This window comes from Clarias gariepinus, chromosome 1, assembly GCF_024256425.1.
Source record: "Clarias gariepinus isolate MV-2021 ecotype Netherlands chromosome 1, CGAR_prim_01v2, whole genome shotgun sequence".
In the NCBI taxonomy this organism is placed as follows: domain Eukaryota; kingdom Metazoa; phylum Chordata; class Actinopteri; order Siluriformes; family Clariidae; genus Clarias; species Clarias gariepinus.
Genome location: NC_071100.1, coordinates 20421821 through 20565999, shown reverse-complemented (window position 1 = coordinate 20565999; position 144179 = coordinate 20421821). Strand labels below are relative to the sequence as shown.

Below are 144179 nucleotides of genomic sequence, written 5' to 3'. Positions count from 1 at the left end.
CATTTTGTCTCCATCTCTCTTTGTTTTTCAGCCTTTTCAGGTCTGTCCCTTGGTTCTTCAGAAAAAGTAGGAAATTAACACACGCAATGAGTCTAACTGAGCTCGTGCATATTTCTATGGATGTATAATCATATCACTGTTGCTCATTGGTTTTCCTGATGATTGCAGGTGTTAATTTAACACAGAATCTTTGCCAAAGAACCAGGAAGACCAGGCACACGGAGCACTTAGCTATGAGTTTCTACAGCCATTACAGTAATATAACATAATCACTGCTGCAATTTCTGTCTGTAACTACGTATTTCCTTCAGCTCTCTAACCTGGCCTTATACCACTTACTGCGAAATCAGTAATATTTTTCACTCTAGTATCCCTGCATCCTTCACCTTAAAAATCCCAAATTAAGATTCCTTACTCTCATAACTGTGCAATCATTCTGATATAACGTGTCTCAATAAGGATCGGTCAAGCTTATTGGTTTTAAAAGTCGATTTTCTTTTTTTTGTTACTTCACGGGAAATACATTTGAAAACTGATCAAACCAAGACATACAAAAAAAAAAAGACAAGAAGAGTCTAAATAGAAACATAAGCGATAACGATTTCTATAGACATGAGAAAAGCCGGTGCAAGACTGTGAGAGCCCACACTCATTTATGCTGCCTCAATATATCTTAATTAAGGTGAAGCTTCGGGACTAGAACCTTGGCAGGGGTTCGCTCTGGAAATCCGCTGAGTGTGACTTAGAGAAGATTAGAGTATTGATGTGAGAGGCACAGTGAGAGAGCACCGGGGAAGTTTAGATACTCGAGGCACAGGACCAGAATTAAAGATTTGTTGAAGTCACATGACTTTATTGCTTCATTTGGATTGTATTTACGGTGATCAAGAATTTTTCATTCAGAATCTGAAACTGATCAGACATTAAGTGTGCAATTCCAGAAGACCGAAGCGTCCTCCTGCGTTCTTCCGTCAGCTCGGGGCTCTGGGGCTCGGGGGGGGTGGCGTGGGAGGAGGCTCACAGCTCACACACGTAAATGAGTTGAGGAGGAAGACAGAGAGAGAGAGAGAGAGAGACAGAAAAGGAGAGGAGGGTACACATAGTAAAATCTCCAGTCGTGAATGCACACGTACAGTGTATCGTGGAGAAAATATTAAGACTGTAGGCGTTACATTAGAGCTGGTGATTCTGCTCCGCGTGTTCCCCTTATGAGCAAGAGAGACACGGGTGGGGGAAAAGGAGAGAAATAAATCTTTATGCACACAGGGGACATAAAATTGAAAGGGAGGGGGTTAAGGAGGTGAGGGGGTTTGATATCTCTTTCTTAGAACATGAATTTAGGGCGAGAAAGAGTGACAAGAGGGTAAGGACAGAAGTAAAATGAGAGAGAGAGAGAGAGGGAGAGAGAAAGAGAGAGAGAAAATGACATATATGACAGAAGAGAAGAAAAGAGGGACATTTATAAGTCGCTCTCGCCATAGAGGGCACTGGAGAAGGAGATGTAGTCGAGAGCGCCTGTAGGGACGTCTGGCCCGATGTACTTGGTCATGCGGCTGATGCAGTACTCGGCCTGCTCTGGGGGAAGCTCCCTGCGCAACTCATCCACCGTAATGTAGGCCTAAAGAGAAGAGAGAGAGAGAGAGAGGAGGGATGATTTAGAGAGTTGCACTAAAATGAGTGAAATACTCTTTACATGATGTGTTATTGCTCTGATACATGCACTCACAAAACTCACTACCATGTGCTTCCTTATCATATAACAATATTAATGAAGTGCAATCATCTCAGAAATATTTCAATATCAAACTGCATGCCAGCCATCTTGCGTTTTGTTGGACTCGCTCACCTTGTCGGAAGCCAGGATCTTGAAGGAGGCCATCACTTGTTCGGCTGTGTCCGTCTCGGCTGTCTCGCGGGTCATGAAGTCGATGAAAGCCTGGAAGGTGACCACGCCCGTGTTGTTGGGGTCCACCAGAGTCATGATGCGTGCAAACTCCACTTCACCCTGTCCCACGGGAACAGGCGAGGTTAAAAATGTATATGTGCGGATGTGTGTGTGAGTGTAAATCTAACTTTCGACATATGAACTTACCAGATCGTAGCCCATGGAGATCAGACAGGCGCGGAAATCGTCGGGATCCATCATGCCATTTCTCTTCTGATGAAGAACAGAGATGTGATAATTATAGACACTGCATACAACGGACGCATATACACATAGGAGCTGTCAGGGTAAATTTAATCACTTAACTACTAGTCTAATTCTCATTAGAAATCACTTGTTATGAAGGTAATAATCAATTGTAGTCATGTTATTAATAATTGACGTCTGTGGCAGAAGATATTTTATATATATATATATAAACAGTAAAGGAAATATGACTCCATTGCATTTGTTATCTTTTCCAATCACTCTTCTTGTCACCCATATCTCTCTCTCGCTCTCTCGCTCTCACCCTGTCAAAGTGGTTGAAGGAGGCTCTGAACTCATTGAGCTGCTCCTGGCTGATGCCCTTGGCATCACGGGTCAGGATCTGGTTCTCAACCTCGTTAATGGTGCGGGCGATGGTGGTGAGGAGCTGCTCCCAGCCCACACGAATATGCTGCAGACACAGACAGGTAAGGGAGAGAGATAGAAGTACATATATATACGGTATACATCTTTTTGCAAGATTCCCACAAAATAAAATGACATGCACCTCCATGGTGTAGTTGGTGTGCTTGTTATCGAAGATGAGCGCCTCCTGGATAAGCTGGTGATCTCCCTCCAGTTTGTCGATGTTGGATTTGTAATTAATAATATTCTGCTCGTAATTCTTCAGGTTGTTCATCTGTTCCTCCAGAGAGCCGGCAATGTCCACAGACACGTGGCCGATCTCCTAAACACACACGCACATATGCAAAATCAAGTAATTTAATCAGACTAACTTAAGGCCAGTTTTCCTTGCCCAACCGCACCTGGATAAGCAAATGTTTTCCCATGCCACACACTTTGCTTTTAAAAAAGAACAGGTTTTTCCATGAATACGATTGCTATCAACTACTGCACAACACCTCTTTTTTCACTGTCTGGTTTTCAGTAGGTAAAGAAAGTAACTTGCGTTTTCTTAAATAAATGCAATGTTATCCAGAACAAGTGCTTGTTCAATGCTATTTACTACTGTGCATTTATAATTTCAGTAAAAAAAAAAACAGCACATTATTTAAAACCCATGGTTTTATTTTATTAAATTTTAATAATTAATCCTTAATTTTCATATTTATAGTAATTTTACACTTAATAAAAAAATTGAAAATATTTTTTTAAAGAATCTGTACATTTAAATTTTACTATTTATTTTTATTTATTTATTTATTTATTTATTGTAAACCATCTTTTGTAGCCCAGCTGCAGTACCTTCCTGGGCCACCAGAGGGATGCGGTCATCAAGTGGCCAATGTTAGCATCCTTGTTGCATTCTGGTTTGCAATAAATTAGCTAGCTGGAGAGAATTAGCTTACAAAACAAATCTAGACAACCAACTAAACTGTAAACAGGGTTTCCTGACACACTGAGCTGTTTACAACACACTGGCTTATCAGGTCCCGTGTCCATATTTCTTTCAAACACTATGACACAGCTCAAAAACCTCAGCTAACCAAACTAACACACGTCTCTATTTTCTCTCAGTAAAACATAAAAAAAAATATTTTTTTATTGCTCTAAAACCTTGTGCTCATCTTGCTGATGCAGAGGAACAAGTAAATGCCATCTGTAATGTGAACAGCTTATATTATCTTTAATAAAATAGGAATACTGTGAAAATATGAGATAAAGTCTTCAGGAATGTACCTCCATCTTGGTTTGAATCCAGGGTCCGATGATGTTGGCCTGGGCAGCAAACTGCCGCCTCAGCCTCTCATTGGCCTGCTGTCTGGCAACTTCCTCCTGGAGCATCTGGTCTCTGAGCGGCACCAGCTGCTTCACCTACAGGAGCGACACACATACACCATGACCACGAATTAACACAATTCTGTAAAGAAATGTCTTTATCTTATCTAGAGACACGTTACAGTATAAAGACTTAATCTGTAGCATATGCCTGTCCCATACGGTGCTGTCCATTTGGTTGAGGGATCAGGATTCACAACAGATGATCTGCAATGTTTGTTTTTTTTTGCTCGGCTTGTTATACCATCCAGCATGGATGAATGTCTGCATGCCTCAAGCCTTTTTAAAGTCTACTTAAATTTTTTTTTTTTTGCAGATCAGATTAAAAATGTAGGTCATGGCAAATGCTTTAAAAATAAACTTCCTGTTCTTCTATAGAATAATACTTCTCAGAAAATCTGACTCGTTTTATGGATTCCTCTCCTAGCATTTTGAGCAGTAGCCGGCTAGGGTGAACCTGACATGCTTCCTCTCAAGCCAATATCTTTTCAGCCTGCTGCTCATGCCACCTGAACCCACTCTGACTAAACTGCTGGCTGCACTCTTCTGCATACATAAGCTCACAGGTCATGGCTAATATTCTGATGATTGACAGGGAGAGTTGCCACCTGTCCCTGAACAATATAATGCTGCTTTTTATAACCTGTGTCACTAAGAGAAGCAAGTTGTACCATATTTGCTTATATGTATATTATTGCCAGATAGAGAAAATTGACCCATAACCCACCTATGAGAGAGTAGTACTACACAGACAGACAACACCGGCATTTTCATCTTCTAGACTATCCACCATTGGTTGGCTGTATCATAAGAAGTCAAACTCATCTTATATATAAGAGATTCATCATATTATTGCAAAATGTCCACTAAATAGGTTTTATTCCTCAATGCTATGAATATAATAGCAGCTGACTTTGCTATTGTCTCCAGAGAAGGCAAAAGTAACCTACAAATTCTGGAACAAGATGGTACTTTCGGAATGTTCAGTGTTTAACTCACAGTCTCCCACTTGTTGGTGACGTCCTGAGGGCTGAGGTTGGTGTATGGATTGATGCCAGACAGTTTGATACCGTAGGTCTGAGCGATCTTCATGATCTCATTCATGATACCCATGATGGCCACACGCTCCTTGTCTGCCTCTGGGAGAGTGGCCTTAAACTGGTCATGAGCTGTGATCAGACTCTGATGAAGAGCAGAGAAGAAAAAGAACACCCAGTGAGCTTAATATACATGACATAATCGATCTCTTGGTGCATTTGACGGTTAACTGCTCTAGGTTCATCCATGGTTTGCTCTAGATCTCATATTGGCTATGTACATATTGTATAATAGTGAAAAGAAAGCCAAGAAAGCCAGTCACCTCCATTCCCCTCTGGCTTAAAGGTGAACCCTTATGGTTTATGGTTTTTCACTTGAGGCTGATACATACTATGTACCATCATATTTCTCTGGACTAACAGCAAATAATTACACAGAGATGATGTTTGCCAACATTTATTTAGCACCTCAAAAACTATAATAGTATAGTTTTTCTGTAATATTTTATAACTTAATATTTTAATTATTGACAACGCCTACATAAATTCCTTACTTTAAATAAATTATTGTTGTACATTGCAGCCTTTTCCAGTTAAATAATTGCACTGATCCATATTGTAGTGATCAGTGCAATTGAACATGTGCAGTTTTATTAATTTTGCAGCACTAGTTTCATCTAAAGGCATAGAGTTGGAGAGGGAGAAAAATTATTAATCATGACATAATTACAAAGCATGACTACCTGGATCTCCTCGATGCTGTGTACGATGAACATGTCCTGCAGATCCTCCATGGCTCCATCCATCCAGTTGTTAAATGGTGCTGCCCTCTTGGCAAATTCCAAGTACAGCTGGTCAATAGTTTCCCACAATTTCTCCACACGCTGCAGGGGGAGGGAGAAACAGCTCGCTAGGTATTACATTTTCAGGCATTGAGCCCAAAGTTATTATTTATGGTAATGCACTTTGTCATACATACAGTACATTATAGCAGCTATTGTATACAGTACATGTATATATGCACCGTACTTTATACTGTAATAGATGTACTATGTTATAGCAGCTAGTTGGTTTTTACCTCCCAGATCTCTATTTTTTTCTCTCATTTTCTGATTGTTATAAGACTTGTCATATTATAAGAAGCCGGAAAGAACAAACTCCTCAGCTTTGAAACTAGGCAGAAAGTTTCTCATTTACAGAAGACATCTCTGACACTGGAGATTTCTTCTGTAAATGTTAAATAAATGTCTCCATATCAACATTTACGAATCTTTATTTATTAAGTCCCTGTAAATGAGTCGTTAGGATAACATACTGTAATGAATTATAATTAATGCATTAGTAATTTAAAATACTGCAAAAAATCTGCACATTATAAACAATCAGAAACAATGCTGTAAAATTATGTGATTTTATTATTAATCAAAAAGGTATACATGAGAAATGTACTGCTTGTTCAGCATTATTTCATTAGGAGTATTTTCTATAGCTTGACTGCTCTTCTGCTTTGTGTAATTTATACCAGATGTTATACAAATTGTAATTTCTATATAGTATATCATTTCATAGGTTTAAGTTAGACTAATAGGTTTTACTGAATGTGGCAAATAAGTTGCAGGTGACATGGGTACGGCATACCATTTAACAAGCTCGAGTCCAAACCCAGTAAACATTAAAACCGTAAAACAAAAACTGAATTTAGAAAAAATTATCCACGGTGGTAAATAGTAGTTAATAAATAAATGTATTTTCACAACCTTGGTTTTGTGTGCGTTTGTATGTTTATGTACCTCCAGAGCATCTCTCCTCTTCTGGGTCAGAGTGCCCAAGTTGTCCCACTGGTCACAGATGGCCTGGCAGCGAGCGTTCACAGTGGCGGCATCGTGATAATCCAGTTCACTGAACACACCAGCAAAAGACATTCGCGAATGAGCTAAGAATAAAAAAAAACTTTGACCCTCTGATTACGCATGATAAATGTTCATCTGCGACTGACCTGACACAATAATAAGCATTTTAATACACTCTCTTTTTATACTGCATTTACTGTATAATGACATGCGAGTTGATTTCAACTGAATACAAGCATGAAAGCCATGTTCAATATCTACCATCCTTAAATGTCAGCTTGTTAGAACATCTTTTTCATTTCATTTTGAATAAAATATAAAAAGAAAACACTGAGTCATGCTCTTTCACTTCTCCTTGCCTTCCTCCCACCCCCTCAACAATCTTTCCCTCGCTCTCACTTGAGCTCCTGGGCGATAGCGGCGATCTGCTCCACTCTGTCCTGGTGGGCGGCGAGGTCACTCTCGAACGCCTCGTGCTTCCTCATAAGAGCCCTGATCTCCATCAGAGATGCAGATTCGTAGTCCTTCTGAGACAGCAGTTCTTCCTTTCCTATAACGGAGGTCAAATGGAAGGTTGTCGGTTATTTTGTGATGTTTATGAATTTAAACGTAAATATCAAACCCGGCGCGTGTCTACCTGCGGTCCAGGACTCATGCAGATTGCACTTCTGCTTGAACTTCTCAGCCAGGTGGTCCAGTCTCTCCAGACGGCGGATCTCGGTCAGCAGCCATTCCTCGTAGCCCTTCTCAACCTGCTCTAAGCCTTTCCATGCATTCGCAATGTCCTGTAATAAACACATACACGCTCTTAAACACTATACTTAATGCACACTAATGTTTTTAATTAAAATGTATTTTAAAAAATCTGTTCCGTAATCCTAAACATACCGAAACCATCTTTCCTTCAGAGGGCATGAAGGCGGGTCTGTTGCTGAGCCTCAGTTTGGTCTGCAGGGTGTTGAAGTTGATTTCCAGCTGGCATTTTTCCTGCACGCGTGGTGGCTTGTGCACACGGCGGTAATCTCTGAAGTCCTCCAGCTTTTGCTGCATGGCACGCATGGTCTGCTCCGCAACACGGTTTTCCAGCCATGGGATCGTCCTGCGGATCCACTCCAACAACTACAGCACGGAAGGAGAGAAGGAGAAATACTCTTGTACTCAAGGTGGATAAAAAAAAACAAATAAAAGCAACTAATGACATGCAAAAAAAGTGACTAGACAAACTGTAAGCTTTAATGAGCTTTAATTTGAAGTCTTGCATCTTCGATAAACTGTTCCAGTGATGCAGATGAAAGCTGGCATGTCCTCGCCACTGAATATCGTTCGTTAATTGAGATGCTTGTGTAAACTATGATCATTATCTCACCTCACTGGCCAGTTTCTCATACTCCTCCATCAGCCTCTCATTCTCCTGGTTCACTGCCAGAACTTTACAAATCCTGTTAGCGGCAGTTTCAGCCTACAGAGAGAGAAGGAGAGAAGGACAGGAAAAAAGACAGATCTTAGATTAAAAAGAAAGTAATTTAGGAAGGTGTTGAACCGAGTGGCAGGTCTTAGTGTCTTCTCTGTCTCTAGAGTTCAAGCTGTTCATTTCGTACCTGCTCAGCCCCGGCGAAGGCGTGATAGAAGCAGGATACGTAGGTCATGATGGCTTTCTCATCAGGCTTAGGAGTGTTCACAATATCTGATAGAGAAGACAATTACAGCAAACTGTGAAAAGCGGCACCTTGTATGAGGCACAAGGATTTTCGGAAGTAAAACAGCTGAAGTAAAAGGCGTGCAGACAGAAAGCTTTAGTATGCAGAAAAGTTACAAAAGTTACGAAGCTGCATTCTGACCTTAAAAGAGCAATGCAATTAAATCTGAACTTAATTAAATAAATCCCATGGATTTACTGAGTTTGGGACGTTTTGCTTAACCTTAGAAATTCTGTTTGTTTCTTTCTTTCTTTCTTTCTTTTGGGCACACTCTATTCACAGGAAATGGTTGTCAGGATCTGCATGCAAGTTTAAGCCACTAGTACAATGTTAAAAAGACGCTATTTTGCCCCTAGTATCCTGTTAAAGTAACATTATGACATTTGTACAGTACTCAAGCCACGTTATTTTGATGTTAGTACAATGTTAGAACGATGTCATGATATGCAAGTCCCCTTCATACAAACATTCGAGTTACGAACTTTCAAAGATACAAACATGCGTTCACGCATGTTAAATTGCAGAAGTTAGATCACATGACCAGCGTACATGCTGCGTGCATCTTCTGCAAGTGCAGTACAGGCCCAGGATGTCCGGAAGCAAGTACAAGAGCAGCAGCGATTAAGCTCGTACTGCTAAGAAGTGCCAAGAAATAACGATGGAGACGAAAGTAAAAATAATTGAGAGAATGGAGCGAGGTGAAAAAAGGCAGTTATTGCTCATTCTTTAAACATTAATCGTTCAACCATCAGCACAATTCTAAAGAACACTGTACTGTAATAAACTGTGTAGAGCCAATTGTGTTAGTATCCTAGTGCCTGAACAATGTTTAGATTTGCAAACAAATCGGACTTACAAACTGGAACGGGACCCGTTCATATGTAGGGGACTTACTTACTTTTGGTGTTAGTAAAAAGTAAGAATGATGTTATGACATTTGTATCATGTTAGAACATTATTTTGATGTTAGAACTATGTTAGAATGATGTTATGATATTCTTACCAGGTTAGAAAACATTATTTTGATGCTAATATAATGTTAGACATTAGAGTTATGCTTATCAAACCACAGATGTCGTGGCAATGGCTGAAAATTTTTGGAACCTTACTGCTGCAACAAAGCACATTTAAATAATTCTATCATTGCATCTCAGGGCCAACTTAAACAAACTTTTATCACATTGAACATTGATTAAAATGATATTGTATATTCTGCTGGAGTATTTGACCATGACTTTACTGGCATCATCTCACACAGAGCCTTTATTATACTGTAAAGCCAGGCAAAACAATGCGCCGTAACCTTTGAGTCATTTCTTTCAGCACACGGCCATGTCATTTATTTGATTTTTTGTTTGCGATACAATTGATGGAATTATATTGCATAAGTTAATGATACACTTATTATGTTATGAATGTATTATTAACTTGTTTAAATAAGAAAAATAATTATCATCCGTCAGTCTATCATCAGAAACGTATGCCACGTAAGTGTTCCATATAATCAGTCTAATGTTCTCCTGTCATGTTTTAAATGCTGGCTGCGTCTCAATCCTGCATCCTTACCTTCAGCGTCCAACATTTTGGGGATGTCCAAGAATTTCTCAGCCACCTCGAACGCTGTGTTCAAGTTTCCAATGGGGTCGTCCTTTTCAAATAGAACACAAAAAGAAAAGATCGGCTTAAACACTGTACTTACACAAACCCGCAACAAGCAAAGCTGCACAAAAGAAGAAGAAGAAGAAATGGAAAAGAGAGACTTAGAAGGAAGGAAAAGGGAAAACACCTTTCTCAGTTTGGAGTAGTCGATCAGGTCAGGTCTGTGCCTGTGGATGAGGGCGCACAGAGCGAGGCCATCCTTCCAGCTGAACGGCCACCACAGGGAGAGGGAGAGGGATGGAGAGAGAACCAGCAGAGGAAAGAAAAAGAGAAAGATGAGGAAAATAAGTCATACAGTAAGAAAGCTGGCACAGTACATCAGGTAAGCTGCAGCTGGGAAAGGGAAGGAGTATAGGAAATAGAGGCAGATCAAAATTAACCCCGACATGACGTCATTCTGAGGGTCTGAGTCATTATCTGAGACCCACCTGATGTGGAAGTTCTGTACATTAACGTTCCTGTAGGGGGCAGTCTTCCTCTGGCACCACAGCAACAGGCCCTCTTTAGCAGAGGTCTCTACAGGAGTAACACACAAACACACAAGTCACACTTTTTGTCATTTATCTGCGACATAAAGCGATGTGTGTACTGGGAACGGCAGAATGATCCTCAACACTGGAAGTAATTACAAAAAGAAATGTTTATGCCACCTACAAATATGCACACACAATCCTTCAGGCAGAATGATAACATTCACAGTTCCTACACACTTCCTTCAGTATGATGTTCATCATCCACGTGGGCAGAATTACACTTTCCTCTGAAAACTAATTTCTTGCTGGATTCAAGTCCAATATTAAATCTACAGAGCTTTCTGTAACACAACTCCATTATTACCATACAAACGCTTGCTCTGTGGTGAGGAGACAATAGCTGGATAATCGCTGGGTAATTACATGTACTGTACATAGCATGAACTCTGTCTTTCATTCAATTGCTTTTGAACAATAGTGCATATAAAATTATTTGAACAAGGACGGTTTTGCAGATTATGAGTTATAATTGACAGCCTAAACGTGTGTATGTGTGTGTACCTTCCACTGAGATGTCCTGGATAGCAAAACGGAGGATGATGGTCCAGATCATTCCCAAAGTCATTTTCACATTACCATCAACAATCTCTGCACAGAGAGAGAGAGAGAGAAAGAGAGAGAGAAAGAGAGAGACCCGGAGTTAAAACAAAAAACCCACAATAGCAGAAAACAATGCCAATCATCTTGACCCTTTATTCTTCATATTAGATAAGATTACATGATATAGGTTAGATTAAAGGAATTGGAACGAATGTTATACTTTGACAGTCTGCGATTAGAAAGTGCCTAATGAATGTATTAGTGCCTGATACTGGTTGTTTATGTAACAACCTCAGCAGCAACCTCATTTCCCCTCTCGTCTGTTCCAACCACTCAGCGTTCAGAATCACCACTATACTAATCACCAGAGCACAAAATCTTGACAAAAGTCCTTCAGGAAGCCTAGAGAACTAGTCCTCAAACTACGGTATATATTTGAAAAAAATAAGTCTGGATCTTTGGAGGCAACACATGACTTTTGCACAGTACTCTACATTACGAGCTCATTCACACACAGGTCTTTACCTTCAGCTCCAATAGATACCAGTTTGACTCCTTTGCTGCAGATGAAGTCCAGAGCCTTGTTCACGTTGGCGATTTTGTGGAACCGCATCTTGCCCTTGTCGGGTTTGGGCAATCTTTCACCTGGTGATCAGATTAACGCTTATTACCAACCATCAACCAAAACACAAAGACATCATTCATCCACAATACACACAAACAAAAACGATAATAGTATATTGATTTCTGTCCGTAATGCAGCACTGAAAGTTTGATTCAATTACGTGAAATCACTAATTATAGACAGCAAATGCTGATGTAATTAGTGAAGAAAGTAATTGTTACTGTTTTATATATAATCTCTAAAAAAGCCTACTCCTATTAAAAAGTGTTTTAAAAACGTTTAAATTTGAGCAGAGCTGGCCCTGTTTTTCGCTTATATCTGTAGTTCAGAAAGTCGACTTACAGTGTTCATTTTATCAGAAGCATGCGTGGGAATTCTATACATTCTCATGAGAACTTCTACTTAAAAAAAGAAGAATATTTAAGAGGAAAGAATGTTTTAGCATAATTTTATTAAGTATTAAGTTTCTAGAACTCATGATGAATGCAACAGGTTGGTTTTTTTGGACACTTAATTCTATGAACTAAAAAAAATCATTATATAGCAGGGAATTGTAGGTGTTTTGCAGCTTTAACATCATGTAATACATGTAATAATAATTTGTTGTGTTTTGGTGCCACAGACAGGATAAATTCCATCCAAGCTGAAAAGTTATTAAAGTTTGAATGCAGTATATAAATTAAAATGCAGTCGAAAAGGCTAGTTATATCTATGTAACTAATTAAATACCCTTTTGGAGTCTCTGAGAAGCCCTGCTTTAGGAGTTGTGAATAAATCTGTAAAAATCTAGTTCGACTGCTCTTGGCACTGCAGTAATGAATTTTGATCTAAAATGCCTGATTAGCATGAATCTCCTAGCAGGTGAATATTAGTTATAAATAATAGAGTTTGCTTTTAAAACTTGTTCCGTTCGGTTAGTGCGGGTCGACAGTTTTAGTTCGGACATACTGGGTGTGAATAAAAATATCTTCATCAACACTCTGAGACTTGACCTTTTCTGTCTCAGAGTCCTGTTTTCATTATTCACTGCTGCCTATTCAGAGTTTCTACAGTTCATTTCCGAGATTTATTAGCGATTTATTATTAACTGCTGTTTTTTGGAGGATCTGGGTGCTATTTCGGACGTGCAGTCGTGTCAGCACGGATACCTGAGATGACCTCGAGCAGCAGCATGAGCTTGAGGCCATTTCTGAAGTCCTCTTCGATATTCTCGATCTGAGTGCCAGCTTTCCGCAGGTGAGAGTTACACCAGGCTGTGAAGGTCTGACACACACACAGAAAGAAAGAAAGAAAGAAAGAAAGAGAGAGAGAAAATGTAAAAGAGATTTGAGTGACAGGTATAAACTAAAATGAACACCCCTTTCTGAAATTAGTGCTATTTTCAGGATAATGAATCAGAGGTTTAGTTTCATTTAACCAATCCTGACTGAAATTACTTCGGCTCGCGGGGCTGGGAATGCGTCACGCGGGAACGCAGGGTGTTATTACAGAGCCGAGCCCACGTCTGCGACTGCGTGTCTGCTTTCAGCGAGCGAGTTTCCTCTGAACCTCAATCCAACCGTGTGGGTGTTCAGGGCACAGCGGCGGTGCCGCGCTAAAACTGAGTTTGTGTTCGTGTCTGTGCGCTGAGTGATTGTTATGAAAGAGCATTAAAGCAAGTTGGAAAAAGTCAAGTGTAGGAGTAGATGATGTATCAGTGCTCTGTGTGTGCTTTTGTGTGTGTGTGAGAGAGAGAGAGAGAGAGAAAGAGAGAGAGAGAGAGAAAAGCAGTGAATAGACTGTTAAGGTTTGAAAAGAAAAAGAGAGTGAGATGAAAGAGGTAAGAGAGGAGATGCCGGAGCGGTGTGAGGCCACTCTCAGGCTAAATATGGGTTGCAGCGATCATGCTGGCATTTACAAAAGAAAAAGGGAGACATAGGGGAATGAGAGGGAGCTACAAAAAAGGGAAGGATGGATGAAAAAGCAGGTGAAACGATACAGAAGGAGAACAAATCTTCTTCGATAAGGAGATCGTTTAAAAGGAAGGATGAACAGGAGATCTGTGAAGAGATGGAACTGTGAAAAGGGGAAGCAGTAGGAATGGAGGAGGGGTGAAGGAGTCTAAATCGGGGAGATACAGGACACCAGAGAGACAGCTGAGAGGGCAAGATCCCAGAATGGCAGAGAGAGAGAGAGAGAGAGAGAGAGAGAGATTTATATAAACTGAGGCAGCGCGTCTTAAACTCAAAATGAGATAAATGCTTCTAATTAAATCTGATCTTCTCATGTATGATAGCGTGATAGAGAGAGAAAGAGAGAGAGAGAGAGAGAGAGAGAGAGAGAGAGAGAGAGATCTGTGTGTGTGTGTGTGTGTGTGTGTGTGTGTGCAGCTGCTACTTGCAGTCATTCACCCCCACCTGCTGTTTGGCTAGCCTCTCCCACCCGATCTTTAAAAATGAGGTCATCTACAATCAGCCGGGAGAGAATGCCCTGTCCAGATATTTATGCCCCCCACCTCCGATTGCCCACATGCTTGCTTCACCCTCTCTCACCACGTCTTTAATGGTAGTACTGATTGTGACCACTAGGGGCAGCAAGGCTCCACAAAGAGACCTCCATAACCATCAAATTTCTCATTTAACATTGACATAAGTGGCTAACACATATTATAAAAAATATCATTCTTTATATATTTATTTATCATTTGTGTGTAAGATGGATGAGCGTGAGGTTGCAGTACTGACATCACAGCCCTGCTTATTTTTGGACAATATTGTCCTATTTCCTCCTCCTCCTCCTCCTCCCTCCTGATGCTGTCCATCATCTCTCTATTTCTCTCCTACACATAAAGCACAATGTTAAAACTCGCCCCTGTGAGACAACCGCGATCTGTGTTTACTTAGCTATTTACTTAGCTGGAAGCACCATGCTGTGTGAGTGCGCGTGTTTATGAGTGTATGAGCGACAGAGTCTGAGATTAGATCAAATATTTACATTTATTATTTGCCAGAAGTATTAATCCAAAGCAACTTAGAAGATTAGTGTAGGATGAATTAGGGCTCATGCTGAGCGAGCATACAGTGTGAACAACATTTGACCAGCATGGGTTTATTAAACAGCATACTGTACATACTGTATTTATATATGCATACGCTATCTTCATCACTTTATTAGGTACACCTTGCTAGTACTGGATTTTCTTTGAGATGATTTTAGCTTTATAATATGGCGTGTTGTTTTGTGGTCATAAAGGGACGGACACAGTCAGTAACGATTCTCAGGTAGGCTGCGGCATTTAAATGATGCTCAGTTGGTACCAAGTTCCTAAAGTGGGCCAACAAAATATCACCCACACCATTAGACCACCGCCACCAGTCAGACAAGCCAGGATGATTACATGTTTTCATCCATCTCATGTTTTCATCCATTTCATCTGAATGTCACAGCAGAAATCGAGATCAGCCAACATTTTTTTCAAATCTTGTTTTGCCTGATTTTGGTGAGCACATGCAAATTCTAGTTTCAGTTTCCTGTTCTCAGCTGACAGGTGTGGCACCGGGTGTGGTCTTCTGCTGCTGTAGTCCATATGCTTAAAGGTGCAGCATGTTGTGTGGTCAGAGATGTTCTTCAACAGACTTTAGTTGTAACAAAATGTTATTTAAGTTATTTGAGTCTATCAGCTTTCTATTTCTGTTTTCAATTCTATCAGTTGGAATAAGTCTGGCCAATCTTTTCTGACCTCTGGCATTAGCAAGGCATTTTCTCCCGGAGAACTGAAGCTTACTGGATATTTTCTCTATTTAAGATTATTCTTTGTAAACCCTAGACATGGTTGTGCGTCTGGCACCAAGAACCATGCCATGATCACTTCAATCACTTTTCTTCATCTTTCTGACGAACTTCAGCAGATCATCTTGACTGTGTCTACATTATTAAATGCACAGATTTTCTGCCATGTGATTGGCTGAATAAATATTTACAGTTATATATTTACAAGTTATATATTTACAAGTATATACAGTGTATATTTATAATTGCAGATGATCAGATGCATCTAATAAAGTGGCCGGCAATTGTATATTTACTCCTGATCACTTCATATGGCATGCATTTATACTGTATCCTGATGCAATTACAAGATAACCACAAGTTTTTTTTGTAAACAAGACTCGTGGTCTCCTACATCCTGAATGTTTTCTAATTATTGTCTTTCTTGTTTGTACAAGGTTTTCCCAAGTTAAAATTTTTTTTATCCGAATATAATCCTTATACTTAAGATGAAGTCAGCAAGGTGTAGACATGCAGTGGAATGTAATCCCATTATAAACTGAAATCTGACCCATAACATATACTAGTTAGGTAGCGAAGACAGAATTAGCAAATTAGCTATGAGGTCATTGTCATAGGCACACACATTAGTTACTGATGACATCTATCACTTTCTTTCTTTCTGTCTCTCACACACACACACAGTCAGGTATCCCTCAGTGTGTTACACTCCTCTGTGGGGATATTCTTACCTTACTGAACCTCAACGGCTTCTGTGTTTTGCTGACACACACATACACACATTATATTAATAGCTTTCATCAGGTTGGAACGCTGTGAATTGTTTCCCTGTGAGTTCACTCTGTTCTGAGCTCACACCTATTTAATAACAGCTGATGGATTACAAATTGTCATGATGCTAATGTGAAAGTTCCTTCAGTCTCAAAGCTGCCGCTTTCCCCGATTAACATTTAACTGAAATAGTTTGTAACATTTCCTCATTCAATAGAGGAGAGGTACATGTGTAATCTTATATAAATATTTCACTTACAATGTAAAACTCAAGTAAAATCATTTATTTATTTAAACTATAAGTGGTTATAATGACTTTACGCCATCAGTAACTGCTCTAAGGGGTACAGTAGTTACGACATTGCTGAGGACCCCAACCTATGGAAGCCCACACACACACCATTTGAAAATGCTTCTCTGCCTACGCACAAGTCTTTGGACTGCCGAGTACACAGAGTGTACCTGAAGGAAATCCGCCAAGCACACGGAGAACATTAAACTCCACACACACACACACACACACACACACACACACACAAACCCGGAGGCGAGTTTCTAATCCTCAACCCTCAAAGCCAATGTGCTACCCAAATAAGATGGGGTAGAAATAATGCATAAGCTGTACTAGAACAATATTCCATTATAATTATGCCTCATATGGTGAGTATATGTAGCAAAAACAGGCTGGTGGATATTATATGGATCCTTATTTAAATAATAACTACATTAGTGTGGATTAACAACTAAACATAAATAGTACACCTGAGACGTTACATTTTATGAGAATTACCTCTTTGCTATTTGAATTTTACCCGATAGGTACAAATGTTTACCTTTAGTGCTTTATGGGATATTAATGGAGCATACCTACCAGTCTATTAGTGATTAGAGACATTAGTTAGTCACTTTTAAAAAAATCTTTGCATTACGTACTTCCTTTGGTGTTTAGTCTGAAAACAAACAAACTAACTAAAGTGTGTTTTTCTCTTTGGTGCAGGTGAGAATGTAGAAAGCTTACTCAGGAATGATTGCTCCCTCCTCCCCACTCCCCCACTTGTCAGCGTTCAAATTATTATATGCCTCCATTCTCAGGTACACTTGTGCGTTTTTACTCTCCAATACAGCAGGTGGCAGTATGTACCTAGTTGGTTTGTGATATACAATTAAACACAAATTGAAGATGAGAACACGGAAGGCGAGCTTCATGCTATGCCTAATATTATTGATATTCTGGAAAAAATAAATTCAAGAGCAACATTGTCTAGTGTCTTCTGCTACTTTATCAGCTCACAGCTGTGTGCTTGCGCTGGTTCCTGAGCGTTCACACTGATCAAAATGAACCAGATTCTGGGGTCAAGTGTAACCAGGTCATTAATGTAAAAACACCTCTCAGGTGGGAGTAAAAATCTAGTAAGGCTCTATTTTAATTTTTTTCAGTGAGAAAGCGATTCCAACCAGCCAGCACAAAGCAGATGCAATAATTTGATGATGAAGAGAATAAAAACCGAAAAGTTTATCAGCACCCAAGTAAATATGTTACTCTATATGTAAAGGCATATTTAGTTGCGCAATAGGACTGATGTGCTGTATTAACATCCAACAAATGGTCACACTGGAAGCAAGACCAGTGTTTCTGGAATATACAGTAAGTGACAGTACATCCTTTCATTCCTGCTGTAAGGACCTGATGACTCACTGCTTCACATCATATCTAGCACAACACATCTCACCTATTTTTCCACTGTTGTTCGGATTCCTTCAATTCTGAAAGCCTCCTTATTTAGGTGTGAATTTGCACATTTTTAGTTCATACCTAATTTGATCTAGTTCTTATGCAATGTAAATTTAGTGTGTTATCCATCACGTAATAGCTGCCAAATATTCCTGCAGGATTTGATGGCGTTTCACAGCGTGTAGTTTAGTGAGTGTCTCTGAATAAAATCTTTCGAATATCGAGTTAAACGCTTGAGTAAGAGCAGCTTGTGGAACACTGTAGGTTTCTTAAGAACCACTCTATTGCAATACAACACCCTTTTTTACAAAACAGGAAGGAGAAATGTCTTTAGTGTCTCTGTCTTAATCGCAGAGTAAGTTTCAGGCAGTTGTCAAGAATATTCCATCTGCATATTATAACAAGGACATTAAAACAAATTGGCCTATAATTAGTGTATTTCATGTTAGAGGTCATCACTCCTCTAACATGAACAGGCAAACAGGAACTTATTTTCTTTACAACACTAATCATTACACCGCTCCACACTGTAGATGATCAGATAGATTCAGTTTAAACCCTGGCAGGGATTCACTGATGCCTAATGACGTCTCCCACTCCAGTCATGTGACCCCAGACGAGCCAATCCGATGCTCAAGAGAATGAGTGTCCCGGTGAAGAGAAAGGTTACCATGGAAACCTGAAAGGTCTCTCTCTCTCTCTATCAGGGGTAAAACACTCCACACAAAGCACAGCAAAGGACAGTTAAGTGTGATGGAGCCTCCTGTGTATCAAAATTCATCATATCTACATATACAGTCTGTCATATATATTAGATAAGGCTTTTTGAACAGAATATTTTTTTATAATAATAATAATAATAATAATAATAAATCATGGGAACCAAAATCCTAAATGTGTGGGCAATATGAGTAAAATATTATATCACATATCAGGACCTTACCGTGAGTCCTTAAGAACATGTACCTGGTATTTTCTAATCGGTTTGTCTATTAAAGGTCTGGGATTTCAGTATGTCTATATTTTTTGTTAGTTATTTCTAGAATTAGCTCTGAGTTCTAGGATAAGGTTCTAGTTTCCAGTCTCTGTGGTACTTTGGTTGTTGTTGTTGTTTGAGTCACACATAAAGCTAAAATAGACAAGAGTCTAAGAGTTTGCACCTGCATCCTCTGTGTCTTTAATCCACAAGAGAAGTCAAAAAAGATGCAGCAGACCATCTTCTCCTTAACTAAGTCTGGGAGAAGGTGTAGCGGTATCTATTCCTGAGTCAGGAGGACCAGTGGCGGATAAGTCAACTCCGAGCCCACCACAAACAACTTTTGGCAGAGTTCCCCTCCACAGCTTTCTTTTCCCTCTTTTTGTTTTTGGCTGTAGTCAGTGTACTTGTGAGCGTGAGTCAGCCAAGTATAGACACCAGCAAGACAGCTCCTCAGCCAAACTCCTGCCAGTGGCCAACAAGGAAGTCACACAAGTGATCACACATGCCTGTGGTGAGGAGATCTTTTTCCCTACACCCTGCCCTGCTAAAGACACTATTTTATTTGTAATATTGCCTTATGCATCACCCGCCTCCCTGCCCCACCTCTGATGTCACTTTGGCATCTGGCGCCACCAAGGACATCCCTCTATCTCAGGGCTTCACCCCAACAAATATGATGCATGGCTTGGCTTTGATGTCATTGTATCACCCGGTGCTGCAGAGAAAGTCGTGTCCTTCCTATCTGGCTGAAAATGTCGCTTTACTTCACCGCTCCACCAGGGGCATTGATTCCTGCTCATCTTTTGTTTTGTGGTGTAGATTGCTCCCCCTATTGTAGCTCCTCCATCTTCTCTTGCTTTGTGTAGAACATTACAGACCACTACAATCACTGACAGGGTTGATTGGGGCCTTATCAGTGTAGACCAGTTACTGGTCTCCAGCATCCATTATCCTTACTTATTTGGTAGTTTTGAATGTCTTATATCTGTGATATCTCAGCATTGTGGCATAACTTATTATGGGGTCAGAGGTTGCTCAATGGTTAAGGCATAACAGGACTACCGTTTGGAAGGTCCCAGGTTCAAACCCCACAACCACCAATTTGCCACTGTTGGGCACTTGAGCAAGGCCCTTGACCTTCAGATGTACAGTATAGTGAGATAAAAATAAAAGTCACTCTGGATAAGGGCGTTGACCAAAAGTCATAATGTAAATGTATTAGGAAAATTTATATGTGATTTCGCCCTTGTTGCCACAGCTTAGTCAGATGCGAGAGCAAGGTAATGATCACATTCCACAACTTAAAAGTGTGGTGGGATAAGTTGGGAGGGGACTTCACAGTAACCTCCATGAGATTTGGGAGACAATCTCCATCAGCATCTGATAAAGTTTATATGCACACTTCATTATTTATAACTATAATGTAATATTATATACCTTGAATAAAATGTTTGTTTTACATGTTTACTCAATTGAAACCATTAACTTTTATGATAATAAGCAGAAACAATAAAACATCTCAATTCTATAATGCAAAATTATATTCTATAATATAGATTTTATAAATAATCTCAATGAAATCCAATAAAGTGTTAATTTTATGAGTCTGACTTTTTTACACTGAAGTATTGAATTAAGACATTAATGTTTTTCCATGAAGCTGCTTTGACTGTAGATTAAATTTATATCAAATAAAGTCTTATATTTCCAGGATATTAATATACAGTTGCATATTTTCCCAGGAATAGAAGACCTTAAGCTGGCCAATGTCTGAGATGACCATTGATGACTACAATGCAAAAATCATATTATCACATGTCCTCAAAGTTATGTTAAAACTTAAAGCCCACCTTAAGCCAAACTGCAAAAACACAAAATGTGGGTGGAAATTCATGACCACACTCGCTTACAACATAAAAAAGTGACACACACCTAAGCCTTCCAGAGGCCTCAGTGCACTCCGCTGTAGTTTATAGCAGCTGCCCTACAAGGCCACGACTTCTGGAATAGTAACTGATATTTGAGCTGACGTCTCTCTTTCTGTCTCAGTTTTTTCCAATGTCTCTCTCTCTCTCTCTCTCACTTTCTTTCGCTCTCTTAATCCACTTCAGAGTATCAAAGTATCAGAGATGCATGATGATGATGTCAGGACCACATTGGTAACATGTCAATACTGCTTTAAACAAATTAGCGTCAGCAGACATGGACATAAGAGATAAACAGACACATTGAGAACTAGGCTGGGTTTCACACATCAAGCATGATGATCCTCACATCCTCTGTGATGTTGGTATTGACTGAGGGAACTTTTTAATCTTCTCAACCTGCAGTGTGCAAGACCTTGACAAAAACCTAAAAACAAGCTTTATTCTAAACAAAAACCACCAAACTATCCAAAGACATAAGAATAAATCACATGGACATGGTTATCATCATGTGCAATGATCATAAATATAGTCGATATACTGTAAATATAAATACAGTATACAGAGATACAGACTGCTTGACCTTGCATGAAAATCCACTTAAGTATAAAAAAAAGGTGCAGAAATGATCTTGGCATTAGGTAAAGGCTCCAGAGATGAACCCCCCCACCCCCCCCCCCCCCCAAATCCCACCCCCAAAGGTATCAAGCCCACTTGATGAGAGAGGGGAACAGAGCAGAGGCACAATATCGTATAACGCTGTGAGAGAGGTGGAAAATAGCAGCAGTGATATGCTGTATACTGCTATGACAGAAGTGAAACTGATATGCAGCGTGGATTCTGTATGAGTGTGCTCCTGTGTGACATTACAGCTCACTGATCAAACATACGGACGTGGACGTGTCACAAGGTCATCCCTTTCATAAACTAAAATATGAAGAAGAATTGAACACTCCAACAATGGTAGTTACAAGATATCGAGCAAATCAATCAATAAAAGAAAAAAAGTGATCGATAAATAATCTTTTAAAATAATATTGAATGTTTTGTGTAGAATATTATTAATGTAATTGTTAAGTTAATATAATTGATAAAATATAAGAACTGGGTTTTTTATGATTTTTTATTTAAAAGTCTTTAAAAGTGTATTAAAAGGAAATTATTACAGAAATTAAATCAGTTTTAATAAATATATGCAGGTTGGGTGTTTTAAATATAAATATTATATATATATATATATATATATATATATATATATAAACAATAAAATATTTATATTCGAAACATATAATATATATATATATATATATATATATATATATATATATATATGTTTCGAATATAAATATTTTCTTGTAAAATATTTATATTCGAAACATATAATATATATATATATATATATATATATATATATATATGTTTCGAATATAAATATTTTCCTTTATAAACATAAAGGAATGTTTTATATATTTGCTCTGTTCCTACATGTACAGTATATATGGCAACAACCTGATCTAGTGAATGACATGTCATGATTATCTGATTTCATGCATGCAAACACACACACACACTTCTTAAACCAATATTTATGCCTGTTAAGTCCTTATGTGAAATCACAGCCCTTTAACTGCACGCTGTACACATAGCAAAAATCTGTGTAAATACTCCAACTCTTACTCAGGCAGGAACCTGCATGTTAACGTTCCTGCGGCACAGACTGGCACTGATCTCCGCTCCGACTAAATGAATCCATTCCCTTGTGAATACACGTCTATACAGGCTAATAAGGAGCTCAGTCTGGGCTATTCTGGATATTTATAGCGTAAAACAAGGGACTTCCAGTTCATGTTTATAATTAGGGCCTTAAATTAGATTATAAAGGAATGAAAACGTTTCATGTATGACTGTGTATTGTATATTTCTGTAATGCAGAAACCTCTAACCTTTGGCACATCAGCTCCTCATTAATGCTTCAGATCAGTCAGGCAATCAAACACATTGATTCAAACACACTTTTCAGAAAGTCACTGACTTATCATCTTTCCGAATGCTATTGTTTGACATGGCAGCACTCCAATACATTAACAGACATTACAGATCCAGAACAAGGATCTTTACTTAATCCTTCACAGTCCCATTCACAGTGCACGTCTGTGCTGTTAGAGATACTGACAATCTGCGGCTATTTAAAGGCCTGGACTGGAGAACCGGAGCCCAAAATTTACAAGTGAACAGCAGGCCTGTGCTGGGAAAAGGCACGGCTATTTTCTACAGCTTGTGGAGTCTTCGCAGATGAAGAAGAAAATAATCAGGGATAAAATCATCGTCTTGGATTATACAACTGTTTGAGCAAATTGGGGATTTTTTTTCCCTTTCACGCAGCGCTGTAATGTAAACCTGTATTTATGTGTGAATCAGAATTAGTCACAAATGCATGTGCAAATCATGTGCAATCATGGCTATTATAAGTCCAGCCTTCCCTATCTAGTGAGCTTTAATCCTAAATTAATCGGGAAGCAAAGCAAAAAAGATTGGTCTGAGAGCACTGTGACTGGTCAGATGATCACAGCATACAGATGAGGAATCGAATACAAGGATACCGGAGTTCACAGGAAACCCTAACAAATCTCATCAAAATGTTTCATCATGACCAAAATCAAATTAGTTACATAGCTCTTTGGACGAAAATCTTGTCTTAGGAACCTCCCTTACACTGTGTGTGTGTGGTTGTGTGTGTGGTTGTGTGTGTTGTGCTGAAATGTGTTGGTAAGGAGCAAGAACAGGTGCAAAAGCCCCCCTTTCATATTCATTTCACCACAAAATGATGCCCTTTCTATATTCATATCATGATATCAGCTCCTGAAGCCGCTCTCCACATAGCTAAGAGCGTGCTGGGAATCTCTGCTCCGAGACGAAGGCGGCGAGAGGCTGAGAGGGAGGGAGGGAGGGGGAGACTTTACAGGCCATCAGGACACGCTAATGTAGCTAATTTCTTACCAGAGAACCGTAACCAGCTGTTACACGTTATGTTTAAATCCCTCTGTATGTCATCGTTCATATAACAGAATTAATAGTGACACCCGTCAGGTCATTCTGGCCTGCTGAGAAAGATCCGACAGAGAGTGAACGACAAGCTTGAGGATGGAGAGGACGAAGGAGGAACAGGCGTAAGGTTTGAGATTATTTTTAGGACGTGTTTATTCGTAGAGTGTAATGAAGCCTTGGACTTCTCCAAGCCTCCCACTCTCTCTCTCTCTCTCTCTCTCTCTCTTTCTGAGAACGGCCAGCTGTCGAGATCTTTCACCTCTGTTACCCTATTTAGAGTTAGGTGTGTGTGAGCGTGTGTTTGTGTGTGTGTGTGTTTGACAGATGGTTTATCAGAAACCATTCAGAAACATTATTATTGTTGTCTTTGAGTCATCGATCAATTTGATGATGTCACTTAACTGTAAGAAATGAATGCAAAGTTTTATTCGGACTATTTGGATTTGCTGTTATGTGACAATAAATCATTAAATCTATGAATGGGATTGCTAAAGAAGCAAATGGAGGATGGATAAGCTGAGAACAAATGGTTTGGTAAGGTCTTACCCCCTGACCTTTTGATAAATTGCAGCAAATTCCAAACTTTTGATCCATTGAAGCAAAAAGTAGAGGCTCATCCATTCCAGTTTTCACTTTTGCGTTTCTAGATGTTATGGACAAAAATACATCAATTGTGTGAAAGGTGTCTTTCAATTGGATACATTAGAAATAATTGCCAATACAGGTTGACAATAATACACTTCATTGTTTTTGCCTCTTGTCTGAACACACACAGTGAAAAGTTTTAGAAGGTTTCCTTGGCTAAAAGTTGTCTATATAAACATATACGCATGCATATATACAGTGTATATATGCAACATATATAAACATATAAACATATAAATGTGCATGCATTTTGACCAGGTAATAAATTCCACCCATTTCTATTTCTGGAAGAAACAAACTTGTGCACCACCTGATGCCATAAACCTGCGGTCTGTGCAGTTCACATCATGCTGATGTCACTCAGCGGCATCTGTGACACTCAGTTAAACGGCTCCTGTCAAACTCGACAGTGCGTCCCACAAAGACCACCTAGCCAGATCACAACAGCTTCGGCTCTACATTCAGTTCAGTTAAATGAACTATAGCTTCATTTCTCATTAGCTGATTATTATAAATAAATAATAACCACATCACTCATTATTTGTCAACATCAATATTATCCTTGGGGTTCAGATGACGTTTTCAGTTTTGTTTCATTTTTAAGGGGTTTCAACACGTTTCATTACATCACCTTGTGTAGAAAAATATAAACATACATCTGTGCGCAGTATTGACCTGGGAAAGGCTTTTAATGGGTGTGTATTAATATATGTTCTGGAGGGTCGGATATATTTAGTCACGCAGTTCATGAGGTGTAGGGTGAGGGTGGAGGCCACATGCCAAGACAACTCTAAGAAAGAATCGATGCAGTGAGAATCGATTCCTATGAAATAAATTGTGATGCAAAAAAAAAAAAAAAAAATGGATTTTAATTTGCTCTATTTTGACTCAGCTTGTGCGTTGGGATTTGTAGCCTCTAAAGTAAAAATACGTTTTTTGAACTGGAAACTTTAGGGTATTTTTAAGCAAACAAGTGAACTTTTTTATTATTATTATTATTTCTAAGCACAAAACGTGTAATTTATAAAAATCAACATAATGGACTTAAAGTGGGAAATGTTTAACATGTACATTTATGGCATTTTCCAAACAAGATTACAAGATTTCACTGCTGTTTTGTTTCAGCCTTTGGATAATAATGCATATAATCTATATTTGAATGTTAATCCATAAGAGTGAGGGTTAAGAGGACACAAGCTGTAAGCAATACAAGGAAAAGGAGTCAGGGCAGATGGATGACTAAATACTTAATGAATCTATTTGTACAGTAATTGGTGAATCAAAAGAATCGAATCAGCTGGTGAGTCATTTATAGTCTGGGGACTGAAGTGAACAGCTGTGTGCCAAACATACCTCCCTGAGCTGATTTACACTCCTGTACGTGTAGAATCCCTGCTTTATTACTTATATGCATGTGCATTCTGACTGACTCTTTCTTGCTGTTTGTTTATTAAGTTGTTGTTGTTGTTGTTTGGAGACCTACCTTCCTCTGCTGTTTCTCCCAGGCAGGGTCGAGCAGCAGGTCCCTGTCCCAGTCCTCCTCCTGAATCATGTAATCTTCCGTGGTCACCGTGTACGTGGTGTTGTACTGCACTTGCGTCTCGACAGCCGTCATCTTCAAAGGGATTCCCTCTAGATCCTTCTATTAACCACTTTTTAATTTTTAAAACAAAGAAAAAACACACTTTCTTAACTTTCCGTCAGATCACAGTGTGTGTGTGTGTGTGTCAGGACTGAGACCGAGGAGGCGAGGGCCAGACTCCACTTTTGTCCGTTGCTGTGTGAGTGGAGATGCGGGACACCGTCTGTCCAGTGCTCCTGTCCTGGTCAAGAGCACCACACGTGACCGCGCCGCATTAAGTACCAGCGCGCCGCGACTTCAGCGCCCCGAATGGTCGCGTGGGCGGGGCTAACCACTAATCCGCCTATCAGCACGTGCGCAATTTAACGATGGATAAACAGACGCCCGGACACTCCCAAAGGAAGCGGCCACGCCCACCGGAGGACACCTGTTGCCCTTTGGAATGGCCAGAAGCCGAGAGCCGGTTAAGGCACTGTTCTGAGATCAGTGTCTCAACAGATACGAGCGTAACGCGCGTACACTGTGTGGAGAAAAAAAGTGTGGAGTCACTGACTCCAGAGCTGCTGTTACAGGAGGTGTAACCAGAACCACCTGGCTTCACACAGCACATACTGTTTCACCATTAGTAACCTCCTAGTGTGACTGAAACTTCAGCTTATTCACTTTAAACTGCACTGGTTTGTAGACACAGCTTACTGTAAGGTCAATACATGATGACTGTTTAATAATAATAATAATAATAATAATAATAATAGTTTGCATGTTCCTACAGTCCAAAGTTAAGTTCAGCTTTTATTTATGAATTTATGAATATACATTACTGCACAGGGAAATTATTAATTCTTCAAATATTTTAGCTTTGTTTGTAGGCCGGGGTCAGAGCGCAGGGTCGGCCATTTTTTTACGGCGCCCCTGGAGTAGACAGGGTTAAGGGCCTTGCTCAAGGGCCCAACAGCGACAACCTAGCGGAGCTGGGCCTCAAACTGCCAACTTTTCAATCAGTAACTTAGATCCTTAACACACTGAGCCACCACTTCCTTCAAAGAAATGCAGATTAGCCCAATTTGCGTTCCCAAATTCCACACAGTGTGTGATTGTATGTGTGTGTACCCTGTGCTGGATAACGGGCATTGCCAAATTCCCCACAGTGTGTGCCTTAGGGTAAATTATCACCCTGTCCATGGTGTACCCTGAATCGTGCCATAAGATTCCTGGAAACTGACTTCCTGTGACCCTGAACAGGATAAGTGATATACATGAATAAATGAATGCATGAATAATAATAATAATAATAATAATATTAATAATAGAGTTTGCATGTTCTCCCCATACTTTTCCTCCTACAGTCCAAAGAAATGCAGATTAGGCATTCCTAGTTTGCGTTTCCAAATTGTCTACGTCAATGTAGTGTGTGAATGAGTGTGTGTGTGTGTGTGTGTGTGTGTGTGCCCTGCAATTTTTTAGCACCCTGTCCAGGTTTTACCCCGCCTCGAGCCCAGCGCCTCATGGGATAGGCTCCAGGTGTCCCACAACCCTTAACAGGATAAGAGATATAGAGAATGAAATAATAAATGAATGATAGTTGGTAATAATAATAAAAATAATGATTATTATTATTATTTCATTGGTCACGGTTGTGGTGGTAAACTGAGCACAAGGCGAAAATACAAGACACAATTTATCATAAATTTAGCGAAGCCAACAAGAAGAACAACAATTTAGAGAAGCCAATTAATTTAGTGTGCTTTAAAAGAAACTGTATCCTGTTTGAAAAGGATTGAAATTAAGATCCTATAGCTGTGAAACAGGGATGTCTGGTGTTGTTACAATTGACTTAATAAATTAATTCACAGAACTAATTTGAATACATACACTGTACGGTCAATGATTTTTATACACCTGACCATCACACCCTGTTCCCATTACGAAATTGTTTGGGAGGTTTCTTCACTCAGTAACAGGATGTGTGTAGAGTTTAGTTTCGTGCTCATTGAGTCACAAGAATATTAATTGATGTTGGGGCGAGTTCTGATCATTAAAAAGGTTCTGCATGAAGTTGAGATCAGGCCTCAGTGCAGGACAATTGAGATCGTCTACACCACCCTTGTAAACCATGTCTCCATGAAGCTTGCTTTGTGTACAGGGTGTTGCTCAGGTGTCCACAAAATTGGTGTTTCACTCATGTAGTGTTTTAGTTTTAAATTCTCGACAACCAGGTGGTGAAATTAAATTTTTTATCCTTTGCTGTTTAAAGACCAGCAACAAAGCCTATGTGTTACCTCAAGCTCAAATACACCTGTGAAAGTAGTTTTATTGTGATAAATGCACAGACAGAAAAAAAAATCCAAAAAATCATCTTCATGTGTTCTATTACTTTCTCTAGTGGTCTTACATCCCCCCAAATTATTTTTATTGCAAATATCTTCAATGTACAGAATAGCCAACTTTGTGGAAGTAATGTGATCAGAAAAAAATCATGAATGGAGATCACTTAAACAGTTGGTGAAGTTGCGTGGTTAATAAATCAACAGTATAAACCATAGTTATGTTAAATAATGGAAGTAAGAGCATTTCCATACACACACAATATTATAAGAACACAGAAAGCTGTGTTTCCATAAGAAAACTACTTATCAGTGACTAATCAGAAAAAAAGGCTTCAATTTGCTTTAGAGCATAAAGAATGGACTTGGAAGCAATGGAAAAAGGTCATGTAGTCTGATGAGTCCAGATTGATCCTATTCCAGAGTGATGGGTGTATCAGTGTAAGAAGGAAAGTGCATTAAGCCATCATGCATAGTGGCCACTGTACAAGCCCCTGAAGGCAGTGTTAGGATCTGGGGTTGCTTCGGTTGCTCAGGTCCAGGCTTGTAAGTAATCATTTTCATTTTTTAGGCTCGTGAGTAATCATCACCTTTTTTTGGCAAGGCAGTGTACTTGAAAATGATACAAAATTAGGGAGATGGTGAAGGACCTCAGCCACTCCCTAGGGACCAACACAGAGAGGATGAACAGGGGCTTCTTTTGGCAGGCCATTTGAACACTGAACCAAAACTTACAAGGACTAAATTTAACATGTTTGCTTTATTTTAAAAACACAATACACACACCCTACATTCCTCACATTTATTTGTGTTCATTTGCACATACGATTATCTTTCGGTTTAGACCATGGATAATCACACTGCTGCTGATGCACATCTCTTATCATTTCATATTCTGTCTCTAATCATACTACTGCAGTCATACTCCACATTATATATTTATTTACACTTTTATATCCTTAGACTTCTCATAGTTTATACTATATTTTTGTAAATCATGTTCCTGCACAATTTAAATTCCTATTTTAATTTTTATTTCTAAAATATAACATAAAATCAGAAAAATAATGCAGCAAAACAATGTAACCTGTTACCAGATTGTAATCATACAAAAGCAATACTGAAGCTTTGAAGGTAAAAAAACAAACAAACAAAAAAAAACAATACGCAGAGGTTTTATTATTGGACTAGTTTATTAATAGGTTTGCATGCGACAACAAATCGTGTGCATGCATACGCTGATGTAGAACAGTAATTACATTTATCCAGTCAAGTTTGTGCAGTTAACATTACAGAGCATGCATTTACCCCACCATCTCCAAAATGGTATAATTATGGGAAATACACATCCTAATGCCTGTGACAAAAACTGCTTGGCTTGCTATCACAAAAAAGTCATAGTTGAACTTAAGATGAATTTGTAGGAAAATAATTGTACAAAAAGCTACAACTAGGTTGAAAAAAAAGGAATTTATTAAAGAAATGGATAAAAAAAATGCTACCACTTGGTGATAATGTGCACACCGTGAGTAAAAGGAGAAAAGTAGGGGCAGCCATTTAGCTATTAAAGGAGAGCAAGCTGAGGAAACAGCCTCTGGTGTAGTGTGTAGGAAACATTAAAACTGTGATCAGAGGTCAGCGTGAACAGTCTAAAAGCGCTCCATAAAAACGGATAGACCTTTCTTGGTAAAAACATATCTCCTAATATTGTGCCAATAGATTTCATCATATGCTAAAAAATACTCACCTTTCTTACTTTCCTTCTTTTTTCCCTGAACACTAACAGGAAAACAGGTTCTCAGAGGGTTCTTTGGATGGGTTGATGGTTCTGTTTTTTTTTTTTTTTTTTAAGGTTTTGCAAAAGGTCAAACTTACATGTTTAGGGTTCTGTATAAAATGTTTTACCAAGCAGAGCAAACCAAAAAGCAAGTATTTAAGAGGACCCTCAAAAGAGCTTTAGCAGTAGTGACCATTAGATGATTCATTCTCTATTCCGCTTATCCTGAACAGGGTTGCGGCGGGGCTGGAGCCTATGCGACTTCTGGCAGAAGGAGGGGTACACCCTGAACCCTGAGTGCCAATCCATTGCAGGACACGCGGATAAACACACACAATACGGGCAATTTTGGAAACGCCATTTAACCTAATCTGCATATCTGTTGATTGTTGGCAGAAACCCACCAAGCATGGGGAGAACATGCACACATGGACCTGAGGTGGGAATAACACCCTCGATCCCAGAGGGGCGATGCCACTGTGCCACCTCAGTAGTTACCAATAAATGGAGATTAAAATTTTTTTTTTATAGTAGTGCAGCTTTACTTTTTAAACATGATTTATTATGGCTTATTTAAAAGATGTGTTACATTTGTTACAGCTTGCCACAGTCAACCACATGTACTTACAGTATGTTAATGATTTATCCAGAGGTGGTTCACTGAGTATGGGGTTTCCTACTTTCACAGATTTTCATAATCATAAATTATGAGAGATTTTAAAATTACATCACATTCATTTATCTTCTATACCGCTTTATAATGTTTTCAGGGTCATGGGGATTCAGAACCTTAGGCTTAGGGCACAGGTAACCAGTGTCCTGGTTTAGTCCTGTCAGTTGCTCATCCAAAAGGTTTTACACAACCTTTTAAACAAGTTTTCCCACCAAGTCAGCTGTTTGAAATCCTATGACACAGCACAAGTGTGTATGAATGCATGACTGTGGGAAAATCACTGTATGTACCTACAGGTGGTTTATATTTGTGAAGGTCTGTCCACATGAAGGATTTAAAGGTCTTTATAGTTAATCAGGGGAATTACATTATTAAAATACTACACTTATGTACAATTCTACATAATACTTTGCATTATACATTGTAGTGTCTACATTCACATTGGCTACAGTCACATAAGCCACAATTTTGATTTTTTTTGTAGGTCATGACGGTTTACCTTCAAAATTACAGTCTTCTCAAGCCCTTTGGAAACTGCAGCATGCGCACATCCATATATCCTAACTGGCACCATCCGGAATAAAACACATAGTATTTGTGCGACGCTCATTCATTGCAAATATCAGATGTGATTTTAGTATTAATATGCTTGGGATTTTGCTCTGGAGGCAAGCAGTTAGTCAGCTGTATTTGATGAGGTTCAGAAGAAGGAAGAAAGCCAGATGCCCTTCTTTACTTGGCACAAAGGCAAAAAGTCATACGACTTCTGATCTGCCCTTTCTCCTTCAGGTCGCATGACCACATATCGGATATATATATCCAATCTATTACCACTTACAACAGTGACTCAGATTTGTGCGTTCAGACAGCCCCAAAAATATATCTGATCTGTATCACTTTAGGGTAAAAATTAGATTTAAGTCACAGACTGGTAATATAAATGAAGCCTTTGTTGTTATTCTTTCGGCTTTTCCTGTTATCACCTTTATCTTGGCAGTGGACCATATAATCTGTACATTTGATTTGGCACAGGTTTAATACTGGATATCCTTCGAGGTGCAACCCTCCTATTTACAGTCAGTCGTAGGGCTGGCAATAATAATGACCAAATAACGTGAATCAAACACAGGCCTTCCACATGGCAGGTAAGAAGCCTGTTTAATATCACCCAAATAAGGATGGCTTTCCTGTTGAACCAGGTTCCTCTCAAAGTTTCTTCCTATTGTCATCTCAGGGAGTTATCCTGTCCATCGTCTCCGGCCCGGCTTGCTCACCGGGGACAAAGAGATGGTTATAGTTTATAATTGTTTTTGTACATTTCCATATTTTTTTCTTTAATTCTGTATAGCTCCTTTGTAACAATGACCATTGTTGAAGCAATACTCAAATACAATTTAATTGAATTGAAGGAGCCTACCACCAAGATTTTCTGCCTGATGTCATTGTTTTCACAATTATATGGAGATAAATATCCAATCTTTGTAAATCAGACCTGGGCCACTTTCATATGTTGTCCTAAACTGGATGTATAAATGATATGTGGCAATTCAACAATAAAAACAATCAGATGAGAACTCATGTCATTGTTGTCATCTCCCAGGATACATTATTGTAGCATAAATGAATTATGCAAAACTAGAACTTACCCAAACCTTTACACAATAGTGTAATGACCAAAGAAACTGATGTGTGCATGCAAGGATTTTCAGGAGATGGGTGCCTCACTTGCAGATCCAATCTGAGCAAATATATATATGATACTAGTAATTATCTCCATGTAACCTACGCATAACTGTACAACAGAGGATCTTAAATTCAGGAAAAGTTCCTTTTGAAAGCAAAAACCCATAACCATGCGAAGAACCCTTGAGAAACCCATTTTTTTTCTAAGTGTGTGGGACCAGTAACCTTGTACAAAACACAATTATAATTAAAGGCAGAGTCAGAATGGTCAAACGTTCTTATTTTGTGAGGTCCTCCTCAATCCTTAATGTAGGCTGAAAACTCAAAGAAGATTACAACACTTCAAAAAAGTTTAGAAAAACTAGGTTAACGGCAGACACACCCTCAGACAAATGACATCAAGTTCACTAATCTTCAAGTCAGTATTCACCAGACGTTGCATTTATCTCCATCTGGACTCCCGACTCACGTCCCTTTTGTGTGCTCATCAGCAAACTCAACATCTGGTGTATACTTTTAACGGATGTTACTTGAAGACAGTTAACGATACCTGTGAAAGAGCCGTTCTACAGCCTACAGCGAGAGCCTTTTGTTCCAGTTTCACCCAGAAAAGGGAGACCTGACTTACATAATTCATGCCTAATAGATGGGATTAGGTCTTCTGGAACAAAATCTGACACTTAACACACCCTCTAGGGGTGAAGGGTGGCTTTCAACTGTCAATGTGTAATCACAGGGTTTCAACTGAGAGCCCACGAGGAGGAAGTTAAAGTGATTTTCCACCCTAAATCTCAGAAACGGTAACTAAGAGCTCTAGACAAAAATTATAAGCGAAAGGGTTTCATGAATTAAAAAAATAGTTCTTGGTCAAAACCATCAAGGATTATCAGTGGCACAATGTGCTTCCTCTGAGTAACATGAAGCAAGCAGATCTTTTTGAACTAGTGCTCATACAGCAGAAGTTACACTGAAGAGCATGTCCTGATTAACCTAGAAGTCTCTTTATTTCATTCCCTTTAAGGGGGGGTCCAAACTTCTTAGCAAAGTGATTGTGTGTCTCTAGGCTTTTCACTCCAAACAAGCAGAAGCCAAAGTTGATTCCTCTTGTTTATTTACCTCGACTATCAGACGTTGCTTCTGCTGGCTGGAATGAATTCCCACAACCACACTGACTGGTTTGGTGGATCAAACTTGTGATCTCATGATGGAAGGGCAGAATGTTATATCATCGTTGTCTGAAGCTCTAGTTACAGAGTCTGAGGTTGTTGTTTTTAGGGTGAACTATCAGTTTAAGTACCTGACACAGCATGTCTAGCAAAATCTTCAGGGGTGCGTTCAGGCGGTTAGGCAGCAAGTGCGTAACACCGAACAAACTCAAGAGAGCCGGTTTTTGGGAAGGCGACGAGGACGGCGGCAAGCTGTGTGTGTACGGCGAACAAACTCCAGGACGGTTTGGGGGTAGGAAGGGGGCCAGGTGGGAGGAAAAAAGGAAGAGTGTAAAAAGGAAGAGTTGGGGTAGGGGACAAGCGAGATCGGCGATATACTAAGTGGGGCTCCACATCTGCCAAGCCTTGAGATGCTGAACAGACCAACACCCAAGCACTCTTGACTACAGCTTCAACCAGTCACTTCACACTTTCACACACACACATTGACTTATCAGGTATAACTACTAACATTCACTCAAGATTCATGACACTAACACACTCACTCTTTCCTCGCAGCAACATGAATATCGGCCCAACAGAAGCAGCAGAAGCAAATTGTTAGCCCCTGCTGTCACTCAAGCTGCGAAGCAAAACCTGTCAGTGTTTTCTTTTAGGGGAAAAAAAATTATATTGTGCTGTAACTTGGGCCCATGGAGGATTCCCAGTGGCTGTGTTGATGTTGACAGAGGAGCGGAGACTAGAGGGGGAGGTGGGGTAGTGGGGGGAGAAGAGCAGGTGTTCGGTACAGGCGCAGGCGCTATCAGTGGACGAGGAGGAAGGGGGTGGGGCGAAGCACAGTGCTTTTTACCTGCATGGAGACAGAGAGAGCTTCCTGTGCATTGTGCGACGCTAAACGTCCTCACCCCACCAACGGCGTCCACAGTTCCTTTGGGGGACCTAGTTCAGTCGGGACAATGAAGTCAGAAAGATTCGCTCTTGGGTTTTGTAATAATAATAATAATAATATTTTTTTTAAAAGAAAATCAATATATAACATGCACAACATCCAACACGTTACAGAAACCAAAGCGTCAGCTGAACAACTCTCGAGACAGGGTCGGGTACAAGATCTCTGAGAGCCATTGCACAAATTTTAAGTGATACACACAAAGCTTCACCAGTGCTGTTCTCCCAAAAAAAAAAATAGCAACTTAACATTGCCCAGTGTAGCAAACTCGCATTGTGGAGGATTTTAGAGGGTGGCGCTGGGTGTTATTTACTCAAAGGTGCAGCGTGGTGTAGTGCAGCTCCTTCGGGGCTGGTAAAGCTAAGGGGACAGAGCGAGGGTCACCCTCAACTTACCCCATCCACAGAAACTGAGAGGAACAGTGGGGGCAGTCTCTAGTCCTTTCACTTCCTCTCAAGGCTCCCATTCATTTGAGTCTAGTCGTTTCACAGAAGAAAAACAATTATGAAACATTAACAAAAAAATAAAAAAATGTTAAGACAAAACAAAACAAAAATAAACTTCTCTCCCTTTACTTTCATAAGATCAAACATTTTTATTATATACTTGGTTACACTATATATTGTTACTTGTCTTTTTTTCCCAAAGCCCATGCATAGACCCTTAGTATTCCGTAATATTTGTACATAGGAACTACACAAACGAAGACGTCATTTTCTCAGACATTCCTTCTAACGCTCATCTCTTCATTGTGTAGGTTTGTGTAAGGTAGATGGCGATGGTAACCATGGCACACGGTTAAAGACAGATGCAAAGAAAGATGGAAAGAGATGGAGGATGCATGAGGGCCAGTCTAGTGATAGTATACAGCGAATGGGACAGAAGACTGAAAGAAACTGATCTCCCATTTCTGTAAATCCAACACCGACACAGAGCGCTTTCGTTGTGCTGGCTTCTGTCGGGTTTCACATTTTAAGACTACAATCGAAAAAAAATAGCACGCTTTTATACATTTCTCTAATAAGGCATAAGAATAAAAAGTCACTGAGATTTTTTTTTTTTTAAGAATATTTTGGCTATAAACATGTTCATTCTGTAAAAAGCTACTTCTCATTCATGGCTGTAAACAAAGATTATGGACTTTTTTTTTCCTTTTTTTTTTTTTTTTTTAAGATGCTTGAGTCCGGTTTAGTACATTTCATAAAAAACACGATCATCATTAATAGTACTTCCAAAATGCCTCTACAATGCAAAATGGCAGTTAAGTCAATGAATAAAAGTCCAGTCAGCCTCAACTGGCCGAGAGGACCGATCCCAGATTATGGCACATCGACCCATGTTATCTTTCCCAAATTGGCTATTCCCTGTTTCTCAGGTGTAGCTACATTAAAACAAATAAAAGCGAAAAGGATTCACAGTGTCTTTCAGCTTTCAGGATGGGTGACGTGGGATGGGGATTAGTGATACACGTCATCAGATCGTTTTTCTCTCTCTCCCTCTTGTTTTTTTTTTTCTGTTTAACCCCTCTCTCAAGGGTGTGTATGCATTGTGGTAGAAGATCAAGGCAGTTTCCCTAAATGCATGGTGTGTGTGTGTGTGTGTGTGTGTGTGTGCCTGTCATTCCGTCAATGCAACAAATGCAACTGACGTCAACACGCATACTATGTCTCAAAGACACTAAGGACAAACACACACATAAACAATGCCAAACCCTGGTCCTGTACTTCACACACCTCAGGAGTTAAACATACATCAATTACAATGCGCCTTTATACATTTATGTACAGATTCTATTAATATATGTGTAAACTGGTTTATAGTTCCTCTAATAATTTCAAGCAAATCTTAAAAATCTCAAGTACAGCATAATTCATTGGCTAATATATATATATATATATATATATATATATATATATATATATATATATATATATATATAAACACTTACATACATAAAACATCATAATAGTTTAGCCTACACGTTAAAGCTATCTACAGGTTTGAGATGTGAAATGTTACACTGTAGGTTGTGTGTGTGTGTGTGTGAGAATAAAAGTGAGCACTCTTCCCCTTTCCTAACCCACGACTCGCTACACCGGGTGTGTGATCAGGACCAAGGTCAGATATTACAGTCCTTAAAAGCCAAGGCACCCAGACAAAACACACACAAACACACACACTCACAGACGTCTCCCCTGCTAAGAGTGACCGCAGACACTCTCCGTCAAGGCACAACACGCATACACACACAGTCAGAGACATGGCGCAAGGAGAGAAGGGGGGACAGTAGGAGGTAGTGCACACTATCGGAAGGGCGTTTCGGGAGGGTGCAGGGCGAGTTCGGAGCGGCGCAGGAGGGGATCCTTGCGCGACGGCGGAATCGGCGGCGGCTCATACACGCGGGACGTTGCCACGGCGATGGCGGCAGCGGCAGGAACGGGGGCGGCGGGCAGCACTGGCCTGAGCGAGTCGAGCGCGGCAGGAACGGCAGACAACGTGGGGATGGCAGACACCGCTGCAAGTGGGCTCGGGGCTGAATAGTGGACCGTGGGGTACTGGGGGTACTGGGCGAGCTGCTGGTACTGTTGATAGTACTCTGCGTAGTACCTGAAAAAGGACAGAGAAAGGACATACATACACATGGACACACTATACACAAATGGTAAAGACTTTTCATTTTAATTGCAATTTTTCTCTAACTGCTTGATTACCTTACATAGGGAACCCAGTTATGAAGCGTTTTTATATTTATATATATATATATATATATATATATATATATATATATATGCTCTGTCGTGATTCTTTTCAAAGGTAAAGTGCTGGTTTGTTTTTTTATTTATATATATATATATATATATATATATATATATATATATATATATATATATATATATATATATATATATACACACACACAGTGAAACCTCAGATTGCGAGTAACGCGGCTTGCGAGTGTTCCGCAAGACGAGCAAAGATTTTTAATATATATATTTTTTTATACATACGGGAAACAAGTATCATCTATTACGCATGTGCTTCTTGTTTTGACACTGAGCGTCATATGATCACACGGTTTTTCTCTCTCTTGTGCTGCAGAATTGTGGGTAATCGTCTCCCCTGCACTTAGTGCGTGTCTCTTACTGGTATAATCAACATCCGTGCACGTGTGTACTCTTTACTATAACACTGACTACGTGCTTGTGTAAAACATCTTTTATTTTGTATTTGTAAGCGTGTGTGTACAGCGCACATGTACTGTTTCTTATAACACACGTGTGCACGCATGTAAAGTAAAAGAAAGTCTCATTAGACGGTAAAAATCCATTTTCTCCCTCAGCCTCTCGTTATGTGTGCGCGTAATACGCGCGCGTAATTTGACACTGTGCCGTTTCATACTCTCTCGCCTTTAGTGTGTATGTGTGTGTGTGTTTCTGCTCTACACAGAAACACTGCTCTGTCGCGATACTTTTCAAAGGTGGTTTGTTTGTTTTACTTTACAGCAGTGATTCCGTTAGTATGAGCTCACGCAAGTGTCATATATAGACATACTGTATATATATATATATATATATATATATATATATATATATATATATAGTAAATATTTCTCTGTTAGCCATTAGCTAAACCCACCTGGCAACAGCATCCTCCTCTTGGGCGGCAGCTTCTTCCCGTCCTGCAGGAGTAGGCAGTAGCGCGCGGCGCTTTGCCCTCTGGTACATGAAAGGCTTCATAACCGGGTCAGGAAGCAGAGGTGCTGATCTTCTGAGCGGGCTCCTGTCCCTTTCCCCAGATTTTGATGCAGCTTGCTGCTGCTCAGCTAGTACCTGCTGTCCTTGTGCAAAGTACTGAGCTCTTGCTGCTTCAAAGATGGCCGTTGGGTCAGCTGCTCCCAATGTGCTGTAAGCTGGGCTGGCGGTGTAGAGGGCAGAAGCTACGCTATAGGCTGGGTTAACAGCAGCAGCTGCGGCAGCGGCAGGTACTTCCATGCTAGGTGCTGCAGCTAAAAACACAGGGTTCCCAACTGCAGACGTGTAAACCTGCGGTCCATAGGCAGCAGCGGCAGCGGCAGCCGCTGCAACGCTTCCGCTTGTCATCTGGCCATAAAGGGCAGGGTTAAGAGAGCCATAGACCTGTGCGGCAGCTGCAGTGGCCCCAGTGCTAAGAGCTTGATTAGCCATTGTGCCTCCATAGAGCTGGTTAGCAACCGTTCCGTAAACTTGGTTAGCTAGTGCTCCATATACAGCAGGTGCGACAGTGGCTGCTCCTTCTGCTCTCGCTCCGGCAGCAGTCAAGCCAGTCAAAGCAGCATAGGTGGGGTCAAACGTTGTGGTGTTGTAGACCGAGTTGTGGACGCTTTGCTGTACCTGAAGTGGAAGTCCAGCGGCAGCAGCAGCCGCAGCGGCCAACACCGCCGCTTGACTCTGGTACTGCTCCAGAGCAGGTTTCCCACTGGGACACTCACCAGCATAGTGACCCTGTTTGCCGCAGCTAACACACGGGATCTTTCCAGTCGGTGTCTGCTTGCTGGGCTGGACTTTAGACAACTCCACGGAGAGAGGACGTCCCTTGAACGAGGTGCCATGTAAGGCTTCGATGGCTTGTAACGCATCCTCCTTGTTCTCCATGTGCACAAAGGCATAGCCTGTGGAGGAAGAGTGCCAGGCTGTGATTGGGTAAAAAGGGGGTTGATGCGTCAATCCCTAACTTCATATAGTCAAAAATGTCAATCAGTATTCAGATATTTTTGTAAATAGATGAATGCATACTCAATTCAATTAATTTTTTTTTGTATAGCACTTTTAACAATTGACATTGTCACAAAGCAGCTTTACACAATCAAAATAATTATTTAAGTCTGTATAAAATGTAAATGTGAATTAATCAAAATGATAAGATTGTTCATTGGGAGCAATAGTTGCTTTTACATACAAGTTCAAGAAATTTGAACATTACGGGGACAAGAGATCAGTACCAAAATCACACCAAATTCTCAGCGCAAACAGGCTTTCCTTTTAAACTGCTCAAGCATGCCAGATTTGCTTTGCCTTTACATTTTTATCCTCAGCTGGCTACAATAGTATTTCCATTTATAAATTTACAATAGATGTTTCCTCTATATTCAAATAATCAACAATAAAGCATTCTTGACAGCTTTCACAGTTTTTTTTTCTGGTGCCCAGAGCAAGTCAGGGCATGGACTCAGGCATTCAGGAACAAGTAAGAAAATGCTCTTACACCTAGGGTTGCTTTTCTGACAGACTTTAGTCTGTAGATGTATCCTTTTAAATTGATTTTCTGGCGGTCCAATACCGGGACTATCAATACCATTTGTCTACTGTCTAAGTGATTTCCAATAAGTATGCATGACCAACTATGCCAAGTATGTCCTTAAAATGATAGACAGAAGTGTCTTAGAAGCATTTGTAGGTAAATACCCTAAAGTTCTCTTTCTGACCGTCCTGTTATTTAAAGCATTAACATAAGCAGTAACTAAATTACAGAACTATCTACCAAGCTACGAAATGTTCACTGTCCTATTTCTTTATAGAAATTCTTAAATGGCCACATGTGGATTTTATAGGTTGAAAGGAGAACTTTGGGGAGTGAAACTCAATATTCTGTTGTAAACATCTAGACATGTTAGGGAACATGATAAACGTCAAGATATTACATTAACTGGCTTTGCCATGTAAATTCTGGCCCAAGCACTGAAACTTTACCAATTTGTTCGACTAGTTCAAATGTCTCAGCAAAAACAAACACTTTAAAGAAACAGAAAGTGGATGAACAAGTTTAAAGCTAGCATTAAAACTGACCCCGGTCTCCTGGGAAACATTAACAATAAAAGAAAAAGAAAAGCACACATGACCAGCAAGCCCTCTTTTTGGGAAACTAACTATTATAAGGATTAAATATACAGGTGTATATACATACCTACAACGTTTATACCCTACAGTATGTCTACCTTTAAACTGTGGCAGTGTTTTACTTTATGAAGGCAGCACAACAGTATTGACCTTATGAATAGTGGTATTTTGTTGTCTGCAGTTAGCTGCGCTTGACTTTTCTTGTCAAAACTAGAAAAAACCTGAGACACTAGGTATTGTCAGGCGTTGGCATTTCTTTAAAACAAAACTTAACGTTTTACTGCCTACCTTTAATACTAAAGAAGGGAATCACCAGGGACCACCTGATACGATACTATTACGATACCTTGGTGTCAACTGAATTTGTATTGCTATTTTGTAAGTATAATGATATCTAAATTTTATGTATTTATTTACCTAATTTTAGATGTTCTTCCAATTCTAAAAAAAAAAAACTTAATTAATCCACTTCCTTCACACAGGACGCTGAACTGCCTGCCAAAGGGTGAAAAGTTTAGAGCACGCCAACAGTAGGATTATAGAGAAATGGTAACATCTTACCACTGCTTATGCAAACATATAAATTTATTAATGTGCCAGGAGTCACAGCCAAATGAAAGACTTACAATATATAACTGACTCAGTTTTAACCCCATCTTTATTTACTACTATGTGAAGAGTCATAGGTGGGCACTGACGGTCTGTGGACATTTTCCCTTCCCTCAGTTAGGCATTACAGCAGCTTCATGACTTCATATCTCACAATGCATTCTGTGGACATACCCATCTAGAATGGACAAAGTGAAAAAGCAGTGGACTCACTTCCGTTTCAGTAATACCCATGATAACACTCTCACTGATGGCCATGATATTATGTCATTTTCATTTCTTGCTCACCCAAATCATCACTCTTGCTAACTTTATGGCCTGGTTTACACATGACGCATCTGAAGGGACTAACAACAACAATCACTAGATGCCACTTCAACACCAAATCATCCAATCATGGAAATGGTAACTCTGCACTTTATGTTTTACAATCATAATCATAATTGCTTCTGCCATGTATCCTTATGCCATTACCACATTACATTACTAAGCATCTCTACATATTTCTACTTTATATTTTCTCTTGTACATATATTTTTTTTCATTTTATTCTCATTCGTATTTGCACAATTTATTCTTAATGTTATTTCCTTTCATTTTATTTTTGTTCAGATTTGATGTATGGTACTTTACACTTTATTTTCATATTTCCGGTCACTCACGTAAGCCTTCCACTGCATGTCGTACTGTGTATGTTGCATATGTGACAAATGAAAATGTTGACTTAATTTTAAAATTTTTTGACACAACTTTGTGCTGTATCATAAGCTGAAAATGCACACACTGATCTTCTAGTCAAAAATATTGACTTATCTATAGGAACCAAAAAAATACAAGATAGACCTTTAGAAAGGTTTGAAATCTACATGTGAGGTCGGTAAAATTTAAAAACTAAATGTGTTAGGTAAAATGTTTAGTGTTAATACTCACTAATGGTCTATAATACATCTGAAAGACAAGATTAGTTTTTTAAAGTCAGTTCCAGAGAGCATCTCATTTGTAACAGCAATCTTGGGTATGCACAGACAAAAGTAAGGATAATCCAGGTTTAAGTAACTCTACTGTAGCTAAATACAGCTAGACGATTTTGATGTTGAGTCGCTTACTCACAGTTGTGGTCTCATATTAGACTTAATATTGCACTTTGGTTTGAGTCTGGATTCTGTCTGTTTCTGTGGTTGGGGTTTACTGATCAGACCACTGAAAGTTTTGCTTGGTTTTGCTATTTCCATGCCTAATGTAGTGAAAGTTGCCTCACTGAAATAACCACAACAGCTGGCTCTTGCTGTATTTACTCCTACTTCCGCTTCCTGACCTGACTAATATTTGACCCCTATAAAATAAAGTCAATCCATCAACCCTTCTTCCTCTGTGTGGTTTAAGCTACCCCCGGTATAAGTTTCGATTTTCCTTATTAAAACTAGCCACGCATCCAAATCCTGATGAATTTTTTGACCTGCAGCCTCCAGTTTTTTTTTAACACTGTTTCTCTTCTCTACACTTTATCAAATCAAGATGAACAGCTTTTTCTCTCACTGAAAAAAAAAAATCACAATTTCTGATCTTATCTGTAAATTGAACACACCTTGCTGCATGTTTGATCTTGCCCTTGCTCCCCAACTCAACTCAAGTTCTGTCATTACTTTGTCATCTCTGGACTCATCCATCATCTACTTTTCACGCTGTGTATTTCACGTTGCGTCCCAAATGCTTTGAAAACGCACCCATTTTTAAGAGCCTTGATGTTAAGCTTTTTTCCAAAAAAATAAATAAATAAAAAAAACACTGCACACTTCTGTGCTTCCTTTGTTATAGGTACAGAGGATACACTCATTATCTGTCTATCAGATATTGGTTCAAGTCTGAACTGATCTACTCAAACTAATCTTTATTAAAACCAGTTCTCTTACCTTTAACTTTGTCACACTCCAGGACCTTCCCGAAAGTCTGAAAAAGCTCCTTCAGGTCCACTGTGGTACACATGCCACTCAGGTTACCCACAAACACTTTGGTGGAGTGAAGCGGCCGTCCTCGCGACTCTTCCACCACCAGGTTACGACCTTTGAACTCTCGGCCATTGAGCTCCCGAATGGCCCGCTCGGCGGCGCCCTCTCCCTGCAGATGGACGAAGGCGAACTGCCTGAGGACGCTGCAGCTCACCACTTGGCCGTAGGACTCGAAAATGGCGGAGAGTTCCTCCTGCGTGGTGTCCAGGGCCAAGTTCCCCACAAATAACTTCACCGTGTGGCCCTTATCCATCACGCTAGGAAAAGAAGCAGAAAGAGAGCTCTTGGCTTAATGTCTTGGCATTAGCAAAATCTGCATCGTTCAGTCCTAAAATCAAGCGTTCTTGATTTAAATGTTTATTGCTCTGACTGTGGGTGTGCTGTTCATCCCTGACATTTCCTTTATCAGTTCCAGATGCTAAAAAATTTAAGCCAGAAACAGGAACCTCAAGTGTACTTGGTCTTTGGTAGCTTTAATATATTTTAAAAGACCTTTAATACTCAGATCTGGATCATTATGGTTTTATGTTTAAGGGGAAATTTACACTGTTTTTGCACTACTAGACACTGAAATAACATGACTGGATAAAATCTTTCCGGGCCATGAAGAACTGTGAACTGCAGGAAAGACAGAAACCATAGCTGTATCTTATCAACTCAGGTTAAGAAAGAGGGGACTTTATGCTCATCTTGTTTTAAAACAAACACTCAGCAATGTGGAGGATTGTTTCAACGCGCAGTCCCAGTCCTCATTACTCTGTCTGTTGTCGTGTTACTGCAGTGCCAGAAACCTGCTCGGTCACCTGAACCGCTCCTGACTGGAGTTTTAATATTACCTCCAAGCTTTCAGACGACTCAAAACCCAGACCTAACCTCCTAAACCACTCAAGACACCAAACACACTGCGGGGGATTACACAGCATCAGTAAAGTAAAGTAAAGTAATGTAGTTAATGTCAGGCAAAAGAGGAAGATGGGGAGAGAGAGAAGCAAATGGAAAAAGAGAGAGACAGAAAGACAAAGCATGCATCACATGCTTATATATACATGTGATATATACATCACACAAAAGGTGTTCATGCCAAACTGGGACTTTTGATTGGTGCAGAATAACAATATAGTTATGACACGTTACCTCCCTTTATTTCTCTATTCAATCCGCTGCTACACTAATGCACTTATTCCAGCATTCCACTCCACTCTCTTTCCAGTTTTTCTCTCACTACACCGAAGCCATAATCAGACCACCTGTCTGATTCACGGCTGAAACCCTGGCCTCCCAGGAACTCTTTTAACGGCCCAAGCATGTGGATATGGCTCGGAGCAAGGTCAGGACTGTATGACTGTATGCCACCTCAGCCGGGATTGTAATTCAAGAACGTACGGCATTCTGTAAAACGCTCGCACTATTCAAATGTTTAACTGCCCCTAAGAGTCTCATCATCGTAGTGTTTTAGAAAGTGGTTAGAAAGATAGATAATTACTTTAATGATCCTGACGAAAAAGACAGCTTTAAAATGACCGTTGTTTTCACCCCTTTGTTCATAAGAAATTTAATCACAAATACCAGTTTGATTCAAACAGAGACAGGTGGAAAAAGAGATAGAAACACACACAGAATAATTAAATGAGAGACAAGACTTAAAATTATATATATATATATATATATATATATATATATATATAGAGAGAGAGAGAGAGAGAGAGAGATTGATAGAGAGAGAGAGATAGAGAGAGATAGATTGATAGAGAGATTGATAGAGAGATTGATATAGAGAGAGAGATTGATAAAGAGAGAGAGAGAGAGATTGATAGAGAGATAGAGAGATTGATAGAGAGAGAGAGATTGATAAAGAGAGAGAGAGAGATTAATAGAGAGATAGAGAGAGAGAGAGAGCTGCAATCTGATGACGCAGCACTACGGAGTAAACAAGCTGCACTTCCTCTATTCAGAGAGAAAAAGAAGTAAACCACGAGAGAAGGAGAAACTCAGTCCTAACACTTTACTCTCTTTACTCTTTCTCTCATTTAATGAATAAAAGCACCGCGTTACTGAAGAGAGAGAGGGAGGTAGAGAGAGAGGGGGGGGGGGGTCGCGGTTACTGAGCGCCATAAACACTAAGCTTAGCATAGCGCGCGCACACACGCGCACACAACAGCAACAAGAGAGTAGAGACACAGCCCGCGCGCGTGTGTGTGTGTGTGTGTGTGTGTACTGTTCTCTAACACTGCCATATACACACACTAAACACCGGCACAGACACTATACACTCAACACTGTCCCGAGTCCCTGTCTGTCTGTCTGTGTGTGTGTGTGTGTGTGAGAGAGAGAGAGATTTCTCCTCCTCGCGCCGCTCCATACCGCAGGACATTTAACCAGATTTAATCCTCTATTACATCACACACTTCCCCCGAAATCATACACACATCATATCACAGCAGCACTGCACACACTTACACTGTACACACACACCGTCCTGTTACAAATTACAAACACAAGCGTGGAAAGAGAGAAATCTTCCATCTTACCCAGGCGGTGCAGAATTTCAAAATGGTCGGTCTACTTCCGCTCCTCATTCTTCACACACACACACACACACACGGGGAAAGGGGGGGGGGGGGTGTGTGAGAGAGCACTCATGCCAGTAAAACACTGTTGAACCGAACAAAGATAAAGAAAAAAAATGGAGAGAGAAATATGTAATGAGAGAATGTTCATGCCAATAAATCACTGTAGAAGGTTCACTGGGAGAGATTTTATATTGTTTACCTACTATGTTATTCTTTCATGTTTATATATGTTTCAATTCAGCCTAATGTTATTTATAATGTAATTAATGATTTATAATTGCTTTGGCAACAATGTGACTTTTTTTGTTAACATCATGCCAATAAAGCCCTTCTGAGCTGAACTGAGAGAGATAATGTGGGAGAAATCAAGGGAGAAAGAGAAAGGAATAAAGAGATACATTGACAGAGAGAAGGGTGGAAAGAGCAATTTATAATTGGATACCCCATTAACTATGTGCGTACGATAGATAGATAGATAGATAGATAGATAGATAGATAGATAGATAGATAGATAGATAGATAGATAATTTACCACTTGTAAAACTATTATTTAAGTAAGACATGATCCCAGCTTTTCTTTCCTCCTGCAGAAAGAGATGGGGGAGGGCAGATAAAGTGTAGGATTTATTCTATGTAATTTATTCAATACACTTAGACCGTTCTAATGTACACAACCTCTCACTCTCTGTGGCCTCTTTATCATGACTCAGGGTCACGGTACATTCAGACAATGCAGGGTGTGAGACAGGAATACACCAGGTTATCACAGAGCATCACCATGTACACACATTCACACACTCCTTCATGGAGAAATGCAACTGAGCTATTTTTTTCTGACTTGTTTTTAGAAGGTGTGAGGAAACCAGAGAACGCAGAGAAAAACCCCACACACACATGGAAAGTGTGAACAGAAACTTCAGAGATACAAGCTTAGGATCAAAAGGCTGTGAATACAATATGATTTTGTAAAATGTTTATTAGGAAAATTAATTACTTTATATATTAATAACAGTGAAAATGGAAGAAACGAACCACTGCTGCTAGGAACAGATCTAACGAATGATAAAAAGGCAAGAATCAGCATTTGGAAAATATGACTTGATCTAATTATGTATGAGACATATTTAGTCTCAATTTTAGGGTTTATGTGGGTTCTTTAATCCTTATTAATTACTTAAGTGGATCCAGATTTAAATTAACCAACTTTTTAAAAAAAAACCTAAATTGTGTTAATTTAGTAAAATTTAAACCCTTTTTTTACAGTTCTGGGTAAAGTCTAACTTTAGTGCTTTAGGACACAAAATGTTCTTTCTAGATTAAACATTAAATAAAGATCACAAGACTGTACCGGGATGTTTTATGTAAATCATGATTGAAAAAAAAAAAAAAAACATTATAAAACAACAATATTATTTGGAATGGATGTTTTTATAATTGAGTGCTTTTACAAGGGACGTTCAAGTCAAACCTGGACTTTTGATTGTGCAGAATAACAGAACATAGTTATGAGAGTTAAATTATGATGTTTATATAATCTCCTGCTACAATAATGCACACATCTCAGAAATGCTGGCCTCCCAGGAACTCCTTTAATTGCCTTAAAATATAAAAATAGCTTGGAGCAAGGTCAGGACTGAGCGAGGGATGTGGCAATGACTCCCAGCCGAATTCCTGTAATATGCAAGTGGTGTGGTGAGCAGGATGAGGTCATGCATTGTCCTGCGAAACAGGATGCCCTTGTTCATCAAAACAGGCTGTTTTTTTCATTAAAGGAAAGGGCCATTAGAGGACTTACTGGGAGGCCAGTGAGTCAGGAAGTCCGATCATGGCTCTGGTGTACTGAGAAAACTTTCTACCATGACGTGTCCACATACAAGTAAACCACTGGGATAAGTGCATTAGTGTAGCAGGGTATTATATATAGAAATAAAGGGAGTTTTTCCTCTCATCACTGTGCTCTGTCATTCTGCACAATCAAAAGTCCTGGTTTGACTTGAACACTCCTCGTGCACTTCAGTGCAAGATTAGAGTCGATCTGTGTTTACTATTATAAAGGACTTGTGCTTTTTTCACCCAATTTTCTCCCCACACATCATTTATCTCTCTGCTATTATATTATAACTTAATAGATGCTTTCTCTGGGACACACAACACCAACCAAACACACTCTTTGAAATGCCATACATTGCTCCAATCAGAAAATAAGTGCTATCTGCTACCCTATAGCATACATGATCGCATGTGATTGGCTAGGGTCACTGTGATTGACAGGAAAAATTATGAAAGTAGGCCCCTCCCACAGAGAGACTACAGCATTTTCCCCCCTAGACAACACAGTGAACACATTTCTGTTGTGTCACTTGTGCATTAACATACTGTTGATTTACTCTAGGAGAGTTTACTTAAAACTAATTTATAGGATAAGGAGTGGCTCAGCAAAGACACAATCGGCCTTAAGATGGTGAGTTCTTTTCCCAGGTGATGCCACAGCCATCAGTAACTAGGAGCCTAGACAGAAGATTGGGCATGCTCTCCTGGGAAGGGGAAGTGGCTTACTCACACTCCCACATCAATCACTGATCACACAAGCAGAAGGAGGCAGATAGTGCTGTCCTCGGTGTGTGTTATGGTGCGTGACCAGCAAGGGGAAGCGTGTAGGCCTGCCCTCATAAGACGGGTGAGAACTTGACCCGACTAAATTACGTAGAAAAATTGAGTTAAAATGTCAAAAAAGTAATAATTGTTTAACAAAATGGTTATGACATAATTTTTGTATGGATAAGGAACCCATTTGTTCAAAAGAGATCAAACTCCACAATATGAGAGGGATAGTTTCTAGAGTCAGTCTTATGAAGCTACATATATTAAACATTTACTTATGGATTTCAACAACTGTGGATTTCAGACCATAAGTGTATTTTAATGGAGCATTAACAGTTTTTCAGTTTTCTTCGAGAAACGTATCCAACATATCTAATCCTACATAAATAAAGATAAAATTGAAAACTGTGCGTGTATTACCCTACAGCTGTGTGAAGGCTTTTTAACCATAACTGTAGAGAAAGAAATGCCTTTCTTCCCTGCACACAGACCTCAGTCACCATGCTTTACATAAATTTTCATGTGTACCTCTACTATGACATCACTCTCAGCACTGTTGTGATCAAAAACTGCCAGAGAAAGAACCAGGCAACATTCAGAGATGGTACTGTATAAAGGGTACTGATTGGTAATCAACAATATATTTGGTCTGATCATTAAGTCTCTTCATTAAGTGCAATCTGTCGTGCATTCATTCATTCATTAATTCATTCACTCATTATTACTATGATAAGTGGTCTCAGGATTATAAATTGGCAGATGGTGTGTCTGGGACTTTTTGGCGGCCTTTGCCCGCTATCGGACGATCTCTCTCCTCCCAGAGTGAGACTCCGTCACAGGCGCAGATCTGTTTGGGGTTCTGAAAGAGTCCTGCCGAACGAGCAATGATCCCACACGCCAATCTGTGTGTGAGAGAGAGAGAGAGAGATCATTACACAGACAGATGTGTGAAAATACAAGGGATGTTCAAGTGAAACTGGGACTTATGATGAAATTTCTCCTGAATAAAGGTTTAAAACTCTAATTGACACTCACAGAAGTCTTCAAACACAGTGCGGACATTTGGCCACAGTAAAACATTCGAACAGTGCAAAAGCTTTAAAGGGTATACATACAGTATATACTGTATATAATATTGTTCTGTGTAATCAAAAGTCCAGGTTTGACTTGAACGCCCCTCATATTTTTTTCATTGTTACAGTGACTAACTAGAATACTATCAAAGGTAAACAATTAAATGATTTTTTTTTCTTTCGCCAGTGGTTTTTACACCAGCGCTACCTGCTCAAACTGTTCTGTGATGCTCCAAATGTAAATTCTGTGGTTACACATCAACGCAGTCAGTAAACACCACAGTTCAAGCACATCCCTGCTTTTCTTAGTTGTTTCAGAGTATTTTTAAACTAGTTTATGGTTACACTGTGGAAAGAAATACATCTTTGCGAGTGAAAATATATGAAATCTAATTAAATGTATGTACAGTATTATATATATAATATACACTCACCCAAAGGATTATTAGGAACACCATACTAATATGTTTGGCCCCCTTTCGCCTTCAGAACTGCCTTAATTCTACGTGGCATTGATTCAACAAGGTGCTGAAAGCATTCTTTAGAAATGTTGGCCCATATTGATAGGTTTGTTTGTTTGCATTTAGATTTATTGCCATATCAGCTTCTTAGGCTATTTCATGGCAAGATTCACATCAAATATTAAGCTGATTTATTATGTTATGAAAATGTAAGTGAATAAGAGAGTAGTGAGAAAGTTAAAAGGATATAATAATAATAGATTACATAATAGCATGGTCTTGGTCAGAAGAACAGGGTTTTACATTTGGTTCTTTACGTGTACTTTAGACAGAACTTGTAAGAGTTTTTCTGGTTTTGCATTGCAAAATATGTTTTTTAAATCTCAGGTAGAAGTTGTTTTCTCATGGTGTAAAACTTGGGCAGTCCAAAAGTATGTGTTTTATGGTTAGGGTAGTTCTGCAGTGCTGACATTTTAGGGTTTCTTCATCCTTTAATAAATAAGCATGGGTAATGTTTGTATGGCCTATACGTCACCTTGTATATACTATCTGGTCGTGTCTTGATTCGAATGGGTGATACCTTCTTTTTCCTACATGGTACAACCCTAAATGGTTATTTCAGTCAAAGTTGCTCTTCTATCAGCTTGAATCAGTCGGCCCATTCTCCTCTGACCTCTAGCATTAACAAGGCATTTTCGCCCACAGGACTGCCGCATACTGGAAGTTTTTCCTTTTTCACACCATTCTTTGTAAACCCTAGAAATGGTTGTGCGTGAAAATCCCAGTAACTGAGCAGATTGTGAAATACTCAGACCGGCCCGTCTGGCACCAACAACCATGCCACGCTCAAAATTGCTTAAATCACCATTCTTTCCCATTCTGACATTTAGTTTGGAGTTCAGGAGATTGTCTTGACCAGGACCACACCCCTAAAATGAAGCCATGTGATTGGTTGATTAGATAATTGCATTAATGAGAAAGTAAACAGGTGTTCCCAATTATCCTATAGTTGAGTGTATATATATGATTATTAAGCCCATTTCTAGAGCCATGTCATGTGTGGCAGATTATTTTTTCCAATCTTTCTAGAAACATCTAGAAACAACTAGGAACTTACCTTTCTATATAATGTTAGAAAATTAAATTCTAGATCACTGTGACTATATTTAAGATATTTTCACTCCCTATGATGTCATTTAGTCAGTAATCAGTCCTGAGCTTTAAGTGTGTGTGTCATACTAATTCATGTAAAATTACTGATCACCTCAGGCCTGAGTTTCCTGTTTGTCGGGACAGAGGGTGATTTCCTCTTCCCAGATCATCTTCTCCTGAATCCACCACCAGCGACCGACCGATCACGTCCCACACCTGTCCACAGAGACATGCAGTGAGGGACACTGGATTGCGATGTTCGTTCCACATACAATTATATCTTCAGCTTTTTAATGTAAAGTGCCTCACTGTACAGTTTATACACTTTGAGTTGAGTCTCGCTCAAACCCCCCCCACATTGGCAGGTTGAGAGTAACATTATCAGTTACCTTCAGCTGCGAGTCCTCCAGTCTGAACGTGGCTCTGCCGTCTGCTCCGGCCTGCACGTTTCCCAAATCACCAACATGCTGCACCACACAAAAACCTTCATTCATCACACCATGTCTTTCTCTCTGACATTATACCTCACTAAAACCTTGACAAAAACTAACAGCGCTCCTGAACATGTTACTTTAATCCATTACAATAATCTACAGGAAAGAAGAAAGGTCATGTTTTATGCCAAGGAATCTGATCTGAAATGGGAATATTAAAATAAGACTTTTGTTTGGCATTAGCTAGGCAACAGACTACAATAGGATGAACGTCCTGTGGGTTTTATGTTATATTTTAACAATAGATCAGTTTTGGTGTCTAGTTTCTAACAATCAGGGGAAGAAATGGCTCGAAGAAAAAGTAAACATACCCTTTCTGTGTCTTGTGGGCCTCCGTGCTGCTTCCCATATGGGTTATAGTGATCACCACAACTGTGAGAGGGAAGATAGATAAGAGAGAAAGACAGGGAGTTTAGCGGGAGAGACAGAGATAAAGACAGGACACAGACAGACAGAGGAAAGTGAGAGAGTTTGAGATTAATTTAATAATCTTGCATCTAATGTATATTTAGATACATTATAAAAGCTATTAGAAGTATTTGAGTTATCTTACTAACAGATCTAAACACACTGACTGGCCCAAAAAAAAGTTGCACACTCTAATATTTCATCGATTAACATTTATTTTAATCCAGAGACATTAAATTCTCTCCAAGATCTTTTATTAATGTTGGGAGAGTCAGACAACAGCGTAAAGTCTTCTCCAGCACATTCCAAAGATTCTCAATGGGGAAAAGCTGTCTGGACTCTCAGACTCTGGACTCTCTTGTGGCGAATGACGTCTTATCCCCTTTCACAGTTTGACCCTAATAAATCCTGGCATCATCTTGGAACATGACAGTGCCATCAGGGGGAAAAAAACCTTGATGGAAAAATCTGGTCATTCAATTCAATTCATTTTATATAGCGCTTTTAACAATGAATTTAACAATTCAGTATCTTCAGGTCGTCAACTTATTTTTTGGTCATATAACTTTGCTGAACCTAGACCTAACCAACAGAAGCAACCCCAGATCATAACACTGGCCCCACAGGCTTGTTAGGTAGGCACTGGTCATGATGTGTGCATCATTCCATCTACCTCTATTCTTACCCTGATGTGCCCATCACTCTGGAACTGAGTAAATCTGGACTCATCAGACCACATGACCGTTTTCCAATGTTCCACAGTCCATTCTTTATGCTCCGTAGTACTGAATAAATTTTTTTTCCAATGATATGTTTTCTGACATGGTTGTTTAAGACTGCACTAGTCAGGGGTAAATAACTTGTCGCCAGCTGATCGCTGCAGTAATTATCCAATGGAAGGCTCACAGGAGCTCCACGTGGTGACTTTTTTTGCTCCATGCAGTGTATAAATAAATGACACGTACAGTATATAACTCTACATGGAGACAGAGTGTAATATTAACTGTGTTTCAGTGTAAATCTACAGTTACTCATCAATCCCTTTGTATGAGTTTCAGTGTGAAATAAACACCTCATCTCTGTCACTCATTTAACTCTTATATAACATTCTACTTCTTTCAATTTTCAATTTAATTCTCATTCGTATCTATAAGGGTGAAGGGTCAGAGGTCAGCATACCTCATGCAGTCCTGTGTGAGGTCTCCAAGTTCATGCACGTGAAGGCCGTGAGCACCGGGCTCTAAGCCGTCAATTGTGCCATCAATCAAACATCGCTTCTCAGATAACTGCAGGAACCGGACCACGCCCTGCACCGCCCCCGTCCCGCTTAGCATAGCCACAGCTGCGCCCAGGTCTAAAACATACAAGCAGGAACAGATCAGAAAAGCACAGGCATGTGTAACTGTTTACAATTTTAAATGAAATCTGCATTAAGAGCTGCCGCTTGTGGTTGATGCTGAGAACCGAGAGCCAAACCTGGTTGTGATCCCCCGATGCCCTTGAGTACGGCTCTCCTGCCCGTGCTCTCAATCAGATCCTGAACCGCTCGAGTGGAAAGTGATGTCTCAACCAAAACCTCCTCCCGAGCCAAGTCCACCTGTACTGCCTGCACGCCTGCAAAAACACATCCAACACGATTTACCTTCACATTTAATCATATATAATTTTTTTTATCTAAAGCAGCTTTAAAATAATAAAGAACGTAGCAGAATCGAAGCAGGAACAGAAGGTCACAGCACATGACCTATGCCCTATGTTAGATTAGTGTATATGAAGACAACAAAATAGGATGTTTATTTACTCAACGTTTATTACGTGGTTAACTCACCAGGCTGGTTTTCTAGTGCACCTTTAACAGCCCGCACGCAGCTCTCACAGCTCATCTGCACTGCAAACTCCAACTGAGAGCACAAAGACAATCATACATCATACACATTCTTTCATTTATTAATCAGCTACAGAGCTATACTATACACTGCCTTGCATAAGTATTCATCCTCTTGGAATTCCCCGACATTTAGTAGAGCTACATCCTGAAACTTATGCAAATGTAACTGGCATGAATGTAAACAAAATATTACATAGTAGGGAAAAAAATCTATTTTTCAAAAAAACAAAGGCTTACAATTTAAAATAAAATTGCATAAGTATTCACCCCATTTTTGTGAAAAACAAATTTTTGTGAAACACAAAAAAGAATGGTTTCTATCATGTGGAATAGCGTTCTGAAGAGTCACATGATTATGGATATTAATTAATAATCACTGGCTGATTCATTCCTTTTAAGAATTTAACCGATTAAGGAAACGATTAACCAATAATGTTTGTTTTAAATCATGCTTCTTTCATACACCATGAGGCTATTATTATTATTATTATTATTATTATTATTATATTTAAACTATTTGTGCTTATTCATTTGACTTACATAGCAAACTGTTTAAATATGTTGCAAGGCAAACATTATTAAAATTCTGTCACTGTCCAAATACTTTCACTGATTAGCCACAACATTAAAACCAGCTAGGTTTTGGGTCCCCCTTGTGCCAATATGGTGTGGCCTTTATGGGTTGGACTCGTTTGTTCAGTGTATTCCATGGTTGCTTGATCGGATCAGGATCTGAGGAGTTTAAAGGCTAGGTCGCTGGCCTTGGACGCTTCGTCTGCTGGGACCTGCGCATGGTGGACTGTGGTGAACTGTGTGTTCTGGTGCCTTTCTATCAAGGCCAGCACTGGATTTTCTGGTAGGTTCAGACCAGATGGGCTGATCTTTACACCCCACAGGGGCAGCCCTTTGTGTCCATGATCCTGTCACCAGTCCACTTGTATATAATTGATAGTCAGTGTTATCCAGTTTACCTAGTGGTGGTGTTAATGTTGTGGCTGATCTATGTATGTCAAGTTTATGGTTTAATAAAGAAGCAAACAGCCCCCTACTGGTCATGCAGTGAACTACACGCAAGGTGCTGTTTAGGATTCAGCTTTAGAAAGGAGAGCTGGTTATATCTAAAGTAAAAATAATCACCCAAAAAACGCATACTAATAGTTTCACAAGGAAGTGCAAAATGAAAAATGCTCATAGTTATGGAGAAAAACAGAATAAAGTCCCTAACCACGTGACCTGATAAGCAAGTCACTCTTGTGCAGGTACAGTAAAGAGCGGGGAGTAACTGTAACACCACACACACACACACACACACACACACAGAGAGAGAGAGAGAGAGAGAGATAGAGAGAGAGAGCAAGCAACTCACTGTAGCGGCTCGATCTGTCTCCATTTCTACAGATATACTGTATACCTCTGATACACACACTCTCTACTCCTGCTGTGAAGCAACAACCAACTGTTCAAAACAAAACCTAAACTTCCGCCTTTCAAAATACGAGTCTTATCACGCTGAGGTAAAAAAAAAATCCATAAAAGTATAAAAGTCTCTTTAGCATGTATAATAATAATAATAATAATAATAATAATAATAATAATAATAATAAAAAATAAAATAAGACCAGTAGGACTGTTGCATATTTTTAAAAAGTAATCTATTGAAATCACTTAAAACTGAAAAAGAAAAACAGCATAGACCATCATAGCTGACCAGCAAGTATACCAGCATATGTTGTGTTTTGGTGCACCAGCATCACAGCATTATGATGTGGGTGACCGGCATACCAGATCCAGCATCATGGGGTCAGTGGTTCCGGCGGTGGGATTATTCGCAATTTTACCTTAAAATGTACCGTAATTTTTAATCATACACATAAGTGTAATGCATCATTTTAATCTGTAAAGGGTCTTCATTTCTTTAAATCTTTTTGAAACTCGTCACTAAAATTGACTTAAACTCAGTGAATACTGCACACACATATCCATATATATATATATTAGTGCTGTCAAAATTAGTGCGTTAACGCATGCGATTAATTTGAAATATTTAACGCATTAAAAAAAATTAACGCAATTAACGCGGTTGCAGTTTTTTTTATTTCCTGTTGTGGCTGACGTGTGTTCAACGTGCAAAGAAGTATGGATAAGACCAAGGAAGGACTTTTAGACGGAAAGTTTCAGTATAAAACTCTGCCGGATGGTTCTGTGGATAAAACAAAAGTAATCTGTACATTTTGCAAAGCCGAATTTAAATACCAGAGAAGTAATTCGTCTTTGACATATCACTTAAAAGCAAAACACCCCACCGAAACAATCTCTACAGGGCCTCGCCAATGTAAATTGCATTGATTGTATTGAAATTTAAATGACACAAATGGCACATACCTGTGTTTTTATTTCTGTAATAAATATGGCTTTCAAGCCAACAGTTAATTTGGAGAATATTGATGGTTTATTGCAGGTATGTTGTTTACTGTACATGAGAAAATCTGTGTTACAAGTTAAACAAAAATTCCAATAAACAATCATATTTGAATTTAAATAGTTTCATTGTCTTGAGTTTACATTAATTATTTACATTTACATATCCAAAAAGTTTCAGTCTTTTAATTGTGATTAATCGCGATTAATTGCAAAAAAATGTGCGATTAATTAGTTAATTTTTTTTAATCGATTGACAGCACTAATATATATATATATATATATATATATATATATATATATATATATATATATATATACACTACCGTTCAAAAGTTTGCGGTCACGCTCTAACTCCATGATCATTCCTGATTTTTATTTCTTTCTACAGTGTAAAAGAATGCTGAAGGTGTCCAAAAAATGCATTAATCTCTTTTGAACAGTTAATTGTGAGATTAGAGTGTCTGCTACTTATGCTTTGTAAAGACTTCATAACGCCTCTAATCTGAGGTGCTGTTAAGAATGTAGAAAATAAATCACTAAACAAAAACAAATAAATTTGCAAGTGACCCCAATCTTTTGAATGGTAGTCTATAAAGCTTAAAGTGTCTACTTTTAAATGAAACAAGCTTAATCAAAATTAAATATTCTCAGTTTATGTAATCCCTATGAAACAGTCAGGGTAAATCTACATATAAGGTCACACCCCCAAACACGCACACACACACACACACACAAAAAGTTTCCTGCGCGTGTGGAAGATGTCACGCGCTGTTTCTGAAGCTCTACAGAATGTTCTGGACAGTGGGAGGAGTTTAGATTTACCTCAGAACAACACTGAGACTCCAACAATGAACGAAGGAGGAGAATCCAGCAAGCTGTAATTATGGGTAAGTTATTAAATCCTAAATAATCCTTATTCTGATAATATAAAACTAATATTATTTTATTTTTTCTTATTTTCTCTCAAGGTTTTGCCAGTTTATGTGAAACATTGTCATTTAATGTCACTTACATGGTGGGGTAGCATGTAGATAACACTAATCATGCTAACAAACTGCCTTATGTAGCTTAGCATAAACAGGTTAGCTAGCGATGGCTAAGCTAATGCTTTATGTAGATTACAGATGGTTGTCAATATTAGCTGTGGTGTTAATGTTTATAATGTATTTCACCCCATTTTGGATAGCTTTATTTTATCATAGCTATTTGGTTGACACTGTTATCTATAATGTTATTTAGCACAAACACTTAGCTCTAGGTGGCTAAAATACTGCCTTATGTAGCTCACCAATGTTTGTGATGTTCAGGCTTCATCTGTGAGTGCACACAACCAGCACATGGACTGACCTCAGATGCCAGGAATGTTACCACTTCTGGTCACAGAGTCTGTGTGCATTGCAAATCAGTTTATGGTAAGAGGCAAAAAACACCATGAAAATGTCAGGTATTCAATGTTGACTTGTGTCTTCAGTTAAATAAGAAGTGCTTTTTGAGAGAGGCACAAAGATGTATGACTGTGTATAGGGTGTAAAAAAGGGTTTTTACTAACCTTACACCTTTTCTGCATCATGCACTGCTTTTGTTTGCACTGTTTTTCCCTGAATGTCTGGCTGCATTGCCGTATTAACAGTATGCTTTAATGTATTTTTTTGTAATGTAAATAATGAGTGAGGGCCAAGCCGCAAAGTTTTTTTTTTTATATAGACAGTTTTAAGCAGAATAACAAAAAGAATAAAAATGCTTTGTCTCATAATCACACCCGATGAGGTTTTATTTTGCCCCAGTGACTGTGGTTTGGTTCCGGGGTTGTGCTTTCGTGAGCATGTGCAGCTGTATCGTGAGAAAATCCCGATGACATGCCGGGTCATGTGATTCGGCATAAAAGAGCACCCGGAAAGCAACTCGAAGTGGAGAGATTCCATCACACAGGACCTGTCATGGTCCTGTCACATCAACACCTTGGTGAAAAAGGCCAGACAGCGTCTCTACCACCTCAGACGCTTGAGAGACTTCAGACTGCCCTCCAAGGTGCTCAGGAACTTTTACTCCTGCACCATAGAGAGCATCCTGATGGGAAACATCTCAACCTGGTTTGGGAACAGCACCATGCAGGACAGACGAGCTGTACAGAGGGTGTTGCGATTAGCTAAGCGCATCATCCGCACCGAGCTCCCTGACCTGCACTCAATCTAATGCAAGCGGTGCTGGACCAAGGCCAGGAAGATTGTGAAGGACCTCAGCCACCCCAGCAATTGACTGTTCACTTTGTTGAGCAGCAAAGCGATTCCGCTGCCTGAAGACCAACACAGAAAGACTGAGGAGGAGCTTCTTCCTCTTAATCAGTACACCACACGGTACTGATCCATTTTGCACATCTACATACATTGACATTCACTTACACTAGTGACCACTGCACAACACATTCGTGGACATTAGTTAAATTACCCAATTACCCTATCACAAGTCACTTTAAATATGTCATTTTCAAGCATATTTGCACACCCTCTGGACATCCTGTTACCCGGATGCACAAGTCACTTTAAACACTTTAAATATGTGTCATTTCTGTTTATATTCAATTTATATTCAACTTCATTCCCACAAAATTCCATAAACTCTATATCTCTGTATTGCACAACTGTTTCTTATTTTTTACACTTTTTTATTTTCTCTTTTTTTTTAATAAATGTTTCTTATATTGTATATTTTGTCCTGTACAGTACAGCTGTCTCTTAATTTTCTATATTTTCATACATTTGTCTTATTGTATATTTTGTACTGTATAGTGATATTTTATTTTTAATTTTATATTTTATTTTATTCTTACTTAGTCAAATTTACCTTCTGTTTTCCTTTTATATTTATTTCCTATTCATTGTCTATAAGGTCACAGGCAGTTGTCTAAGCATTTCACTGCATATCGTACGGTGTATGACTGTGTATGTGACAAATAAAATTTTAATTTGAATAATTTGAATTTGAGATTATGGTGAGACAACACCGTTTATGTCACGTATATCGTGACAAGTTGGATTTTTCCGTTTTCTGGCTTAATCCTTGCCAGACTAATTCACAACACCTCTTGCATCGTTTTCGTGCTCCCAGACTGTTTCAATATTACCAGTGAGACAGAGCCATCTCTTTCAACACACACTCACAAACACGCTCATAAATAACCTGGACTCTGGACATTCTATTCCATACACACACACACACACTCTTTTTTTTTCGTATTTGTATATATATTGTCACAGCATGCGCCTGTGATGGGTGTGCGTGCTCCTCGCTCATTTCAAAGCTTACTAGCAAGGTGGCCTCCTCTTCTGCAGGTGCGCAAAGGAGCGGGGCCGTGGAATTAGCCGCCGAGCCAACGCTGCTAATGATCCCGGGCTTCTCCCCGCGCTGTAAAACACAGCACAGGGAGTGTAGCTCGGGGTCTGTTGGGAGACCGGACTTTACTAAGCGCCCAGCCGGCGGACATCAGAGAGGATTCCTAAAAGAGCTGGGAGGGGCTGAGAGCAGAGCTGCATGGACAGCAGCTTCTGCCTCCGAGCCGATGAGGGCAAAAACTGCTGTCCTCGCGGGTCCACGCTGCCACTATGCCTGCTGTTCCCCACTCACCAGGCTGTGCTCGCATGCCAGCGGGGCACTGCCCAACAGACGTGCACATGCACATTCTTTCCTTCCCTTTTTTCCGTCCTTCCTCCTTTAACCCTTTCCTTCCCCATTTATCTTAAATAAATTACCCTTTTTCCTCTCCACCTCATGTCTGTGCTTTATGGTGCCACCCGTGCAACATGGGTCGAACTCGTTACAATATTTTGTAAATATTTAATAAAGTGTTTTTTGGTCCACCGTTTTGGTTTTTTTGTCACTTGATATACTTTGGGTTTTGGTTAATTGTTGTCATTGTTTGTCTTTTCTTGCCCTGCTCTGCCTACAGTATACCACACCAGAAGTTGAATAAAAGACCCTGATTTAGTTTAACTTGATTAATAACAAACTTGATTGGGGAATCAAATGGGATCAATTTGGGGAATCTTTTTTTGTGTATTCTTCCAGTGTTGTGTGACTTTGCAGAGCAGGAAGGATGCTACCATTGCTAATGCCAAATGCTATTGCTAGTATTGCCATTAAGCCTGACTCAGTTGTTAACAGTTATGTACAGGAGGATGATGAGGCCGATTTTTGCAGTAGGTTCTTTTGTGACTCGCTGTAATCCTGCAGAGATAACTTTCTTAATTAGCTCATTGTATATATCTGATAGACATGATGATGATGATGATGTTTATCATTTGTCTAATATGGCTGCTGTACAAACGCTGCAGACAGAGGTAAATCAATGTAAGGTGGATTTATTGGCTCTTTCAGAAAAAAGTTTAGAGCATGATTTTAAAGAATCCATAAATAGTATGTTAAATAGGGAAACCAGTTTTCAGCATGCTGTGGACACTAGCTTAGCAGGGGTGAAGAAAAGCTGAAGAGAGCGGTCAAATCAAAAGAAAAAGCTACGGCTTACTATCACGTCCACTCTTTAAAGAATACAGGCCTGCATCATCACACTCCAGTGCACTGCTTTCACCCAAAACACCAGTCGCTGGACCTAGGGGAAATGTACAACATAAAGTACGCCATGTAATCTATGATGTTACTCATCTAGTCTGCTTACCTCCTCAATTTTACCGGCTACTTCCTCCTTTTGCGCTCGACTGCCAATTCACTTAAAGCTTTCATCATTTGGCGATGATTACAAGACAGCAGACGTGCTCAACTTCATTGAGCAATGTGAAAAATATTTTTAAATCGGGCCACTTCCCAGTGTGAAGCTAGTAGGAACCCTTAGCGCAGTACTACGAGGACCCACTCTAAGCTGGTGGAAGGCGAAAAGACAAGTGTCTGGAAGTCTTTTAAAAAGCCATTCATGACTGCGTACTTACCAGATGACTACCTGACTGAAATAGAGGACAAGTTAAGGTTGCTGGTACAACAGCCTGGACAACGGTCTCAGGGACTTTGCCTATGACTACCAGGCCCTCTGTCTGAAGTGGAAGCCTGACATCTTGTAGGAGGAGCTGGTGAATTGTATGCTGAACAATATCAACCTCAGTGGCAGGCTGTCTGAGAGGAACTCAGGTGAAGGTGGGCTCAATGGTGGAAAAAGACTATGGGTGCTAAAGATTAATGGCCGAAAATGGGAAGTCAGCACAGCAAGGTCAAGAACAAAAAGTGAGCTATAGATCGAGCTTCCCTTTGAAACACCCAGCTGGACTTGACATTGATCAGCCCTACGCAGCCACCTTGCTTCCGCTGGTACCAGTGTCAGTGCAAGGCAAGGAAATGAATGCAGTGCTGGATACAGGGAGCACCTACATGCATGTGAGAACACATATGGCAGCAAGAATACATCGTTGGATGGAAGAATACATCAGAGTAAAACACAAAGAACACTTAGCTACAAGTTGCATGGCGCAGAATGTCAGCTTAAAATGGGTCTTACCGTTTTTGTGTGGACTTTAGGAAACTGAATAGTAAGACCAACCGGATGCTTACCCAATGCCATTGATTCACGACATCATTGAATCCCTGAAAGGCACCTCCTGGTTCAGCACACTGAATTTGCAGTCCTGTTACTGGCAGGTGGAGATTGAGAAAGAGAGTTGTAAAAAGACTGCCTTCATCACCACTAAAGGCCTCTTTCAGTTTCAGTCCTTGCCATATGGTCTCAGATACACAGCTGCCACCTTCCAAATGTTAATGGAGAAGGCTGATCTGGGGTAAATAGTTGTTTTGTGTACATTGACATCATTATTTACTCTTAAACCATGGAGCAGCACAGTCAACATCTCCATGAAGTACTAAGGAGACTCTCCCAAGCCAATCTCTCCTTGAATATGAAGAAGTGCCATTTCTTCAAACGCCAGCTCAAGTTTCTGGGATACATCATCTCAAAGGACGGAGTACAGATTGACCCTAAAAAAACCCGAGCTGTGGCTGAACATCCACCTTCTCAAGATTTAAAGGCATTGCAACGCTTCCTGGATCTAGCTGGCTGGTACCATAAGCTCATTCCACATTTTCCTGACATCACCGCCCCACTAAACCATCTGAATTAAAAGGGAGTGAGATCGGAGTGGACGGATGAGTGCCAAGCCAGCATGGACGTCCTCAAACAAGCCCTTCAAGATCCATCTGTTCTGGCACAGCCTAATCTTAACCTACCTGGCCTGGGAGCAATCCTTATCCAAATGTCAGCTGAAGGAGAACAAGCAGTAGCCTACGCATCCCGAAACTTAAGAAGAGCGGAGCTGAATTACTCAACTTTAGAAAAGGAGTGTTTAGCAGTCATATGGGCAGTGGAAAAATGGAGGAACTTCCTTGAAGGCCAGGCTTTCGATGTCTTCACTGACCATGCGGCCAGTTCTCCTTTGAACACCATCAGGGGGCAGTATGTCACCGGCCTCCAGTAAAACTAGAAGAAAAATTCCAACTGGTGATCACCCAATCATTAACCCAAAGTTTCCTCCAGTATTTTCATGACAATCCATTGGGTGGACACCTGGCAAGGCTAAAACACTCTTGAGGTTATTAGACGTGGCATGGTGACCCTCTGTACACAAAGACGTTTGGCACTATGTCAAGACATAGTAACATCTGCCAAAAATATAAGCCAGAAAACACCAAATTTATTTGCAAATTACGGTGGAAAATAAGTATTTGGTTACCTACAAACGAGCAAGATTTCTGGCCCTCACAGACCTGTAACTTCTTTAAAGAGGCTCCTCTGTCCTTCACTCATTACCTGTATTAATTGCATCCGTTATCAGTATAAAAGACACCTGTTTACAACTTCAAACAGTCACACTGCAAACTCCACTATGGCCAAGACCAAAGAGCTGTCAAAGGACATCAGAAACAAAATTGTAGACCTGCACCAGGCTGGGAAGACTGAATCTGCAATATGTAAGCCGCTTGGTGTTAAGAAATCAATTGTGGGAGCAATTATTAGAAAATGGAAGACACACAAAACCACTGATAATCTCCCTCGATCTGGGGCTCCACTCAAGATCTCACCACGTGGGGTCAAAAAGATCACAAGAACTGTGAGCAAAAATCCCAGAACCACACGGGGAGACCTAGTGAATAAACTGCAGAGAGCTGGGACCAAAGTAACAAGGGCTACCATCAGTAACACACTGCGCTGCCAGTGACCCAAATCCTGCAGTTTCGGACGTGTCCCCCTGCTTAAGCCAGTACATGTTCAGGCCCGTCTGAAGTTTGCTAGAGAGCATTTGGATGATCTAGAAGAGAATGATTGATTGGAATGATTGGGAGAATGTCATATGGTCAGATAAAACCAAAATATAACTTTGGTCAGCTTGTCGTGTCTGGAGGAGAAAGAATGCTAAGTTGCATCCAAAGAACACCATACCTACTGTGAAGCATGGGGGTGGAAACATCATGCTTTGGGGATGTTTTTCTGCAAAGGGACCAGGATGACTGATCAGATGAGGAAAGGATGAATGGGGCCATGTATTGTGAGATTATGAGTGTACACATAAAGGGTTTTTTATATTGTCTGATTTAAGCAGATTGCTTTTAAAAACCTGCTTTGTCTTATAATCACACCCGATACGTTTTATTTTGCCCCAGTGACTGTGGTTTGGTTCCAGGGTTGAGCACTCCTTGGCGGACTAATTCACAACACCTCTTGCTCCGTTTTCATGCTCCCGGATTGTTTCAATATTACCGGTGAGACCGAGCCACCCCTTCCGCTACACACACTCACAAACACGCTCATAAATAACCTGGACTCTGGACATTCTATTCCATCCACACACACACACTTTTTTTCCATATTTTGTAAATATTGTGTTTTTTGGTCCATTGTTTTGGTTTCTTTGTCACTTAATATACTTTGGGTTGTCTTTTCTTGCTCCGCTCGGCCTATACTGCACCAGAAGTTAGATAAGAGACCCTGATTTAGTGTCACTCGATTAATAACAGATCTGATCGTTACAACACTACTGTGGTGTGAAAGTAAGTCAGTGAATGTGTTCCTGAGAGGTTGCATGTTTTGTTTTGCCATCAGTCGTCTGTCAAAACTTTTTTACTATTCATTGTTAAATTATCATATTGTTACAAATGTGCATATTGTATGTATTGCTACATATTTCACATTAATACTGTTTGTTTTGGCCAATAAAGCTGATTTTAAACTAATTCTGTTCTATGTTTTACACAGTTATTGGATGACCATATTGTAAAACTTGAATTTGTCTTGTTACCTACAGTAGGACTTACTGTACTAATGTATCTGAAGCGAAAGAAGCATTGTAATATTTGCATATATCTTTGCTTTTACAGTATACCATACAAGCATTTGATGGTGGGGTGGTGAACAGTCTACCATCAAATGTTGGTATGCTGGGATGCATGGACTGTACATGTTGTGTTTTGCTCCTGGTATGCGTGGGACCAGCATCAGTAAAGGTGACCAACATACCAGCACCAGCATCATGGCACTATCAAGCTTTTCACCAGCTATGCTGGTCTATGCTGTTTTTTTTTCAGCAGGGTTATCATCATCACATACTCCTTCACACACTATGGGCAATTTTCGGAACACCAAATAGCCTCATCTACATGTATTTGGACAGTGGGAGAAAAAGAGTACCTGCAGCAAACTTAAGACCTGAGGCGGGAATCAAACCCACTAACTGCTAACCACTAAGCAATTGTAAGGTAACCTCATTTTGTCGTTTTTACAATAACAACAAAAAGGGAGCAACTAGCTCTACTCTGACTGACTGTTTTAAAGCTCCGAAACTGGAGACTCCTGGCACAATTTATTTCTTCCTTACAGAAAACTATAACATATCAACAATTATGTAAGTATTGAATTAGTTTGTTTATTTACTGTAATAAGAGATTTATTAAAAATTTTATTTAATACAAAAATTACATTACTTGAAGCATTTTGCCCATACATGTCTTTTTAAATAAATTATTCTAAATGCTTGTTTAAAAAAAAAAAAAAGTATGGCAAGAAATTTGCTTTGTAGGAAATTAAAACATTTTAGTTAGGTGCTACCTGGTGTTAATTGTAAACCTTAACGTGACACCTAGGCAAAAGTTATGGCTTACTAATCAGAAAGTCAGGGGTTTGAAGCACTGCCAAGTTGCCAATGTTAAGCCCTTAAGAAAGGCCCTTAACCCTATCTGATTGGTAAAATCATTTCACCATGCCATAAGGTACACGTGACAAATACATTTTAATTTTAATATGTAGATGCTACAGTTTGTACTGTGGATGTACACAATATGGTGAAAAAGTATGTATACAAATTTAATGTATCCCAGACTTCTACCACAATTTTATGGAACGTCTTTGTGCACTATAGCATTACAATTTCCCTTTACTGCAACTAAGATTTCTCCATGAAGACACGGTATGTTCAGGTTGGAGCAGAAGAACGCGAATGTCCTGCACAGAGCCCTGAATCAGAACTGTAGCCTTTTGGAGCCGAATGAACTGCCATGCTCTAAAATCTAGTGGAAATCTACCCAGGCATGTTGAGCACTTTATAACAGCTAAAGGGAAATAAATCCCTGATGACGTATAGTATACATGAAGATAATGAAACCTGTCGTAAATAGTGTCTCAGCACACTATTTACGACAGGTAATAAAGCGTACATGAAAGTGTAGACTTCCTGATGCATGTTACCATGTTATAAGTTATGTCCTTGCTTTACATACGTAAAACATAAACAAGGCACAGACTCTACAGTTTGTTTTATTTTAATAAAAATAGTCAGTGTGTATAAAATGTACAGTGATATCACATCAGGGCAATGGGGGTCTGTACAGTCTACACACACACACACACACACACACACACACACACACACCAGTCACACGTCATGATTAAACTGAAGCATCCACTGTACGGTATGTGTGTGCGTGTGTTAGTGTCCCTGTTCTATCTGTAAATGAGGAGGCAGGCTAAGGCCTTTCTCCTGAGCGTGACATCTCCACCGCTCGTCATCTGACTCATGAGTGAGGTAACGGCGGCCCAGACGTTGCTCAAACTGACGCAGGTCACACCACAGCTGGAAGTTCTGCAAGCACACACAGACAGACATATTGGTTATAGTGTTCCTCTAAGGAGATCACCACATACCCTACATACACTGCAGTAAATACTTATGTTAAAAGATGCCATTATTATTGCACCATTTTTCCCTTTTTCTTAATTATTCAACAGGTTTAATAGGAAGTAAAATATTCTCCACAAGGGGGCGCTGCTACATAATTGTGAATCTTGGTAATGTCTCAACCCTCCTATTACTAAGCACAGGATTAATAGTTGATGTTACCTGGAGCCAGGGATGTCCCATCGCTTTCCCCACACTGAACCTGCGCCGAACCACCACCTGCAGCAGGTTATTAATCAGACTCACCGCTGTGGGAAAAAAAGACAGAAATCAGTAATGAATAAAACAGCTAATATGATTGTCACTTTCTCAAATCCACATGTGCATTAATGTCTCTCTGATTTTTGCGTCTCACCCTCCAGAGAAATGAGGGCCCAGAGGTGCCGAGGATACATGAAGGCAGCGTTAGTGATCTGTTGGTTAATGTCCTCATCCTCGTTGAAGGGAAATGTGCCGCTTAGGCTGACATACAGGATCACCCCAACAGCCCACATGTCGAGTGAGCGGTTATAGCCGTTGCTGCTAATCACTTCGGGGGCCAAATACGCCGGCGTGCCCACCACAGAGCGCCGGAATGACTTCTCACCGATGATCCGTGCAAAACCAAAGTCGCACAGTTTCACCTGAAAAACAGGCATGTTTCAGTTTCTAAAACAAAGGTCTGGAATATGGATATTTATAAACTTATCATGCAGATCATCCAATATAAAATAATTTGTTACAAGCAACAATGAGCAGGACCAAGCACCCTGCGCCATTGCCACCTGGGCAATAAGGAAGACAAACGGGCACAATGGGCACATACATTTTAAGGGGACATACCAATACCATTATGACAAAATTTTTAGAAAAGAGGGAATTTTATGTTTAGATCTCCAAAAGATGCTAAAACAAAAGCATCACAATATGATGTCACTCAATGTGATGTCCTTCATATAATGTCACACAGAAAGTTATTAACCACTTTTCAGCATAAGTTAAGGCATCGTCACGGCTGACCCGTTTGAGACATCAAAAATTCGTCCGCAATTTTGCTTTCTCGGTGTCTTGAAATCACATATGCCCAATTTGTTGGCTATCGTAGTAATTTCTCTAGGAAGAGGAATGGTGGGGGGAAAAGAAACTTAGAAGAACAAGAGGGCCCTTCACACACTATAGTGCCATAGGGCTGATGTCATAATACTTGGGCCCTAATAATCGTTAGAAGAATAAGAACAACAATAAAAAATATTGGGGAATCCATTTTCTTCACATTTTATACACACTGTCCTGCTTTATTACCACTAGCAAAGTTTTTGATCTAAATAATTTGCACTAACAAGACTCACCTGAGGTAGACCATCTGGTGAGGCAAGCAGCACATTCTCAGGTTTAAGGTCACAGTGAGCGATGTGTTTCATATGCAGGTAGCGCAGAGCCTCCAAAATCTACACACACAGACACACTCCGACATTAACTCCTCACAGCCTAGAGCAAATATTCATAATCGTGATTATACGAGGTGTGTTCAAGTCAAACTGGGACTTGTGATAAAATTTCTTATTAATGAAAGCAAAAAAACATCATACAGAAGACTTCAAACACATTATAATTATGAGACATGCAGTAAAACATTAAAATGGTGCAAACACGTCAATGAATCTCGGCTGATGTGGCTCGGAGCTCACTGCAGTGAACATTTAACGAGTGGAATGCCTGATCTTTAAAAATCGCTGGATAACTTGTCTCCAGCCTGCAGAAGAGATGTATCTGTCTATTGGAACTATAAACACGATCATCCACGAACACCAATTGTACATCACTCGGTTAGCATTTGAAACTTCAGACAGGAAGTACAATCATGGATCTGGCTTACTGAGAGAACTTTTGTCCAGGATGGTATTCAAGAACTAGTGCATTACTGTAGCAGGGGATGACATAGAGAAAAAAAGTAGTTTTTACTCTTATAAATCCCACTTAGCCAGTCCCACTTTGACTTGAACACTCCTCATAGAATACAAGTATTAGTGTTTAAACATTAAGAGTGTGAGCATCTATACCACAGGCTTCCATTTCAAACAGATAATAACAATGAGCCTATAATACAGTACAGATTTCCCAGGTTTCCATGGCTACCTGCATAACAAGGAAGCGAGTGATGCGCTCAGGAAGTCGTCCATTCTCATTGGACAGAATCATCTCCAGCATGTCGCTATGGAGCTTCTCCATGACAACGAAAGTGCGATCGGGAGTCTCGAACATGCCTTCGAGTATGATGACCCCAGGGTGGGACAGACTCTGAGAAACACAAACGAACACATGCATTATATGCATTAACAAGGCAATATTTTAATAATTTTCTGAAACCAGTTCCATCATAAACAACAGAATTATTCAACAAACCTGCAGGATGGCCACCTCGTTTTTGCTCTGTCTCTCCTGCTTGGCTGGGAAGCGAGTTTTATCAATGACCTTAATAGCCACCAGTCGACCCGTCTGCCTGTGAGTGCCTACACATAAACACACACAAGGAGGATCTTTCTATTCCCAGACACTAATAAACAACCAATGCAGCTTATGTATCTTTCCGAACGAACGCCTTACCTCCGTACACCACTCCAAACTGTCCTGATCCCAGCACTTCATCCGAGAATATCTGATACAGCAAACTAATATCCTGCGAAACACATTTCAGCGTTAGTCCTCACAGGACACAAGCATTACCTGTTACAGCTGTATAAGAATAATTACTCACCTGGATTTCTTGACAGATCACTCGATCATCTAGATAAATAACAAAGCAAATAAAACTTATATCTCAATTGATTTATTTTTGTTCTTGCTCATTTAAGAGTTATCTATTAAAGCAGACTGTTATCTGGACACACGGACTAAAATGATGTTACAAAAGATCATATGCTCTAGTAGGTGTGTCCTTAAGTATGACACAGTATGAACTTCTGTATGAAGAATGGACTTCTGGATACAAATTTACTTCCAATTTAATTAGCATTTTTAATTGTTTTGTAGTTTACTAAATAAGGAATTAAATATTTTAAGGTGTGCTGTAAAAGGAGAATAATCAACGATCAGAAGTGGCATCACCTGATTTGAAGTCTGGCTACTCTTACTCTTGATTTTTTTAGTCCTACTTTTCAGCTCTTTCTAGTTTAAACATTTCCTGTTTTAGTTATTGTGTTACAGAAGTTACAGACCCCTTCAGTGGTCTCTCTTCCTCCCCCCACCCGCCCCGCAGCTTGTTTTAGTTTTAGAGAAACCGCAAAAACTGAAACCTCCTCTGTCTTGTAGACTTGATGGAAAATTTGCTGACCGTTACAAGATCCTAACACAAACCTCAACTTCTTATATCAGCATTAATGTGATCCCTGCTAAGGAACAAAGTCATAGTTTGTTGCTGGAGTGTGCATCATAGAGAGAGCTGCTGCTATAGTAACAGATCAAGGGCATTTATATAAAGCAGTGGTTTGAGTCACGGACAGAATTACTGTTCTTATGGATAATTAATCAACTCTTTCTGACCAATCAGATTTGAGAATAACAGTACTGTGGTATAAGATCAGTGAAAAGTTTTTTTATTTATATTATTAGAATTTATGCGCAATATTATTATGGTATATAAAATAATCTGATACAAATTGCAATACATGATATGTATGTGTGTGTGAGTGAGACCTGCGGGCTGTGCTGTGTCAAGGCTGAGGCTCTGTAAAGGCATAAGTGCGAGCCTGATGGCCGACTCCCAGGCAGCTCCTTCTGCACCTGCGAACACGCAATAGACGACCGAACTCGTCTGCAGCTCGAACGAATGACCAGCATCATCCTCCTCCACGGGAACAGTAAGCTGAGACGAGCCTCGAACCTGCAGCACTTCAGACAGAGGCAGCTCCTGTACAGCAAGGACAAAGGTTAGGAACAGTGTGTTACAGCTTACATATAGAGCCATATAAGATGAACAACACATTAGGTTCTTATAAACTGGAGGTAATTTGGGAAGACCAAATAAGGACAGGTGAGATATTTGTTATGAAAGTAACGCGTAGGAAAGTGATGGTCGTGTGTAGGAGAGTTTCTGTTAAAACTGCCTTATGCACCAGTCAGTTCTGGTAAACTAGTCAGAGTGCGGAAAAATATAAAAGAGTTATAATAGTAAAAACTTCCTTTATTTTCGCTATATAATTCCCTGCTACAGGCACTTATCCTAGCATTTTACTAGTGTTTGGACACCATCAAGCTACAAGGTTTTCTCAGTAAACCGGAACAATCATTGGACTGCGTGATTCATATCTAAGACGTTTTCACTAATTTGCAAGTGGTGTAGTGGGCTGTATGAAGTGATGAAGTCATTGTTCTGCAAAAACAGAACGCCTTTGATGACCAAACCAGGCTGCTTTTCTTCTAACAGTGTTCCACTCACAGGAATGACTACAGTGAGCTCCGATTCACCTCAGCCTAGATCGTCTGAGAAATCATCATGGAGAAACACATTCTTTAAAACATTTGTGCCATTAAAATGTTTTACTGGGGATTAGAGTCTCATCACCGTACTGTGCTAAATCGTCTTCTCTGATATAAATCGGTTTTACGTTTTTTACGAGTTATAGACCCCTTCAGTGGATGTATCATGAATCGCGGTTTGACTTGAACAAGTCTCTTAATTTCATCGCATTCCATGACTGCCTATATTTCCTGTAACTGCACTGTGTAGGTTTCACTCCACTCGTCTGTTTACTACAGTACTGTAGGGTTAGTGACATTATCAGTGGACATCTCAAATAATACTTTAGCTTTAAAATAGAAAGGCTTTTTTAGGATCTATTAAAATTGTCAAGCAAAACCGTCTGCTTACACTGATTCACTATACACACTCTTGCTTGTATGATATTGCTACACAAGTGTTTCATTTCTCTAATATCACATCTACTACTAGGCAAAGTGAATCAACACCTTCTGACCAATCAGTTTAGAGAATTCCATAGTGTAAGGTAGGTAGTGTGAGTTATTATAATGTTCTGGGAAGGTGCGGGAACATGGAGCACCTTGTAGTACTTGTTGCTGTTCTCGTTCTGGTACATTGTGATGCTTTTTCCATCCAGAATCCAGTAGTGCCTTTTTCTCTGCAAGACAAACCGAACAGATGCTCATTATATAACCTTTACTCCACATGGCTAGCTGATTTTAACATCAGAGTTTGCTTCTTGTGTGTGTGTTAGATTTCACCCACCAGTGTATCTACATCGGTATGGTGCAACAGCCAGCCATTTTTCAGTATGCCACTGGATCGCCTCTTAGTCTGCCTAACCGACTGCACCACCCTCATCAAGGGGATATTGCTGCTGAAACAGGGACTGAAACACAGACCCAGATGAATAAAGAGTGTAGCGTTAGTACAGAATGAATATTAGTACAGAGTGCTAAGCTTCAGTACATAATGTGCAATTACCCGATCGGTGGTTGCTCCGAAGGCTCCTCCCCCACATGAGGGCGCGCTTTAAATGGATACTCTCCATAAATAGCGTTGACTGTTACCACAGCTCTGTCCTCCTCAGATTCAGGCTCCTGGTGCGAGTTGCTCTCTGTGTGAGATGAGTGAAAGAAGAACACAAATTTAGCTTAAGTTAGAAAAGCCTGTGGTTTGTCACCTGTTGCGTTAACTGGAATGCTGTGTAAACGCTGAGTGTTCAAAAAATACGCTACATTGCCCCTAGGTATGAGAATGAGTGTGCCCTTGCAGTAAGCTTCAGAGGGTAGACTTTTGCCTCAGTAGGACCCTGATCATGGGGGTCCTAATCTGTGCATTCCACAAAGGTTTAAATACAGTATATAGCGTGCAAACTGGTCATATGATTATATTAGAAAAGGCAACCTTCGGTTCTGAAAAATGTCAACAACATAAGTGCCAAAATGTGTAGTTCCATAAATGACCACTAGACTGCCACCAAAAGTGAGTCAATCCCCATAGACCCCATAGCTAGAAAAACATTTCATCAATCATAATATTTCATCATTTAAATTTTGTTTAGATTTGCTGAACTGACTTACAAGCCCAGGACTGTGGACTAAATCGTGACCGGGGTGTATCGCTACTACACCCCTAATATTTTGAGTATGATTGTGTATGAGTTTAATTTAGTGAACCTTCTCCGTTGGCTCGCTCTCCTCTACAGTCTGGTGGAACCTGAGACTCACAGCGGCGATGACAGTTAAACTTGCAGTCTGCAGAAAAAAGCAGGACAAAGAAATTACGTGAAAAACAAACTCAGAACAAGACTGAACACAAAACCGCATGGCACTGCAGTAACACTGCATTAAATGTTTTCCTACTGCATTTTTAGTGTAAATTCTGTTATGATAAAGAATACACTCTAAAAATCCACAAAACTGTCAAAATCTATGCAAAATATACAAAACATATTTCTATAATGGAGTTAATGGAGTTCCATAGACATTTGGAAATTAAGCTGTACATTTTTAAAATCTTTCTTAGTAACAAGATATAAAGTTATGTGTAAAGGTTTAGTATTTAGTAAAGGGGTGTTTGCAGATCTCACCAGAGCACTGTAGGCCTTGGCGGAACAGCCCTTTGAGCAGCCGGTGGCAGTACTGACACACTGTGGGCTTGGTGTACGTGTGGATGTGGAAGGTGTGTGGCACCAGGGGTCTGCCTCCTCTTGCCCCATCACACACACCTAACCACACGGGCCTGTCTGCCCATGACGGAGGCCGGGAGCGTGACGGCTTGGAAAGACTGATCTGAAAATGAGAGGAGAGAAATAACAGCATGAGTACATAAATAATTTAAACTGTAATGATTTGGATTAAAGGTTGAGCATTGTGTAGATAAAGCACACAGCATCTGACCAAAGATCACACTGTACTAAACATCAAAATAGATGATGAGACTCATTTTGTACATAATTTCTCATGTAGAACTAATTACAGATGTATTAGACAGGGGGTGGGGTGGTACCTCCTCCAGACTGCCTCCAGTGTGGTTGCTGAGGGAGGTGGAACGAGGACGTGACGGAGGGAAGAGTGACAGACTGGGGCCGCATGGCCGGTACACCCGTGAACAGTCGTTAGCCAACATCAATGCGCAGCGTTTATGGAAATCTAAACCACAACCTAAAGAGAGAAAGACAGAGTGAGAGAGAGACTCAATGAACAATTTGCTAAAAGGTAAAGAAAAAAGTATAAAATGTACAATTATAAAACCTGCAGCACAGAATGTGAGGAAATTTCATTTTACAGTAAGTTCCTGTAAGAGCCTTTCTCAGCCAAATCCTTAGTGTAAATAGATGCCCAGACACTGTCCATATCAATCTCAGTGATGCTACACAGGTTTGGGACACACTGTGACTTAGTCTTATTTATAAATGTGGATAGAACTTAATTATGTAGCTGAATGTTGTGATGACACAGTGGCAGACATCTTGCTCATCCGGAATTCTGATTCAAGAAAGTGAACTATCGTACAAAAAATCTATACATCTAGTATATGACTCAAGTGTGTGGTAGGCTGTTCATGTAACTGAATTCTAGCAAAACAATATGAGCTTATTGGAATTACCGGAACTGGTGTAAAAGCGGTCCAACAGACTGTGGGGGAAAAGGCTTTAATTTTTAGGAAGTATAAAGATTCAACTTTGAAGTGATGGAAAAAGCTTATGTGTCTGATGAGTCCAGATTGTCCCTATTCCAGAGTGATGTGTGCGTCAGGGTAAGAAGGGAAGCGCATGTAGCGATGCATCCATCATGCATAGTGTCCACCGTACAAACTGTACACTGTCTGGAGTTTCTTCAGCTTGATCAGGTCTAGACTCACCAATGTTAAGTGGCAATAAAATAGTCAGCTGATGACCTGAATGTACTAAATGACCAGGTTATCACATCTATGGAGTTTTTCTTACATGATTGCACAGGTATATTTCAGGACTGAAATTGTGAAAGAGTGGTTTAGAAAGCATGAGGAATCATTGTCATACATAAACTGGCCACCACAGAGTCCTGACATTAACCTGCCTGAAATGTTTGGGATGTACTGAACAGGACTTTTACGGAGTACATCAACCCTCTTCTCATTCATACAAGATCTTGGCCAAAACTAAATGCAACTTTAGAGAGAAAAAACAATATGGAGATGTTGCATGAGGTTATTGAAATAATTTTACTGAAAATGCACGCTGTAATCAAAGTTAAAAATCAGTCTATATGTATTTTGACACCAGAACTTTAATAAAGCTGATATCTACCCTTGCTGAGGCAGTGATAGCACAGTGTGTTAAGGCTCTGCGCTATTAATAAGAAGGTCGTCAGTTCAAGCCGCAACATCACCAAGCTGCCACTGTGACCTCTTGAGCAAGTGCCTTAACCCTGTCCGCTCCATGGGTGCTGTATTATGGCTGACCCTGCACTCTACCCTAACTTCCTAGGCTAGGATATGTAAAGAAAAACATTTTACTGTGCAAGAATGTTTAAGTGACACATAAAGATTTTACTTACTTTATGTACATTAATTCACCTTGATAACAGGCAAGGTTCACTGTGTGTTAAAGCCAGTTTAACACAGTGGTTAAAACAACCAGTCTGTCTAGTCACGTCGAAAAACTTGCTTGCTAAGTGTGATTTGCTCATGCAGTAAAAGTCACACTTAAGCCATGGTAAAACAGAAATATTACAAAAAGCATGAATTTGGTTCTCTGTTAAATTATTCCATTAGAGCTTAAAGTTCTAATTATGAATAGGCTAGACATAGGCAGTTATTTCAGTACAGAAAAAATGTGTGTCTATGACTATGCCTGTGTGTGTGCGCGAGTCTTACCTTCACATTTTAAGCCCTGTCGGACAAGTCCCCAGAGCATTTCGCCACAGTGGTTACAAAACGTAGGTGTGCGATAGGACTGGACCACCAACGAATGTGGGCGGAACTTCACCTCAGTCAGTGACGCGGAAGCTGCAAGGTTTAAAAAGAGTGACAGTCTGAGATGGAACATGAAACTCAATCGAAAGGGCCTCAAAGTGCAGCTTTATACGTAGCCATATGCATATTTGTCTGTATTTGTGTTTGTTTGTCTACAAACTAACCAGCAAGTACCACCTCCACCAGGTCTCCATCGTGCAGGTAGTGTTGCTCTGTGAGTCTGTGAAGGAGCTGCTCTGACATGGGATCGTGCTTAAACAGCAGCAGCTTCTCACCGAGGCCTATCACACTCCAATCAGGGGCCTTTACAAACACAAGGAAAGCATTTACATGCAGAGGTGTACATTGTCATACTGTACACCTTAAGTCTCAGTTTTACCATGGTATTGCTGCTATAGTAAAGACAGAAGGACTTGTGTGGTGGGTGCTGACATTTGCGGTAAGGAGATGTTTATTTCCAGCATCAGCACTTTATAACAGGGAAAGGTAATTTTCTGATACGTTAGAGTCTACAAGATGGAGGCGTTTTTTAACTTCAAAAGATTTGTGCAACAGTTCACTATAACACAACTGAAGACAGGAACTAACTTGTTTTGGGGACATTCTGTAGCAGACTGTACTCTATCAACAGAACTCCTAACAAATAGGTACATAAAAGAGTAGGAAAAAAAAATCTATTCAGTTATGAATCGCAATTCTTTTGAGCGACGATTAATGTATAACCACACTGATTTCAAAATCGTTTTTTTTTTTTTTTTAAGTTTATAATAAAGATGCACCGGTCGATCAGCCAGTGACCAGAATTGGCTGATTTTCAGTTTAAGCAGCCATGACCTCTTAGCCTTGGAAGTTAGATTGTATTGTTTAAATGCTGCACTTGGCTTTTAAATGAGAAAACCTTTTTATTTTAAAGGTTTAAGGTTTTAAAATTTTAAAAAGGGGATATAAATCGGGATATTTATAAAACCATGATACTTTTAAAATCGCAATATTAATCAATCAAGACCTAGGTATCATCATAATATCATATCAGGTGGTGACTGTTAATTCCCATCCCTTGTGTGTGTGTGTGTAGGTGTGTGTGTGTGTAGGTGTATATATATACACACACACACACACACACACACATATATATATATATATATATATATATATATATATATATATTCATATTCATATATTCGCTGTAATATATATTCATCATTAGCAGTGTGCTGTGGAAAAAAGACATCAGGAAATGTGGTTACAGGAAAATAGACAACTTCAGGGTGGGAACAGGAAATCATCCTACCACCTTTTTAATCCTTACTGGTCAGGTCAGGGGTCTAGTTTGAAGTTTCTACGCCCCTTACCCCAACCACAAAGCATTGGTAATTTAGTAAAGTTTGAAATTGAATCTATAGCATACTCTGAGTAGTTAAGGTGTCGGAGAGCATAACAGGTAACCTAACCCTTTGTTAACTTCATCGTCAGCATGTTTAATGCCTCTGCAAACTCTACATCTAACAAGAGCCAACGGCAGTGTATTAAACGTCTCATGACCACAAAGGTCAAGGTAACAAGACTGAAGTGTTTGAGAGAAAAAAAAACAACAACGAAGATTCTGACTTCAAATTAATAATCCCTCCATTTTATTAATTTTTTTTTTCATAAAACTTTTTTTCTAAAACCTATGAACCTATCCATAAATACTCGAGTTTGCACGCTACCGTTTTACACAATGCTGATATGGTACCTGCTTTTTGCACAAACAGGTACCATATCAGATCGCAGATCTCAGTGTATGTAAACATGCACAAAAGCATCCAGAGAAGTGAAATCAGACAGATGGACGAGATAAAAGGCAGGGTTTTTTTTGGGGCCCTGGCACAGTTTAGTATGCTAAAGCAGGAGGCTTATGTAAAAGCAGGTCAAATGCTGCGCTTTCAGGGCTCTGCTGTAAGTGGCCCGGAGGTGGAGATCACACAGAGCTCCAGAAAGCAACAAGCCTTTAAATGTCAGAGCATTCTTTCACGATTTAAATTAGGAGGAAATGACTCAAAATCCGACAGAGAGAAAGAGTTTTTACTGTGGAGGAGGGTAAACGTCCTACGTCTGTTTGAGTCTCCCGGAATGAGACAAAAGCATAATAAAAATAAATAAAGTGACTATTCAGAGCGTGCCCAGTGACGTCAGATGAGGCATGAGGTGTGTGTGTGTGTGATTTTTTTTTGCCTTCTCATATTAGCTATGCTGCGTGCAAAAACATTTTAGGTACATAAGTGTTAAAGGTGGAGTCAGTTATTTGTGGTCAGAATGGTGTTACCGCTGTAAGGTTTAGTAAACTTAAATTCTCTCAATACCCATTTAAAGGGTTCTGCTCAGAAAATAAAAATACTCTAACCTCTGTGGTGCATACAAGACTGTAAGGTTGTAAATAAAGGAGAAAACTAACAATGCAAGCAATCAGCATGAGCTTTAACTTACTTACTCAGAAAGTTTTACTTCATGCACTAGTATGCTAACATGATTTTGCAGGAGTTTTTGGGCTGTTGCTTTGAAGGAAACACTGATAATTAGCTTAGTAGCTCAGTGGCTAAGGTTCTGTGACAAGAAGCCTAAACAAGAACTTGAACATTCCTTTTACTTTGCACTAATATGATTATTTTTAAAAAATATTTTAATGTTACGCTTGTTCCAGTTACTGGATCAGATACAACTGTTAAACATAGACCTATCTGCAACTAACCTAATAACTGTTTTAGGATATAAACCAATAATAAATACACTCCCCAGCCAAAAAAAATCAAATGTCAAAAAATTATAGGTCTGCGTCAGATACCAAAACTAAGAAGATTTGAAATTATTGGAAGTGGGACTGTTTAAATATTGTAAGGATAGCACTGAACTTTCAACTATGTGGAATAAATGAAGTCAGAACAAATCATGAATGGAGATCACGCAAACAGTTGGTGAAGTCACATGGTAACCATTATGCATAATGCCCAGTGTACAAGCCTCTGGAGGCAGTGTTATGATTTGGGGTTACTTCAGTTGCTCAGGTCTAGGGTCAGTGACATTATGGGGCAAAGAAATTAAGTCAGCTGATGACTTCAGTATTAAATGACCAGGTCATCACATCTGTGAAGCTTTTTATTCCCTAACTATCATGTGAAGACCGCAAAACTGATTCCCAAATTACGCTGCAGCCATCAGGGTGTCCAGATGTGGGAGAGGTCTCACAACACTCACGTTACATCACATAAGTGACTCCAGTGTGAGCTCTGGCAAGAACAAGGAAGAGTTGTCTTTAATTCATTTGACATCCTATAGGTTCCTGAGAAAAATCAATGTTTAAAAAAAGATGTGACTAGAGGAAGCAGGTGATATTCTTTGCCCTCACTGGTTTCTAGTACTTACCTTAATGGTGAAAGTGCCCTAACCATGACTAAATTAGGGAAGGGCAGCACTGTGGCATAGTGGTTAGTGGTTAGCACTGTGGCCTCAAACCTCCAGGCCCACCTTTGGGTCTGTGTGTATGGAGTTTGCATGTTCTCCCCATGCTTGGTGGATTTCCTCCGGGTACCTGGTTTCCTCCCACAGTCCAAAGACATGGAGTTGGACTAACAGTCATTCCCAATCTGCCTCTGTGTGCATGCTTGTGACCTGTGATTCCCTTGCTCTTTTGTGTGTGTGTGTGTGTGTGTGTGTGTGTGTGTGTGTGTGTGTGTGTGTGTTTCTCAAGAGATAGGTTGTGATAGGTTGCTTGTGATAGAATGCTTGTGAAACGTACTAAATGAATACTAAATATTCCATAATCAACGGTTAATGGTTTTATAACAAAGTGAAAATGATTGGTAACAACAGCAAACAACAGGCCACGTAAAATCACAGCACACAGAGGTCGCCAACTTTCTGCAGAGTCAATAGCTACAGACCTCCAAACTTCATGTGGCCTTCAGATTAGCTCAAGAACAGTGCGTAGAGAGCTTTATAGAATGGATTTCCATGGCCGAGCAGCTGCATCCAAGCCTTACATCACCAAGTGTGATGCAAAGCATCGGATGCAGTGGTGTAAAGCACGCCACCACTGGACTCAGTGGAGATGTGTTCTCTGGAGTAACGAATCATACTTCTTTGTCTGGCAGTTGCCAGGAGAACAGTACTTGTCTGACTGCATTGTGTCAAAGTGAAGATCAGATTACATTAATGCAGAAAACTATCAAATTCCAAAAGGTTTATATACTTTTTCTTGCCAGTGTTTGTGTGTGTAGCAGTGTGTAGCGGTTAGCACTGTGGCCTCACACCTCTAGGGTTAAGGGTTAAATTCCCACATTAGGCTTGTGTGTGTGGTGTTTGCATGTTCTTTCAGTGCCTGGTGGGTTTCTTTCGGGTACTCTGGCTTCCTCTTACAGTCCAAAGACATGCAGATTAGGGCAACTGGCATTTCCAAATGGCCCGTTGAGTGTGTGTGCCCAGCACTGCATTGAGTGTCCAAAGTCTCCTGGGATAGGTTCCAGGCTTCCTGTAACCCTGTACAAGATAAGCAGTATAGAAGATGAATGAAGGTTGAGGTCTAAGTTGGATCCCTATTAGTCAGCCATGTTTAGTCATGGAAGTCAGCCATGTTTTTTTGTTTGTTTGGTTGTTTTTCTTTTTTTTTTTTTGGGGGGGGGGGGAGGGGGCGGAAGCTTGTGTGCTGTAGTGTTCTTCAACATCCTAAGCTTGTGGTCTGAGAAGTGTAAAAAAGGTATTAGAGTCATCTCTGAAGCTGAGACTCCAATAAGTATTCTTTGCTAAAACATAGCTACTCAAAATGTTATCAAATACAAATAAATCATTCATGGATAGACACTGTGTTGTATACCAAAATACAAATAGGGGCCGCACTATTGTTTGTATTTGAAGGTATCTGTTTTAGACCAGAAATAAAGTGTGGATCAAATCACGCCATGTGACTAAACTTTTGCATTTAGTTACCTTTTGCTATTATAAAACTATCTAATTTTCTAGGAAGGATTTGCATTAGATTTTGAACCGTGGCTGTGGGAATTAGTGTTCCTTTAACTACTAGAGCTTTTTTTCACATGTTCATTATACTTTTTCCAGAATTAATTTTTTCTTTATAGATAATCAACTGATCTCAATGGTTAATTCTTTTGCTTATCAGAGCATTGTGATATCATATCATGCTCCAGTTGTTATGTCTATCAAGCTCCCCGATCTCCCTCAGATTAATAAACATTGGCGTTTTAATTCATTGTTACTAATGGAGGACAATTTTACTAAATTTATGAAAGACCAGATAGGTTTTTCTTAAACACAAATGAAACACCTAAAGTGTCACGTTTAATTGTTTGGGATGCTCTGAAAGCTTGCCTCAGGGGGCAGATAATTTCATACACTGCAAATACGAATCGGAAGGCATATAAAGAACAAAAAGATTTGACAAACCGAATTAAAGAAATTGATCAAAAGTATGCTCTATTTAAAAACCCCGATCTGTATAAAAAACGTGTAGAATTGCAAAGTAAGTTTGAACTCATCTCAACACATGTAATTGAGCGTCAATTATTAAATACAGTAGTAGGAGCCAATTTGACATTTATGGTGACAAATCTGGGAAACATTTAGCTAATCAGTTAAAAGGATTTAGAGCACAGCAACACATTACAAAAATTCGGTTAGAGGATGGTACCATTACTACCGATCATTCTAAAATTAATGATGCATTCAGGAATTTTTATTCTCGATTATATACTTTTTGAGTTCCCAAAGGACCATAGTTCAGTTAAGAAATTTCTTGACTCAACTAGATATCCCAACACTGTCCCCCGGGTTCTGACGGGTTACCTGCAGAGTTTTTTAAATCATTCTCCTCATACCTTGCACCACAACTGGTTCCATCTGAATCTTTTAAGCAAGGTAAGCTGCCTGCGTCATTTAATGAGGCTCGTATCACCCTTATACTGTAGCAAAGAAGAATAAGGACCCAACAGAGTGCTTTTCATATAGACCAATCTCTCTTCTTAATGTGGATGTTAAAATGCTAAAGTCTTGACTCGTAGGTTAAAGAATGTTCTACCCTCAATTATATCTGAGGACCAGACTGGTTTGGTCAAAAATCGTTATTCTTACTTCAATTCGACGTCTTATGGATGTCCTGTACACACCATTAGAGGGGATCCCTGAGTGTGTCCTTTCTTTGGATGCTGAAAAGGCTTTTGATCGTGTGGAATGGGAGTATTTATTTAAGGCTTTAGAAAAATTTAATTTTGGTCCAAGTTTTATCACTTGGGTTAAATTATTATATTCAAGCCCTATTGCCCCAGTTCTGACAAATGCTCAGCAGTCTCAACCATTCAGCCTTCAGCAGGGAACTCGTCGGGGGTGTCCTCTTAGCCCATTACTCTTAAACCTTGCCATTGAGCTACTAGCAATCGCATTCCGTAGTTGCAGGGATATATCAGGCATTTGAAGGCAGGGAGAAGAACAAATTTCAAGTTTCCCTTTGTGCAGATGATCTTTTACAGTACTTTTTATATCAAATCCAATCTCCTTCCTGCCACATGTGCTGTCATTGCTCAGTGAATTTAGCTATTTTTCAGGATATAAATTGAATTTGCACAAAAGTGAACTTTTTCAGGTAAATAATACAGCATTAACAACTGGTATGCATAATCTTCCTTTCAACATAGTGGAAAATCAGTTTACCTATCTTGGTATTACAATCACAAGGAAACATAAACACCTTTTTAAAGAAAATTTTATTAGGTTGTTGAACCAAACAAAAAAGGATTTGGGACAATGGTCACCACTGTCCATGTCCCTGGTGGGACGCATTAATGCCATTAAAATGAGTATTCTTCCTAAATTTCTATATCTTTTTCAGTCTGAACCTGTTTTTATTCCCAAATCCTACTTTAGTGCTTTAGATTCACTTATATCATCTTACCTTTGGAAAGGTAAACATCCTCGATTGAATAAGTCCCTACTTCAAAGATCTAAAAGAGACGGTGGCATGGCTCTTCCTAATTTCCGTTTTTACTACTGGGCAGCAAACATTCAATGTGTCATCTTTTGAGCATATTTTCATAATCAACGTAAACGTCCTGCCTGGGTAGAAATGGAGATAGAATCTTTCAAACACCTCTCTGTCTCTGCACTCCTTGGATCTGCACTCCCCATCACCTCAATTAAATCAATTAATAATTCAGTTATTAGGCATACCTTGAGAGTATGGGCTCAGTTCAGAAAGAACTGGGCATTAAACTTTGCAAAGATCTGTTTGTTGACCATAGGTTTGCATCGTTTGAACAGCTTTCTGAAAGGTTTGACCTACCCAATTCTCTTTTTTTTTTAGGTATCTGCAAGTGAGACACTTCATTCGCTCTTCAATACCAAATTTCCCTGAGGTTCCTGATGCAAATATTATAGATAATAACTTCTCTGTTTGTCCCCGCTGCATAAAGGCCTAATATCCACTATTTATGGTGGATTGATGGGTTTAAGTCACACCTCTTCGAGTAAAATCAAAACTGCTTGGGAAAAAGCTCTACATTTGACACTGTTAGAGGATACTTGGAATTCAATTCTTAAACTCGACCTCAACCTCCTTATGTGCTTGAAACCTTGTCGTACATATTGAAATGCAACCTTAACCCAGACCCTCTGATTGCTCTTTTTGGTATCCACGTCTCTCACTCATGCCCAGTGGCTCAGAGATATTATGTCCTGTTTGTCCCTGGAGAAGATTCACTACTTAATCCGTTATTCAGACTTAAAACTTTAACAGGTATGGGGGCCCTTCCTTCGCTTTTTTCATATACATTTATAGTTTGATTCTCTTCCTATTTAATTGTTTGTTTGTTTGTTTCCTTGTCCTTTTTATGCATGCAGAACCCAAAAACCTTCAGCTCTATGTTTTTTTTTTTTTGTTTGTTTTATAAAATCCCTGGCGTCTAGCCTTTCTTATACATGTAAGGCCGTGTATGTTGGAGTTAGGGAGGGGTGAGGTGGGAGCTATAGGGATTTATAAGGGGGTTATAAAATCTGTATTAAAACTTTACATGTTTACCCTGTTATATCCCTGTTAATAAAAATATTGTTGAAAGAAATAAATGCTTTTTAAACATATTATTTGAAGTATCACTGAACATACACTACCGTTTAAAAGTTTGGGGTCACTTTCTAACTCCATGATGGTTCCTGATTTTTATTTCTTTCTACATTGTAAAAGAATGATAAAAAAGCGTCCAAAAAATGCATTAATCTCCTTTGAACAGTTAATGGTAAGATGTGTCTGCTACTTATGCTCTGTAAAGACTTCATAACGCCTCTAATCTGAGGTGCTGTTAATTGGTCATTTTTCAGGCTGATAACTCTAAATTAACTTCTCGTCTGCAGCAGAGGTAGGTTTTGGTCTCGCCCTCCTGGGGTGGCCTTTGTGAGAGCCAGTTTCATTATGGTGCTTGAGGGATTTTGCAAATGCACTTGACAATACTGTTCTTGCAAGAACTTCTACAGAAAGGCTGACCTCTGTGTCTTAAAATAACAACTAACTGTTGTTGTTGTTACGTAATTACCTAATTCCATATGTGTTATTTATAGTTTTGAAATCCCCAGTATTGTTGTAGAATGTAGAAAATAAATCACTAAACAAAAACAAAGAAATTTGCAAGTGACCCCAAACTTTTGAATGGTAGTGTATATTGGGTCATATTTATAAAACAAAGAAACAAAGGAAAGAACATTAAGACAAACAACATATAAAACTATAAAGACAAGATTTTAGCAGGTCAGGAGGGGGGATCATCTTGATGCATTGTAAGATATACCATTCATCAGTGTAAGCTGCTAGTGCAGCAGGTCAGTGATAATAAACCAGTGCCTGCTGATGATGACCAACACCTCTCCCCTTCTCTACCTGAATGAAAATGATGCCAATCAAACTGAACAGGTCATCTGGAATAAAATCAGTAGCAGCAATAGCTTATGCTATTAATTATTATGGTAGTCAACATTAATTCAAAATAATATTTTCTCACCCTTATTTTGAATTAATTTTGACTACAATAATATGTAAAATGAGTGACTAGTTTACTAGCCCGAGCTAATGCTGCCACTGATTTCATTCCATCTTACCTGTTCAGTTAATTGCCATCCTTATTACTTGGCTCGGGTATAGAAGGGGAGAGGTGTTAATTAACATCATCACTGACCTTGCTGATGGATCCAGCCTTGCTATCCTTGACCGTAATGGGTAATTTTCGCTCACGTCAAAGGCATAATCTGTTAATTTGAAGAATTTTACAGCATCTGCTTTTAAAGCTTTTTCTTCTTTAATCAATTTCAGCTCCACCTTTTCTTTTTGTTTTCCATTTTCATCCATGGTAATTATTTATTCTTTGCTCAGAAACATTTGCTGTATAGAGAAATGATCCATATCTCTCCCTCTGTAAATTTAAAGTGAAAGGGGGCGTGGTTTCAGAACACCTATAGAATATGATTACAGTACATCCACATGCACACAAACTGTCATGTCAAAAAGAGCTCAGAGCCAACAAATGCGTTCAGCGCAAAACCGTTATCAGCCTTTTTCAGGGTCACAAAATTATAATACATAACATACAGTAAAAGTAAAGAAAAGGGTAAAACAATAGAGTGTTTCAGGGGGAGCAGCACACCTGAGCTCCTGCTCTGTTCTCTCCTCCTCATGCGCACACCTCCTCAGCAGAAACTCTAACAGAAACATACTGTACGTACATAATGTGATATACAAAATAATAGTAGCTCTTACAAGATACACCATCTGTTTGTCGGTTAACGCACTTATCTATCTACATAAAAAAGGAATGCAATATTATGGTTACCATAATTTGACCACATTGACCAGTAGCCCATCGGGAAAATGCCCGGTGCTCCAGATGGCCAGTCCGCCACTGCATATAGATATGGTCAGGTTTCCACATAATGCTTAGCTGTAGCGTGCATTTTTAACACAATCACATTCACTCACTCACTCATTGTCTATACCGCTCAATCCTGTATTCAGGGTTGCGGGAGACCTGGAGCCTATCCCAGGAGTCTTAGGGCACAAGGCGGGGTACACCCTGGACAGGGTGCCAATCCATCCCAGTTCAACACAATCAACAAAAATTATTTGAAAAAAAATTGAACAGGTATAAACTAACAACAAAACGTGTCTTCCTGAGACTGATAATGAAATCGAGTTGTGTAGTTGAGGTTGAGGAACTGTTTGATCCAGAATTCACAGACCATGCTGTTTACAACTGATTCTCTTTAACTGAATACTGTTATCCTGATTTCTATATACAGTACACTTCTTAGCGTAGAAACCATCTGGTATACAGGCAAGAGAAAATGCATATCACCACAAATAAAGGGGTTATCATCTGAGCTGTACCTTTACTTCCCTTAATTTCCTCCTACATTAATGCACATATCCCAGAGTTTCACTAGTTCTTGGACACCATCATGGTAGAAAGTTATCGCAGTATGCCTGAAGCCATGATCAGACTACCTGCTTCATGTTTAAAATGCTGGTCTCCAAGGAACCCCTTTAATGGCTCAAACGTGTGGGAATGGCTTGGAGCGAGATCAGGACTGTACGGACGAGTTCCTATAATGTGCAAGTGGTGTTGGTAAATGATTGTGTATAAATTCCTACAGACAAATACATCTCTTCCGCAAGGTATCTGTTGATTTTTAAAGATCAGGCATTCAATACGCTGAACGTTCATGAAATAGAATTGAATTGAATAGACTCTGAGCCACCTCGACCAGGATTGGCATTCACACACGTCTGGCCTTCTTTTTAATTTTTTTGCACCATTTAAATGTTTTATGCCATTTTATGGCAACTCATCACATGACATCCGTAAACTTCACTCGGGTTTAACGCCTTCATTCATGAAAACGTTCATCAAGTTCATCCCAGTTTGACTTGAACACCATTTGTCATTTGTACACATGCAGAAAACAAGAAAAAAAAATTAAGGAAGAAAAGGAAAAAAAACAACAACCAAGTGTTCTTTGTTTTTTGTTCTTTTTTTCAATTTTGTAGTGAGAAAATTCACCAGGGTTTTAACTAGCCAATTAGATTTGTCCACTATTGTGACTTCATACAAACAGGATACGCTCCCACGTTGGTCAATACGTTGGTTGCTCAGCTCTGCTGTTCCCTTTAAAGGCGTGGCTCAGCAGTAGCTCATTTACATAGACACTAAAATGGTAGATTTGGAGGAGGAGTGAAAACAAAGTGAGTTTTAGGTATAAATATAATAGATTATTTGAAAGTGTATTTTACATACACACACTTTTCACAACCTTTGAGACCTGTGTTAATCTGTTAAAGAAATAATAATGATGATGATGATGATGATGATGATAATAATAATAATAATAATAATAATAATAATAAAAAGAAAAACACTTTGGGAACTTAATAGATAGAGATACGGTCACTGCTTTTAAAGCGCCTTAGACTGATGTGACTTTGTACATTTAGATGGAAGCCTGCACTATGACTGGCAGTCGGATTAAATGATGACAGGTCTAGTTTACAGTGCAGATTACCAATAATTGTGAAATACCCATGCATGTGGATTTAATACTTTCACATTTAGAGCTGACATTAAACAATGTGACTTAGAGGATCAGATGTATTATCTCGTGTTACATCAGCACATCCGAAACCAGAGCACTGAAGAACGAGCACAAAAGCAATTTACAGATGCTGCTTTGATTTTCCTCCCACTCAGCCATGACACATCATCACAGCATCACAGGCAGTTCGACACAAGTGTGCAGAAAGCAAATATCTTATTGCGCCATGTGTGTAGGGATGAGACACATCAATCCAGGATATTAGACAATCTGCTGGGTGAAAGTGTGTGCGTGTATATATAAAAGATTAAATATAAAGTTACTGTACAACTGCATGTGTACAGTAGGGGCACATAGACAAGGTTCAGTACACGTCTATCCGGCAGCAGGAACAGAGGACGGACAGACTGCAGGGCGGTGTGTGTGTGTGTGTGACGAGAGGATGAGTCTGTGGTTGGAAAGTGAGGCACACTTGCTCTAAACCACACAGCACTCATGCTGAGTGCATCAGGCACACAGGTCAGAGTGTGCAATTGCAAATAGTGTGTGTGTAGTAACACCTCGTAGGCTAGCCAGTAGCAGAACGACTGTACACACACTCACACACTCACACACACACACACACACACACACACACATATACACAGAGCCACAGCAGAAATAAGATCCATGTCCAGACCATATTAAATCTGTACAATGAGGTTCATTAAGCAAATTAATAAACTCTTTTGCGTGCTCGGGTGTCACGTGGCATCGCGCACGACATAGAATCAACGCCACAAAGCGCTCCACCACAGTTAACTTCCACCACAGTTAAGTTCTTCATTTATATTGGTCAAAGGAAGCCGGACTATTTTCTATAACATGAGCTCCCTCTGACTGTCAAACAAATCTCAGGTGGACTGTAGAACTGAAACTTCATTACCTGTATACACTGAGTTTCTTAAGTCCTAGAGTATGAAGTCACACAGCACACAAAAGGTGGAAGAAGATTGAGAAAAAAAGAATTTGAGAAGTTTCTCACAAGTGTGCGTGTGTGTGTGTGTGTGTGTGTGTGTGTGTGTTGAGAGAGGATGCAAATTGTAGGAGTGCAAGATGAACCCTCACATATTTTCCACTGTTACACAGACATCATATTCTATAGATAAGATATTACTAGGGCCTTACCGAAACTAATGTAAAAGTGGGCGTGACTTTAAAATTAATTGACGCACAGAGTACGGGTCAAAAGGTTGGGCACACCATCTAATTCAATAACCTTCCCTGAATTCTATTGCTTTCTACACTGTTAAACAATGCTAAAGGCGTCTAAAATATGCAATAATCTCTTTTAAACAGTTGATATTGAGATGTCACTACTTATGCTCTGTAAAGCTTCATAATGGATTTCTGAGGCTGGTAACTCTAAATGAATCTCTCCTCTGCAGCAGAGGTAAGGTTTGGTTGCTTCCCTGGAATGGCCTTCAGTTTCATCATGGTGCTTGATGAGTTTTTCAAACGCACTTTACAATACTGTTCTTGCAAGAACTATATCAGAACAGCAGACCTTCATGTCTTAAAATAACCACTTACGAATGCCATGTGCGTTCTTCAAAACTTGGGTTAATTACTGCTACTGTAGGTGGTTAAAATTGCACGCTCTTCCTCTATACAAGGGTACTGCTCGACATAATCTCTATCACAAGCCATGCGTTTGCACCATCGAAAAAAGACATCAATAATTATGACATAGACAGTGAAGGACATACAGTAATGTTAGCCCTCATGCTCTTTCTCTACATTGATCAAAGATAAGTTACTCTTCAAACAACACACTTGGAGGAGACGCTTCCGGCGCTCTACCTGCTCTCTATATAAGGAGTCAACAGACACCCAGAATGGCTAGACCATCTCTCTCTCTCTCTCTCTCTCTCTCTGTCTCTGAGACAACAGACCTGTAATATTCTCCTGAAATCCTGGTCATGCATCTCAGGATCTAAAGGGGACGGAATACAAATGCACGCCACACTTTTCAGATATTTATTTGCGAAAAGAATTTATATTTTCCTTCCACTTCACTATTATTTTCCACATTGTGTTAATCTGTCACATGAAATCAAAGTGAAATACATTTACGTTTGTGGTTGTAACATGACAAAATGTGGAAAAGTTCAAGGGGTATAAATACTTTTGCAAAGCACTATATACAGTGTATACCCCTTACTCTATAGTTAATGGAGAAGTAAGTCTATAAGTCTATATTAATACATTTTCCAAAGACAATCATGCCAGACATGTTCTCACCATGCGAGCGGTAATGACATCATGTATCATCGTGTCATCTAACTCTGTCTTTTACTCAACGTTGCAGTCTTTGTCACAAAACTGACTTTAATAGAGTATCTAATCAAAGCTGGACACAATAATGACCAGAAAAAAAGCACGTATTGAGAAACAAATCACGTAACCGTTACTTATAATGTTACAGATAATTCCCCTGTTTAATCAGCATATTGTATCTACTTACTCTGTTTGACGTTAAGCCAAAAAAAAGTAAAATAAAAATAAAAAAGTCCTGACTGTTAGAGTGCTGACACTGGAGACTCCTTCCACATGTGTTAAAAAAATCTGCTTACAGAAAAAACATTTATAATGTATAAAAACCCAGGATTTGCAGCCAGGACAACTGTCCTACAGTAGCTGCTCTTACAGAAAACTAAATCAACATCTTTGGACTGATCAGAATTAAAAACGGAGCAGCAGTGTATTATAATAACAGTAATAATGCTTATTAAAATAAAATAAACACAGTGTTGATGCGAAAGATGACGAAAAAAGAGAATAATAAAAATGACATAAAAGACAGATTGTCGTCACTGGACAAGTTCGTACCTTCTTCTCGATGATTTCTGCTGCTACTTTCTTGGCGCTTTTGAAACTCAGTCGGCCCTCGGATAACCTGACCCCTTCTTTAAACAGACCTATTTGGAAATGGACGCAGATGGGGCCTCCAGGGATTGACTCTGTTCCTATAGATATCTGCGAGAAAGAGCCTGAAGAGAAAGAGAGCGAGAGAGATGTGATGATGATGATGATGAAGAAGAGGTTGATTCTGTAAAAGCAGCTTAAGAACATCTTCATATTTCTTTCACACACAGGTGTATAAAGCGTAAGCCAGTCGATCCGAACCGACCCCTGAACACACACGGCTCAGATGAAGAAGCGAATAGACTTGAGGTAGATTAATGAGAGACATTAAAGGAAACTGAAGTTTTTCAGTCTTTGACAGCCCGAGTGCAAACCTGCAACCACAAACTAAAGGAAATGCCCCGACAAAGAAGAACAACCCGACATACTCAAATGCAAGAACAAAGAAGTAACGGTGGAGAAAGCCAGGATAATGAACTTACTGGATATGCCCGAGTCAAGAGAATCCTGCTCCACCCCGGCAGCCATTTTCTGTCACCTTGGCGAGGGAGAAATAACACCTCTCGGAAGACGTCTTTGTTTTCTGCTGCTTTCGCATGTCACACTGGTTTCCTTTTGCGAGGCGTACTTCACTAATGAGGCACTGACAGAAGACAGGAAACTCAACACACACTCTCTCACACACACACACACACACATAGAGACTCGCACTTTTTTTTCTTGCAGTGACAATAGGCCTTCTCACCACGTCATGGGCCTTTTTAAAAACGTACCGTATACATGACACATTCATAGGGTGTTTGGGGGTAGAACCTTGGGCTTTATCTATAAATCTGTGTGGGGAAATTGTTTGAATTAAGCACCAATTAAATTGTACTCGTAGAGCAGTTTTAACAAAGCAGGTTTAGAGATAACAGACTGCAGAGGAAACAGTGGCAAGGAAAACTCCCTAAAAGTTCATGAGGAAGATCCTCCTGAGGGATTCAAATAGTGGACTCAGTCTATATGGAAGTGTTGGAAGGATGCAGATTGTGATTTAAGGGCAATGGTGGTTCAGACGGTTAAGGCTCTGGGTTCATGATATGAAGGTTGCAGTTTCAAGCCCAAGCACTGCCAAGCTGCCACTGTTGAGTCTGCTTTAGGGCACTGTATCTCAGCTAACCCTGCACTCTGACCCCAATCCTAACGTGGATATGTGAAAAAATCATTTCCAGCACTGGATTTACAACATCCAGTTCTTAATCCATAGGGTTTAATATGATATTGGCCCCCTTTGCAGCTGTAACAGCCAAGCCCAACTCCTGAAAAACAACCCCACATCAGTTCCAACATGACTGCGCACCAGTGCACAAAGCATCGTCCATAAAGCCATGGATGAGTGAGTTTGGTGTGAAAGAACGTGACTGGCCTGACCTTAACCTGATAGAAAACATTTGGGATGAATTAAAGCAGAGACCGTTAGCCAGTTCTCCTTTTCCAACATCATTGTCTGACATCACAAATGCGCTTTTGGAAGAACGGTCAAAAATTCCCATAAACACACTCCTAAACCTTGTGGAATGCCTTACCAGAAGGGTTAAAGCTGTTGGGTGGGCCATTATCATATTAAAGCCTATGGATTAAGAATTGGATGTTACTCAAGTTTATATGCACATGAAGGCATGTGAGGGAATACTTTTGGCAATGTAGTGTAATTATGACAAATAATTTACAATCTTAATCTTATTTGAGACTATACAGGATCAGTTCTCGGGTACAGATCTACAGTATGCATGCAATCCGATAACTAGAGCAAGGATGAGACTATGGCTTAAAAATGTTTTTACAGTAGAAACCTTTAACCTGTGGATGTTATCATAAACATGAGAACATAAAGCAGAGAGTAGAAATAGACCAATCAAGAAGATCCAGAGGGTGAAAACTGCTTGTGTGTGTCAACATCAGATTATTACATAGAAAAAAAAACAACAACAACCATGAGCATGTAATATTGGTTTGAAAAGTGGGAAGTTTTATTTCTTTTGATCATTTTACATCAGATTGGCCGGTTCCGGGGTGACCTCTAACCCCCTGCACAAACACATTCTACAGTGTAGGAAAAGCTGCATGTTGTGAGTCCTGACATGAGCATCTAATAAAGTTAGAAAGATGTTCTTGTTTGTACCTATAACATCAGTGGTTCTCGGCAGACCTTGTCATCCACCTGCTCTGAACAACATGGCTGCATGTTCTACTTTTAGTTAACAGTTATTACAAGATTAACATTCGCGATACGCAAACTAGGGCCTAGGGCTGCAGTGATTCATAATCATTACAAACGGTCAGATTAAACAGAACTGACTACATGTCAGCTCAGCTAACAGGGTTACACCAGAGAATTTAATAAATTACAGAGACCTGCTTTAACAATAAACCTAACGCGGCTAAGAAGGGTTTTATTCTAATGCAACGTAGGTTAAACAACGTCATAGGAAATTAATCAAATAATCACCTTTATCACAGATCATTGAGACTTTATCTGTGTGTTTGTTTTAACGTAATCGTGTAGCTGGAAAGTGATCACAATACAGTACTAGGCAAATATCATACAGCCTTGACGCGCAGCTGGTGTTCCTCGTACTAGCACAGTCACTGTCGAACTCGCTATGTAAAGTAAATCATACAGCTCAAGCTCGTAATACAATCAAGTGTTAGGGAGAGTGGGCGGGGTTAAAGCTATCTGCAGTGTAAAAGCACTCTTGAGCACTACACTAGAGTTTGCTGATCTGCCTGAGCGATACACCGACGATATACAATAGAATGCATAAGTGAATATATGAGACACAGTGTCTAAAAAGTCTTTCCGTTCTCCTTCCTACATGCGTTTAACACCTTCACTTTTCACAAAAGTCACAGTTCTTTCAACCTTCATTTTCCATCAACATCATTCCACATGACCTACTTCTGCCAAAACAATGCATGTGTATTATAAGGAGCAGTTTGTAATTTTATACTAGCGCTCTCTGCTGGCTGTAAAATAGTTGAGAAAAGATAATTAAGTTAATAGGAAACCTAAAACCAGTTGCTCTATGTTGAAGACGTTCTCATCGAGGAAAACCAACTGACACAGGAGACGCTTTCTGTGAACGCTAAACAAACAAATGCTTACAGAAACCTATGCCATATCAATGGTTACAACTTGTTCTTTGTTAATTAACATGCTTTAGTTAAATTTAATTGAATTCATGAATAGGTTCAGTAGATCGATAGAGCTGTTACTATAGAAACATTTTTAGATCAAGCGCATTAATATAATTATGTGATTTGTAGCGATTTTCATATTAGAGAATTATACAGGTATAACACTATTTACACCATGCGAGTCCATGTAAGGGGGCGGGGCGAAGTTTTATTGCGAGCTGAGCCAATTTCAGTGTCAATTGGTGTGGCATCACATATCTTTAAATTTATATTTTAAAGCAGAATCATTTAAAAACAAAACCCAAAGATTACAAACTGCACCTTTAATACGGATCTCCTTCCCCCCCCCCCCCCCCCCAAAACCGTCTTAAACAAATCCACAGCAGGTACAGTACAGCTGTGCAAGAGTACACAGCTTAGTTTTGGCTCGTACATAATATCCGGTGTTTAGGAGAATGCTAAACAAACAGCTAGATAAATGAGCATAAAGATTTTTTCTAATTAGAGTTCACTTACTGTTCGGAGACACAAAAAACATAAAAAAAAAAACTAAAGGAAAAAAAAAAATCACAAATTCATATATGCATGATGTTGCTGGATGCTCAAATCTGAGCCACAAACAATGAATAACTATACTCACATTTATATACCAATTTAAAAAAAAAAAAAATCAGCAAGACATTACTTGGGTCCAGTTTCAAGATTAACAATGTCCTTCGCAGCATAAGGAGCAGATACTAGTGAGAGCTCTCACAACACACACAACAAAAGCCCAGTGTTTCTTGAACAATTCATTTCACTGCAGCAGAATTGGTTCTCCATAAATATTCACCAACTTCCTACACTGTAAACAAAACCATGTGTGTTTACAAAAAAGGAAATGACATTTTTAATAAGTTAAACCTATATATACACACAAAAAGAAAAAACACAAAGTGAGGCAGCACCTCTACTTAAACGGTATTACCTTTTCATTTCACAGCGATGACACTTTATATAAAATAAATAAATAAAACAAACAAACAAAAAAAAGTTCCCATCCTCACATTCGTTCATCTATGAAAGAAAAAAAATATCAAAATTTACATTAACTTCGTACCACTCTAGATGAGCGGTGATTTTTGGGTGTGTGTGTGTGGAGTCACGTATGCAGCCTCTAGTCAAGTACGTAACATTCTGATGAATTAAATGTAATGCTTGCAGGTGTGTAACATTTTTAAACCATGCCATGTCTCTGAGATATGACTGAGTGCCTCGACCGCAGACACATATCCAGTGTAGAGTAAGCAGCATGCTGTTTTGCGTTAACCGTGTAGCTGGATTTTTCAGGCTGTGGAACCAAAAGAACAGAGAGCAGGGCAATTCCGGCATTATACTGTAACTTTATCTACCTGCAGTGTGTTAATAATTTGATCAGTGCAGCTTGAACAAAGCAAAGCAGACACCGCTATGTTGGAAAATACAAATAAATGTTATGCCATATGATGTTCTGGTTGCTCAAGGCAAACAGCCTGTCTGCTTTGCTCCGCCTTCTTTAATACCCCGACCACACTTTCTAACCAATCAGGGAGCTTCTTCTTGAAAGGTCCACGTTGCTGGTGCTCAGTCCTCTACATTCTGACAGGCCATTGTTCACTTCCTGAAAACACAGATTATACAAGAATGAAACATTGTGTGTGTGTGTGTGTGTGTGTGTGTGTGTGTGTGTGTGTGTGTGTGTGTGTGTGTGTGTGTGTACACATACTCACCTGTGAGGTCTCCTCTACACTCTTGTTAAGGAAGTTCAAAGAGCTCGCTCTCTTCATCCTTACATACAAAAGATAAGCATGAACTTTTAGTCAAAACTAGTATGAATGAATGAATAAATAAATAAATAAATAAATAAATAAATAAAAGTAAATCAACAGCTACTCCCCGAATCGTTCCCTCACCCTGGGTTCCGTGGTTCCTGTGGGCCGCTACCTTGCAGCTTCTTCACCAGCATCTCACTGCTGCGTCTCAGAGCCTCTCGGATCTTCCCTAATGAGCCGCTGCGCCGCAGAGAGCCGCTCCCATCCTGCAGGGGGCGGTAAAGCAAACAAGAGATTATAATCTCAATCTCACAAAGTTTCTCTCATCTCCACATTTTATTAATCAGAGAATATCTAATTAAATGTCGGTGTAGTTTCATTAGAGAAGGAGGGGAGAGATCAAGTGAGATATTAATCGTGATTCTATTGTATGGCGATTCACATGTCGCCACACTGACTCCAAAAATAAAAAAATAAAAAAAACTTTACATTTATAATAGAAATTAATCAGTCAGTTGGGAATTAGATGGTTTTTAGTTTGACTGGCTGTGACCGGTGATCGGGCGATCAGCCTCAGATATAAACAGTTCTGTACTAAACGCAGACGCTTCGAAGACGCGCAGCAGAAACACATTTACGCATGCGTTAAAAGCCTCCGATCTGCATTTTTACTCCAAACTATGTGCAATTAGTCTTAAACCCACTCATTACACATGCTTACACCAGTCTTAATCCAACTTAAGCGCAAATTAGTTGAAAATCGTGTGCGTTAGAAGGCTCATGTACCCACGATAGAAGATTACATGCTCACAGCCAACCAAGCCGCACGCTCACTGTCAAGTTGAGTTGAGTCGTTTGAGGTATTACAACACCATAGTTTTTTTTTTTTATAATCCTACGGGTCGCGGACTCCAAACTATTTACACATTTTTATCCAGTGTGGATAAAATGTGTGAATTTGGGTAGGAGTGAATTATTTGCAAAGTTTATTTGGAAATAATAATTATAGCGTGCTGCTTAGTAAAAACTAGAATTTTTTTTTTTTTTTGCTAAATTTAATTTGATGTTAAATGTTAAACAGTTGTATTTCATGTTGGTATTGTTAATGTTGTGCTTGCTTTTTAAGTGAGAAATCTAATGATTACAAATGAGCAAAAAAAATTTAAGTGGTTTAAAACGAAAAAAATTGGATAAATGTAATATCGAATTGGGATATTTAAAAAATCATGATGCATATGGAATCGGCAACTGGGCATGATAATATTATATCGAGTGGTGAAGGGTGATTCCCATTCCTGAGTTTGATGCAAATTTTAGGATGATAACATAAGTATACACACCCCGCTCCACTCTGCCTCATCTCCCTCAGAGTCACGAGGACCTCCAGAACCATTCTGTCCCTCTCTGTGGTGCCGTTTGTCTCCACCAGGGCCGCCATCCTTCAGCAACTCCACCACCTTACTCTGGTTAATCGCATCTATGCCCTAAATATATTTTAAATTATTGTTAAAATGCTTTAAAAAATAAATAAATAAATAAATAAAATAATAATAATATATATTATTAATAGGTGTAGATCCCACGCATGCGGTACCTGTTTGCGGTTCTTTGTGGCACACTCTTCCAGAGTCTCAGCGGCCTCTAGCTTGCCCTGGCGCCGGTACAGCGCCCCCAGGCTCCTTAGTGTGTTAGTGACTGTAGGACTGCATGCAGCATTTACAATCATTAGCTCACGTATCCAATATTTAGGAAATGCTAAACTCAAGCTTATGAATGATCTCATACCTGTCCACTTTGCAGGCCTTGTACCAGCTGCCATACTCGCCGTAGGGACTAGAGTCTTTCTTCTTGCCCTGTAACATTAATAAAAAAAAAAGGTTCAACATAAAAGCACTGTTTTTTCAGCTGGTCTGAAGTGATAAGCAATTTCCCTCTGGGATTAATAAAGTTTTTTAAATATTAAATCTTGAATTGAATGTGTGTCAGGACAGCTGTGCTCCTCCAAAACCAAGTCTAAACCACACACAAACACTGTGTACAGACACAGTCACTCGGGTTTTCCTTCTCTATGCTTAGACTGAATTCCTGTCTAACACGGTCAACAAAAACCACAAAAGCATGCCCTGTATTTTCCCGTGACCATGTTGTATTACACTGCGCCAAAAAGGTTACTTACAAAATCCATTATTAATTCCCCCATAAGTACGGTTCATCATGATTCACCGCGAGTTTTTGGAACTGTGAGTACGTTTCCATCTTTCCGTGCGAAAAACTAAACGTTTAATTTTTTTGCTGGTCCTCGCGGAAGCTTGCGGTCCTTACAGAACTTCGCGGAACGACGGCGGGCAATCGCGGCGACTCACAGTGCCTAACTCCACTTCTCACCGTGAGTCAAACCGCATAGGTGAGATAGGGGTAGAAAGGATTGAGAGTTAAATTAGCAAGCCAATTTCTCTTTAAACCTGGTAGCTTTTTAGGGTATAAAAGTATAATTAATCACTGGGACTTAATCATACTGGAAGATTATTATTACTCTCTTAAGTGTATAAAAAATTACAGATTAGGAGTCGACCTAAATAAATAAATAAATATCACAATCCTTAAAAGCCTTTCTCTATACGTTTGCTCAGTAACTACAGCAATAGTGTTGCATTTTTAAAATGTGTTCATTATTAATGCACAAACTTCCAATAAATAAATAAATTACTTCATATGTCAAAATTTATATCGATATCTTAGAATAGTGTATCATAACACAATATTGCATCAGCACTACTATGGACAAGTTTATATATTTTATACATATTAAATCTGTTCTACAAGGAAAATGACATTTATTCCATTATATATAATGAGGGGGAAAATCACTTTATAATCAATGAATAAAAAAATACATATGGTTTTTATAAGTGTGCCATTTAGAAGATTAAAAAAATTGAAACGTGTTTGTGCTAGGGTGTAATGCTCAAGCATGTTGAACTGACATTATGTTTTTAAAGGTGGTGATTAAAATGAATGAAGACATCGCTTATTAAGACATTTTGGTGGGTCGATGGTAGAGGTCTCTCCCAGTGGAAAGCCTAGGTTTAATTCCCACCCAGTGCCCAAACCCCAGCCACTGGATGCAGTGCCGGTCCCAAGCTGGATTAAAATGCGCCAAGAAGGGCATCTGGTGTAAAACCTGGGCCAAGTTGTTGTGCTGTGGCAATCCCCAACGGGAGCAGAATCACACTTTTGAATCACATATTAATGAAAAATAAATGTATCTTCAACCTAAAACAATTGTCCGTAAACTTGTCCATCTACTGCTGTTACTTTCGACTGAAGCAGCCGAAATATCAACAACTTTTAATTGCTATATCTTATTTTTTTCATGACGGTTTTTGCACTAGTCTATCCACTCATTCACCAAAATATTTTGCACATATTTCTCCCATTTTTTAAAATATATTTATATATTTTTCTTTGTATATTGTGTATTGTACTTTGTTTTCTTCTAGTCATTAAGCTGAATATGGTGTGACAATCTTGCTAGTGCAACTATATATGCATTGTATTACTATCCTTGCTACTGGATATTTGTAATTTCCTTCGGATCAATACAGCAAATATCTATCCATTATTAGACTGAGAACAAAGAGAGGTACAGATTGACAGGATCCTCCTGAATGGAACTGTGTTACATTTGAACACTGCTGTATCCTGAAGCCCAGGGTTTATGGTGCTTTCCGCTCACCTTACTCTCTTCTCTCTCTTCAGCATGCATCCATATGGGCTTGTTGTCATCTATAGAAAAAGACAATAATTTGAACATTAATAATTAATTAAATATGTATACACGGTATAACAGAAAGCTTATAGTTCTGTAGTGTTATTGTATTTAGCTTGTGTGTGCATGTGTGTCGTTAGCTACGTACAATACTGGTCAGCTTACTAAGCTCTAACTGGCTTTAAGGCTTTTAATTTACGCAGTAGGAGGTATAAGTCTGTTTGTGTGTTAAAAAGGACAGGATTAGGACCACAATCCTCCTGAGAAACGACTCAGCTTTTTAATCTCGCTCTGCTTATCCTGACTGGAGAGATGGAACAAAAGCTGAGCGTGCTTACTGTTCACAGAGCCGAACTGCTTCTCGTGGGCACGGGTCAGGATCTCTTTGTACAGTGCCTCAGCGTCCTTAAACTTGCCCTGTTTTAGGTAGCACGTGGCCTGACAAAGGAAAGGGCAGGAAATAATCAGCATTCCTGTACAGTTTCCCATCCATCATGACATCATAAATGTCTGACCTGAGCACTAAAACAGGTTTCCATTAGAAAGATCACTATAAAAGGTCTCACCAGATTATTTTTGGTCTTGGCCACATTGGGGTCGTCGGCCCCCAGCTTGCTCTCATAGATCTCCAGCGCACGGCTGTAGTAGTACACCACTTCCTCGTACTTCCCCTGGTTCTGGCACAGCAGCGCCAGGTTATTCAGCTGCTTCGCCACATCGGGGTGGTACTTACCCAAAACCTGTCCAATACGACATGATAATGAGCATGTGTTAGTTTATAGCAGATTAAAACATTTAATCTAAAATGAAAGGGTTGTCTTTCAGCTTCCTGACCCATTTGAAGCATTGTATTCATCTTCAGTACAGACAGTTTATCCTTGTCAGGGTCATGTTGGAACCAGAGGCTCAAGGTGGAAATATACAATCTAAACAGGATGTTAGTCATTTGCAGGCCACTAAATATATATTCACCCACTGCCTCACCCAAAAACAAAAGGTCATCATTTTAGATAGGTCAAATTACTGAGCAGGTCAGGTCTAGGCTCCGCAGTGTTATGTGGCAATAAAATGTCAGCTAACATTGAGGTGATGACCTGAATGTATGGAATGACCAGGTTATCACATATAGAGGTATATGGACTCGAATAGTAAAAAAGTGGTTCTGGGAGCATGAGTATTTACATGAATTCACCACCACACTGTGCACCGTAATCAAAGCTAAAGGCGGTCAATGACACCTGAAAAATGAAAACGAAATATATCCTCAAATTGTATACAGGTAGTCCCAGACTTACGAATGAGTTCTGTTTCGGGAGCACATTCATAAGACATTCATTGTTCTTTAACCGACAAAGTGAGTCTTATACACCTTTGACACAAATATACATTGTAAAGCATATCAATCCACTTGACTAAATCTCTGTCCCCCTCCCCCCTTTTTTACCTCATGTGGTAAAAAAATTTAAATGCGCCTAAGGAAATTAATCTTAGTGTTGTCTCAGCCTCTTTAAATCACAAGGGGAATTCCAGACGCCATTTTGTTTCAAAGCTGTTTTCCACTGTATTGGACTGTGAACTCTTTTGTTGATGATTTAAGGAGGTTGTTGAGGAAATTTATTTTTAGGATTTTTTACCATCAGAACAGCTTTACAGGACAGCGATTTTCTATCATCGTGCTTCCGGACTGATTTATTAAAACTGGTGAGGCTAACTCATTTCTCCCACATACACATACAATATACTGGACTTTAGACATTTTACACACACTGAAAATATTGAATATAGTTGTAAATATTGGTATCTGGTGCACTGCAGTGTCTATTTTTTTGTACAACTTGTTTATAGAACTCCGGTCCGTTCTTATCTGGGGAAATTCGGTAACCAAACCTACAAAAAATAATTAATAGGTAGCTTTTAAATGGCATGACGATAAAGTGTTTGTTTTGTACTATCATCTGAAGACCACTAGAGTTCGATTTCCAGGGTGATGCTGCAGCCATCAGGGAGGTCAAGGTGGGAAAGGTTTTACATTGCTCAAAGCTAAAGACTATCAAATGAATATTAGATTGCGCAACTTTTTTTTTGTACTGTGCACCTTGGCGACAAATTGGAGTTTCATCCATCTTAAAATGTGAGAGGAAACTGGAGATTTCAACATTTCAGAGGCATAACTGTATACAAGTTCTACTCAGACTCAGCACAGCCATCTTATATATGTATACCTGCCACATGCAGTCCTTAAGGCAATGTGGGCCAAATGACATTAATTACTGAATTACATTTTTTCCTTTGATGCACTAAATATAAAGGCGAAAAAAAAAATTGATTTGTCGCACCTTCTCCCTGATCTCCAGCGCCCTCTTGCACAATGGTTCAGCTTCCTTGTACTTGCCCCTCTTGCCATACAGAACAGCCAGGTTGTTGAGTGTGGCCGCTACGGCGGGGTGATCCTTCCCCAGGGTCTTCTCACGGATTGCTAGCGCGTCGTTTAGCAGGTGAGCCGCTTCTTTGTACTTATTCTGGTCCCTACACAGAGAACAGCTTATCGTTTAGGGTCCCTGATAACATGCAACATTACACTCACACACACAAAGTCCTTACCTGTAGACAAGAGCGAGGATGTTGAGCATGGTAGCAACGTCGGGGTGGTCGTGGCCCGAGGTCTTCTCCAGGTCTTCCAGGGCTTGTTTGCAGAGAGGCACTGCCACCTCGTACCTGCCCTGAGAGGCGTACTGAATCACCAGGTTGTGCAACGTCCTGAGCCGAGCCGGGATCTCGTATCCTCCTTGCTGTGCTGCCACCTCGCCGCTGCGCTGGGCTGCGACACAATACACGGCCAAAATCATTACTATAGTTTACGTTTTAAGATTAATTCACTTACTCAGTTTTACACCCTTCCTCACCTTGTCCATGCTCATCGTCGTTGGGAAACAGATCGTCCAGGTTGTCCTTTTCTTTCTCTCCGGATTTCTCCTCTGAGGGTGTGGCGTCATCGTCGAACTTGCGTATCTGGTTCATGAACTCGAGGTGCTTCTTTTCCTCCTCGAGCTGAGCCACATTCTGCTCGCTCTTCTGCAGCTTGTGCTGGGTGCTGGCCAACTCGTCCCGCAGCCACTGGTTCTCCTGGCACAGGCGGCGCACCTGAGCGCGCAGCTTCTGCTTCTCCGACTCCACGGCGCTCAGGTGACCAGACAGTGCGATGATGACCTGCAGAGAACACAGGTGCTGACCTTCACAATCTGTTATGCTTGTAAGAGAGGTGAGCAAGAAAGTGAGAGATATGGCTCGAAGCCCAGTCGGATTACCTGCGCCTCCCCCAGGCCCAGCTCGATGGCCTCCAGGCTCTTGCGGAGCAGTCCAGATTTCTCCTGCGCGGCCGGAGGCGGAGTGCAGTCCAGCAGCGAGTTGAGGAGCTGAGCGTGCTCGCCTCGTAGCGTCTCCAGCCCTTGCATCACCGCCTTTGTGTTCATCACGATCTCATCCTGACTCAGCCGCTCCATGACCTCCTCCCTTGGGTACACCATAGTGGACATCGCCTGAGAACGTTCTGCAGTCACTGGCGGCACAAGAGATATAAATCTATATACTGTATCTGCAAAAAAAATCAGCTTTCTAGCAAATCAAAACAGATTGTCATTTTGTCAGCCTCCCTGCAAATAACCAGAGTACATCCTTTTTGAAGATTATTAAATTAATCCCAGTGACGTTCGACAATATTAAATTTTCCAGTACGGCTCAAACAATTAGATTCCCTGTCCCCTGGGAAACATCCTTTTCAAATGAGTATCAGGTTTGACTCCGTAATACACCATAACGAAACTCTAGGCCTGTGCTCACATCAGGCATTTTAAAGCAAAGAAAGATGGGGAAACAAAAGAAGAGAGGGAGAGAGAAAGCTGAATCCAGAGGTGAAATCCAAATACTGGATGTCAGGAAGCCATTAAGGGTCGGGTTACATCATTATCATCATCATCAGTCTCCTCCCTGAGCGGTCGCTGCACTTCTCTGAAAGTCTGTGTTTAGTGAACTAGAAAACACACTCAGCATATCCGTGACCACTGACACCTCTGCGTTAACGCCAGAAAACACAGGGTCAGCTCTCAGCTCTGCAGTGCATGGTTGTGAAGCAAACATAAAAAACATCACACCACCAAGATCCTGAGTAAGCAGAATTTCTCATTAAAATAAACACGGCCTTCTGAGCTGCGCTTCCTCCCTCAGCCGCTAGATGTCTCCAAAACACCCTTCCTCCTGCCTCTTGTCTCCATCTCCACACCCTGCAATGCAGCATGATGCTGAACCGCAATCAAACATCAAATCCTTTTTGTGTTTAAACCTCAAGTTACTCATCTCTGTTTCAGCTCGTATATAATCGGATTTTGCCTAAAGTTATGGGAAATATGACAGGAAATTAAAAGAAGATGATCCCCAACACCTTCAAGGTGACCATGGCGAATTAGGAAACAAAAAAAGCACAAAATCAGGGCTGACTTACGTATTTATTGATATATGATATGATGATTATAATCTCTAAATGTCTGAAAAATAGTTCAAATCAATATAAGTCGCATTATTAGGCCTATACGATCATGTGAAGATGGCTATGAAGTGCGCATGCCCAATTTATCAGTCAATCTTTAACCCTATTGTGCTATATGTAAGCAATACATGAGTGATTTTTATATATATAAATGCATAATATCCTGTTGTAAACATTTATCAGACCAATAAATGTCGGATTTCGTGAGCTAGCTATTGTTTTTAGCCTAAAAGCTTAGGCTAACAGACAATACACTCAAACTCTTAAATGTATAGATTTACCTTCTTCTCTAACGGGTAAGGAGTCTTCCAGGGATGAAGATAGCGTTTGAGATTAAATAAATAGTTTGTTTTGTCGCAGAAAATCGGTTTTAATCCGTGCTGAGCTGTGAAGCTGCTCTCTCCAGCTGAAGCATCCTGAATAACAAACCGCTATATTAAAGGCGGATAAACTCAGCGCAGGATTCTCAGCACATTAAGACTAAAGTTTTATCCCAGACGCATAAACCCTTTCCTCTGTCCATTCTCTATAACAGTAATGAAATAATCGTATAAATAAATATATGTAAGATTAACCAAGGGAGAGAGGCTCCCGGTAGTTTAACTGACTGACAGCCGCAAACTGAAAATGGCTGTTTGTGCCAAGCGGCTCCCACAATCCAGCGCGGCGTGATGGCGTGACGTCAGCGCGCGCGCACCCCCTTCTCTCATTAACCCCCCCGTCCCCGAAATGACCGTTATTTCCCTCAGTGCTAAGCTAATGAAAGCCATGGCCTCCTCACACTTTTATTTATAATGTCTTCCCATAATTAGTCCCCTTTGTCCTTACAAAATGTATACACCCTGAGTTCATATTGACCTGAGTTCATTCCTATATGAGCTTTTTTTGTGACTCCAAATGTAGTCCATCTTGACCGTTATACTCAATTGAGTGGCACAGTGGCTTGTCTTGATTGAGATATGCTTTAAGCTAAGAGAAGAAGAGTTATTGCTTGTTGGGTCCGCAGCACCTTGATACACTTACCGGGCCGGGCCCGATCGACCGTGAGAGACAAACACACACTCGCAGGCATGATATCTGAAAATCTCTGTTTATTCTCAGCAAAGAGAGCACATTTAAAGCGGTGCTGTGTTCCGAACATCAACATGTCATGTCATGTCAGTGAGAGGCCCGGGGACAGACAGGAGAGGGGAAATAATTAGCATTCTCCTGATTAAACGAAGGGGTTCTAGTGGACAAGAGCCATTTGAATGTATCCCCGTCTGGACACAGGATATAAAAGGTGTTACCACATAAGACATAAGGAAGCACAGTGAGGGGTCTGTTCTCAGGGCACAGGAATCTTCTAATTAGATTCCAAATATTATAAAACCTTACAGTGTGAATGTTGCCTGAAGGTCCAAATACAATGGTCACCATTGGCCATCACAGTCCCAAGTTGGACTACAGAGGTTCCTAGATGGAGTCATCCATCCTCATCATTATGCGGGGTGTTCGTAAATTCGTATTATCTTATGTAAACAATGGAAAATATTTGCTCGAATTATGTCCCCGGAAGTGAGATGGTCATTAACATTTCTTCTTGTTTAAAAAAAAACATGGTATAGTTCTGCACAACGCAGCCAGAGAGTCAAAATTCGTTTCTTGCATTTAAAGGGAAACAATGCGAAGGAGATTCACAATTAACTGCTTGACTTGGGGTACAAAATTCTGTCTCATCCCCTCCTACTTCCCTGTTGAAAAATCCAGCAGCATTATTTATATGTTGGTCTGTGCTGGTTAATTATTATTAATTATGATTGTTTTCTTAATTGCTTTCTCTGGCTTGTTTTGTCAGTGGTTTGACAGATTTATTTGTATTGTGAACCAGCATAACTTATGGAAGACCAGCATACCTACACAGATGAAACCTTACCACCAGCATTGGTCTTGCTGGGTAGTGATGGTCTGGTGCTGGTTTAGCTGGTAAACAAGCATAACTGTGCTGATAAGTTCACCAACAAGGTATAGTTACTTTCACTTGGCCACCAGCAAGGTTTTGCTAGTTAAAATTTTATCTCATTATCTTGTATTTTAATAGCTAGTACTGAAAAATTGTGTGTAATGTAAATACAAGGATCGTGTAGTGTTATCTGAAATTATCAATTTACTAAAAACATGTAAATACATTATTTAACATTTATTAAATATCTGCTGGGTTGTCTAAAACACAATACAAACCTTTTATATAAATCCACTGACAATAAATGCATATTTTTAAAAAGTAATCAATTGAAATCAATTAAAACATAAAAAAAACAGCATAGACCAGCATAGCTCATCACCAGCTTGACCAGCACTTATACCAGAATATGTTGTGTTTTGGTGCTGGTATGCTGGGGACCAGCACCAGCAGCATGGGGTTGATGATCCTGGCGGTGGGACCACTTGCATTTTTTCTGGTAACCATGAAAAGAACTTTGTCATTTTTAATCATACACATACTGTAAGTGTAATACATCATTTGAATCTGTAAAAGGGTCTACATTCGTTAATGTACACTCACATATCAACAAAACATTGTGCTTTTATAAAATAAAATAAACAGAGTGCGCTTTCAGCAGTTTCAGTCTCAACAAAAATATTTTTGAAACTTGTCACTAAAATGAACTGAAAATTAGTGAATATGAAACCTTATATACCCGCTAGACATGCCGATGATCCCGTCCCATACAGCTGGCATTGCACGGCTCAAAGACGACTGGCTTAACCCCGAGCGGTCTGCCAGTTCCCTTTGGATAGAACCAGTTGCCAGGAAACCAAGCGTTGTCAGCACCTTTAAGAGAACGGGTAATGCATGGCTCCTCGCTGTCTCTCTTTCCGAATTTGGACCCAACTCAGCACAGAGCTCCAAGAGGATAGCTTTTGAAAATCTGAAACAGCTAATAAGCCAGTCATTATTGTGGGCCAGAAAATCACTGTGATCCCTAAAAACGCGTTCCCTTCGGATTTGGCCATTGACAATGTACTCTAATAAGGCCAATACCAATTGTTGGTATTGCCATGAAAATAAAAAAACCCAATTTTTTTGTCCCAACTCCCACTCGTTAAAAAATGGCAGCCATCTTAATTTTTGTCTTGAAGCATTTTTGAAGTGCTTTAAGACATGTCACGCCCCTTTTTGAAATCCTCTTTTTTTTGATAACTCACTTGCTATAGTTCTGCACAACGCAGCCAGAGAGTCAAAATTCGTTTCTTGCATTTAAAGGGAAACAATGCGAAGGAGATTCACAATTAACTGCTTGACTTGGGGTACAAAATTCTGTCTCATCCCCTCCTACTTCCCTGTTGAAAAATCCAGCAGCATTATTTATATGTTGGTCTGTGCTGGTTAATTATTATTAATTATGATTGTTTTCTTAATTGCTTTCTCTGGCTTGTTTTGTCAGTGGTTTGACAGATTTATTTGTATTGTGAACCAGCATAACTTATGGAAGACCAGCATACCTACACAGATGAAACCTTACCACCAGCATTGGTCTTGCTGGGTAGTGATGGTCTGGTGCTGGTTTAGCTGGTAAACAAGCATAACTGTGCTGATAAGTTCACCAACAAGGTATTTGATAACTCACTTGCTTCACAATACACGTTAATTTCACTGTCAGTAAATCCGACCGTGAAAACTGGCGTAAGCAAAGTTTTTGTGCGTACGCAGCGTTGATACATGAGGCCCCTGGTGATTGGGGATGGTTCCACTTAACCATGAAGATTGACTTGGCTGCTGCAGACAGCTGTTCTTTAAAGACTTAATAGTTTAGCAGTGGAATTTTCTTACCACTGTTGCCTTCAGTTTGCTCATCAGGGACAAGCTGATCATTTTGATTTATTCATACTACAACTACTGATTTTAAACGATTACAAAGAATCGTTTTAAGGTTTAAGGCCATCTTTGGTCTGAAATATAAGGACAAATACCTATAGATCCAGACTTTTGGGATATACTGCATAAAAAAAAGGGTGTACCTTCTGATTTTGCATAATGAATTCAAAGCTAGTTTTCCCCTGAAATGGCCAAGCACACATGAATGTCCATAAAACATACTCCAGTGTTTATTTAGTAAGAAATAAAACTCGTGGAAGCATTCAGTTACGGGAAAATAATCAGTGATCTGGAGGTGATATACAGCCTGATGCAAGGTCAGCCAATGTTAAAACACATTGTACATACTCCTAAAGGTCCAGTTTAAGTCAACACAGGTCTCAGGGGTACCACAAAAAGTATGTTTACGCCAGCTAAAATACCTCAAACTCTCTTTATTTCAATGTACTTTATGTACTATAAAATGAGCTACCTCTGACACACAGAGTTGAGGAACAAGTTGGGCGATGGGCATCTTCTTATACAAGGTCATAACAGTTGAAAATCTAATTGGCTTGATTAAGCACTGGCCAACCTTGGTCACCGGGTCCGTGTGCATTGCAGATCAGTTTATACAATAAACAGTAAATGCAATAAGGAATAAAAGCAGGATTTCCCCCCTTCACATATTTTTGTTTGTACACTCACACTGGAGATCTATGTGAATGTCTAAAATAAATAAAAAGTGAATTACACATTATATGGGAGCACTTTAAAGACTGAAAAGTTGTTACGATTTAACGTATTAGAATATTTTTAAATGTATAAGGAAACTGAATGCGCTTCTAAACATTTTAAGGTAATTTAATTAACTGTACCTGGTCTAGAAGGAGATGATCTACTTAAGCCAATAATCACACGCATACAAAGCACAGTACAAATAAGGTGTGTTTATTAAAAAAAATGAACACTTTCAATTTATCCCACACATTACCCCATCGAGAACTGAAATAATGAAAAGGCAGTACTACAAAAACATGTTTAATACAAAAAAAAAAAAAAAAAAAAACAATAAAAGACCTTAGGTTCATATTACAAGCACTTTTTAATATATGTACAAGCACTGTTGATATTGTATAGGCAAGTGGCTGAGGATTGCTAAAACAACCTAAGACGTGCGAAAAATTAAATACTTGTTTAATCCACAAGCTCTGCTTTTATAGCGACGTGCTAATCTACTCTACCTCACTCTGCCTCGGGGGTTTTAATGCGAGCCAAAGACTAGAACACACCATCGCTTCTGGAGTTCAAGAACAATATTCTCTTGAGATCAAACACACGAGCACAGCGTTCTCGATCATTTTAGTAAATCAGGCTCTTGGGCGGAAGTGGAAAGAAAATAAAAACAATTCACTCTGCAAACGATGTGTTTGCAGATCTGTTGTTCATATGATACAGACAAGAAACCTTTTCACGTCACACCAAACACAGATACGATGACTGGTTTAGAGTCGGATACAGCCAGGCATCAGAACAGACTGAACAACACACAACGAGTGTAAGAGAGAAAGAAAGAGAGAGAGGAAAAAGAGAGAACATGCACTGTACGTGATGAGAGAACAGGACGGTGATTGAGAGATGATATTGACGTGACTGAGGGGTTACTGGAAACGAAACGGAATGAAACGACTGTACTTTAAAAATGCTGCAAAACGTTGGATAAAAGTGATAGTACTTGACATTTACATCAAAAACACAGTTATATAAAATGTAACAGCTGACATTTTTTGGCAGCAGCACACCCTTTCACACCTTCTGTGTTCCCTTTGCTTTACTTATAATCCACGTGTATATAGATATGTATATAGGGGTGTGTGCATCTGGAAAGTTCTTAAACATGTTCACGATTAAAGGATTTCGCACAAAAGAATCTATGTGTACACTTAGCATAAGTTATTACAGTCACATCTGATACAAATCACTTGTGTGCGCCACCCGGCAAATTTAGCCAAATTATTCATGATGCGATTCGTGATCCTAAATCGAGTGGAGGATCTACTAAAGCAGAACTGACTCAAAGTCATTTCTATGGATCATCACATGGCCTGGAAACAGGATATGTTCCATAATAACTCAATACGTTCCTTTATAATACTTATAAAGGATACGATCCTGTATAATACTTTGCCATAATAATCAGTGGAAGGTGGTCACTAGTGGTGTGTTATAAATCATCTGTGACTTAAGGATCTCTTAAGTAACTTTATTTACAGCATCAGTTGTCATTAAAGGTGACATCAGAGATTATATTTTGAAACCTTTCTTGAACCTGACGGTCATGCTTTTTTTGTTTGTTTAATTAAATTAGAGATTTTAGATCATAATCAGCTAAGATACTCTACATCATGGTGGTTTGACAACGCCTGATGTGAAGCCCTGGAGTTGATTATTTTCCTATAACTGCAGATCACGGAGTGTTTTATTCTTTTATTACCACAGCAATTTACTTTTTTTTTTTTTTTTAGTTGAATGAGGATGTATCATAATGTTAGATCAGATAATTAGGAACGCCAATAAGGGCTATAAACTGTCCTTTTATCACTGAATGATAGAGCGACTGCTTATAGCCCATCCCTTGGTCTTAAACTCGATACAACAAAATTGTTAGTTAGAAACAGAGTCTTGATTGTCCTAAAGGTTTTCCCGTTAGTGTACTTCATAGTAAATGCATCCTGACACTGGAGACTCCTTCAACTTCACCATATACAGTACTACAAAGGTTATTGGCCCATCATATTTTGCCTACAAAGAGCCAGATTTTCTTGTATTTTTCAACGCAGTCTTGAAAAGTAGTGCTCCAGGCTCTCATTTTTAGTCTAGTCCCTGTACCTGACCAGGTTCAGAGGAATGTTTTCAGTTCATTAAGCCACAGTGACCTAAGAATCTAACTTGAGCCATGAACCAGTAAGGAACAGGTGCAGATGATGACAGATGATCAGACCGGTGATTATCATTTGTGATGCTCAATGCTGTGTGTTTGAAACAAATGGAAATTAGGTTGCTGCTCAAATTTTTATTCAAAATCTTTCAATTGTACCTTTTTTTGCAGCCAGTCGCAGTAAAACATTTGTGCAGATTTCTTTAATTTAATCCACATCATTTCATGTTATTTAATGGGGAGGGGGGGGGGGGGGGCGTACAATTATAGGATTTATCATTATTTTCCCTTTCTAAATTTTTTCACTATTAGGTTCATATTCAGAGAATATTCATTGTAAATTAAAAGTTAGTATAAGATGATATAAGGTGAATTCATTGCTGTAGTCCATGCTGTAAATAATGTTTGTTAAGTGAACCTTACTCCATAAACAGTACTGAATAAGTGAATAGAAAATAAAGAATAGAAAACACTACTGCTTAACATCCACTCCAAAAAGTTTTTTTTAATGATAAAAAAAATACTGACCCACCTAAACTGTAACACAAATTTTGTAGTAATACTTTCAACACACCTCAGTTTGTCATGTCATGACATAAAAATCCTTTAAAACCTGTCATTTTCCATCTTGTCTTTGATGCTACCTAATGTAGCGTCTGCAGAGTTCCACAGTCTGTGAAGACGTCAATTTATCTTTTATGCATTTAACCACCAAAGTGTGTCACGTGACCTTGGTGCAGGATTTTAACATGTCTTGCTCTCTCACACACACAATCACACTTACACACATACATCAAGAAGCATCACTCTTACTGTGGCACGACGTTGTTTCTGAGGTTAGGACGTATTGTTTTCACATACTAAAACTCTATCACTTTGACACCGACACATACGTCTCACACACGTCCTAGACAGAGTAGACCATCACTTTAGCACAAGCTGCACGTTACGACAACCATGTAGCTGCTTAGCAGGTAAAGGGAGACTGTAGCTCCGTGTTTCTTAGCTCTTTAAGTTTAAGTCTGATAATGACGATTTGATCTGCTCTGAAAAGAGCGACGCACACCATGCGTGTGATCCTGGATCAAAGAGGACATGACAGAGAAGCAGTGGAGCTGACAAGTAAACGAGTGATCATTTCCTCAAAAGGAACAGAAAGAGATGAGATCGGTTTTAGCTTGATCCAGCAAGTTGTAAAGCTGTTATCATCATGAATTTTATTGTTATACATTACTATCCCATCTAGAACTGTATTATTCCACCTACGCTTACAATTTTACACCACAGAATCCAGGATGATTTAAATTCCTGCAATTAACTTCTAGAAACATTTGTGGCATCGGCTCCATTTTTAGTCCCTGCTTTTTCTGGGGTTTGTTCCACTGATCATGACCATGACCAGGAACTGAGCTGTTCTCAATCTGTTTAGCTCTAACTTGGGAAAACTGTGGAATATGGAACTGTACATACAATCATTCAAGAACACGACTTGCATATTACAAGAACGTTTCACGTTATTCCAATGTTTCATTCCAAAGCTAAAAGTAATTCAACTACAATTAGGAAGAGAAGTCGAGTTGGCATTAGCCTTCACTATATCACTTCAACACCAATAAAGCTAAGTAGGGATGGAAATCTTTAGATAGCACGCCATATAATATTAATCCACCCCACATGATACCTAGGTGTTGATTTGATCTGTGTTAGGATTTTATAAGTATTGCGATGTAATTTTTTTTCCCAGAATTATAGTTCTAAGCAAATAATTTGCTCATAACACATACTGTATGATACTGTGCTACCTGCCAATGTGTGAACACTTTAGAACGCTATACCTCAAATAAAAGCGTACTGTATATAAATAAATTTTTAAAAATGTAAACAATAAATAAATTTGAGTCAGATACATATAGATTGCCACACGAAAAAATCTCGATATGTCACTAACATCTCTGAAGCCAAATTACAACTTTATAAACCATGCAACTTGTCTTTGTAAAGATTTATAATTATGTAAATGTGACAGTCTATATAACAACTTCTAAGAAGCCTGTAAAATATAATTTTTTTTTTTTTGCTCTGTAATATCCTTGACCTGAAATGACAGCTTAAAAATAATTAAAAATAAAAATCTTCCTATAAATACATAAACGTGAAAGAATATCATCTACTTCACCTTTTAACAACACATTTAATCATTTGTCTTCTAAACTCCACCCAAGATGTCACGTGATCACTCACTCACTCTACTCCACTTCCAAATTAATGTCCTGTAGATGTCCACGATGCAGAATCACATGGTGTGTGCGTGAAATGTAAAGTATAAATGATTGATGTTCATTCAGCGTTCGCTTTAAAGGGGTCGGTAAACCTCCAGCGTTGTGCTTCACAGCTGAACGTGTATTAAAGAAAGTGCATAGCTTTCGACGAACGACCGACAGGGACCCAGCCCGGCTAAAAAGTGGCAAAATCTGCAGAAGATGCTCACGATGACAGCGCTGGCTGACAGACAGTTTGAAGCAAGCTATGCTTTAATTCTTAACGCCACTAATCTGTTATGATGAATGCGAAGATGAGCGTGGTTTCCCTTGTAATGTAGCGTTTTTAACCAGAGATGAATAATGTGCATGACCCTTTTACATTCGGGGTTACTTGACGGTTTACATTCGGATTGGCCAGAGTGATCTTTGGAGAAATGGCTCGTAAAGGAAGCGTGAAATAAATAAAATAAAACTCTTAAGTGAGCTACATGTTTTTAAAAAAAGGCCACTTTTTGTAATTACTCATAGGAACTAAAAATGGCTGCGACGTAAAAGCCTACTGTATGTACAAAAAAAGTAAAAACTCACAGAGTCCATGAACACAGCACCCACTTCACTGCTAATCCTAAGCTTCTAGACTGAACTGATGTGAAAAAGGCATAGCGTCGAGTGGCTAACTGGAGCCTAACACATGCACCACGTACACAGGTTGCATAAGAACACTCATTCTCCTAGTGGATTGTGGGGGATGTAGTCTAAAACATGCAGATCAGAGCTTAACGCCGTTTGCTGGTTCTGTTAAAACTCTGACACCGGGGCCGATCGTTTAGGTCAAAGGTCACGTAATGGGTCATGATTTGGAATTCTCTATTTTCGTCATGCTCTGTAACGAGTAGATGATTGCTGGCAGACCGGAGGCTTCTGCCATATTGTGCTCGTCCCACACTACTGGTGCTTGAGGACCTTTCCGGAAATAAAAGTGACTAGCGCCATATAAAGTCTGTCTGATCGAGACCCGCGCCTCCCTCACGCCAGCCCACACCTCCTCTCTGAAACGATATGAAGAGTCAGACAAGTTCCCTCCTACAGCCCTGCTCCAGCCGTGTGCAATGAGGTGACTGCTGCGGCGGGGTGAAGGGGCGGAGCTAGAGGGTGAGTGGACGGTTCCTAGGAGGGCGGTTTGCTGTAACCAAACAGTCCGACTGGGAGGTACTTCACGTGTGTCGGCCACTGAGCCGCGAGCTGGAAGAACTTCACGTCGTGCCATTCCACACCATCGATCGACACTAGGGGAGAGAGAGAGATTAATGTAAGAGGACAAAAAAAAAGGAAAACTTGAGAGATAGACAAATGAAAAGAAAGAAAGAAGAAACAATAAAAAGCAAATGTTCAAAAGACCAAAGAAAAATAATTGAAGAACAAGGAAAGACAAAGAGGAAAACAAATTGTTAACTAGAAACAAAAAGAAATAAAGGAAAAAAAAGAATAGAGTAAAATGCAAAGTAATGGAAATCTACAAAAAAATTAAAATAAAGAAACAAAAAATTGCAGCAAAAAGAAAATAAAAAAATACAAAAAAAATATTTAAGAATAAATATGGGAAAATCCCAAGAAGAGAGAAAAAAACAAGACAGAAAAGAAAAAACAACAAAAGATAAATAGGAGACAGAGAACTAAATAAAATAGCTAGATTAAAACAGAAGAAAAAAGGATAGAAGAAAAGGTAAAATACAGAAAACAAACAAAAGAGATAAGTCTTAAGAAACAGAAAGAAATGCCAAAAATGTGAAAAAAAAAAAGGAAAGAATGGACAAAATGACAAAAGAAATAAGGACGAAAAAAATAAAGAATGAAGAAAAGTAGAAGAGAACTACAGTATATATACACAATAAAAATACAGAAAAAAGGAGCAGGACAGCGGCAGATGTTCACATCTGTATGAAATCCTCAGCAGCTGTGACCCGGCTGGATTGCTACTTCTACATACAGTGATAAAGAGTACAACACGAAAATACTGTGGGAGATGATGTAATATTTTAAACCTGACTCTTTTCATTGTGTGTGTGTGTGTGTGTGTGTGTGTGTGTGTGTGTGTGTTGTACCTTTAAGTATGGTCTGCTGCTGCTTGGCTGAGCAGATGAGTCGGCTGATGCCCTCGATCACCTGACTTTTCGAGTCCACCTCCTTCTCTTTCGGCTTTTTCCCAAGGAAGATGGTCGGCACTGTGGAAACCAGAGATCTGGGTGAACTGGTGAAAATCACTGCAGTTCACTGGATTTTAGCAAACACCAGTGACATCCTGCTCGCACACACCGCTCTGTCTCTCACCTTTCTTGTTTTTCTCTTTGGTGACCACAGTCATGGACATGGTGTTGACGGGCACAAGGGTTTCGCTGGCGCTGGCTCCGGGCAGACGGCTGACCTGCAGGGACCTAAAGACGCTCTTCAGCGTGTTCTTACAGCCCGTGTCTCTCCTCTCGCCCTCGCGCCGCTTCTCGGCCAGAGACGCCAGCCAGTAGTCCACCTGCAGACCGATGGCGTCCACGCCGTGAGACATGCTGGGGCTCCTGACACAGAGACACGGACAGAGACGGACATCAAAGGTGTCTATTTATCAGAAATGCATGACTTTTAAAATTGATAGATATGCAGTGCAAAAGTATTTGACTGGTTATAAGTGCTGGTTTACAGCGCCTTGCAAAAGTATTCAAACCCCTCAAACTTTTCCACATTTTGTCATGTTACAACCAGGAACGGAAATGTATTGTACGGGGATTTTATGTGATAGATCAACACAAAGTGGCACATAATTGTGAAATTGTCACAATTATAAGCCACTTTGTGTTGGTCTATCACATAAAATCCCAAATCGTAAAATAAAATAAATTTATGTTTGTGCTTATAATGTGAGAAAAGTTCAAGGGGTATAAATACTTTTGCACTCTATATCAAATATGAATTCTCAATCATGATGGAAGCCAAACCGATGCTTGATGAAACAAAAGTGAAAAACTAAATAATTCTTGGATAAACATGGGGAAAAAAAAATGCTTAACACAATTAATGCATCTCTACTCAAAACAGCTTACTCACACACACACACACACACACACACACACTTACCCCTGTACAGCTAAAACAGCACCCATAGAAGGTGAGGACGGGGGCGTGGCCATCTCTTTAAGACTGGCCGGAGAGCTGTGAGTGGGCGGGGAAGTAGAGGGGACGGCCAAACTCACAGACCCGCCTTCTTCAGCATCACCTACAATCCAACACACAGATGATACAGTGTTTATTGTAAAGCCGTCAGCGGTGTTTAACAGATCTGTTAGTGATGCCTTAAACACTGACCCGTAGACAACTGGCACGGCTCAATCAGTCCCACTTTCACAACCTGCACAAACCATTTAAAGTCAGACATGCTGTCATATTCAATTATCACACAATTCTATCAGTTATTACACGTCTCACATGTTCATAATCAGAACTTACGCCTATAAACGGGATGAACTTCTGATAGGAATCCTCCTCCCGCCTGACACACGCACAGACACAAAGCCACATTTCAACAAACAGCACTGATGATAATGTAAGAGATTAAAGAGCTGTTTAATTAGTGTATGGTCAAACCGCCTTGTTTACACGGCCGTCTCATTATTATTATTAGAGAAGCAGTGACAATGGTTCACTCACGTCCTGTGTTTGCAGGTCAGCATGGCCTCTGCGATAGGGAGCTGATGGGTCAGAGACGCTCCGCTGATGTACTGAGCGATACGACCTGCTACGTCCAACATTTCTACACACACACACACACACACACACACACACACACACAGCCAGTTTACACCCAAGCAGTCCTTCACATTTCTCAACGAGCTGATCATAGCTACTTAATGTCTTTACTGTTACCTCATCACAATAAGGATATTAATGACGGTAAACTTTATATACAGCAGTCTCATAGTTCACAACGTGGCTCAAAGGGAAAATAAAACACACCGAAATGCAGTAAAAATTGTTGAGAAATGGCTAATTATTCTAAAAATAATAAAGTAACCTGATAAAATGATTAAACAGTTAAAATAAAATAAGAGAAAATGTGTAATAGATAGCTAGATCTTTTATAACCACAAGAGAAATGAAAAGATAGATGGATAGAGAAGAACAGTAATAGAGTAATAGAGAGATATTTAGACAGATGGATAGATGGAGGGGAAAACTTTGATGTATAGATAGACAGAGTGATAAACAGCCAGCTAGCTAAATAATCAGACAGATTGATGAATGGATAGATAGTTTATAACATGTTAAAGAACACACGTCCAGCAGATGATAAATGTGTGTGTGTGTGTGTGTGTGTGTGTGTGTGTGTAGATTGTTCTTGGAGCAGAAAGCAGTCATGTGGTTGATGAGCTCATGTGGGTGACTGGGTGAAATGAGAAGTGCAGGAATGCTATCAGAAATGTCACACAGGATGAGGCGTGTGTGTGTGTGTGTGTGTGTGTATGTGAGAGGGAGAGAGATGATGAATGAGCTGGTGGCTTTATGAGCTCAGCAGTTTATTGCCGTTTGGAGTGAGACTGTAACTCTAAGCTGCATGCAGTGTGACAGAGGGATAAACACGGTGTGTGTGTGTGTGCGCGCACATGATTCTGTTTCTGTATAAACCACCCAACTCAATCTTCAAGGGGCAACAGAGTCTTTTCAGACAAATCTTACTGTTTCATTTTTCTCCATAAACCTCCCTGCGTTAGTGCTATAAAGCCGGAGAGAATGTGACACTGAAGTAAAAATGCCTGAGAATCCCGATGTTATTGTTACTGCACTGTGACTGATGAGGTGGAAGAACTGAAGAGTCAGAAATAACAGCACAGAACGAAGGCCAAAGAAGAAGAAGTCACTTCAGCCAAGTGTCTGGGTTAGACCTAACAGTTTGTGTGTGTGTGTGTGTTTGTGTGAGCATGTGAGAGCTGTGCAGTAGTGTACTAGTACAGTTGTATCTGCTTTTATAGCTGTGTGTAATATGAACATGTCCACTGAGAGGCAGAAAAGAAACGCAGAAGCAGGAGAAGCGGATCACCTCCTAATGCTGCAATCGATTTGGAATTCGGAAAAAATCTGACCTCAAATACGGGAAAGTCCTTAAAAAGTCTTTAAATCTTCCTCAGAAGTGTGTGTGTGTGTTTGTGTGTGTATAAGTTTTAGAAGGTGGTAATTATGACACTGTGGTGTGTGTTCAAGGTTTGTACTTGGTTTCAAGTGAAAAAAGTAGACGATGCAAAGAAAACATCATTGGTTTGTAGTTTAGAAAAAGACGAGTTTCCAAGCTGTGATTATGACCCAGTCATGGTGTTCACACTCGACTTTCCATCTTCACTTTGATACATAATTAACTTACATAATTATATGCTCTGCAAAGCATCATGGGACCTCAGCAATGCTATCGTCTGGAAAATATTGTGTGTGTGAGAGAAAGAGAGTGTGTGTGTGTGTACACGTGTGTGTGTGTGTGTTTACCTGACTGTGGGGGTTCTGGCCGACTGAACAGCTCTCGCCACGCTCCATCGAGGAAAACTGAACTGTAGCGGTTGTCAAGGGCACCCAGGTGCTTAGCAACGGGGTGAGAACCTGAACAAATGGAGGGAAAGGAACGAGAAAGACAACACATCACGCTTATTCCAACTGAGCGTAAACGTCAGGAGTGTTTGAGAGAGTGTAAAGCTCCAGTTGATGTGATGTTACAATGATGAGTTAATCACACACCGTAGAGGAGTGTAAGCTTCAGTGTGAGGTCACTACTGTAGTCAGACCTAAAACAAGTGCTTTAATCTCTGACCATCAGACTAAGACGAGTGTGGTGCTGTTCACTCACCCAGAGGAACCACCAGGAAGCGCATGTGGTTCAGCCAATCAGACGTCTTATTGGCCAACTGACTGACGAAGAACTGCAGAATGGCACCCAGGTAATTCTGAGCTCCCACTACTGCCACCTTCACCGGCCGCGGCATGGACGAGTTACAGTTACAGCTACACACAGGACAGATGAGATTAGATCAGATAAAATTTACTGATATCTAAAAAAGAAATTTAAATTGCTGCAGCAGCTAGAAATGTAAAAATAAAATAAAACTTAGATAGACCCCCATAAAATAAACATAATACTAATAAAAAGCACAGGAATAGACCAACTATATAGTAATAATAAGAACTGAAATAAATGAAATACATTCAAGAGTAAAATCATTGTGACTTAGAAATGACTCAGAATTCAGTGACTATGAGTCTGACATAAGCAGAGGGAGAGAGAGAGAACAAGTGATGTGTCTTTGGACTATGGGAGGAAACCTAAGTGTGTAGAGGAAACCCACCAAGCCAGGAAGAACATTTAAACTCCATGCACACAGACTCTGAAGTGGGAATCGAACCCTGGAGGTGCAAGGTGACAGAGCTAACCACTACGACACAGTGCCACTATATATATATATATATATATATATATATATATATATATATATATTATATATAAAATCGATTAGTTGGTCGATTATTTTTCGATTAATCGGATGAAACCTAAACGCTTCTTTAATTTGATGTTTTGCTTATAAATATTTAAAAAAACATTAATCAGGGTATTATTTATGTATAAAAATAAATCTTAAATGAAATGTGTATATATATATATATATATATACTTTAAAAATACACTGACATATTCAGTTGTTAAGATATAAACAGCTAAAATAATGTAATTTTGTATAGTAAAATGATGTATGCATAACTAAAACGACTGTAAATTATGTTTGTTAGAAGTTATCTTTGTAGTGGACTATGAAAAAAAACTGTAGAAATGCAAAAAGGTAATAGTCACAAATGTACTTTACATTCGCTGAAAACCACAACAATCACTGAATGTAATATTCTCCTGTTATTCGCACCATGTAATTTAAGCTAATCTAAAGTAGCGCCATTTAACTAATCACTATTGCCCATGAGGTGATTGCGCAATGTGATGCTAGCAAATAGCACGTGAACAGATCTAGCGCGACTGTCCTGAAGTTAGCAAACAGTTTAAACAAAAGCTCTTAAACTATACAACCTTTACTCGATGAAGAGATACAGTTTTTACCGACCCTGCTGACGTTTCGCCATCCGTAACATCGACATGTTTTTGTTTTGTTTTTTTATGTTTGTGCATGACATGCCTTAAAAGCCTTGCATAGCGTGCAGGTTACCGTCTTCTTAGAGGCGTTCAATGTAAATTGCTCCCATACCTTGGAGGACTTGGGGTGCTAGCTTTTTTCTGCAGACGCTCCTGTAACCTCCATTGCGCGAGCAGTTGTGTATCTGTGTGTATCTTTGTGTATTTGTGCATCTTGTGGTCGCGCTCCTCAGTGACTTGAGCAGCCCAACTAATCGATAACGGCATTCGTTGACAACAAATTTCGATTAGTTGTTGCAGCCCTATATACATCATATATAAATAAACGTATAGCAATAAATTTAGTCTTCAAATATTTATATAAGTTTTTCTTTTCCTGAAGTGTAAATTTTTTTGGCTGACTGTGTGTTTTTATATACACAGGACTAGTGCTTGAACTGTAAATAGCGACAGAGAGAGAGAGATGGAGGTGACATTAATAGTTGTAATTCTTGTAAAGTAAGAATAAAAATGTGATGGAGAGTGACAACAAGAGTGAAAAAGATGGAAAGAGCAAGAATTAGAGTGAGTATAAGCAAGAGTGAGACAGAGAGTGTCAGACATATGTATAGAGGGAACACAAGACTAAAAGACTCACAACTTCTGGATGCGCGTCAGCACGGCTAAGAGAACGGCCTGGATTTCGGCTGAGGAACACGTGCACACCACCGGCTGCTTCTGAACCTGTAACTGCTCTGCTACATACTGCACAAACACACACATACACACATTGTAAAGTGTTCTAGAGCACCCACACACACACACACTCACGGGACACACTTCTGGGGCATTGACACTTGACACAGACACACACTCCTACCTGGCCTTGCCAGTCTGTGCCATTAACGAGGATGAGGCTCTCCGGTAACGCCGCATCAGACAACAAAATCTGATTCAACTGATCATACACAGCTTTCCTTAGGACCTGCACACACACACACACACACACACACACACACACACACACACACACGCAAAGAGGTTATACGAGTCGACTCAGCATTAATAATGCATGCTGAATCTGTGGAACAAGAATACACGATGCATTACTGGTCCTTATTTAGTCTCTGAGATTCAACTCAAAGATCAACGCTAAAACAGCTAGATGGAGGATCAGCGTGAGGAACTGAACATCTTTATAAAAGAAGGGTTCATTCGGGGTTCACAGTAATCTTACAGAAACTCAAAATCCTGGGGCAGATCAGAGATTTGGGGTCGCTCTTTAGTTTAGTTTCTTCTCTATGAAGCAGGAAGAACTGGGGGCGGAGCTTGTTGTAGCAGACATCACTGATTGGTGGAACATGAAGCTGACAGAATGACTTCACCCTTTTTCTGACATCTTACACTGCTGTGTTTCTTTAAGAGCTGGTTTTAGATCAGATCCAGTGGTATGGATGACAAAGCACAATGTTTCTGCAAGTGTGTGTGTGTGTGTGTGTGTGTGTGTGTGTGTGTGTGTACCTGTGTACTGTGTCCTAGCTCAGGCGACCTCTCGCTATCCGAGCTGTTTGTTCGTTCGCTCAGCGGTTTAGAGAGCTGACGCTCTTTCATTGGAGTGCTGCGTTTCTGCCTAGGGGTGTGTGTCCCATCCAACCTACACACACACACACAAGTTAATTACGTGTTGAATTAAATTTAAGGTCACTCTTTATGTCTGATTTCAGACCTTACAGCATGCCGATGTGTATATAATTGTGTTAGGGTTCTGTGTGTGTGTGTGTGTGTGTGTGTGAGCAGACCTAGGAGAAGGCATGGTTTGCCCCTCACTCTTGCTGGTCTTCAGTGGTGTACGTGGTTTCTCAGCTACAGACACAGTAATGGAGGGCGCCATCTCGGGGAACTGGTCCTGGTCATTTACCTCCTACACACACACACACACACACACACACACACACAAACAGGGTTAGGTTTAACCCACACAGTGTCAGCTTTTATTGTAACATTTACTGTGGCTGAGAAAGCTCAAAATGAAAGACAAGTGCTTAAAGTGTGTTTTGGTGTGTGTGTGTGTGTGTGTGTGTGTGCATATATATATATATATATATATATATATATATATATATACACACACACACACACACACACAGGAACACGTGTATATCTTACCGAGACGTCCGGCTCGTTCGTCGTCTCGTCCAGGTTGCGACTGCGCGAGTGTTTCATCTTGTCTGAGGGAGGCTGCTCCCCCTGGTGGAGAAAAAGAGCAGCTGCGCTCAGCACTCCCACTCTAAACACTGAGCTGTTCCACGTATCGCACGTATCACATGTCTACCCTAAAAGCTGAAACTACATCCCGACTCCCAAACCTGATCGTAGAACACATTATGATGTATTTCTTTGTTCTACCACACTCTCATCGTGATAAGGAGAGAAGCTGGTATGTTTAGATTTTTGTTGGAGTTTTTCCTCGCCACTGTCGCCGTCGTCCTCGGCTTAGGGACGGTCAAATCATTTTGATTCATACACGTTCACATCTCATACAAACTTAAATAATCCTTTTGATTGTGTAAAGCTGCTTTGCGACAATGTCAATTGTTAAAAGTGCTATACAATTAAATTGAATTGAACCAAAAATGTGACAGATTATTAGGAATTAGATTACTAGCTCTACTCTAGATGTGCACGCTGCTGTTCACATGAGTGCTAATGTTAAAGAATCTTAATTTTAATGGAGATTTCATGGATGATTGGCTTTTCAAGCTCTATCGGATAAAGACTTGTTGTCTAGGAGACATTGCTGTCAATCAGGAAGAATATACATGTTTGTACTGTAGTTAGTGATACAACGTTATAGACAATCACAACACAACAGCGTTAACAATTAACAGCAGTAAGACTGAAATCCATTCTCACACAAACTCACCGGGCTGAAGATTTCTCGGGTCAGACTTCCTTTGCTGTTCAGGCTGCCGATTTCCGTCTGTGAGCTGGACTGCGACATTCCCTCGAAGAATGGCCTGCGAGCGCACACACACAAACACACACACACAGAGAGACACACACACACACAAACGAATATGAGAAATCGCCTTCACACCTGCCTCTGATTAATATCCTGAAAAGCTGCGTCATGGCCGAACGTGTTCCTCTATCGGGGTTGTGTTTACACTGTTGGGACGCTGTGTGACTGAATCGTTAATAACGCAGGGCTGGTATGTTTGGCCTGGAGCGACTGCAGGCTGATTATACGCATTCAAACTGGCTGAGATTCTGGCTGATTACTGTGATTCTGGTAATGATGGAGTGTGTGTGCCGAAGCTATGGTGCCAAACATTTTTCAAAAGCCAGTCTTGTCTCACCACCAGGTGGCAGCTGTACTCCCTCACACGTGTGTGTATATATATATATATATATATATATATATATATATATATATATATATATATATATATATATATATATGTGTGTGTGTGTGTATCCATCTCCGTCTTTATACATCCTCACTCTTGTCCCACATAGCTGTATGTCTGATATAAATAGTCGTGTGTACGCGTTTATAAACAGTAGCTCCGTCTGTTTTTTGTCCGTTATACAAAACAACACAACACGCAGGTCAACAGCTTGAGTATTTCCAGTCCCATGTAATCATAATGTGGGAAAAATGTAACCTCGGGGACTGGAGTTTACACAGAGCACGGGACAGTAATGTTGTGTTTGTTTGAACAGACACTCTTACCTTTTTTTTTTTACTGCTTTGAGATGGAAGTCGCTCTAACAGCACCTCAGAAGCTCCAGGATATCAAACATTACTATTTCAAGACCTTCCTGTTTCAACAAGCTTGCAGTGGACGATTTTTGCGCTTTTAATATTTATTATATAAATATATTTATATTTAATATTTATTAATATTTATTCCTGCTCTTTTAAACTGCACTTCCTTAAAAAATATATTTTTTTATTCCTCTCCTTTCATTCATCTTCTATACCATTTATCCTTTGTACAGGGTCACATGGGACCTGAAACCTACCCCGGGAGACTTTTCGGAACAAGGCGGACACACAAAAATACACACACTACGGGCAATTTGGGAACGGCAATTAATTGCATGTCAATGTTTGTGCTTGTGTGACTTATCTTGACCAGAATCAAGACATGTGACTGCACTGTCATATAAACTGTATTGTGTGTGTGTGTGTGTGTGTGTAAGCGAGACCTAAGTTTAGGTTTGGGTGTGCTCAGGATGCTGTCCGTCTCGTCCATCTCCGGACCGCTGTCACTCGGGTTGTACATCTCCAGACTGTCATAGAGCTCGTCCAGGTCCTCCTCCACTTCCTGGATCTGCTCCCTTGAGACGTGCTCCAACCCGAAACCGACCTACATGCGGAAACCACACACACACACACACACACACACACACACACACACACACACACACACAGAAAGTTGCTTAAATAAAAGGTGCCACAGTGTATTTAAGCACGAACACAAAGTTAAGTTAGACAGTGAAAGGTAGACACTTGACGTGAACAAAAGGAGGAACAAACCGAGAGTGATGAGGATAAAAGCACAAGTGTGTCAAAACACACTTCTCGACGTGAGAGTGCGAGGGAGAGTGGAAGGACTGCGATGTCGCAGCACTCAGGGTTCAGTGTTTACTGTTACTCCTACACAACCAAAGCAGCTCGAATCGAGGGCTAATTATAAAGCTCTCTCTCTCTCTCTCTCTCTCTCTCTTCAGGAACTACAGCGACTTCCCTCTCTCTTCCTCTGACCCACAAATTACAACACATGAGGAAATAAACACTATTCGCTTCCTCATTTACTTGCTAAAAAATAGTGCCACAAGGTCCTGACAGAGTGTTACAACTGTAAGTGTAACATTACCTCAGATAAGATTTATCATGTGAATGATAAATTCTAGAATTCTGAGAAAAGAAATGAATTTAATTCATTTTGTAATAAGGCATAACAAAATGTGGAAAAAGTGATGCGCTGTGAACACTTTCCAGATGCACAGTATAATGGCTATCTGCTTTGCTAAGTAGGACTATTAATATAGGTATAAACAAGTGCAAAAATCCCCACACAGGAGAGGACTTTGTGCAGCCATAGCCATAAATGAAGTGTCTGAGGTAACACTTTGTTTACTAATATTTAGCAAACGTGAGGTGAATGTGTTGTGTGCTAGCAGGAGAGCTATTGCCTTCTTTATTGTTTTCTTAATTGCTTTCTGGGGCTGTTTTCGTCAGTGGTTCGACAGATTTATTTGTATTGTATTTCTGAAGGGACTGGCTATTATACATGGATGCTAACTACCCTGGCTAACTGTTTAGGGCAGGAGGTGGTGAGACTTTCAGCAGCTAGCACTTAAGTATGATTGCACTGAGGTGTAGTTTAAAAAAAAGGGAAACACTTTAATATACTTGGAAAACAATGTTTTTGTGAAGTTTGTGAAGAGATTAAAGTTTTTTTTTCTTCTCCTTTTCTTGTTGTATATAATGCTAGTGAGTGGTAATGCTAATAGCACAACTGGATTGTTCCTTTTATGTTCTCACTAATTTACTCTTTGCCATAAACCAGCTACAAGTCAGGAAGTGTGTAGCACATCACACGTTTCCTTTGAGACACAAGACTGCTTGTCCTCTTCCTCAAACATGAGCTCAAAACCCCATCATTTTTTATCTCATTTCTGTGTTTTACTCAATCCTAAACTTCCTCCATAATGAACAGGAACACAATACACATTCTGTATTGAGTGTAAAAATGTTTATTCTGAGTGTAAAATCTAACACTCCAGGATATCTTTGTCTAGGGACAAAGTCAAACCAGAACTTTTGATTGTGCAGAATAACAGAACACAGTTATGAGAGTAAAAACCATGAGAGTAAAGTTTATTTTTCTATATAATCCGCTGCTACACTAATGCACTTATCCCAGGGTTTCATCAGTCCTTGCAAAAAGTTCTGTCTGGAACTCTGGCCTCCCAGTCCTTTAATGGCCCAAATATGTGGCAATAACTCCCAGCCGAGTCTCTGTAATGTGCAAGTGGTGTGTGTACAGTTCCCACAGACAGATGTGTCTCTTCCACAAGTTGACAACATTGATTTCCAAGCACCAGGCATTCCACTCGGAATTGACTCCCAGGGTTGACTTGGACGCCCTTTGTACTTCATGAAGCGTACAAAAATAAACCCATTTTCTCACACATTAACAACAACCTCTACAACCGTGCCTTCAGTACGTTCTTTTTAAAACAGATACTGTTAAACGTCAAGTAATTTACTCAGCATACACTAACGTTGTCTGTGGGCTGAACCTTCAAATGGCTTCAGTTTGCCTATTTAAGAGCACTATAGTGACTGTTAGAGGAAAAGTGATCTCTGTGTCAGAGTGAAAGACAGCCACCTAACCAGAGATTATTTGGGAACAGGGGCATGTTGAGAAAAGAACAGACTCAGGGCCTGTCCACACGAAGACGCGTTTCGCTGTATAAATTTTGTATTGGCGTTTCGTCCACACGGATCCGGCGTGTACAGCCAATCCGTATAATTTGTGAAACGATGATGTCATCACATCACGTGTCGGCTGCGTCACACGTAACAGCAACAACAATAATGGCGGACTACATGATTGTGTTCGTGTTGCTACAAAGCCTACTAGCTTTATTACAGCAAAATCTATTGCTTCTATGCAACTGTTATGAGCAACAAGCGATAATGGACAACACCATCTTGGTTCGTATACAGCGTGAAGGTTATGCGCATGCTCAAAGTTTTCTTCTCCGTGTATAGTGTATCTCTATGGCAGAATTACAGCGCCCCATACTGGTCTGGCATATATACTACATATATATATGCCGGTCTGGCATATATACTACACCGTTTTCAGTGGTTTCGTGTGTACGCAATTTTTTTTTTTAGAACGAGGAAAAAAAATGATCGAATAGGAAACACACCGGCTTCGTGTGGACTAACCCTCAGAGACACTCACTGCCTACAAAGTCAGAATAAAAACACTTATGATCCACCTATGAATAATTTACAAACTGATGTTATACTTTCTCTGTACATTTCCACATTTCGAGCGTGGATAAGAGTGCCTATGAGTTCTTCTGTAGTGAGCCGTAACAAACTATAATGAACTTCCTCAGCATCTCCATGTGACCTACTACCCTCTTAAAAGCATGTCTGCTCTGGAATCTGGGAAAGGGTGTACATCCTGTCTGACGTCCTGATTTTGTGAGCTGCATGTGGATGTAGACAGAGCACGAGAGAGTGAGCTTGTAGAGACAGAAACATCACCTCATCTGAAACTTTAAACCTCTTCAGCAGGGCCACAAACTTCTGCTTGATGTTGGGTTGCTGCAGAACAAGAACAGAAGTTTGCTAAACACATACACATACACACACACACCAGCATAATAAATCCTGAAATTGCACCACGTCTCATCGGCGGGTTTTAATCCCCACAGGAACTAAAAACTACTGAGTGTGAGAAAGACTTCTCATTTGCGAGCCCTGCACATACACTGCGCATTATGAGTGTGCAGTGTGTGTGTGTCTCCACACACATCAGATGGAGTTCAGTCTCCCATTTATGTCTGTTAGAGACGGTCAATTGTGCTATATAGTGATGCATTATCCTGTCTCATCATGATAAATGCCTCTTTGTGTGTGTGTGTGTGTGTGTGATGTTTCAACGTGTGGTATAAGCCTAGGACTCATTGTACATTGATCCAGAAATCTGAGAAAAGATGTGTTTTCGTGTAAATCAAACATAGACGCAAAATTTGCTTGTGTGTTTGGATGTGTGTATTTGTGTGTACAGTAAAACCTTGGATTGCGAATGTTCCATCTGTGTCTTTATGTGTGTGTGTACAGCGCGCGTGTAAAGCAAAAGCAAGTCTCATTAGAGAGGTTAAAGATCAATTTTTTCTCTCTTCTTAAGGCTCAGCCTGCTTTTTGTGCCTGTGTACGCGTGCATCATTGGACACCGTGCCCGCCCCCTCCCCCTCCTACACACACACACACATACACAGCCCCCTCCTACTTTCACCTTCTCAGACAAACACACACACGCACGCACACACACACACTCTTTCTCTCTGCTCTACACAGAAACACTGCTGTGTTGCGATTCTTTTCAAAGGTAAAGTGCAGGTTTATTTGTTTTATTTTTACTTTACATGATTTTGTTAGTGTGTCGCTCAATCGAGTGTCAATAGAGAGATTTCTTGTTTTTTTTTAACGATAAAACAGTGTTACTGTGTAAGACGAGAAGGGGAAGAGGGGAGCTCACTTTAGATTCACTCACACACATATACACATATACACACACACACACAGCGCCTGCGCGCAAAAACGGAAACACTTATTTGTCAGGATTTATTTTAACTTTTTTTTTTTAAGGTAAAGTGCAGGTTAATTTATTTTATTTTTACTTTATATGTTGTATTAATTACTTTTATGTATTTTTGGAGGTAATGTGTAATCGAAATAAATTCGATTTGGTTTATGAGTGTTTTGAAATACGAGCCCGCTTCCGGAAACGAATTATGCTTATAATCCAAAGTTCCACTGTATATATACATGTGTGTGTTGTGTGTGTGAGAGAGAGAGTGTGTGTGTGTACGCACATGTACATGAGTGCTTACTCGAGTGATGGCGGCCCCAGAAGTCAGTTTACGTCTGGGTTTCTTCTTCCTCACCTCGTCGTCCTCGTCATAGAGATACTGCGAGTACGACAAACACACATCGCATTTACACACGCATCTGTGGAATACACAGACACACAAAACACATTTGCACACACCGCTACCTGTCCATGAACAGGGTCGTCGCTCCCCTCCTGCTCTGATGAGTAACTCTCTTCCTCCTCCTCTGAGTAGTTGTCGATGTCTGGAGAACGATCTGAGGGAAAAATAATGACATTTCACACTTTGTTCATTCATATTTATTCAATCAATCAATCATCCATTCTGTCTCTCTCTCACCGTTCATCTTGGCTTTGGGACCCTCGTGGTCGATGGGTTGACTGGAGAGAGAGTAAACTCGCACCTCAGCCACAGGGACAGAGGCGTCCTTCAGCTGACTGTGTAAACCCAGAACCTGCGCTCCGTCACTGGGGTGTTGCATCACCTGAGAGATAGAGACAGAGAGAGAGGGGCGATAAGAGACAGAAATAAAACAGAGACAGGGACAGATACAGACAAAAAGGAAGAGAGAGACAGAAGGGATAAAAAATTGACAGAAACGTGTGTGTTTGTGTGTGCGCGCTTGCATGAGAGTGCATGTATGTGTGAATTGAGTGTGTGCATCTCTGTGAGAGTGTGTGCGGGTGTGTGTGTGAATATATATATATATATATATATATATATATATATATATATATATAGTGTGTGTGTGTGCGCGTATACAGTGGAACCTCGGATTAGGACCAATTCCTTTACGGAAGTGGGCTCGTATTTCAAAACACTCGTAAACCAAATTTAACTAAATTTAACTTTCCCATAAGAAATAATGGAAACTCTAATTATTCGTTCCACAGCCCAAAAAATAAATACGTAAATATAATTAATACAAAATATTTATATTATATACATTACTTTTTATAAGTAAAAATAAAACAAATTAACCAGCACTTTACCTTTTTAAAAAAGTAAAAATAAAAGTTTTTCCATTTATGTGCGCAGGTGCTGTGTGTGTGTGCGCGTGTGTGTGCGCATGTGTGTGTGTATGTATGAAGTAAGAGAAGGAATCAAACTCCCCCTTCTCATCTAACACAGTAAACCTTTCTGCTTTCTTATTTGAATTTCACACAAACACACATTAATGTAAAGACTGTTTTGTCAGAAAAAATAGTAAAGAACATCACAAATGACACTCACGTGAGTGACACACTAACGGAATCACTGCTGTACAGTAAAAATAAAACAAATTTACCTGCACTTTACCTTTAAAAAGAATCGCGACAGAGCAGAGTTTCTATGTAGAGCAGAGAACAAGAGTGTGTGTGTGTGTGTGTCTGAAGCCAAGAGGGGGTGGAAGGTCATGTAAGGGTGTGTGTGTGTGTGTGTGTGTGTGTGAAGGGGCACGGTGTCAAATTACCCGTGCGCACAGACATAACGACAGAGAGAGAGAAAATGGATCTTTAACTTTTCTAACGAGACTTTCTTTTGCTTGTTTTATAATAAACAGTACATGTGCACTGTATACACACGCATACAGACAGAAAAATATGTGTGTTTTTTACGCACACACACGTGGTCACAATATTATAGTAAATAGTACACGCGTGCACGGATCTGATTATACCAGTAAGAGACGAGCACTAAGACCCAGCAGGGGAAACCATTACCCACGATTCCACAGCGCAAGAGAGAAAAAAACCGTTGGCTCAGTTGTGATCACGTGAAGACAACAAGAAGCGCGTGATACATGATGCTCGGTACTCATAAATGTATATGTATATCTGTGAGTGTGTGTGTGTGTGTGTGTGTGTGTGTGTGTGTACCTCGGCCATGTTGATGAGTCCCAGTGCGAGGGTCTTGTATCCCAGGATGGTTCGGTTCTTGTAGCGTTTCCTCCTCTGCAGCATGATCTGGAGTTTGTTGGCATCACGCTTGAGGAAGTGAGGATACTGTGGACACACACCCGGCATTACACACACAGACACACAAACACACACACACACACACGCTGCTCAAATCACCACGCCTTTGTGTCACACTGAATTCAGTTGTACAACTTCCTCCTGCTAAGTGACATCACTTCCTTTATTACAGTAACATTATTATAACACACTCACACTGTCACAGCTATTAACTCCAGCTTTACACTGCAGCTCAGCATTTACAACGGCCATAAACACACACACAGACACACACACACCAGATCTAACACGTCAGTGCGGAGCCTGTTAACGTGTAATAAATGTTTTATAACGCTGCAATCGACGCAAAAAAAGACACCGACCTGCAGAGAGAACGTGAGCTGCAAGTCTGTCTCCGTCAGTCCGGCTGAGGACAATAAGATCTCATTGGAGCGGAGAATTCTCTTCGACCCCTAACAGAGAGACACAGAAAGACAGAGAGGAGAGTAGGTGTTAGGAAGGTATGAAGGAGGGACAGATAAACCACAGGAGAGAGGATAAAGATGAAGTGTTTGGAAGTATGAGAGAGAGACAAAGACAGACAAATACATGTAGACAAAATGTTTTTAAAGGGAGGGTGTGTAAGTGTGAAAGAGAGACAGACAAAGGATGAGAGATTACAGAATCAAGGATTATGGGTGTGTGTGTGAGAGAGATGACCACAGAGAGGTAGAGGTTGAGTGTTTGAGCATGTGAGAAAGAAACACAAGAAAGACAAGGATGGAGAATTGTGATGCAGTATGTGTGTGTGTGTGTGTATGAGAGAGATCATGATTGCACTTTTCACACTTCTGATTTCTGACGCATCAGAGAGCGGCCCATTAACACTCGTTCCCAGAGGACAGGAGGAAGGAGCAGAAAAGTGATTATTACCAGAACCTTTTCAGGAACCCAGGCCCATCTCCATAAACTCATCTTTGTTCTTCATACTGAGTTCTCTATATCGAGGAACTCCTGAAAAAATCTATTCTGTTACAAATCCTAATGAATTTTGTTTAGCAATTCACATGTCGTTTTCAGGATTTTTTTAAACTATTCCTACATTTATAACACTTGTTACACTTCCTTCACCCCGGTCTCAAAAAGCGCTAATTAGTCAAAAAATTGTAGCCGCTTAACCCGCGCGCTCACTGTCAACTTGAGTGTTGAGACATTGGGGGTAAAACTTTACAGTTACTTTACAACTTTACAGGCACACTCTATACTATTTACACATTTTCATCCCGTGTGGTAGTTTGTTTAGAAACAATAATAATAGTGGAGGACAAAGATGTTAAATGTTAATCTCTTGTGTTTGAAGTTAGTTTGTATAATTTAAATGCTGTGTTTGTTTTTTTAAGTGAGAAAACTAAATGTTATAAAAAAAATGGGCTACATTTACTTAATTAGTAAACTTTTTTTAAAGATTAAAAATTTTAACAAAATCAGGGATAAATGTAATATGGAATTGAGATATTTATAAAATCGTGATACTTATAGAATCAAAATTTTAATCAAATCGGCACCAATGTATCGTTATAACATCGTATTGAGAGGTGATCAGTGATTCCCATGCCCATGTTCTACCAGAGAGGGCGGAGCTTGAGGTAGTAAACATTGCTGATTGGTCAGGCATAGTTGCTTCTGCATGTGCTTAGTAGATCTCTGAAGCTGCTCAAAAGTTCCTCTTTTAAAGGAGACGCGAGAACAACGAAAAAGACTGAAATGAAATGCAGACGGAGCAGCACAGGCTTTGATCTCTCTGCTCTCTTTGTTCTCATTAGATTATTAATGTCAGAGGAAAAGAGAAACAGGACGGCAGTACCTGGAGTTTAACAGCGATGACCACCGACGTCAGATCTTTATCCAGCTCCTTCAGCATGACCAGCTTCTTCAGTGTCAGATTAAAGAGCCTGTCACGCACACACACACACACACACAGAAACAAAAAGAGACAATTCAAATCTCTGTCACACTCACGTGACTCACATTCTCTGAAGACACCAACGATGGACGAGTAAATGACACAGAGATCAACTTCCTGTTCTACACAGGAAGCAGTTTATAAAATCCTCACAACTAAACCTAAAACTAAAGCCTGTCATAGCCACAGAACTGAGGCTTGTGTGCCGTTTCTCCAGGATTTAACACACACACTCGCGCACACACAGCTGCTACAGCGCCGCCTTACAGGACAACATTAACATCATGCACGTGTTCCTATTAAAGTGGCCAGTAAGAACACTAATACTCACTCAACACACTACCGCTTCTTTGGACATTACTGTAAAAAAACTTTGTGTGTGTTCACACAAATTTTCACTCTTCTGTGTGTGTGTGCGTGTGTGTGTGTGTGTGTGATAAAAGAGAGGCTTTTTGGTCAGAAAGAGAAGGTCACCATGCTGAATTATTCAGACTTTGCTTCGGCCCTGAAATGCCTCCTGAAATAGTTCTGTTCAATCAGGCCAGGTGCAGAGAAACACCACAGATCAATTACAATCTCTCTGTGTCTTTTACGCACACTCACACACACACACACACACACACACACACACACACACACACACACACACACACACACACACACGCGCACAATTGTTGTCGTTACCGGAATTGGTACCGGGCATCTTACTGTCATAAACATATGCTGTGTCTCTGGAGGAGTGTGTGTGTGTGTGTGTGTGTGTGTGTGTGTGTGTATGTAACCATACAGTTAGATTGAGTTGTTTTGACTCTGTACAGTGGAATTATAATAACATTATTAACATCATCCTTATTTTCTCACCCTCATCCTCTTTACAATCTTTATTCTCACCATCATCTTCATAAGCATTGGCATACTTATCCTTAACATCCTTATCATTCTAATCCTAACTGCATCCTAAACATAATCATCATCATCCTCACATCCTCCTCATTTTTATCATCCTGCTTCTCATGAAGGTCCTTTTCCTCATCATCCTGATCTTCAACCTCGTGAATGTTCTCCTCACCATCATCCTCAGTGTCATTATCCTTAACAACATCCATCATCCTTTTCAACATGACTATCATCATGCTCATTAACAATATCCTCAATCATCTCATTATAAATACCATCATCATGTCCATCTTCTTCAGGACAATGAAGATTATGACAGCAGTATTAGAAGGCTGTGTGATAAAGCCCATGGCTCTGGAACGGCCACAGTGAGATGGTTGGGTGTTCACATACTTTTGGCCATACATGCAGTATAAACCTAGAGTGGAAAAGAAATATTACAGCTTTAAGAAAGACATCAATAACTAGCGTGTCTTTCAGACGCCACTGTGTTACCGTAACGCATCCATGACTTTTATCTCGTTGCTGGCGACAGCAATAAGCTAGCTGTTCAGGTTTCACTGGAGCTGCCGCATGTTAGCCTGTTAGCTACAGTCATCCTCATTTTAGCCTGATGTTAGCCTGTTAGCTAACATCAGCTTTTGTAGGATTTTGTGTACTTTATACACCAGACAACTAATTAACTGGCAATTACGTTTAAACTCTCAATGTAAAGTTAGCTGGACGGATTTAGCAGTATATCGAATGTAGCAATATTAGCTTACTAACTCTTCCTGTTTAGCCAACGCTATGCAGTGACAATACAGTGTCTCGAATGTATATAGCTTCAGAGATGATTAAAACATCACTAGCATTGCTGCATGACCCCACATGACCTTTAGGTGCTGTTCAACGAATTTATGACTTTAATTTAAATGAAATTCGATTTAAAGCTCGCAGTAGGAGGCATTATTCCAGTCAGCGACCTGCTGAGTTTAATGTTTTATAGCACATACTGTGACGGGGTTTTATATTTAGCGGCCATTCCTAATTGACAAACACAGTGTAAATCTTTAATGACCAACTTATAGGAAACCATGATACATTAAAAAATAAATAAATAAATAAAAAACATGTTTGGACTCGATCCTATGTGACGTGTAGAGCTGTACTGGAGCTGGTCTGTTGGTGCTGTTTTTTTGTTTGTTTGTTTTTTCCTTCAAACATTACACAAAAATAATAATTTATAAAAAAAATTTTTTTTTGCTTTTAGAGTAAGAGTAACAAGCTGGAAACCTAAACCCATAAGTAACTGCCTCATAAATGACGGATATCTCCTCGGGGTGGTGAGTATCCGTCTCCCGATGTCCCGGACGGCCCCAATCTCTATTCCCTTAGAGCGAGAGCTTTTGCAAAATTTACGTTTTGACCCTGAGTGTCAAAACATAATGCTGTTATGGATGCAGCTACCCTCGACTTTAGCTAGTTAGCGAGCTAATGATGGTGTTGCTTGCGAGCTAATAGGTTTAAGCAGAGAGTACAGATGCGACAGCTCTCTAGTCTAAGATTGTTTTCACATTATGGCCCTGGGATCTAATGCGAATATAATTTGACCCCCAAATCTGGTTTATTTTGACCAATGAGAAAGCAATCGTTCACTTTTAAACACCACCTTGGCACCGAAGAATGTCTGAGTCAAATGAACTCAACACTGTGCATGTGAAAGCACAGATAACAACAGGCTAGTTAGCTAAAAACAACAGCTAATGTAGTTGAGTGCACTATTCCAGACTGGAGATATTGTGCTTTGTAAATTTAGTAGGTACAGCTCTTATTAATCAGGAGCCTGAGCTTAGTCAGCATTTACTGGGAACACAGGAACGAACAGAAGTAGGGATGAACTCTTTTAGCAGCATGTGGGAGCCAATCGTACCTGAGAACGGAAGTAGTCACATGATAACCTTATCCTCTGACCAACACAGCCATAGCTGACGCAGTGGGAAGGCAAACGAAAGCGTTACTCTTGACATTTTTTCCAAAATATCAATAATATTAGACAGAACGCAAAATGTCAACTTCCTTGTTCTCTTCTTGTCGTGTTTAATGGTAGCTCACAAACCAAGTAGGTGCATACTGCCACCTGTTGGATCGAAGTGTGAAAATACGTAAATGTATCCGAGTATGGAGAGCAAAAACAGCACAAGTGTACAGTACTTGGTAGAGGACAGGGGGAGCAAGTGTACCTTTTTAGTCCCTAAAAGACTGATTGAAATAGACCAATATACTAAAAAACCAAGGAAGTCTGACGTCATCGTATGAATTGCAAATACACAGATTTTCACGACACAAATTTGTGCTATTTTATGCGACATCAGGTCATGATGACAGACGGATTTGGTCACATTTGCATAGACGTTTTTGATTAATAATCCATAAAGTAGCGTAGGCAAGACGGACATGACAAGCTCCAGCCTCTTATGGAATCTCAGCGAAACAGCGTCCTGCTAAACATAATATTGCTGCTGATTATTAGCACACGTCTGAGCGCTAAATGAGTCAGAGGCTAATTGAGCTTTTAGTGGAAAGCCTGTCAGGACTGGATTCTAGAGAACCAGAAGGAAGTGCGACTGACTGGAAGAGACAAAGCAGCGCTATTAACGCCAGCAAATTCATCACACACACACACACACACACACACACACACACACACACACACACACACACACACACAGAGCACAGTCGGCTCTGACACGATGCATTATATCCCGTATTCATTAGCCGGTTATAAAGCCATTACTCCACAGCCAGTCGCAACACGGCGTCTGGCCTCGGGGACGAGGGTCATAAACTTCTTCACCGTTCCTGATCTCTGGGGAGGAGTCGTAAATCGCACGCCAGCGTCTCTACAGAACCGACAGTGCTTTCTCTTTCCTGTTTGTGTACAGGAAGAAACACCTCGTTCTTCAGGTCTGATTGTTCACAGCTAACCTCTGAAGCGTGAAGCAGATGGACGTGATGATGATGAACGTGAGGAAGGATGCATCAGCAGGTCAATTGAGAAGCCAATCACGAGCAGTTTAAATGGCTTTTAGCACTTAAATCATTTCATATACACACACACACACACACACACACACACACACACACACACATTAATCAGTCATTTGAAAATAGTGTCCCAAGGGGACGCTGAGCAGAATTTCATTAGCATCGTCCTCAGGCACTCTCATGCTTTCACTTCCCAGAAACAGTTTAATAAGCAGCGTCACGACCGATACAGGAGACATGACGATGCACTCATGCATGTTTATGTGCTCTTCACTTCCTGTAGTAACAACAACAAATACACCATACAGATATTATCTTAAAGCTGTATTTGAGGGAGCATTCACATGTTTAGTCGAGCTTTTGAAAAAATTGTAATTGTTTGAAAGACGTACAGTGCTAAAAAACACGCAAAAACACACACACATGCTGAAACTTCCTTAGTCATGCATGCAGGGAGCTCAGGCCCGAATCGCTTCCTCACTGAAACTGAACCCGTGCCGGTGTTGTTCTGCTCAGCACCGAAGAATGTCTGAGTCAAAAGAACTCAACACTGTGCATGTGAAAGCACAGATAACAACAGGCTAGTTAGCTAAAAACAACAGCTAATGTAGTCGAGTGCACTATTCCAGACTGGAGATATTGTGCTTTGTAAATTTAGTAGGTACAGCTCTTATTAATCAGGAGCCTAAGCTCAGTCAGCATTCACTGGGAACACAGGAACGAACAGAAGTAGGGATGAACACTTATGGCAGCATTATGGTAAGCTACGCTAATGTAGCATAATGTAAGTAATTTATCAATATACAGTTAACGCGAGGTAAAAAAATCAACACAGTTAGCGCGAGGTAAACTTTATTGACGCCGTGTTAGCGCGAGGTAAATCTAATCTAAATATGTAGTGAGGTAAAGCTAACTGCTGTAGCATGAGGTTAAGCTAAGCACTGTAACATGAGGGTACATCTAGCTGCTGTAGTATGTGCATAAGGTAAAGCTAACTGCTATAGCGTGAGGTTAAGCTAGGTGCTGTAGCATAAGGGTAACGCTGGCTGCTGTAGTGTAGGCATAAGGTAAAGCTAACTGCTGTAGCGTGAAGTAAAGCTAATCAATGTAGTGTGAGCACAAGGTAACTCGAATCAATACAGTGTTTCAGGATGAGATCCTTAAAATCGTTGTAGCATCAACATGAGGTAAATCTATTTGCTAGAGTGTTAGTGTGAGGTTAGTGTAAATTAAAAAGCTGTAGCGTCAGATCGATGTGATGTCCGTGTGGGATAAATCTAATCGAGGCAGTCTCGGCTTGAGGTAAATCTAATCGCTGTAGTGTTAGTGTAAGGTTGTGTTTAGCATGGAAAGTTTATAATTAGCAGAGAAGACTTGAGCGGAAAAAAACTCTTAAGGCATGTAACACGAAAACTCAGATTTTACATGAATCATGAAGCGCTACATACATTCAAAATAAAATAAATCAACAAAGAAATACATAAATGAAAACAAAAACGAAAACTGATTGATCTTTCTATTTCTATTGATGCTGAAGGACATTCCTGAAAAGACGAGTAAAAATATAGTGCCTGTGTGTGTGTGTGTGTGTGTGTGTGTGTTTAACAGCTGCAGTGTCAGACTGAGTGTGGCAGTGCTGATGTTCCTGTCGTTTGTGTGATTGCTTCTTTCACACCACCTGTTCCTAATGTGTGTGTGTCAGGAGGAGGAGCATGCAGTATGTGATTTATTTATTCCGTGCACACACACAGGGCACGTTTGACCTTGTCATGGCAAACACTTGTATAATTTCATGAGACATATTCTCTCTCTCTTTTTCTCAGTCACACACACAGACAGCTACACAGCAGTGTTTCAGTGTCCTTGAGAAGGTCACAAAAACCAGTGGACGTGCTGAGAGTCAACGTGCTGGAAAAGATAACGCAGCAGGATTAATGCACACACTTCATTTACTCTGTAGATGTAACACCCACACTGCTCTCTCTCTCTCATTGATTAATCCTCACAGTAACTCTGCAGTGTGAAACACTAGCGTCCAATCCTCTATTATCCCTTACACCTTTCTCACTCACTCACTCCTTTTCACTCTGACAGCGCGCACACACACACACACACACACACACGCACTATACCTTATACCTCTAACATAACCCTGAGTGTGCACGTGAGCGTGTTTGTGTGCAAGAAAAAGATGTAGACAGACAGCGAGATAAAGCCTGTGCTACATAGAAACTAAAGGAATCGAGAAACAAAGTGAGAGAGATGAAGAGAATGAACGAAAATGAGATGAAGCGAGAGAAAGAAAGATACACAGTAAAAGTTTAAAAGTAAAGAAAAACAGAGAGAGTCTGCTCTGTTATGATCTGTCAGTATTTATTTTTTCCTCCTCCATGAAATGCTTCCATTCTGTCTCATCCCACTTGACTCCGCCCCCACCCACGGGGCAATATAAATTTTAAATAAAAAAAACATTTTTTGGCAGCAGTGCGGTGATTTCATAGCGATGTTAGCAACAGCTTCTAAAACAGCTAAAGTGAGGCGTCTGGCTTCCTTCCTCCCTCTGGACCTCAACAAATACGGCTGACTAACGGCCTGCAATTCTCCAGAGAAACACCCCAAGCAGATTTATACTAAAAATCACATCCAGTGTTTAAAATGAATGAGCGGTCGCACAAATATGGTGTGTCTTCTCTCTGTGAAACCACTCGATCACAGGGAGATATTGGGAGATGATACAAGCTCAGTACATTTGATACTGAAGTAAATTTAAAGCCAAGTACTTTTGTACTTTTCCTCAGGTAGAAGTGTAAAATTGAGGAACTCCACTTCTACAGGATTGTACACTTTGTCCACTGCTGCCATGGATGCGTTTTATGGATGCTTTCTGGCCCCCGCCTTTTGAACATCATCGGTGGTACTACCTGTTCCTGGCATTCACACGCTGTGACTGGTGTTGCTATGACAACCACAGGGGATGTACGAGTAAAACGGACTTTATTCTGATTTACTCACCTATCATTTTTAATACAGGCTCTAGAAAGAAAAAAAGGGGGAAAAATAGCTTATTTACTGAGGTTTTAATCTTCCTTCATTATCCAACTGATTACCTTCATGTTATCTGTTAGACGTCTGGGTCCCAGAAAGACCAGACAGACGTGCAGCAACACACCCAGGACGCATTTCCCCTTGATGTCAGAGCTGTTCATCTCAATTTACTCAAAGACACCTGACAGGAGTATGAGGAGATTGTGTGTGTGTCGAAGAGAGAGAGAGGGATTAAGATGCAGCTCACACACTCGCTCAGAGACAGAGTGAAGCCGCCAGACAGACTGGAGCAGTCGACTATGACCCATAATCACGCAAACACTTGCACACACAAACAATATGTATGCATGTTTATTTGAGGATTTTTAGACTGCTGTCTCCTCAATCTGTTCCCTCTTTGTGTGTGTGTGTGTGTGTGTGTGTGTGTGTGTGTGTGTGTGTGATTTCAGCTCCACTGTGAGAGTTCCTATTGATCTTCTGATTGCAGCATTTCTTATTATTCACCTGGTTTCGTCCAGCTCACAGCTGATCATTGAAGCATAAACACACACACATTCGTCTCTCATTGTAGCAGCATTACAAACACAAGCCTGCGAGAGAGAGAAAGAGGGAGCGAGAGAGAGCAGCCCTTCAGACGATGACTCAGTCCTAGGTGCACCAAACAGCAGCGAGTGGAATTCGTTCTCTGCACTGTCACAAATTGATTTGATTCAGAGCCGTGTGCCGGTGCTGCTGCATTATTTACTGCCCCGTCTCTGATTGGGGAACATTTCAAATTCTAAACAAATAAATAAAAAACTATAAATAATCCCTCCTGAAGTTCGTCGAGAACAGTGTAGTGTAGTGCGGTGTAACATAGGATAGCGTAGCGTATGGCGTACAGTAGTAGATGCTGCTTTGAGACACTCGTCCATATTGAATGATCGCATCACGTGATTCCTGTCTTAAGGTTGTTCTACCGGATTCAGATCCGGTCACTGTGAAGGCCACTAAAGAACAATGACCGCATTGTTCATGAGTCCAGATTGAGACTATTTTTACTTCTCTATCATGCTGGAAGGAACTATTACAAGATGGTAAACTGTGGCCATGAAGGGATGGACATTGGGGCAGCGGTGGCTCAGGTGGTTAAGGCTCTGGGTTACTGGGTTATACTCCGGAGATAGTTTGGAGCCGATGCCTGAACCGGTTCTTTGTGTTCAGACAGCCAAACAGACAGAGATCTGATTCCATGGCGACACCAACACTTGGCTAGGCTAGAACAAAAACCCAGGAGAACTGCTCGCAAAGCCATGGTGAAGTTTAACATTGTTCTTGTCCTACTTGCCACTAGCATTGTTGGGAAAGTACACAGACTTATACAGTGACATAATGACATGACTCTTTAGCCTGTGGAAAAACAAAGCCAGTTATTATAAGGTTTGCTATTGAACTGGCTCTGAACCAGCAATAGCACCACATACTGTATAAACTAGCACCAAGGCCAAGTCCCTATTGTAAAGCCTTTGAGAAAGACCCTTAAACCCTCCTGGTGAGCTGTATCCTGTGATCCCCGTGTTCTTCCCCTGCACTCTGACCCCAGATTCCTAACTGGGAAATGTGAAAAAATAGTTCCATTGTGCTGAATCTTAATCTAAATGCACATGTTCAACAACAATTCTCCAACATGCTGAGGTGATGCTTCAAGTGATGATTAATTGGCGTTAACAAACCTAAAAAACACAATCAGACTGAACTGCTCACACAAAGCAGGCTGGGTCCATGAATTCATGCTTGCTGACTCTACCCTTCTGTCTGCCTCAGGAGAGTAAATCAGGATCCTTTTTCACCAGATAGGTTTTTCAAATGTTTTGTTATCCTTTTCCCAGTGCGGCCTCAGCTTTCACTTCTTGGTTGTGAGAAGTGAAACCAGACATGGTGTTCTGCTGTTGTAGCTCATCCACCTATCGTGCTGAGCTGAAAAGCATGACGGAATGAGTGGAGAGCCACATGATTGGCTGATTAGACAACTGCATGATGGAACAAGTGTACAGGTGTTCCTAATAAAATGCTCAGTGGCTATTAAAGGTTAGTAGAGTAGAAAGTAGTAGAATGTACTGTATACTGTTAGTATAGTTCAGGATCATTTTTATTTACCCCAAAAGCAGTTCCTGTATCTCTGGGCGTGTGTGTGTGTGTGTGTGTGTGTGTGTAAGGATAATGAGGGTCATGGCTGATTTCTGAAGCCCGGTTTCCTTATTGCTAAGGACACGCCCTCTGACTTCCTGTCAAGCCCTGAACATGCGCATCATCTACGTAACGAGCTTCCGCTCAGCTCAAGTGCTTTAAAAAAAAAATTTTCCCCCTCAACAAAAACACCTGGTGTACCCTTGGCACCAAGAACAATAGAAATCCTCCTGCTTTCCAGTAAAGAGGTGCATGTGACCTCATTCTATCTCATCTGTGTAATCACCATCTCACACTTTCTGCCTTCTGAATACGCAGCAGCAGCAGCAGCCAAGTGTCGACCGACCGAATCTCAATAGAGCTGATTCAATTTTAGATTTCTGACATTGTAAGCATTTTTATGTCGGCTCCTCTACTATTTTCCGCACTTTGGGGAGAAAAAAATAACAACAACAACAACGTTGCATCACATCAGAGTTCTGCTCTTGCAGTCCGTGCGGACTCGATCCCCCGGGTCTCCGGGAGCTCGGCTAATAAACGTCACTCGAGCAGATGAAGTTGTGGATCCAGTCTTGAGATGGCAACAGAGATTCCTCAAGAGGAAACGGTGAGAACGAGCTCCGCACTCTTGAAATGGCAATCGCGTTGGAAGAAAATAGACTGCGGCGTTATGGCGGATTAGGCGTCTAATTAATCCGTCACTCATCCCGCCATGTCCTCGTTCTGTAGCAGTCTGACGTTTCTTTCCATCTGACATACAGGCTACATCAGATAGTTAATACTCAGACTAAGAGTCTTTACACTTAAATTATATTAATTAATATAAATAAATAAAAAACATAAAAATGAGCCTACAACGCATACAAAAGCTACTATTCATCATTTTCTTTTTAGCTTAAATGCTCCATAAGGCAACGTATAAAGCCTGGGAGACCAGCTATCATACTCTATATTTAATACCTCTTGAATTTTCGATTCTGATTGGCCCAGAGGCTAAGACCACTTAAAGTGATGCAGACTCTTGTTTTAATAAAGTCTAACAATAAATTAATTCTTGTATTTAGTGTTATTCTGATATACAGTACCAGTCTAAAGTTTTGTCACACCTTTCAATTCCATGGTCTTTCCTGAGTTTTATTTCTTTCTACACTATAAAAAAATGCAGAAGGCAACCAAAATAACATACAATAATCTCATTTAAACAGTTGCTATTGAGATGTTTCTGCTACTTCTGCTTTGTAAAGCTTCATAACGGCTCTAATCTGAGGTGCTGTTTGTTATTTGGTGATTTCTGAGGCTGGTGACTCTAAATGAACTTCTCCTCAGCAGCAGAGGTCAGTTTTGGTCTTGCTTTTCTGAGAAGGTCTTTATGAGAGACAGTTCCATAGTGGTGTCTAATGGGTGTCTTGCAAGAACTGATCCAGAACAGCTGACCTTAGTGTCTTAAAATAACAAATGACCGTTGTTGTTGTTTAATTACCTAGTGCCATATGTCATGGTTGGCACTGTGGCCTCACACCTCCAGGGTCCTGGTTTGATTCCCTCCTTGGGTCTGTGTGTGTGGAGTTTGCATATCCTCCCAGTGCTTGGTCGGTTCCCTCCAGGTACTCTCTCACAGTACAGGTTTTCCCCCACAATACAAACACATTAAGCTAAATGGTGTTCCCAAACTGCCCTCAATATGTGAATAAGTGTGTGTGTGTGTGTGCCCGCTGTCCTGGCTGTACCCCACCTTGTGCCCCAATTCTCCTAGAATAGGCTCCAGGCTTCCTGTGACTCTGCATAGCATAAGCGGTATGGGCGATGAATGAATGAATGAATGAATGAATGAATGAAATCCCCAGTGTTGTTCTAGAATGGAGAAAAACTATTGAATTAGATGTGTCCAAACTTCCGGCTGTTACTGCATATTTCATAATAAATAACCATTTGCTACTGATGTTTGTAAACAGGAACAGTTCAAAGCTGAAATCAAATCTGACTTAATTATAACATGTTTTAACAGAAAGACTTTTAATGACAAAACAGAACAAAGATTTTTTAAATTTTATAATAGAACAAATATTTCTGAATGTTACATGAACGTTAATCTTAGTGCGCTCAATCGACTGATTTATTTATTTATATAGATTAACAGAGTCTCGGTTGTCAGTCTCAGGACCACTCTTTTTGTCCTCCATTTTGTCTGTGAAACCCTTCACTGACAGCGCTTTGTGTGAACCAAAGCGAGAGAGACAGCGAGAGACAGAGAAAGAAAGAAAGAAGAGAGAAAGACAGCGAGAGACAGACAAAGAAAAAAAGAAAGAGAGAGAGACAGAGAGAAAAAGAGACACAGAGAAAGACACCAGGTGGGAGAGAGAGAGAGACAGCAAGAGAGAGAGAGAGAAAGAGACAGCAAGAGAGAGAGACAGCGAGAGAGAGAGAGCGAGACACAGAGCAACAGAGAGAGCCATCAAGAGAGAGAGAGAAAAACAGAGAGAGACACACAGAGTGAAAGAGAGAGAGAGACGGTGAGGAGTGTGACTGTTTATCGCTGCTGTAACATAAGTAAGGAATTAGTAACTAAGATGTCATTCTAATGTTTCACGAAATTAAATCTAACTCCAGAGTGTTGAAATGTGTGATGTGAATTTGATTATGTTCATTAAACTAAACGTTTGTAATCACAGCGGTATAAACAGAATAACTCCACACTTATCACTAAAGAAATGCACTATGCTTGTATGACAGCACGGTCTGATTCCAGTCATTATTTTTTTGTGTTTGAATCACAACATTAACTATAAATGCATAAAATTATAATGTTGCCTGTAAATCTGCTTCAACATGCCTTTTTAATTTCCCATCCCTTGTGATGTCACTTCAGTCAAAAAAAGTGCATTTCCGTAAAGGGGTGCAGGGGTGCAGTACCTTATTTGCTGTGAAACAGGAGTGAAGAAC

At 39.9% G+C, this 144179-nt stretch overlaps 6 protein-coding genes across 10 annotated transcripts in view; all 6 read right to left on the bottom strand.

Moving 5' to 3' along the window:
* Positions 1-825: 825 nt before the first annotated feature.
* actn3b (actinin alpha 3b) lies at positions 826-26577 on the bottom strand. The gene is made up of 21 exons (XM_053500133.1): positions 26221-26577; positions 13021-13135; positions 11773-11892; positions 11209-11295; positions 10603-10690; positions 10302-10380; positions 10082-10163; positions 8417-8502; positions 8185-8277; positions 7707-7937; positions 7456-7603; positions 7218-7368; positions 6759-6867; positions 5712-5852; positions 4931-5113; positions 3833-3967; positions 2700-2879; positions 2457-2603; positions 2093-2158; positions 1847-2005; positions 826-1618 (listed from the first exon to the last, which is right to left on the bottom strand). The coding sequence occupies exons 1-21, from the start codon at positions 26350-26352 to the stop codon at positions 1460-1462; spliced, it is 2691 nt and encodes an 896-aa protein (XP_053356108.1). The 5' UTR covers positions 26353-26577; the 3' UTR covers positions 826-1459.
* Positions 26578-31748: 5171 nt separating this feature from the next.
* On the bottom strand, positions 31749-45954 carry rbm14b (RNA binding motif protein 14b). 3 transcript variants are annotated; one of them, XR_008357806.1, is made up of 5 exons: positions 45908-45954; positions 43284-43636; positions 38528-39560; positions 35287-37498; positions 31749-34881 (listed from the first exon to the last, which is right to left on the bottom strand). XR_008357806.1 is itself a non-coding variant. In XM_053492516.1 (4 exons), the coding sequence occupies exons 2-4, from the start codon at positions 43630-43632 to the stop codon at positions 37195-37197; spliced, it is 1686 nt and encodes a 561-aa protein (XP_053348491.1). In that variant the 5' UTR covers positions 43633-43636; positions 45908-45954; the 3' UTR covers positions 31749-37194. The 3 variants fall into 3 exon arrangements, 2 of the variants coding, with proteins under 2 accessions (XP_053348491.1, XP_053348503.1); XM_053492516.1 differs by having other exon boundaries at positions 31749-37498; XM_053492528.1 differs by having other exon boundaries at positions 31749-37498; positions 38528-39539.
* Positions 45955-46907: 953 nt separating this feature from the next.
* Positions 46908-55493, bottom strand: LOC128524101 (copper chaperone for superoxide dismutase-like). The gene is made up of 8 exons (XM_053496851.1): positions 55393-55493; positions 53967-54039; positions 53615-53752; positions 53318-53492; positions 52042-52102; positions 51626-51703; positions 51349-51452; positions 46908-49452 (listed from the first exon to the last, which is right to left on the bottom strand). The coding sequence occupies exons 1-8, from the start codon at positions 55414-55416 to the stop codon at positions 49296-49298; spliced, it is 810 nt and encodes a 269-aa protein (XP_053352826.1). The 5' UTR covers positions 55417-55493; the 3' UTR covers positions 46908-49295.
* A 9984-nt stretch (positions 55494-65477) lies between these two features.
* On the bottom strand, positions 65478-90521 carry LOC128530230 (serine/threonine-protein kinase D3-like). The gene is made up of 18 exons (XM_053504031.1): positions 90060-90521; positions 75746-75884; positions 75483-75614; positions 73632-73786; positions 73213-73414; positions 72800-72877; positions 72105-72237; positions 71886-72009; positions 71701-71778; positions 70337-70550; positions 69399-69427; positions 69248-69320; positions 69047-69153; positions 68780-68941; positions 67993-68091; positions 67020-67287; positions 66827-66912; positions 65478-66568 (listed from the first exon to the last, which is right to left on the bottom strand). Exons 1-18 carry the CDS (start codon positions 90306-90308, stop codon positions 66416-66418), a joined length of 2481 nt encoding a protein of 826 aa, XP_053360006.1. The 5' UTR covers positions 90309-90521; the 3' UTR covers positions 65478-66415.
* A 3879-nt stretch (positions 90522-94400) lies between these two features.
* klc2 (kinesin light chain 2) lies at positions 94401-103990 on the bottom strand. Its single transcript, XM_053497650.1, has 14 exons — positions 103656-103990; positions 102140-102390; positions 101738-102041; positions 101436-101652; positions 101171-101360; positions 99401-99574; positions 99173-99272; positions 98802-98851; positions 96851-96918; positions 96660-96768; positions 96406-96549; positions 95207-95331; positions 95024-95081; positions 94401-94914 (listed from the first exon to the last, which is right to left on the bottom strand). Exons 2-14 carry the CDS (start codon positions 102365-102367, stop codon positions 94831-94833), a joined length of 1851 nt encoding a protein of 616 aa, XP_053353625.1. The 5' UTR covers positions 102368-102390; positions 103656-103990; the 3' UTR covers positions 94401-94830.
* An 8287-nt stretch (positions 103991-112277) lies between these two features.
* LOC128531070 (phosphofurin acidic cluster sorting protein 1-like) overlaps positions 112278-144179 on the bottom strand; it is a 54350-nt gene continuing 22448 nt past the window's right edge. The window contains exons 2-24 of one of the 3 annotated variants that reach the window (XM_053505002.1): positions 132006-132093; positions 130525-130614; positions 130064-130189; positions 128544-128688; positions 128369-128460; positions 128187-128282; positions 126853-126912; positions 123765-123925; positions 122473-122566; positions 121716-121796; positions 121349-121470; positions 121071-121203; positions 120430-120534; positions 120208-120314; positions 118284-118438; positions 117929-118039; positions 116105-116207; positions 115904-115946; positions 115763-115805; positions 115535-115673; positions 114740-114978; positions 114514-114633; positions 112278-113697 (exon numbers count right to left, since the gene is read on the bottom strand). In XM_053505002.1, the coding sequence (XP_053360977.1) occupies positions 113579-113697; positions 114514-114633; positions 114740-114978; positions 115535-115673; positions 115763-115805; positions 115904-115946; positions 116105-116207; positions 117929-118039; positions 118284-118438; positions 120208-120314; positions 120430-120534; positions 121071-121203; positions 121349-121470; positions 121716-121796; positions 122473-122566; positions 123765-123925; positions 126853-126912; positions 128187-128282; positions 128369-128460; positions 128544-128688; positions 130064-130189; positions 130525-130614; positions 132006-132093 (2572 nt within the window). In that variant the 3' untranslated portion in view covers positions 112278-113578. The remainder of the gene's footprint in view (positions 113698-114513; positions 114634-114739; positions 114979-115534; positions 115674-115762; positions 115806-115903; positions 115947-116104; positions 116208-117928; positions 118040-118283; positions 118439-120207; positions 120315-120429; positions 120535-121070; positions 121204-121348; positions 121471-121715; positions 121797-122472; positions 122567-123764; positions 123926-126852; positions 126913-128186; positions 128283-128368; positions 128461-128543; positions 128689-130063; positions 130190-130524; positions 130615-132005; positions 132094-144179) is intronic. The other 2 variants (XM_053505010.1, XM_053505079.1) reach the window with 2 other exon arrangements.

Bases quoted from the DNA above. Each gene is read 5' to 3' on its own strand.
- actn3b (XM_053500133.1), bottom strand. From the start codon at position 26,352: ATGACGGCTGTCGAGACGCAAGTGCAGTACAACACCACGTACACGGTG. The intron at 7,604-7,706 runs GTATGTTTAGGA...TGTTTATTACAG, and splicing joins CTGAAGGAAAGATGGTTTCG to GACATTGCGAATGCATGGAA. The intron at 5,853-6,758 runs GTACATAAACAT...CTCCCCCTGCAG, and splicing joins AGAGGAGAGATGCTCTGGAG to CGTGTGGAGAAATTGTGGGA.
- rbm14b (XM_053492516.1), bottom strand. From the start codon at position 43,632: ATGGATAAGGGCCACACGGTGAAGTTATTTGTGGGGAACTTGGCCCTG. The intron at 39,561-43,283 runs GTAAGAGAACTG...ACCCAATCACAG, and splicing joins GGAGTGTGACAAAGTTAAAG to CCTGGCACTCTTCCTCCACA. The intron at 37,499-38,527 runs GTGGGTTTAGCT...GTCCTTTTTCAG, and splicing joins GAGGAGGATGCTGTTGCCAG to GTACTACGCAGAGTACTATC.
- LOC128524101 (XM_053496851.1), bottom strand. From the start codon at position 55,416: ATGGAGACAGATCGAGCCGCTACA. The intron at 54,040-55,392 runs GTGAGTTGCTTG...TTGTGCTCTCAG, and splicing joins AGACAGATCGAGCCGCTACA to TTGGAGTTTGCAGTGCAGAT. The intron at 49,453-51,348 runs GTGATCAGTAAT...TCTCACACACAG, and splicing joins ACAGGAAACTCAGGCCTGAG to ATTGGCGTGTGGGATCATTG.
- LOC128530230 (XM_053504031.1), bottom strand. From the start codon at position 90,308: ATGAAGATGTTCTTAAGCTGCTTTTACAGAATCAACCTCTTCTTCATC. The intron at 68,092-68,779 runs GTAGCCATGGAA...CTGTGTGTGTAG, and splicing joins CTCGCTTCCTTGTTATGCAG to ATTTTGGAGGCTCTGCGCTA. The intron at 66,569-66,826 runs GTAACATCAACT...GTGTGCTTGCAG, and splicing joins TGGGACATCCCTGGCTCCAG to AACTTCCAGCTGTGGTGTGA.
- klc2 (XM_053497650.1), bottom strand. From the start codon at position 102,367: ATGTCCACTATGGTGTACCCAAGGGAGGAGGTCATGGAGCGGCTGAGT. The intron at 101,653-101,737 runs GTGAGGAAGGGT...ATTGTGTCGCAG, and splicing joins CGACGATGAGCATGGACAAG to CCCAGCGCAGCGGCGAGGTG. The intron at 94,915-95,023 runs GTGAGTATGTGT...CTGTGTTTTCAG, and splicing joins GTGTAGAGGAGACCTCACAG to GAAGTGAACAATGGCCTGTC.